The sequence below is a fragment of the Agelaius phoeniceus genome, chromosome 17 (genome assembly GCF_051311805.1).
Source record: "Agelaius phoeniceus isolate bAgePho1 chromosome 17, bAgePho1.hap1, whole genome shotgun sequence".
Taxonomy (NCBI): Eukaryota; Metazoa; Chordata; class Aves; order Passeriformes; family Icteridae; genus Agelaius; species Agelaius phoeniceus.
In genome coordinates, this window is record NC_135281.1 from 10,838,035 (window position 1) to 10,979,476 (window position 141,442).

Genomic DNA, 141,442 nt, shown 5'->3' on the forward strand with positions numbered 1-141,442 from the left:
GGGTAACAAAAGAGCCAAACCTCGCACCTCCAGCTGTCTAAAGGCTCTTCAGGTGCCCAGGTCAGGAGTCTCTGTGTGGTGTTGGGGGTGTTCTGTACCCCTTGGGATCACTCAGTGTCTGTCAGGAGTGGATATTTCTGGGTGCCAATGTCCCAAATAGCAACAGAAGGAGTTCCACGTGTAAATGGAAATTAACTCTCTGTAGCTATTTGTAGCAGCTTGGATCCTGCAGTGGTTTTTTAGTAGCCTAATCATTGAGCAAGGATGTTTCCTGTGGAGGCTCCATGTGTTGGATGGGCAGATTCAGAGAACATTCCACTCTCAGCACTCTGAACTCAGAGTCAGAGGAAGGCATTATAGCAGCTATTTGCCAAACAGTGTGAGTAGAACAGAAAAACCAACCAAGTCCCAGTGGAATGCGCACAGGTGGGGAGCACAGCTGCTATGAGCAGGTGGCTGTGCAGCAGCAGCATGGCTCCTCTGCCCGTCCACCATAACGAACCGTGGCTAAAGCTGCCGTTGCCGGGATCACCGTGGGGTTGCGAGCGGAGAAACGGGAGCGGGCCTGAGGGAGCGCAGAACGGGCAGAGGGGTGAGGAAGGACCGCCATGGCGCTGAGGGCCCCGCGTGAGGCGCGGAGCGGCCGCCATGGCGCTGAGGGGCGGGGCCGCCGCTCTCCCGCCCAGCGCCCGCCGGGTCCTCCGGGAGGCGCGCGCCAAGGGCGGCGCTCTGGCCCTGCTGCCGCCATCTCGGTGTCGATGGTGGCGGGGGCGGGGCGGCCCCGCCCAGCGCTGCCGCGGAGCGAGGAGGAAATGGCGGCGCGGCGCGGCTGAGACTTTTGGCGGCCGCGGCGAGAGCTCCCCTTCTCTGCTCGCGGTGAGTGCGGGAGGCGGGTGGGGGAGCACCGGGGCGGGAGGAGAGTGGGAGCTGGGCCGCCGCTGCGGCAGCGGGGTCGCGGGAAAGGCGGCCCGGCCACCTTTGGGTTCGCTATAAAATGGAGGCGGGCGGGCGGCCGGAGTGGCTCGGGTGTGGGGGGGGGGGGGTTCCCCGGGGAGCAGCAGGGCGCGGGCACGGCACGGTCTGGCCCGGTCTGGAGGAGGCGGCGGCTCCGTGCGGGGCCCCGGAGGAAGCGTTTGGCTCATGCTGCGGCGGGGCCGGAGCGGAACGGCCGCTCCCCAGGCGGAGCGGGCTGAAGGCGGCTCCTCCATCTTGGGGGGAAGGAGAGGCGAGGAGAGGCCGGGTGTGCTCGGAGCCCGTCGCCGTCATGGCCAAGCTGACACCGGGAACTGCTTCGTGACGGCACCACCGACTGCACCAGCGGCCCCGGGCCCGCGCCGGGGGTGGCTGGGGCGGGGCAGCGCCCTTGGGGACCCAGAAACCCAACCGAGCCCAACCGAAATCGTTCCGGGGCTCCGGCGGGTGGGACTGAAACTTCCCTGCCTTGGAGAGGTGTTGGTTTTCTCGGCAAAGGAGGGATCTCCTTATTGGTGAGTTAAACACGAGGAGTTGAACTTAATCGTGTTCTGCTGACTCTTCTGTGGGGAGAAAAACCAGAATATTTAGACAGTAGGAATTGTAGGTCGGTTTTAAATATTTAATAAATTCCTTGCCAATTCTCTGTCCTTGGCACGAATGTGCTTAAATGGTACTGATGTACTTAAATGCTGTCTCCTGGAGGTGGTGATAATTTGGAGCTGTTTTTTTTTTTGCTTGGAAAAAACATTATTTGGTGGCAACCAAATTTTGTTTCATACACTTAAATAGTTTATACCTCCAAGCAACGCCTTATGTTTTAGTTGTGGTTTTAATAATCTTATTATCTTACCTTGTCCTTTTTAATTTGGAAAGAATGTTATAATCTCGCAATGTGTTATAAAATGAACGTGTATTATGCTCACCCTGCAGTTTTTATCTCCCAATCATTTGCAACAGTGTAACGTGCTCTTTTTCTTGCATGGGCTTTAATGGTTTTTCATTCTAGGAACTTCAGGGAGAAAAAAAATGTTGATTCTTTTTATTACACTCAGAAGAATGTATATAGCATTCCTAAATGCCCTGGATTTTTTTGGTTGGTTATTTTTTCCCTGGATAATAGAGTTCACATTTTTGTCAGAAATAGGTCTTTTGAATACCTAGTAATCACAGTCTCGAATAACTAAATTCTTTGGCAAATAATATTAAACTATATTTTGCCTCATTTTATGATAACTTTTTCCACTGTTTGCTTTTTTGTGTATTTTTCCTCAGTTTAAAGGGTAATTCAAATTACTTCAGCTTTAACAGTCTTGGTGCTACTTCTACAAACAAAATTTACTAGCTGTTTAAGCAATTTAATTGCAGGTCAGTGAAAAAATGATGTGTAGTTACTGTCCAAGTGTACCATGTACTGTGTTAATTGTAGTAGATATTCTGGGTTCTGCTCCACTTTTATGTGTGCCAGCCACTTGTTATTGTTCCTTGACATTTAGAACTTTCTATAGGAATAAATATAGAAGTAAGCTTAAAATAGCTCTTCAGTTAGGCCTTAATTTTTTCTCCCTTGACAGTTCCAGAAATGTGTCACACATAAAGGTGTTTTAATGCACTGGGGTGAAACACTCAAGGCCCATGTTGGCCTTCAGCCTCCATTGATTAGAAAATCAAATAATTGGTGTTTTCAAGACCAGCATTTAAATAATTTTTTTACAAAGTTTTTAGGTTGTTTCTTTAAGGGGTATTTTCCGTTGGTATGCAAATGAAGGTTTTGCTGTCTTGCAAATATATGTACAGTGCAAAAATACCTGCAGCTTTTAAAACCGTTGAAATATAAAATAATAATATAAACTAATATCTATTCACACATGATTCAGAGGGTGTTTGCATATAACTAAAAGATGGATTTTGAATTAAAAAAGCAAATAACACCAAAACCTCAAAAGTCCCTAAGGCAATTCAAATAGAATCGAGTCTAGGTTAGTAGATAAAATTTAATAAATATTTTTTCAGTGTCTAGTGGACTTCCAAAAGCTAGTGTTTGTTCTGCTTAATCCAGCTTTACTATGAAGATTTTTCTGGCAGTTGATCACGTTACTTGTTCCTGGTTTAAGATAGCAATTGTCGTTAAAGTTGTAACTTAACGACTGTGGGATTTTAATTCTGTACTGCCTGAAACTTTAAGCTGGAGGTATTAGTGGGAAGAGGAAGAGCAAGGATTAAAGGGGTTGGGCTGAGAGTTATAAAACATAACTGATGGAAGTAGGGGCAGGGCCTGGGCTGGGTGAGAGTGACACTAGATGGCTTTAATTGGCAGAACTGCTGTCTCTCTCTGCACCGTTTATTCTCTGGAGCACTTTCTGCCCTGTGTCTCTTGTGCCACAAGTAGTAGAGCAGTGGTAGGAGATACAAGGAGAGGATTTTAATAGCAGTAAGATTTGCCCAATTTATGCAAAGCTGATTCCTGTTTGTGTGTGCAGTCAGGCCTGAGTTCTCAGCTCCCAGTTAATGCTTGGAGGATTCACTGCTGGGAAGTTTTTATCTAAGGCAGCTTCTGAAATAAGCTGATATTTCACAGGTGTTATTATTGACGGTGGTCTCAAGAGCACTGATAGACTGTGAGGTTAAAAAGCTTAAATTTCCAGTTAGGCAGCTCAGACACACATATTAAATGAGCATTATGCCTGTTCTCCCAGTAAATTCTAATCAAAACTGGAAACTCAACTGTGTTTACTGCATCCTTAATAACATAATCAGCGTGCTCTAATCAGTGTTTCACCAAATTTGGAAGAAGTTCATTTCTGTTTACTTTATTTAATGAAGCTGTTTTGGTGGAATAAGAATAAAAATGTTAGCTAGTTTCAGAGGTTATATTTTAGCTCACTTTTTACAGATAAAATAAGGGAAAAAGTTGCATAACCACGTGATTTTGTTTTTTACAGCAGCTATACTGGTAGGATCTGAAATGATAGATTAGTAAAGATAAACAAGCTGTGGGATTGTGAAAAGTTAAAATTTAAGATTCTCTGATTTAGCTGTTGGATTTACAGCTGATTGTTCCTAACGGCCCTGATAAGAACTAATTTCCCTGGTGCCTCGGTAGAGAAATGCCAGAGGGTGCGAATTGCCTTCCCTAAGCAATGTTTCCTGGACAGTTGCTAAGGAATCAAGTTCAGTTGCAGAAACTGAACATTAGGCAAATATATAGTATGTATTTGCAAAATATTTTCATTCAAGATGACGGAAAAGGAGTGCTAAAGATACCCTGGCAGTGTTTGTAATTGATGCTTCTGTTGACTAAACTTTCAACCATGGCTTGTAAAACTGGCTTTTGCTGGAGCCTTTAGGAGGTTTCTTGTTAAGAGATGATTGTGCTTGGGCTTTTAATCTAAGCATTTGACTGCCTAAAATTGTGTTCATTGCTTCTTAATCTGTATCAAAGGGAAAAAAACCAAAACAGTAGGACTCTCTACACTGCTTTTATTCTGCTCACAGCTTTCCCTAATGGGCAAAATCTGTTTGTTGCCTGATTTTTGTTCATGCTGTTCAGACCTTGAAAGCAAAAGTAAACCTGACCCAAAACCTCAGATTTTTGGGGGCTAAATTTTCATTGTTAGGGTGACTATAGGATTATCTTACTCAGAAGAATGTGACTAAAGGCTTCAGAAGATGATGTAGGAGTAGTGAAATGCCAAATGTCAGTCTGTTACTAAGTCAGTATCTGCCTAGGCTACCCATGGAGCTCTGACTAGAAAATAAAAATGACATATATGTAATACTTTACTTCCCTCTTTATATTAATGTTTTCATAAATACCAAAAGCACTACAGGGAATATGAATTTTGTTTCCCAAACACAGTTATGGGCTTGCAGGGTGTGCACACTGCAAGTGCCCTGTGTTAGGGGTTACTGGAGTTTGTCAGTGCTGTTGTCACAGTTCTGTCCCCAGCTGCTGACACAGAGCTGAGCTGGCAAAGCCTCTCCTGCCTACACACTACCTACATTTGCCAGTGTAACTTCTTCTCCCAAGGAATTTGATTGAGCTTTCCAAGTCTTTCTCCCCCCTGAGATGAACTCTTCCTGCTTGCAGGGGCCTGTGCTGGAGCTGAGTTCTGTGCAGCTGCACTCTGAGCCCACTGCCCAGGGTGGTGCTCACTGCCCCACCCTGCAAACACAGACAGGTAAAAGTGCAGTTTGGAGATCTGATTACAGCACTGTGAGGCACTTGAGCCAGCACAGCTCTCTTGATTAGGGGCTGTAGCCCTTGATGTTCCTGACTTGTGCAATTGTGACAGGCAACATCTGTAGTACAGATAGGATCTGTCATTAAATGAAATCTTCGTGTTTGCCAGATATCTGATGGGCCTGCTGCTAAAGTGCCTTGAGTATTTCTATGAGAAATTGCTATTCAGCTGAATTTAACTGTGAGAACTTCAGTCTGGCTCCAAGAAGCTCTTTTTGCTACTTGCCCAGAATAAACTGCCTGTAATGCCTGGTGCCATTCTCATTCTGTGCATGACCCACCCAGCAGTCCATCCCTTCTTCCTTTGACTGCTCAGGTCTTGTGTGCTGCAATCTGAAGCAAGAGGGTTTTAACCTGAAAGACATCAAAATAAACCTGAGTGTGTGTGTGTGTTTTGCTTGGCATAAACCAGGGAGCTGCTCTGTGCTTTTGCTTGGTGCAGTTCTGTTGTCTTTGCTCTCTATCTGCTGCTGGGCCCAGTGTGTGTGCTGCTAATCTGATAATCTGCTCTGCACACACTGAAATTCCTCACTTCCAGGAGCTCTCCCACATTCCCTGCAAACGTGCAGGGCTGCTGTGCTGTGTGAGCACAGGTTTCCATCCATCCTGTGAGGCTTATGTAAGGTAAGTGAGCAGCCTGACAGAAACCATGGAAAGCCTGAAGGTGTTTTAGTTTCAGACACAGCAGAGAGGGTTTATAATGTGTGACTAAAGACATTTTAATTTGGGAAGGTTAATGTCTTTATTATTTCAAGTACAGACATCAGAGGAGTGTATCTTGTTATTGAGGGAAGCTATTTAATCTTGGAATTAATCAATTTCCTTGTATTTTAAAAAGTAAGCTGTTAGTTAAATTGGTTTGCTCTAAAGTTTATTTTAAAGGTAAACTCTTCATTATTTTCTGCTTTTGAAAAGTATTGTTCTTGTGAAATTTATAAATGCATTAAGTCTCATTTTTCATGATGGAAAAATCTAGAAGGCGATTGAAAACTTGCTTCTGCATCTTTGAAAATTTCAAAAAAGTAGTTAATGTTTGTTTACATTTAAAATCTCATTAGTTGATTGTCATCAGCACTGTGTGCTGGTATGTGGTGTCACGTGAATGTGCACTTAATAGGCTTTCCTGTACCAAGGCAGGATGAGTGTTCATACCATGAATGTTTGAAAGAATTTTTCAGCACCCAACATAAAAAGGCAGAAAGTCTGCAGTCCACAGAGTCCACTGAAATGTCCTAGAACCTCTCTGCAATGGGAGCTGAGGGCACAAGCAGCAGGTCTGAGTAGACTCAGGTGTGTTGTGAGACGACTGTAGGTGTCCATGGTGCCATCCCTGACAATATAATACCCTGCCATGCTCTGTACATCAGAGATTGAGATACTGTCCTGATACTAAAAGCCACCTTAAAACTACATCTTGGTGATATTTTGTCTTAATTTGGCTGTAAAGAGCTGTTCCTACTGGCCCAGAATAATTAATGCTTCCTGTGGTTTTTAAGAAGAGCACAGGTTTCTTAAATTAGGCTGGGTTCTTCCTGAGGAGCATGGCTGTGTTACTGGTCAGTCTTCATCTTGCAAATGTAAAAAGCTTGTTAAATTTTTAAAATGGGAGTAATAGTATTGTAGGTAGAAGTGGCTTTGTTTGTAATCTAGGAATTAATTTAGTGTGTTTAATGATAGCCAGCAAAGCACTTAGGGATAAGTATTACAGGTTTTGTAGCGTTATTTCTCTTTGGTTTTATTCTTTTAGGTCTAACTCTAAGCACTGAAATGCTGTGATTTTATACAAACTTGATTTTTAACATGATATGTCAAATGTAAACTTCTGGCATAAAATTCTTGTGTTTACCAGGAATGTCTGGACTTTTGACCTTGAGCTGCAGCTTGGCTATAGCAGTCAAGCAGTGATGTAGTAACTTTTTTGGACTGCAGGGGAGGAGTTAGGGCCACAGTTTTCCTGTCTCACAATATCCAGACTTAAGCTTTAGGGCTGTCACCTCTCATTCTTCAACTCTCATTTCCTCTCTTTGTCACAAGGTCCATCTCACAACTGTTTGGAAGACATTTCCCTTCCTTCATAAGACACTTACATTAGCAAGCAGTGGCTATGTTTTACATGAAAATAAAAGACAGGCTGTGCTGTGGAATCTGATTTTCTGTTGCTTTCCATGCCAGTAGAGGATCTGTCCTTGCACCTTTCATGGCTGAGCAGGTGGAGGGGGCATCTCCAGAGCCAGGGCAGAACCTGTTCCTGCTGTTCTTGGGGGTCACTGAATTGCACTTCTGTCCCTGCTCTCACTGGAGCTGCTTCTTCCTGTACAAAGCAGGTGATGCCCTACTGGCATCCATAGGGCTGCTTTTGTAGTGCTTGTTGATGCAAGGGATTAATTTTGCTGCTGCTTAGCAGAAGGTGCAGGTTTCCCAGCTGTCAGCTTTGCCAAAAAGGGATGCAGAATAATTTTCAATGGGATCAGTCTTCCAAGTAGGAGTGCATCAGCTGAGCCATGCCAACATTTATTTGCATCAGAAATTAAATCCTTATGAGTTCTCACACTGTTTTGTTTTTGCTCATGTGATTGTATTTGCTGATTAGGAATTTTTAACACTTAAAGGAGGTTATTGTAGGCCAAGCCCAGTAACTCATTTACAGAAGATAGTGGAAATTGGGACTGAAATCACTGTTATATCACCCTGGAAAGGATATTTTCCTGCCCTGTTTGTAACATTCTGCGGTTTCTTTGATATTTAAGAAACCTGACTGGGATATTGTTTCAGCCAAGTGCTTTGCATATGAAGCAAATTCTGAAGAAACCTGTAGAAAAACACATCTAAAAATCAGGTATAAGTCATTCTAACTGAAGCTAGTATTTTATATACTGGGCCAGACTGGATTTCTGTTAGGAGGACATGGACATGAAATTGGTCACTGATGAATGATACCTGCTTTGAAAGCCTAGCTGGTATAAAATCATCCCTTGAATTTCTTTGCAGATGCAAAGTGTGTCTTCTCACCAGCCCTCACATTCAGAACCTTACAGTGGCCATTGTAATTGTTGAGATTTCCTTCCTGTTCTTGGGGTGTGGCCATTGAATTTCCTTAATGTATCTAAAACTATAACTGGAGTTTCAGTATGAAGACTTTGAAAACCTAAAAGATGTAAATGTTATCACAAGTCTTAAATAGGAGTGAATCTTCCTTTCGTGGGTGTTTGTGTAGAGGTGAGTACCTGTGTGTGATCTTTCAAAATCACAGGCATGGCTGTAGAGTTCTCAAGGCAGGAGCAGATCAGAGAATGAGCAGGTGTCAGGTATTAATCATTTGGACTAAAGTATTTGTGCAAGGGGCTGCTGTAATCCCTAATGAGGTACCAGCTTTGGTGCAGATTACAGCAAATTGGCTGAGTGTTGAAGGGTGCTGATCCAAGATCAGGGAATAAAATATGTCTTTTTTTGCTATCTAGATGTGAGAATGAGGGAATAAAGATCACTGGTCTTTCATGCATATTCCTCAAACACTGAATAAAATCCCCAGTAAGCGGGATCTGAAGAGTTTATCCTGACTATTGACAGACTTTTTTGTATGCAAGTCCTCAGAGAAGCAAGAAATAAAATTACTTTTTTGGGGATGGATTTAGTTCTGTTAAAGGTTTTATTACTAGGCTTCCTTTCAAGATCATTCTTTAGATTGAAGTCTTCCCAGTTACCTGAAGCACGGAGTTCTTAATGCAGTTAAAATAATCAGCTCCAGAAAAGACAAAACCTTAATGCAGTCAAAGAACCCATTGAGCTTTTATCCCCTCCTCAGGGAAATGAGAAACAATGAAAGTGGAAATTCCCATCTAAATGAAAATTTGTCGTAATTTATTGAATCGTTCTTTATCTAGAAAAACAAACACAAAAAGATGGGCAAACGTTGATGTTCTTGAACTAGTTTGCTCTGTCACCTCAGATGAAGATGTTATCTTGAGCATCCTAAAAAGGGCTTAGTGAAGTCAGCAGATCCAGGTGTTTTCAGCCCATCCTGCCATGAATATCTCAGCTCTGTGTTACTGGCAGAGATCATCTCTCCTCTTTCACCTGTGATTGCTTCGGGCTGGCTCACAATAGAAGGCAGTAGATAAGAGAGAGCTTCCGGTGAGTTTTTGTCTGAATGTGAAAGGGAGATTACAAGTGGGATGTTGTTTGGTGAGTGAAGGTTTCTTGGAAAGGATTTTAGTGTCTGTTGTGAGGTGTTGCAGTAGCAGGATTTGAAATCTGGGACTCTTTTCAGTCTCTGATTGATTTGCCTGCCGAGTCTGCTCTGCAATGTCTTCAGTCTGTTTATTGGAAACCACGAGGGTTTGCAGTAGTTGGAGAATCCACAGCTGCTGAATGTGGGTGCTGGGCTCTCTGCCCTTGCAGCGTGGCACCCCTGTGATTTCAGATTTGTTAGTGCTTGAGAATAGTTGACCAAATTGAAATTAAAAGCTTGTGCCAGTTCTGTGATTTTTCTAAGTTACAATACCTGTATGCTTCCATTGCTTCTGGAGTTTAGGTCCAGAATGAAATCAAGTGCCTAACTTGTTTTGGAAAATTTGAAACATTTTACCTGAAAACTAATGGGAGAGGAAGAAACTAAATAAATGTTTCCTTGAGTGGACCTGCTTTCTCGAGATACTACTGTACATCAGCTTTGTGCTCTACTTCCAGCCAAGTGACTGTTCTGTTTCACTGGAATGCTCATGCTACTGCAGCGACTCCTGATTTGTATTTCTAAATTAATTTATAGTTGATCTTAAAACCTTAGACATTTCCCACTGGAGATTGCTTCTCACAGAAGCTGTGATACCAACAGGAACTCGGCCTTTTGAATATATGTCTGTTAATGTTAGCTTGCCTTTTTTTCCCCATCATTTATCGAGGTTTTTTGCCTCAGTTTTTTCAGAGGAACAAAATATCCTTTCTAATATTCTGCATAATATTAGATCTAGTTTCCTAACATAGATAGAAAGACAGGATGATGCTGATGGGAATTGTCCTCTAGGGGAAATACAATAATTTTCAGTTTCCAGCTGGAACTTCCAATTTCAGAAATGTGATTAATATATTGTGTTAGGAGAAATAAGTAAAATTATCCTGGATGTTCAGCTCGTCTAAAACAAGATTGCCAGTTTTCTGCTTCTGTTGACATTTCTGTCAGTATCTCAGCTGCAGTTGAACACTGAACTTGAGAACAAACAGAACAAAATGAACAAAAAGTCCCACTGAATCTGGAAGAGAAAGAGGTATTTGAAGATTCCAAAGTTGCCATATGTTGCAGTAAATATTTTTGCAGGCAGTTTGTAGAACATTTGCTTAGAAGTGCAAAGTATAGTTTTGAGTTAGGCTTCATCCTTTTGTGTTTTGATAATACTTGATTTTTCAGCTTCTTTTAGGCAATTAAGTTTAGTCTATATTAAGATGCAATTCTGCAAGAGCAGGTGCATGTAAAGTAAGTGTGAAACTTCCTCTTTTTAATGAAAAATATTTTGAACCGCATGGGAAAGGAAAAAGTCGAGATACTAAAAAGTAATAAGAAACAACCAGGCATTTTACAGCAAACATGGGATCTGTAACTTCAGTGTTTAGGTGCACTGTATATTTATATCTCTCAAATTTTGAATTATTTCAAAATTGGAGTTCCATTAAATTTTTTCCTGTAGGTAATGGTGATAATATAGGTAATAGCAATTAGATAATATCTACTATAGCAAAAAGAAGAATGATTCTGGCATAGAATCTTTGTTTTCAGGTGTCACAGGTGTTACTGCTGCTGTTCTGTTAGATCAGAGCTGGAGCCTGTGGAGCTGAGGCACTGGGTGGGCAGTGAGTGACCCTGGAAAATGCACTTTGTGCTCAACCAGCTGTGTCTCCTAAGAGTTGATGCTGGTTCTGGGTTTGGAATGTTGTGGTGATACTTGGTGACTCAAACATCATTTGAAGAGCAGGTTGCACACAGGGCCTTGAGTGCCCAGGTACAGCCCTGTGAACACAGCCCTGTGAACACAGCCCTGCACACAGTTCCTTCCTCAGGGTAAATACCCAAACAGGAGCCACCTTTTGTGTGTGCTACAGACTGAGTTTGTTTCACAGCTTAATACAGAGTTAAATGAAGTGATTAGCTGACTTTCCTCTCCCTTTAGGCATATCACTTAAAAATTGAGAGATGTGTGATCAGTTGGAGATTCTGAACAGGGAGATTGAAAGGTTCTTACACAACTACACTGTAGAAAGAGGCACTTAAAACTCAGTGACAGAGTCCCTGGATATAATCCCTGAGTCAGGCAGTGGAGCCAAACACCTATTAGAGCAGGTATTCATAGCCATGAGATAGAGCACCAGGGGTTTTATAATTGGTGTGTTCTGTACTTTTTTGCTGTTTAATTTTTCCTCCTGTTCTTGGAGTGGTAGTGGTTGACTGAGGCAAAGAATGTACATAATCCCCTATAGGAAAGGCACAGGGGGAAGAAGAAATACTGATGTGAGTCTAGCTCTGTACTCCAGTTAGTACAATTAGTATTGTTTTTACTAATTCTGCTCTGCCGCAGTCATGCAAATCTTGAGATTTATAGCTGATGAAATAAAGTGATCCACTGATGAAAATTGCATTTGGGGAGGGTTTTGTATTTTCCCCCTTATTTTTTGGGACAGTGACATTGGAGAACACCTAGAGATGATGATTGCTTAGGAAGTAAAAAGTGGTTTTTGAAGAGCACAGATGCTTTAGGAGTTGGAGCTTCAGGGATTTGTGGGGGGAAAAAAAGGTATTGTTTAAAAATCAAAGTTAGACTATATATTGGCATGTCTCAGGGATTATCTAACCTATTTTAAAATTTGTATGTCTCCTCACCTGAAGTATTAAAAACTAATTTTTATTCCTTTCAGAGAATTATTATTGTTTTAGTCAGGTCCTACACCTGCTGTGGCAGTTGCCCTGCATCTTTCATTGCAGGGTGCTGACTCACAGGGTCTGTGCTCAGTTTCGTTCCTTTGTCTCCACTAACTGGTGTCATAGCCCAGTTCATCCTGTCCAGCTGCTCCTCCTTTAACTCCCAAGTTCTTTTCCAGTGCTCTTGTATTCTGGTAGGCTTCTTTGGGTTAGTGCAGGCATTGCTGATGATCAAACTTAGGCACTCAAAGCTGCAGTGTCTCCTGGATTGAAATTTTGGATAAATCAGTAAATCTGCCCTATTGTAAGCTGGTGGAATTTAAAAGCATTTCTGTATTTTTCATTGACTGCACTTAGTAAATTCCACTGCCAGAATGCTTTTAAGTTCTGCACATGGACTAAATTCTTCATTACAGTTTTGTTACTGTTCTGGAAATCTTAATTGAATCTAAATGAATAATGAGAGTGTAATCATCTTTTGTATTTCTTTCAGAGGTCTTGGCTGTTGGTAACTGGGGAGGTGGTATTGCTTAATTTTGACTTTTTTTTTTCCAGTTCCAGTGTATTTCTGCAAGTGCAAAACTGTCAAGAAGACAAAATAATGGAATTTGCTTTATAATGTAATAGAAGCAAAACAATTCCAAATTTAGTTCAACAACAGTAAGATCTGTTAATAAATATATCGACGCCTTATTTTGTCCCTTTGTTGTTTTCCAGGAGCCAGCAGGAAAAAGAGGATTGATAGCATTTGGACCTGCTGACAACTCAGAGATTCAGTGTGGCACTTGTGAGTCAGGAAATTCAGCATGTGCTGGCTGGAGGATGCTGAATGATTCTGATCCTGTGCTGCCCTCCTCTGGCTCAGCCCTTCAAGGAGAAACCATTGGAGCCTCTGATGCTGTGTCAGGTACAGAGGACATTGGAGAGCTTTCTTAGTTATTTTCATTTTAGCTGAAATTTCTATCTCAAATTTGGGTAACCTCTGCTTCTAGGTTTGAATGTTTCTTCATGTTCCAGAGTAAACAAAGATGTAGACTTTTAACTGTTTTGACTTGCTCTCTTAATTATATTGTGACATTTTTGGTACAAATATAATTTTAGTGCTGCTAAAAAAAAGTTAAAAATTAATCATTAGTGTTTTTTTAGTGGGGGCACTTAAAGGAATTTCATATTGGATTGAGACAGTTTGAGCTCTTTGCCTGTGTACTACAGGCTTAAATTTCACTTTTTATTCTGTGTGTAATGTTAAAAGTAATGAGTTACTATTTAAATTAATGTTCTGACGTCTGCTGCTTTTCCAGTGACATTTATAGTATTCACAGTTACAACTGAAGTGTTAATTTTTTCAACAAATCTGCATAGATTTTTATTTCCATAGCACTGCCCCTTAGCGTTTCTGTTCCAGCAGTGTTACATTTAACACCAAAAGCAGAGGATTTGCAGAGGAGGGATTGTGTCAAGACAGAACAGTGATGGAAGTGATGCAGTATATGAAATAAAGGAAGCATTTATTCCTAGGGAACACTGGAAAACTGGGAAAAGCTTGCTGAAGGGTGTCTCTGAAACCTTGTAGCTGTGTTATGTACATCTGTTAAAAGCATCTGATCCTTCAGTGCTGCTATCTAGGAATTCTGCTCATGTTCCCTTTTGATGTTCCAAAATTTGCAATTCTCAGCCAGGGATGCACATACCCAGAAACATCCTTGAGGAGAGTTGGGGTGTGTCCTTTGTTTTCAAATAACTTTTTATTTATCCTGTTCTTTGAGGTGCAGTTACTACTGCATGTTCCAGGGCATGCAGCTCATTGGAAATATATCAGCTTTAATTCTTATTCAAACCAGGTTATTCCTGAATTTATCAAAATACAGATCCTACATTTATTTTTGTCACTTGCTTCTGCCTTCTCAAATAACAGAGTCTTCTAATAAGGTGGGAAAGACTTATGAGAAAATAGATCTGGTTGTAAGCACAGACTTTCTCTCTTTCATGGCTGAGTCTGTGACAGTTGGAGGTTCTTTGCTGAATCAGTTTTTTTTGGGGGGGTCATTCTGGTAGATCATGTAGGCTGAAAACATTTTTGTAAACAACCATGTCAAGGACCAATCTTTCTTACATTTCATTCCACACAGAAGTGAGTGGAACTGCTGCAGAGTTTTTGCCCAGACAAACCCCAGGGGGTAGATACATACCATGAAGGAGTTTTGGGGTTTTTTTTGGGTTTTTTTTTTTTTGTTTGTTTTTTGTTTTTTTTTTTTGTTTTGTTTTTTGAGAAATACCAGAAATCCTAAGGCTACTCAATAAAATATGTCAGTACAGGATCCACAGCCATATGTTTAACTTAGTACTTTAAAGGAACATTTGTGGCTTGAAATCCAAGTGCTTGTTACAATTAATACTGCAATCAGAATATTTACCAATTACTTGGGCTATGAATATTTTTTGAATGAGAGTTTTAGACATTTTGTTTCTGTTCAGCATTTCAGAGTGGGAACAGTGTTGCCTGTACTATGGAACAAACTGGAAACACAGTTCCATTAGAGTCTGAAGCTAATACTGACAACATGGAAAACAGTTCTCCTGGTAAGGGTTCTTCCTTTGCAATTGAAAATGTGCTTATTTGTCCATCATGTGTGTATGTGTGTAAATGATTTTAAATAACTCAAGAATTTGTAACAGGAACAGCTGGATTGTGTTGTCACAGTGATCAGTGATGTATTTAATTGCTACTGCTGTTGTATTACATTCACAAGAAAATATTGTATCTGTTTGGAGGCTCATCATATGAAGTAGAGGTACATAGATGTCACAAAGCAAATAACATGTTGAAAAAAGGTTTTATGAAAGCACATCATTGATCACCAGCACTTTATTAACGCTTCCCTTGTTTTTAGCATCAGTGTTGGATGATAAAGGTGAGCAAAGCAATGAGGAGGAACAAAAGTCTGTCAAGCCAACAAGTAAAGAGTTCAGGAAAACCTGGGGGTTTCGGAGGACCACGATTGCCAAGAGAGAGTGTGCAGGAGATGCTGATGTGGACTCCAGTGAGCAGCAGCCCCAGCAGCAGCAGCAAGGCACCAACCTCAGGAGGAGCGGGCGGCAGCCCAAGCGCACAGAGAGGGTGGAAGAGTTCCTGACCACGGTGAGGCGCAGGGGCAGGAGGAGCGTTCCCACTACCCTGGAGGACTCCAGTGAAGCAGCCTCTGGGCCAGCCACTGATGCTGAAACTGCTTCTGAAGACAGTGTTGAGAGCACTCCAGATACCAAACCTGTCACTCGCAGGATTTGCACCAGGAGTTGTAAGGAGCAGAAAAGCCCTAAAAGCAGACCCACAAAAGAAGAAGAGGAAGAAGAAGAGGAGGAGGAGGAAGAGGAAGATGCTACTTCTGATAGTGACAGTGATGGGTTAACACTAAAGGAACTGCAGAATCGGCTAAGAAAGAAACGTGTTGAGCAGAAACCTTCTCAGCTGGTGTTGAAGGATGTGCAGAACCACCTGAGGAAAAGGAACTCAGAAAAAGATCCTGCCAAAGCAGGTGATGTCACACCTGAAAAACAGGATGAGTCTGAGCTGCCTGTCAAACGGGAGCCTGAGACTGCAGACAGCACTGAGATTGCAAGTCAGGTGGTTGTGTCTGAGGAGGACACTGAAGATCTTGAGGCTCAGAAGGAGGAGAAGCCAGCCCTTGGTGCAAAGGGGGCCTCGGATGAGGAAGCTGAAGAACAGCCCAAAAGCAAACCTGAGTCTGAGATCTACGACCCAAATGCCCTGTACTGTATTTGTCGTCAGCCTCACAACAACAGGTAGGCCAAGGGCTCAGCTGCAGACACACAGTGCAAGGACTTGGAATTTTTCTGTGATTAAAAATTAAATTAGATGGTAGTGGTTATTTTTTGAATGAGCTTTTGGGTATATTGAATTTTGGCAAGGAGTTTAGAACAAATACTAAAAAGAGGATAAACAAATACTGAATAACCAGTGAGGCAGAACTGTGCACTGGTGCTTTATTGGGGTGCTGAAGTTGTGTTGCTTGAAATATTCACTGAATGTTAATTGTCTTTTCATTTCACAGTGTTTTACTGTTCCTTGGTGGGTTTTTTTTTTCAGGTTTATGATTTGTTGTGATAGATGTGAGGAATGGTTTCATGGTGACTGCGTGGGTATTTCTGAGGCTCGAGGGCGATTGTTGGAGAGGAATGGTGAGGACTATATCTGTCCAAACTGCACCATTCTCCAGGGACAGGATGAGCCTGTTTCAGAACTAGACCAGCAGGAAGCTAAAATGGAGCAAGGAAATGTGGATGGCACAGAATTCACAAGCATAGGAACAATTGAACAAAAATCAGTTGAGGACCAAGGAATCAAGGGTAGGATTGAAAAAGCTGCAAATCCAAGTGGAAAGAAAAAACTAAAGATATTTCAGCCTGTAAGTATTTTAATTCTTATTTTTCATGTTTCACTGAGTACGTGGAGACAATGACCTGTATGACTATAAATCTGACTTGATTTTAAAGCTGCACATAAGCTGAACAGCCCACCAAACACTGCTGGCTAGCAGAAGTTTATCCATAATTCTATCAGTATAGGAATTAAAACTTAGTTTCAAGTGAGGGATTTAAAAATTTTATATAGGTGTAGGAAATAGTTTTTGCTGTTCTCCCTTTTTCAATACTGTTTTGGAAGTCAAACAGTGATGTACTCTTTTAATAAAAATACTAGAATGCTGTGCTGTTTTATACTATCTTTGAAATAATCTCAAACATTTTGGACATTTTCAGTGGTAGTGAAACTTTTTACATAACATGAAAAAGTCTCTGTTGGAGTAAATGCCAGCTGCACTTCCAGTTAGTCTTTGAAATTCTGATTTTTGTCCTATACTGCTTTAGGTTATCAGCAAATAGGGAATTTCTTTATACTGCCTTTTTAAATCTAAAAAATATGTATTTGGAACTATTTCAATATTTGAAGTTGAAATTTTGTAATAAAAATTCCATATCCAATTGGAAAGGCATAGAAGCTTCTTCAGCTTAATGTACATGAACTAAAAACAAGTGCTGCAGTGTTTGTCTTTGTTCTGCCTAAGGTGCTGGATTTTAGTGCCAGTATCTTGGACATTTAGAGCTGACTGTGGCAGGACAGTGAGATTAATGTATAGACAGAACAGTTTGAGCTGAATATATCAATATTTACTGGTTTGAGATAAATATGTGGAAAACAGTATTCTCAAAAATATTTTCCAATACATTTGTTCACTTTTGCACACAAAGGTTTTTGAGAGTCCAGTGCTGTTGGTGTTGGCTCTGCTCCTGAATATCACCAAGTGCTCTTTATCTTTACTTCTCTGTTAAGTGTGTACATAATGGGAAAATTCCCAAATCCAGGTTTTATCAGGCTGCTGCAGATAAAGCTCTGTACTGACTTTTGATTGCGGAGAAGTCAATTGCACTATGCAAACAATATTTATTTAATTAGAAATACTCCTGAAAAACTTACTTTTGGTAATTGCAAATGGGAAGAGGTTGTTTAGAACTACAATAGTTGGGAGTATCTTGTATTGTTTTTAGGAGTAATTTTCCAGAGGTGATAGGTTGGAGCCCAAAAAGCTTTCAAGTATTTCTACAATTCAACTTAATTCACTCTGTTTTCAAGGAATGTGTTATTTTCTGAATCATAACATTGGAAGAGGAAGTTCTTCATTTGTAACACATTGATATAAATGGAGAGTGATTTTGAATTAGAGGAAAATTCAGATTGCAGAGACAAACCTATAAACGTGTAAGGAGTAGGAGGCCAAGTGAAAGTTGTGTATAAGAATCTAAGTTGGAGACTAATAAAACTAAAATTGGTAAAACCTATAGAGCAAGAATAATCTGTACACCTGGATATCTGAGTGCTTCCTCTTACATGTGTGCATGGCTGGGGACAGCAGCTGATGGGGATGGTTTAGAGACCTTGCTGTTGAGAACCCAGCATTACATTATTAAGGACATTTCTCACATGATGTAAAGGATCAGTGAAAAGCATTTGTCTACTTAAGGGATTTGAAAATTTAGGAAACCAGCCTCCTTTATCTCAGGACTAGCAGACCAACTACTTGAAAATGCAGCACATCCTGAAAAAAATGTGTTAGAGAAGTGAAATTCTTATATTTGTATGGGTTGTTTGTGTTATGTCATGAACAGCTGTTGTTCTCATGTTGGCAGTTGTGCAGGTCAGAGCTGCAGAGTCTGCACATGAGCTGTGTAAGCATTTCTCCATGTTACAGAGGCTGTTTCCCCTTTGAAGTCTGACCTCACTCCATTTCTCTCTGTATTGAAGGTAATTGAAGCTCCTGGTGCTTCCAAGTGCATCGGCCCCGGCTGTTTCAACGTGGCCCAGCCTGACTCCGTGTACTGCAGCAACGACTGCATCCTCAAACATGCTGCAGCCACCATGAAGATCTTGAGTTCTGGCAAGGATGCAAAACCAAAACCTAAAGAGAAGATCAAACCAAAATCTGAAAAGCCTGGCATACCAAAACCTCAGCAGCAGGTAAGCTTGTGTCCATGATCTAGAGCAGTTGCCCTGGAGCACTGTGCTTTATTTCTGTGCTCTGCTTTTTGACTTAAATAAGACTGCCATGTCCTGCACTGAAGAGGAGCTTTTTGTTACTTTTTTGGTTGTTATTCTCTTGCCTTTTCCTGTGGTAAGGATAATAAAATGTTTTCCTGTAGTTAAAAAAAAAATCTTAATAATTGCCTCTAGATGGAGATAGTTCCTTGCAAGGGTTGTCTAGATGGCAATGACTTTTAAGAAAGTACTATTTCAAGTAATTACCTCTTTTTTATTTTACTTTAGTCAAATTAATTTTGGCTTCTTAAACTGAATTTCACATTACTGGGTTTTGGAGTAATCAAGTAATTTAAAATGGTGCACTATAAAAGTAAGGAGTTTACTATAAAAGAAACTGGTGTACATGTGTGTAAACTCTCTCTGCTTGTTTGTGAAATGCAATACATTTGATGATTATTAGTAATCAAGCTACTTTTAATTACCCAGGTGGGCATCAAACCAGTTTCAAACCAAAAGAGACAGTTGCCTGAGAAAAGAGAGGTGAATGTGAAGAAGACTGTTGTGAGCACAGCCAAGCCTGAGGCCAACAGCCAAGCTCCTGCTCGAGAGGCAGCGGCAGAGCCCATCACGCCGTCCTGGGCCAGCGATCATAATTACAATGCTGTAAAGCCTGAAAGGACTGCTGCCATTTCACCTGCACTGTTGTTCAAATGTATGTATGGCTTAGGGATATTCCTGAATAATCATATTTTCTTTGAATACCCATCCATTCTTGGCTCTGCAGAACTAGGGAGTTTAGGATTTGGGGGTTTTTTCTTACTGTGGCACCAAGCTCCTTTTCTCCACCTTCAAAGATTCACACAGATACACACAAATGAGAGACACTTTTAGGAGTTTCATATGTATCATATGACAGTTGTATGATTAAGAGCCTGTTGATCTACCCAGCTGATTTCTGGATGAAAACTACATGGTTAAGCTTGAAATCATTCCCATAAAGAAAGTGTCTGTTTCTAATCTAGAAGGTAAGTATTGAGACATTTGTGTTAAGTTTTACAAAAAGGTTGTGCAGTGTGCACTGTGAATCAGCAATTGCCTGTACTAATTTCATTGTATTTTTGTAATTTAGATTTGGCACCTGTCTCTCAGGTCTTGCATTTTCAGTGCCTGGTGCCAAGAGTGAAATCTTCAGCGTGGTATCCAACGATACTTGACACCTCTGCAAACAGCTTTTAACTGTCAAGTATTCTCCTGCTGCTTTTCTTTCTTACATGAAATAACTTAAGGACCATCCTTTACTTGTATGCTGGGGGGGAGGCAGAACTCTGTTATCTTTATTTTCTTTTTTTTTCCCTTTCTCTGTTCATATTCCACACATTATCCACACACACAAGAGCACATCTCAGCTGGATGTTGGGCAGAGATACTGCCCTGCATATTTTTGCAGGTTTTGAGTAGCATCCTTGTAATTCATGCAAAGGTAAGTAAATACTGCTTTGAAGCCTGAACAACTCTTTTTGCTTATGACATTTTTTTTGATTGACTCACTCTGAGTAGTTTTATAATGCAGTTATGGAACTTGAGATGAAATCTGACATTTCAGTTACAAACCATGTGACCTCCACATTACTCCTTTGAAGAGTAATGAATCAGAAATTCAGTTCTCACAGCTTTTGTAACCACACTTCAGCCAATGTACGTTTTATTTTCATAAGTAAACCTAATTATTGAACACTTACATGTAAAGTAACTGATAACTTTATAAATAATATTTAAGATGAGATTTTTCTAGTTAGAGCTTTTAAGCACTGAGAGAACACCAGCTACCCTAAATTGCTATTGATGAACAAGGCACATACCACACTTATTTTAATGATCTTTACCCACATCAAGTTAAATGGTTGTAATTTTTCTCTGTGTATTTTTGCTGCATATTAGGCCCTTGACCTCTTGTATAGTAAACTCCCTTAAGGTATATATTTTAATTAACTGCCATTCCTTTTAGACTATTTTAAAGAAAGTTTAGCTTTTTTGTCAGAAACAGTAGTGTTTTAAAAATAACTAAAATTAGTGGAAGGACATACATGAAACTATAAGGGCTTATTTTACATCAGATTTTTCTGACTGTAACAGTTACAGGTGTCCATAGAACTATTTCACTTTAAATGTCCTTATTCCTATAGGGTTTGTTTTTTTTCCTGAGACAGGAATACAGTTTTTGAGGCAGAAAGTTTGAGGCTTTTTTTAAGGAACTTTGCTTTTAAGATTTACCACACTGTAGGTTTTACAGATTTAACCACTTCCAGTAGAAAACTGGATTCCTGCAGCTAAATAGTGAAATTGATACCAAAACATTTTAAATACCAGACTTTAGCAGCAAATAGAGAACAGCCTAGTTCGTGTGATGAAGAACTCTCATATCAAATGCAAGGAAGAACTTCAGATTTTTTTTTTTAAGGTAAGTTGTATTGACATGTGGAACTCTGCCATTACTAAATGCCCAGATAAATTGTTTGTGTATTTGTGAAAAAATGTGTCCTGCTTTTCAGTGGATAGGTCTGAGCTGTAATCATCCTGAGAAGCTGCCAGTGCACCAAATGCAGAAGTACTCTACCAGATTTTATTTCTTTAAGAAATCTTTATATGCTGTTCAAAACCTAAGAGTTACAGCATTAGGGAAGTTCATGAGAGTCATCTCACTTCACTTCAGGTTTCTAAGAGTGAGAAGTCTCTTTAAGTCTGAGTGTGTCAAGGAAGACATGTTCATTGGACCAAACATAGTCTGGTTTAGATGCAAATCTTAAAACCAAGCAGCTCCCAGATTAGAAATCTGCATTTCTGAACATTGATTATGAAGAACTTGTAGTCCAGAAGAAGCAAAGGACTTCCAAATGCAGCATTTCAGAATGCTGGCACTGTTCTTCCAGAGCTTCCAGCCGTGTTCACCAAATCCTTGTTTGCAACTTCAGTGCAGGAGGCCTTTTAGGAATTAAGAAAACTTAACCTGACTGACAGAATCACTCTAATACTCTTTACATCAGACAGTTTATAATTTCAAACATAGATTTATTTTATGTATTTACTCAGTACTTGTGAGTTACAAGACTTCATTGTTATTACATGAGATAGTTGTTTTGTTAAGTAGTACCAAGAAATCAAGTCACTTTCAAAGATGTACTGGGTGGTCAGAGCATATAATGTATTTGCATCTCAGCCTACCACCAGGGCCCTTCTCCCAACCTGTTCTGCATTTGTTTAGAAAAGGGATATTTGGTGCTCATAATGCAGAACAGTCACATTTTTTTCCTTCTGTTATCCCATTACTTTGTGTTTCTTCACTTCCTTACTTTTCCTATATCTTTTGGGGATATGAGTTAGGGCTGTACTTAAAAGTGACTTGGTACACCAGAATCTGGTGCCTGAAAAATGACACTCTCTTCCATCTTTCTGTGCCCAGTGAAAATTAATTTGATTAATTTAAAAACAAGCATGGGAAATAGCTTGATTTGATAAACTAATGTTAAGTACAAGTACTTCTGAAGTTTCAGACAGCATTTGAAGGACACATATAAAAGGAAATTAGGTCTGAGTCACATTCCCTTTCAGAAGAGTTGCTTTTACTTTTGTTAGCAAAACTAGTATTAATTTAATACGCAGTGCTCAGCTCTTACATTGCATTTCAGAAGTCATCCTGGCTTCCAAATTCATACAAGTATGTGGTTTGTTGAGATTTATGAACATTGGTCAGAGATCGATGTTACAACAGCAACACTTGTAAGAGACTTTTTCTGTATTTTTGCTAATAATTGTCAAGCAGAAGTTAGCAGCAAATGTGGTTTTAAAATAGAAAATTAATCCCAAAGGAAGGGAGAAGGGTAAACATTTGTAATATCCTAGTTCTTAAACTACCCAGTCCTAAATATGCTAAGTATTCATTACTGCTTTAAAGCTTTGAAGTTCACCTGATTTATTAGACTTAAATACACAAAGTGATAATTTACTCAATTCAGGTGTTAAAAGGGTTTAAATATCTTGCCTGCTTTTCCTGAGAAGAGCAGCTAAGCATGCAGGAGAGTGAGGAGGGTTTATTAGATAAAAGCTCAAAAGGAAGCCTTAAGTTACTGTTCTTGTGGGAGAACTTGAGAGCAACAAGCCCTTGTCACGCCAGATCACTGAACTTGTGTTTACATTGTAACTTCTGTTTGCATTAACTCCAGACAGATACAATGTGAATTTATAGCAAATTATGGTCATACCTTATGTGGTACCAGTATTTCACTAAAGAGTGAGTGGGGTTTGGAAAGGGAGGGGGAGTGGTTCCTTCAGAGAAACCGTCAATGTTTGTGGTCCTGCTCCTGCTTCCCAGCAGGGAATTCCGAAGAGACAACGCTGCCACCTCCTGGAAGGAGGAGCCCTGGCTCTGGTGATAAAAATTTCCTTTTACCCATTTTCAGTATTTTTAATCTTTTCGGCAGCTGAACTTTTCCACACACAAAGGGAGTAGGATGTGTGTGTGTAGTTACAGATCTTGGACTATTAGCTCCTGTACACCTCTAACAAAATAAGGAGACTTTGAGAATGGAACACGGGGATAGTGGGATGCCCCACCAGCAGAAACTGCTGTGGGTATCAAAATGGCAGGATTATAGCATGCATAATTTATGTGTGCATTTCCTTGTGTCTTGATTACTCTTTTTTCTTTATGTAATAACAGCATGAAGAGAGGAAGGAAAGAAAATATACCACTCTACAGAGAGCAGGAGGAATATAGAGTGCACTAAAGACAGGATTTATGGCTTAGGGCGTAATAGTGATGTAGGGAGCTGTAAGTAGTGATATGAAGAGTAAAAGATGAGGTCTTATCTACCCACAGGCTGGTGCCAGTTTAATGCTGCTTTTGAGGCAAGATCATACCACCTGAACTTGTGGCTGTTGGGTGCAGTGAATGTGGATATACTGCTGTAGGTTTGGCTTAACTTAAAATAATATTTTACTGAAACTTTGCTTTTTAAGCCATAGATATGTTAGCCTGCCAGGACTGATTGTAGGTAAACTGGATTCCTTTGGTTATGAGTGCTTCCCCACAGGAAAAACTAGGCTGTGCCAGGTTCCATACTGTTACAACTGAACTGTTGCTGGCATCTGAATTGACTCCTAGAAAGCCAAAATGTGCTGCTTAATGCTGTGTTCTGCAATGTAGGCCCATCCTGAGAGGCAGTAAGTATTGAGTAGTACCAGGGAAATGAAAAGAATTACTGATTTTGGTACTGTCCACTTTCTGGGACACCTGGCTGCCCTGCATGCAGGTCTGGCCTAGACATTTGAACTAGAGGAGTTTTCAGAAGGGCTGCTGACAGACCAATAATGATCAGCATACCAGAAATGAGTCTGCCAGAAGTTCTGAAAAATTGACCTTGGAGACGTGGCTTTGGAAGGGTTGTACAGCAGAATAACCAGCAGAATAACCTGGCTCCAGTGCTGAACTCCCATTGTGAGACTGGCAGGGGCTGTGCTGGCCTGGAGCTGGCACGAAACCTGAGCCCTGCCTGTGGAGGGAGGCAGACCATAGTGATGAAGTCAACATCCCCTGGGACCAGCCAGTTAAAAGGAGCAATGGGATTCCTGGGGAGCCATTTTCATCTCCTGCCTGTGAACTCCTGGAGCTCCCCTTCTCTGCTCTGCAAGGTATGTCACACCTGTGGCTGGCAGCCACGTGAAGATTTTTGCCATCTCTTAAATTAGGAAGGCTGGTCCCTGCTCCTGGCACGTGCCTCTCAAACACCCAGCAGCACACCTGAGGCACTTGGAGACAGCAGGCCAGCACTCCTGCCATCAGGGCTGCTTGGCTTCAGTGTGAGAACCATTGCTCAGGGGAAGGGTTGGGGGGCAGAGACCTGGTACAGCTTCCAGAGGCACTGTGCATATGAGGGTGGTTTATCTCATCATCAACACTGAAAGTGATGAAAGTTTGATTAAAAACACTCACCACCCTCTTGCTGTTTTGCTTTCTTTTACTTCAGTTTTTTGAACTTGCTCACTTGACTGCATAGCCAGTGAAAAAGTTCTTTGCTAGTCCCCAAATAAAAGGGATTTTTTTGAGGTGATCACTTGCACTTAGAGTCAAGTTCGCTGCTGATTCGCTGTGTCCCATCTGTGCTGAACTTGGAACCTGAAGATGGCCTGTCCCTGCAAGGAGTGATGATGCCAATCCATGAACACTGGAGAATAAGAAGCCCTTTTTTTTGCCTCAGACAGTGTTTCTCTCCCTCAAGAGGGGGGTAGGAGTAAAGATGCAGTTGTCTAATGGAAATCAGATAGATCACTACAGTATCATGTAGATTAAAATAAAGCTTGTGTGTCAAAGCTACAGATGTGCATCAGCACAGAGCTACAGGTTGGCTTGAACACAAATCACTGCAGGAAAGGCAGGCCCTTGTCTCTGAGTCTCCTGAATTAACTTTAGGGACAGGTTTACTTTGTGTGCCTAATTGTAGAGGCTTGGCACACATGCAGCTTAACTGCAGTACAGATCAGAACTGATGGAGGCTTTCAAAGAGCAGCAGTGGGGCAGGCAGCATGTGCCAGACACTAGTGTTCAATAAAGTTTGATTTGGTCTTGCAAGTGGAAGGAGATGGGGCAGGCAACAGTGAAAACTAACACTGAAGCCGATTTAAGAGCAGCTCACCACGTGTGAATTAGGGCTAGCACTGAGTTATCTGTGAGGGAAGTGACAGAAAGCCCTGCAGAAGCAGGTGTGATGAGGAGAGAGCAGTGAAACAGGCTCGGAGCTGCAGCGGTGCCGGAGCTCCTCATCTGCACAGCCGCGGGCAGCGGTGCTCGGTGCCACCAGAGGGGGCTTCGGGGCACCCAGCGGCGCCGAGCACTGCCCGGGGCTCAGATGTCAGGCGGCCGCAGCAAGGACTGGGCACAGCTGGCTCGGAACTGGTAAGTAGCTTCCCGTTGTGGAGTGCTTGAGGACTGACAGCTAAAGCACCTGCTCACCCGCGTCTTTTACTCCGTTTTTTCAGTTCCCAAAGGTTGCACCTCGGAAGAACTCGTGGATTAAAGTTCAGTGGTGGCCACTGCTTGGGGTAGGGGGGTTGGTTAAATTCTGCTCTGTTCAGGTTATTCCTGTCACAAGTCACACAGGAGGGCGTCATCATCACACAGCTGTGTCAGATGGCACCTCTTGGGACATGGGCTGAGTGGCAGTGGGAAACTGCTGAACCACACCAGTTTGGAGGCTGGGAAATCCTGCCTGTCCTCTCCCACAATTATCCAGAGGGGAACTGTTAAATTCTCAGCTACTGGCCAAGGGGTGAGGCGTTTCCCTCGTAGGCCAGCAGCCTGTGCTGCCCTGTGTGCCAGTGGGCTGCTCTCACCTTGCCCCGCTCGGAGCGGAGAAGCTGCAGCGCTGCGACAACGGTGCAGGGACGGCCACCGCAGCCACCTGCGGCTGAGCCTGAGGAGCCGCGGGACTTGGAGGCCGAGGTCACTGTCCGGGTCTGGTGTGACACCCAAAACGCTGGCAGGGCAGGGCAGGTCCTGCAGAGTTGACTGGCTCCACTGGGCTGTGCACACCTGTGTCCTGGCAGCTGGGTGTAAGGGCCAGTGCTGGTGCCTCTAGAGATCAGCTCTTGTCACAGGATGGAATTGCTCAGCTCTGCTCAGCCTTTACACTGGCTGTGTATATACTTTCTAACAGGTATTAATGGGTTTATTCCAACTGCACTGCTGCAGCACTGTGGATTATTCCCTCTAAAGGCAGAAAAATTACTTTGAACAGCAGTAAATATGATCCGGTTTTGAACAGGTGGATCACAAGTGGCTGTTCTCTGCTTAGGTTGCATTATTAATTTTGTGGAATTTTACAGATTTATTGTTAAAGAAAAATGTTAATTACCAGTTTTCTTACTGTTGGTGCCACAGAAATTCATATATTGTGCATAAGACTGAAGTTAGTTACAGAGTTTTGGTTTTTTTCCCTAAAACTATTGTAGTGAGAGAGAAGTCTGAAAAGGAGCAGTAAAATCCAGACAGGCTTGGGCTGACTCTGCTGGACAGTGCCCCCTGAAGTGCTGGGTTCCTGCCGTCCTTCTCCCACTGCAGAAAGTTCTGTGCAAGTTGGACACGACACAGCCATTGGCTCCTCACACTGCCTGAAGGAATTTTATCCTGGGGAAAGAAAGTAGATTATTGTAGATGGAAGAGAGCACAGGGGAAACATGAAGATCATATTGGACAGCAGAGACAGTAGTGCTGGTGTATGAACAGCCTTATGCCAAAATCGTAATTCTGTGTAGAAAATTACAGTACTCTACATGGCTGCAAGATGTATTGCACAGAAGTGTTTTATGTCCTGTAAGAGGAGCTGTGACGCTTTTTTAAATTTAGAAAACCACCAAAAAAACCAGCTTTACAGGAGTCATTGTGAAATGGGCTCTTCAGGTGTAACAGCCTCTGGTTTATCTTCATGGCATTTAAAAGTTTTAACATCAACTAGAGCCAGAAATTAAAGTTCTTTTGAAGAGCTGTGATTTAAATAATTTTAAAGCTATACAGAGAAAAGGAATAGCACATTTTTTCTAGTATTTAAAAATTGAAAGAAGTAGGTAATAGTTTCAGCAAACCAGCTCATCACAAATGAGATATCTTATATAGAAATCAGGATTAGTTTTTGTAGTGGCTTTCGAAAGCTCTAACTCCAAAGAAGGATTGGGTGGAGAGGGAAAGGGGAAGGAACCAGAATAGACTTAAATGCTATACAGAAATAGTCTTTAATGATTGGAGAAGAAACAAAGTTTCCTTTGGATAATGTACCTGCTGGTGGTGTAAAACCCAGCCTCTGGGTGTTGGTGAGGGACTGGGATACAAGTACAGCCTGCAAATCCTTCCTGTAAATTTAACAACCCTACACTGTGGACATCCTGCTTAATTGGGCCTCCACAACGGCCTGGCAGTGCTGAGCCACCGTGTTGAGAGGTTCAGAAGTACCTGGAACCATCAGGCTCGTCTGTCCCAGCAGATGCTGTGGCTGTTCTGTCCTGCTCTGCATGCGGAAGCCTCGTGCCCAGCTGGCTGTTGTAATGTCAAGTGTAACTTCAGGGGGGATTTCCTCAGGGGAGGGGTTCTGGTCCTGTCTGTAGTGAGCACACCAAGCAATGCTGTTTGTTAAGCCTGGGAGGAATGAAGGGGTTTCTGCCAGAGGATTCATTTGGGTTCACCCTGGGAACGTGTTGGCTCCTTAGCTGCAGCTGCACCTCGGTCTCTTCAGCCCACACCTCCCTCCAGTCAGTAAGGATCCTGTTCCTCTCCTAACAAGTGGCCCATGGGACAAATTGGGGCAATTAGGAATTGTGTTTCTGACATCAAGCCGGGAGGTTTACCTGGGTTTTTAAATGGCTGAATAGAAGAACCACTAAATGCCTTTTTCTAAACTGCCAGTGGTGAAACTCCATGTTAATCTTTCAAGTAGGATAGGCTGATGTTCAGTGCTTGTCTCATCCTTTTATATCAGTTTGGTTTAGGGCATTTATTATAAGTGCACTGGAGCTACTGATGAAAAGATCAGACCCACCATAGTATAAAACACAGTGGCCAGTGTGTGCAGTAGCATTGGCTGTGCCTTCTCCTCATGCTGCCCATAGACTGCAGGGCCAAGCACTTGGAAATCATGGGCCGAGGGAATGCCTGCTCCATGATCTGTCTCATCCATTTGCTGAGCAGCTCTGGCATACATTCAGAAGTAAAGCTCCATATGTGTTGGCATACTGCTCTCAGAAAAGAGCACATTTTTCTTTTAGTGCTTCCAAACAGACACCTACCATGTTCCCATACCTGTCAGGAGGTGCTGTCAGCTTTGGGGTGTGCTCATGTTGTGGGTAGATCAGTAGAGTGAGCTGCCTCCCCAAGAGCCAGTGCTGCTCCTTCCCCACCCTCCACTGGCTGCTCCTGGGTCTTGGATAAGACCTGTGTAATGCACAGTGAGTTGCTTCAGCTGAATTATGGGGCAGCACATTGACACTGAAACCCAAAACCTAATAGGACAAAAAATCTGATTTCTCATTGTCAAAACAGGATAAGAGGGGTTTTTTTTTTAGATTAGTCTCATGTACAGGTGTCATGGGTTGTTTGTACAGAGGATCTCTGGATTTTTTATCAAAACCTGCACATGCTTGATTGGACAGTGTCAGTTTGAACAGGACCTTGGTAGTTCTGGAGAACTGAAGGAGTCACTTATGGCTGAGTTAGTACATAAAGAATCTGTGCCATCCATGTCTGATCAACAAGTCCTGCTCAGGAGACACTAGAAATTAGTGTAAAATAGCACTGTAGCTTGCAACTGTCAGGCATGCATGATACTTGGGAGCTTTTTGCATGTTTTCTGTTGGCTAAAGAAGCATAAAATCACACACCTTAAGAATAGTCATTGTGTTAGCTGGCAGCTTAAAGGATGCCTCTGTGTGTCCTTGGACCTTACAAACTCTGCTGACCTTCAGCCCCAGGAATGTCAATCTAGCTTTGTACTAGTAGCTTTTATTTATTTATTTATTTATTCATTTATTTATTTATTTATTTGACAAATCTTTATTCTTATTGTCATATAACTGTTTGTAGCAGTAAGGTGTTTGATGTGGGTATAGTTCTTATATACACACAACATCTGATGGACACAAAACATCTTAGTTCTGCTGGTTTTAGTTCTATCAATGTAGTTTTTGTTAACTACTTTGAGCTAATCATTAAATAGGTAGTGGTTAGGGGATTGAGAATAAATTTACAGTCATACTTCTGCTGTAACCACAAAGAACTAAACATCTTAATACTGAGGATTGAATTTTGCTCTCACTTTGCAAACCACTCTTCTGTCCTGCCTTGCTGTGGTAGGTCACAGAGTGTGCTGCTGTCCTACCTGCCTGGAAAGGTACAGGTCTGTGCAGAAGAGAAATAAACCAGGAGCAAGAGAATGGGAGTAATTCCTGCAGTGTTACCAGTGCACACACTTTGGGTACTTGCCACCTGTCTCTTCAAGACTGACCTCAAAATAGGTTGGCTGGTTACTTCTTGGGTTCTGGGGACCCTGCTTGAACAAATCAACCATATCAGCAGTAGTTCCTTATCCTCTTCCTCCCTCCTGGCATTGTCTGAGTCCTCTTGACAACTGGAACAGTGTTAGGGGATACATACAGAGAGACACTGTGGGTCACATGGAAGGTGTCCCTTGCTCAGTCAGACAGGAATCGAGGCCAGTCTAGGGAGAACTCTGGAAGTAGTGTGAGGGTAATAATTGCATTTCATTTATAGCAAAATCATCACAGGCTACGAAATGATTTAATGTACTTTGCCAGCGGGTTTTGTTTTACACTTCAAGTAGTTAAATCTGGCTCAGAAAAAAATCCTCAGTTGTCAAATACTAGGAGAAAGCTGGGGACAAAGATAGAGTGTCTCTCCATCTTTTGGTTTCTTGTGTTCCAGCAGAAGTTGAGCACACACCCTTGCACTTCAGCTTACAAAAGGTCAGTTCCTGTGGTGTTTCTTGGCTCCTCTCCCCCCAGTGTCCATGGAAGCTGCCAGCACGGAGGGCCAGTTGCAGGGAGGGGGGTGTGAGGGCATTGCTGGGAGTGCATGCTGCTGTCCAGGGAAGTGCTGGTCTCCACTGGGCATGCAGAGACTTGCAAGACCACTTCTTCTTGAAATAAGGTAGTATCATTTGTCCCTTAAGAATGCTAAATCCTCTGCAGTTTGAGGGATGATTACTTTGGGAAATTGTGCTGATGTGTGGGGTGTTTAGAACCAGGCCCCCCCAGGAGGGCTTGGTCCCTTATCAAGTCCATCTCAGGACAGTTTAGACCTTTTCCAGTGATTTCTGCTCTCATCAGAGCAGACCTGGGAGGTGAAGAGGGGACCAGTTGGTCCTTGGTAAACTTACTGGAACTCCCGAATATTGCCCAGGAGGTGTCCTGCACATTGCACCTAAGGGCTGTGGGCTGATAAACCTACAGACCTCCAACAAGGTTTGAAACAACTCTGTTTTAGGAGTTGAGTTTTGGTAGTTTCCCTCAGAACCCTTCCTCATTTGTGCTCTCAGGATCCATATGCTGCTGTTACCCAGTATAAATTTGATGTCTTGGAAATTATGTTCTGTTGTAGGGGCATGTGTGTATTTTGGGGTTTGGCTTTTTTTGCTGGGTTGAATTGTTCCTTTCAGTGCCAGAAGGTGGTATAGATGAAATGCAGTTTAAAAACATATTTGTTTTTAAAATCCTGTGCAAGTATACCTTTTACAGGTGTGAAAATGAGAGCTTTTATTTAGACTTCGTAAATTTTCTTGTATTTGATATGTATTAGTTATTGTAACATTAGAATTTCAATGGAAAACTGAATATTAGGAACGGTGAGAATAGTGAGAATTACTACAGCCTGACAGCAGTGTTAATATTTGAATATTCTTTAAATCTAGACTCTAGCTAGGAATTGAATAGGTTTATTAAACTTCAGTAATACTCAACTTAGGGTAATACCAGTACAATTTCAAATTCATGGACTTTGTCATCAGGTCAACCTCTGTAATTAACTAGTTCTGTAAAGTGCTATGAGACTTTCTCTGTTTAAATGTAGTGTGTGGATTGTATTGCATTATTTTTATTTTTTATATGTGTAAGTATTTGGGTTGATTTTGAAGCTTAACCATGGAATCCCATTCAAGAATCTTTAAAGGTGGTGCCTTTCCCTCCCCCATATTTTTCTTATGCACAAAATTTTCAACAAACAAGTCAACCATGGCATGTTTTTAAAAAACAATTTTAACAAGGCAAATGAGAATAAATAGCTTAAACTGCTTGCCTGGTAGCTATTCACTGGAGATGGTATTTCACTGACTTTTCCTTATATATTGGTATTAGGTCTTCATGACTATGAAGTTATAAAATTAAGCCTTTAATATTGTATTTTCCTCTTTGTTTTAACAGCTCAAAGGGAAGAGAAAAGGAACGAAGATCGAGCAGAGTCCACATCGGCCCCAAAGAAGGCTGTGGTAACTATCCTGGAGAAACAGCCCTCTTCTGTCCCCAAAAATCTGCCTTCAAAGAAGTCCCCATCCTACTCCAACACCTCACTAACTAAACCACCACTGAAACCTGCTGGAAGTTTCAAAGGTGTCATTCCCAAGAAACCTTGGCCTTCGTCAGGCAGTGTTCCTTCCAAACAGTCACCTCTCTCTCATGGCTCATCAGTTGCCAAGAAAGCAGCTCCAGCGTCTTCCAGTTTGAGTGGGGGACTCAAAAAGCCTTCACTGTCTTCCGTGTCAGCTGCAGCTGGAAGTAGCCAAGCCAAAGCCTCAGCCAGTCCTGCCCAGTCACAGCCCAACTCTCAGATTCGCCAGAATATTCGACGATCCCTGAAAGAAATTTTATGGAAGAGGTGGGAATTCAAAACACTTTATATAGGAAGCTGCACCTAGAAGTAGCATGGAGAGTTTAGTTTGTCTTGATATGGAATTTTGAGGGATTGAATTTATGCAACAAATGACTACAAGTGCAATCAGCATCTCAGGTTTATATTTGAAATAAAAATTCTTGAGAGAAAATAAATGTACATGTGATAAAACTTCTATAAAAAGAAGCCTCACTATTCCATTTATATTGAGGCAATTACAGTAGAAGGATTAAATCACAGCATAGAAGCATTTATATAATGTAGGTGCTCTGAGATTTAAAGTCTGGAATTACAGAGTCGTAGGGAACATAGTACAGGAAATACCATTGTTAAAGCTCACTGAAGGAGAGATTGCCTCCTGTCCCAACATGAAAATCAACAAGAAATTCTTGTCAACAGGCAGCTATCACTTAGGACAGGAAAAAAATAACACCAAAAAATGCAGGTTTTCCCACAATAATTATTAAAGAGAACGCCAACCATAAAGACTTGCCATAGAGCACTGCCCTCTGGTATTGTCTCTGTAAAGGCAATTCTGGTCACAGTGGGGAATCAAGGACTGAAAGTCAGGTGCTTGGGCTCCCTGTGTCACTCCTGGCAGAGAAACTCCAGGTGACAGTGCCACCAGCAGAAGTCTCCCAAAGCCATGTTGTCCATGGCCATCTGCAGGCAGTAATTAAAGTTTGCCAGAGTTCAAGCTTCTGAGATAGGTTTTGGCTTTGAGGTTTCATTTAAAGGAGTCTCATGCCCTTCTGGGTGAGGAGGAGCTGAGGTCAGGTCTGAAAAATTTATTTTTTGTGACTGTACCTAACCATTTACCCCTGATGTAACCACACATTCCTGTTCTTGTTTGCAACAGAGTCAATGACAGCGATGACCTGGTCATGACAGAGAGTGAAGTAGGGAAAGTGGCACTCAATATTGAGAAGGAGATGTTTAATTTGTTCCAAGTGACAGACAACAGATACAAGAGCAAATACCGTAGCATCATGTTCAATCTCAAGGACCCCAAAAACCAGGTTTGGAATTTTCTTAAACAGTAAACTTGTATAGAAATGTGCTTTTGGGCTTGAATGGTATGTCAGACTCTACCCTCAACATTAGGAGTTTCAAAATAGAGACTTATGAATTAAATGATAAAATGTTGTTATAAAGCCATTTGAGCGTTTTAATGATATTTTTATCGAAGTAGAAATTCAAAGCCTACTTTAGTTGGTGATTGGTATTTATACAGTTTGAGCATTTGATGTGATGTATTTATTATTTTTGGGGTTTATTTCATCCCTGATTTCTGGTTGCTGCACCTTTCCAAGTTTGTTTATAAGAAGGTGATATTTTTAACAGAGAATTAAGAAACTGGAGCAGGTTTTGCCTGCCCAGTTACCTGAGCAGATTCCCTTCAGCATGGCAAAAGTATCTTCTGTTTTCAGGGACTTTTCCATCGTGTCCTTCGTGAGGAAATCTCCCTGTCAAAACTGGTGAGAATGAAGCCAGAAGAACTGTTATCTAAAGAACTGTCTGTGTGGAAAGAGAAACCAGCTAAGGCAGTAAGTAACATTTTTTCCTATGTCTTTAAGTACAAATTAAGAGCAAGTTTGCTAACCTTTACCACCCATTATACAATAATGTACCATTTTCTTCCTAACAAAATACTAATAACACTCAGTTTCAATACACTTCTTCCCTACCACATACCAAATGATGGCAAAGTACAGAGTAAAATAAATAGAGTAAAATAAATATATGGAGCTTTTACCAACACTGTTTTGTTTCTTTCAGGTGGAGTCAAGAAGCAAATCTCACGAAATCAAGAAAACAGCTGTAAAACGGGAACATGTGCCTGCTGTCAATATGGAGGATTCTCCACCAGTATCTGACTCTGATGTGAGTGCTGGGGCTGTTCCTTCAGATGAGGATGTGGAGGGGGAGAAATGGCAGTTAGGGCTTCACATTTGGGCAGTTTGCTTCACTGAACTGTGGGGATATTGTTTGCCCTCTGGGTATGCTATGAGCATTCCTCAAGTGTGTAGGACTGCAACAGCCAGTGATAGGTGTATTTTGCAGGCACTTCAAAAATGCTGTATACTTTTCAGCTCTTGATGCCAATTTGCAGAAAACTCTTTTCTTTCTGAGCATGAGCTCTGCTTTAAAAGCACTGTGGCTTGAAATTTGGACACATATCATGTGATAACTCCATCTAACATGATATGCTTTAAGCAAGGACTTTTATGTATTCTTTTAAAAAACTGAATGAACAGTTTTACAAGTATTTTTTTATTCTTGAAGTTAATGATCAACTGTGATATTTTTTGTGTTTAATCACTTTTAGGAACAGCAGGAGTCAACCCGAACTGCACCCAATTTGAACAGTCCTCCTTCTCTAGATGTTTTTAGCAGCATGTTGAAGGATACAACAAGTCAGCATCGAGCCCATCTTTTTGACCTGAACTGTAAAATCTGTACAGGTATTTATTGACAATGCTCACCTTGGGCAAAGCGAAAGAGCTGTTACTTAGGTGTTGTTTGTTTTTTTATGAAATAGTTTCTCCAAACTACTATTAAATACTAATCAAAAATGCTTGATATAAATCTATAGGTCAGATTTCAGCATCAGAAGATGAGATACCAGCTAAGAAGATGAAGACAGGGCCTTCTGCTAAGAAAGTGGAGTCAAAATCAAAGCCAGAAGTGCAGGCCAAGTATGAGAGTCCTGCAGCAGCCGCCCCGGCAGCAGAGCCTGACAAAGAGCCCGTCGCTGATGATGCAATGGAAATTGATGTTGAACCAGCAGCAGAAGCAGTTGCCCAGCCAGCCACAGAAGGGACTTACATTCCTACAAGCCAGAGCCAGAACAGCACAGACTCTGCTGTACCTGAAGAGGTCTCTGCTCTTGCTGCCTCCTGTGCTGGCCCTGTTGTCACAACCGTCACAGTTTCTGGCAGAGACCCCAGGACAGCCATGAGCAGCTCCTCCGCGACCGTGACCCCGGCCCTACGTCCTGGGCCTGCAGCTGACAAAGTCTCCACAGGGGAAACCAAACAAGAAACTTCCAAACCAGTTATGACTGTTCCCAAATCAATATTAACCAAACCCTCTTCCTCACCAGATCCCAGATACCTGGCGGTTCATCAGTCACCCAACATCAAGTGCGTATCCTCAGCAGCTGCCACATCCCTCCTGTGGGACACAGATTCCCATGTCTCCCATATCCTGTTCTCTTTCCTTCAGCCAGAAGGCTTGTTGAGGTTTAAAGTTCAGGGAGCCTGATTCACATTTTTAAAATGCCATCTCTCCTCATTGGCTTTCTCTAGCTTGGTAAAGTTTTCAGAGCACCGGTGTGTGCATCAACAGATGCACAGAGTATCAGCAAAGATTCTACAGTGTTCCAGCAAAGAAATAAAACTTGAGGGTGTCATGCAGACTTAGAATCTGAATATACATTAATATCTAGAAAGACAATGCATGGGAGAGATTGCTTAGAGACATTTGTTTCCATTTTCATCCTGTATTAAAATACTGTTCCATCTAAATACGAATTAAAATTAACCAATTAGTCAGCTTGAAAGGAAGTGGATTTCCTTCACATTCTGAGTATACACAATAGTAAAAATAATTATTGCTGAGTATATCCTTTTGCAATTACAGTTAAAATAGTTTTATTGATAGCAAGTTCTTTTACTTTAGAATCGCTTTCTGAAGGATATTGTTTACTTAATCAGTGAGAAGTCTATAATTGGCTTTATAAAAGTCATACCTTTTGGCACCTCTTTGCCTGTCTGCAGCTACAAGTTTATTTTCTGCTATTCGTTGCCTTTTTAACTATTACCAAGTTAATGGAAAACATTACCAAAGCATCTAGTAAAAATGCTGTTACTTATTCAAAAGGAAGTATCAGATCAATAGGAGGAGGGAAGAAAATTTAAAATAAAGGGCCCATCCTCACTGGCATTCTGTAACCTTTCTGTTTGGATTTGTTTTGCAGTGCTTCAGAGCCTCGCTCACCTCAGGACAGCGACACTTCCCTCTTTCTCTCTCGTCTCAACACCATTTGGAAAGGATTTATTAACATGCAGAGTGTGGCCAAATTTGTCACTAAAGCCTATCCAGTGTCCGGGTGCTTTGATTATCTTAGTGAGGTGTGTGTGTGTCTGGAATGGTCTGTGCTGCAGTTCCTGCTGCTAGAAAGGCTGGGGGCACTGTGTGTTTATGGAGCTACATTAGAACTGTAGCAGTGGTAAATGACATCTTTGTAGTAATAGGAAAAGTAGCTCAAGGAAAAAACTCAGCCTTTTAAAAATTCCTCACAAATCTGCGAGGAATTCTAATGTCTTTGAACGTGTTTATACATATCTTAGGATCTACCGTGGAGTAATGGCTTTACATCAGCTTCCTTCTTTAGGAGCCAGTGTTTTAAAGTGTGTGCCTTGTTCTGTTATCAAGCTAGATGGGTCACTGATATGATCTGTTAGAAAATTTTGTTCAGCTGTTTATGAAAAGTATCATCTTTGTTACTAATTTTCAAGTAAAACCAGTTGGATGATACTGTTCTGAGAGGGTGTACATTCAAATCATGAGACAGTAGAAAGGTTTTTCTTTCTCTTTTTTTCTCTCAAGGGTACTTTAGGTGACTTAAGAATTTTCAATTACAAATGTATGGTTTAGGACTTAGTAGGCTTGCTTGTTCTTCTGAGTACTGCTTTTGCTGAAAAGAGTTTCACTGTCCTCATGACAGGAAATTCACCAGAATTCAAATGATGTGGGGTCACTGCAAATATAGAGAAAAGCTGTATTTCATATAGCAGTTTCCCTGTAAAAGCCAATATATACATATATTATAGTTTCCCTATAATGGGCATACAGAACTATTTGATATGTTGCTGCTCTCCATGTTTGGGGTGTGTATCTGTTCCATGTATCCTGTGGCCTTTGGGTCACATGCCATAATTAAACACCTCTAAGTTTAGGAATAGTCTGTCTGAATTTAAAAACATAAGTACAAAAGTCTACTAAAATTTAACTGTCCACTGGGCTACTGGGATGGGGAAACATGCACTGCCTTTTTTAGTTTTAATTTTTGGTTTTTCTCACACTACCATGTAATACTTCTTGTTTAGGATTTACCTGACACAATTCACATTGGTGGGAGGATCTCACCGAAGACAGTCTGGGATTATGTTGGCAAACTCAAATCTTCACTTTCTAAGGTATTCACTTAAAATCCTATGCAAAACCCAGAAGAAATAGACAGCAATGTAAAATGACAACTTTTTATAATACAGAGTAGTAAACAGCAAATACTGACATAGATCACACATGGAAAATTACCTAAACCACTTCTTTGAAATTTTTTATTTATTTTAGTAATGTGTTTATTGAGCTGTAAACCTTGCTCTCTCTTTCCTGCACAGTAGTTAAATCTTCAGACTATTTTCTAACTGAAATACTGAAGATTGAAATTCAAATATTAAAGAAAAGGAACTTATCATTTAATATATTTTAGTATTAAAACCACTTCAGAGGTGAAAAAATGATAGACATTATAGAGAAAAACATGAAACTAAGAATTTTCCATTTCTTTTTCATTTGAGCCTCAAGCTGTTCAATTTGATGTAAGATACACAAGTAATTTGTGTTTCTTAAAATGACAAACCTAATTCTATTTTAATGTTGCAAATTGAACAGCAGTAGTCTCTTAAATCTAGAGTGTTGTCCTGAAGGCATAGTTGGAGTGATAAATGTGCAGTTTATTTTACCTCTGGAATTTGCCCTTTACCTTTACATTTGCTGGTATGTTGCAGGTTGAATTTTTCCACTTTGCTTTTGTATTCCAGGAGTTGTGTTTGATTCGTTTCCATCCTGCAACAGAAGAAGAGGAAGTTGCCTATATCTCTCTCTACTCCTATTTTAGCAGTCGTGGTCGTTTTGGTGTTGTAGCTAATAACAACAGACATGTCAAGGATCTCTACCTGATCCCCCTGAGTTCTAAGGACCCAATTCCTTCCAAACTCTTGCCCTTTGAGGGACCAGGTAAGCACAAAACAGGGGAGGTTCAATGCTAGGTAAAATCACAAGACAAAAGGCAATCTGAGACAAGTTGTTGAATATTTAATGTAATCATTAGTTAAATTTTTTATATAAAACCAATTTTAAAGTACCTAAATAGGGAAAAACTGGAAATCAAACTCTGCTAAGATAAAATTGTCCAAACTTTAGTCTTTCTAACAAGATGCTCATATGTCTTAAGAGAATGAGTTTACATGCAAAATCAAGGATGTGGAACAGCCACTATATTTAAAAAAAACAAACAAAACCACAAAGAACTCACACCCTATTGTCAGCAACTCCTAAATTCACAAACCCTAGACCCTTACAAGCCATTCACCATCACTTAATTCAAGCAGGAAACTTATACCACAGAGGATTCAAGAAGTCAGAGTGAAGACGCAGGTAACATTTCTGGTGCTTCCACTGCAATGTCACCGTCCATGCTGAGTTAATCTGTACATGCAGTGTGGGGCACAAGGTGTTTGAAATGTTCTGTTCCACTTGGATCAAACTAGTCAAATCACAGGCTTCAGAAAATCAATCCTTTGGGGAGAAAGGAATTCCTTAGGGTTAGATTCTTCTATCTTTAGATAAATTCACCTGTGATAGTGTTTGGTGAGTTTGCCCCATGTCAAACATGGTGACGGAAACACTGAGAATGAATTCAGCTGTGAAACATCCTTCTACAAAATTGGGAGTCATCTTCATCTAAGGATAAGGAGTGCTTGGTGCTTGGTTTCCAAAGAAGGATGTAGGTTTGATAGCAAATACCAGGTTGGGAAGCTGAAGAGCTGCAGGCTGCAGTGAAGGCAGAGCTCCGTTGTCGTGGCCATGGCTGGCACTGCGTGGTAGGTATGGAGCAACCAACAAAAGGAGCTCACCTTTCTGGGGGCTGACTGAGCTCTGCCCCTCAGACACAAGTGTAGCACAGAACTCAATAAAGCACTCTCAGAGCTTTAATGCAGGAGCAACAGTGGCTGGGACAGGTTTTCAACAAATGGAGCATCATGAGTTCAGTGCTGTCCCTTCCTCCATGAGATGGCCAAGGGCACTTGCTCTGCATCCCCAGACAAGATTTTTCTCATACACTTCAAATCTCTTTCATCTGTCTTTGAACAGACTAGGTGATTGTTTTTAGGCAATAGCTACCAGCTTTCTGTTCTACACTTTTTTTACTTCTCCATTATGGGTTTCATTTCAAATGAAACTTTTTACCTTGGATTGAAGGTTGGCAGATGTAGCCAAACTTTACTATTAGTAAGAGATACTTTTAATGTCAGACTGGTTTTGCTGAGTTTCAAGTGCACAAGTATTTCAAAACTGGAAGGAGTTGTTCAGAACAAGTTCAGGTCTCATCTGCAGGTGTTCATGGAGGCAAATTTTATAAGCCAGGTTTTCAAATTGACATAAAAGAGTTGTAGGCCAAGTAGATTAAAGATTAGCAGAAACAAGTTTCCAAGGGCAGGCAGGCCATGAGATGGAACAGTTTCACAGAAGCTTCACTAAAGAGTTCTGCCATCAGGTAACACTTGTTGGAAATTCCTGTGGCAGCCTTTATCTCAGCTGTGCTAAGCTGTGTTGTGTTTTAAAAGTGGTGAAAAGAATCAGGTAAGCTGTTCCCCTTGTTTTATGTATGTATGAAAACCACAGCATGTAATCCACACCTTTTTAATGACATCTGATGGAATCTACTGTGTTTTCTTTCTTTCACAATCAATAAAAATATTTTGTGGAACGTGGTCATTGTCTCCTTAAATTTAATCGTGTGCCTTCCAGTAGAGTCTAACAAGGCCTGGAAAAGCATTGCCTTTAGATGGTCTATCATATTTAGATAAGTATTAGCTGAGGGGGGAGGAGGGAGAGGACAATCAAGCCCTGCCACTCCAGAAATCCTAGTTAGAAGATATTCCAGCTGTATCAGCCAGTTCCATCAGGCACATATGGATTAGGAATTTCTCCTGTTTTCTGATGGATTGGAGTTGGAACACAACTGAGGACTGCACTAGTACTTAGAAGATCTGCAGAAAACTCTGACGTGGGCAGCTTAAAATCACAGGAAAATGGAAGGTTATCCTGATTTATATTTATTAACTCAGATACTTATTACCAGAATTTATGTGTCATGGGCTCTTCTGCACTGTCCTTTTGCACTGGTTTGCGGTATGTGAATTATTTCTCTTTCACACACGCATTGCCACTTCCAGTTGTAAAAGGTAGTATAATCAGACTTAATTACTAATGGAAGATAATTTATTGAGGGATTTAGTGGTGATGGGAATGTAACAATTATCTTATGTAGCTGAATTTTACTAAAATAGACCGATATAGATATATATCTATATCAGCAAAGATTCCACAAATGCTGGTATGTCTTCTGGTAGTTTTTAATAGGGATTGTTAGTTTTCATAGAATATGAAGGCATGGAATCTCCTCATGCTGTTGGAATGGTTTTAAAAAAACAAATGCACCAAAATTTTACCTGAATGGAGTTGGTTGTGTTCAGCTGAGTAGATTTCATTAGGAAAAGCAGCAACAGTAGAGAAGTGTGTCATAACAAACCTGAGTTTCTGTGCAAGTCAGTTCCACTCAGCAGAGGAGCCTGAACATGGACATGTGTCACAGTGCTCTGAATGAAGGGGGCACAAGTCTGATGGCCATTATCAATTGCTCTCATGATTAATTGGGACAGATATTTAAATAGCATTGATAAGCTACAGATAAAGTCTTGTGTTGGCCTCTGCAGTTTAAAATTCACCACAGGTGTGCTTAGGCCCTCCCTTGGGTCTGTCAGGGACGGGCAGAAGCTGTGTCTTGAACAGTGCAGGTCAGCTTTTACCAGCTGCTGTTCACAGGGAAAGATGGGGCCGATATACACCATATAAATATGGTAAACTTGATCTAATGAAAAAATTTATTTAAGGCTAAGGAAAGTAAATATTAATTCAATACTCATGTTTGGTAGATTCTGTTTTATTTGCTTTAGTTACAGGAAGTAACTCAATAAAACCAGACTGGGGATTTCAAATGCATAATAGGATAATAACTGTTATAAATAATTTAGCACTGAAAACGACTAACTGCCAGCACAGCTTGCAGCACTTTTAAAACCTGTGTTTGTGAAAGGCAGTCACTTAGCTGTAGTGGCAGACTGCAGTCAACATTTTGTTGTTCCTAAAATTAGGCACTTAACCTATTTATGGATATTGAGATAAAACAGGGCTGTAGCCTTTGAAAGCTGCTCTGACCATGTGTCTTCATTGAAGGAATCATGTAGTATTTGATCTCTCAGAACTGAGTGTAGAAGACAGCTTAGGCAGAATTTCTAATATTTATGTAAAATTCCAGTATCAAAATGTAACATTTTAATGGATTTATTCTATTATGACTTAATTCTAAACATGATAATTTATAAGTAATGCTATTAACTTGCTGCTGGAATTTTTTGCCTTCAAAGTGTATTAAAACTTTACCCTGTTTTAATTAGTGACTTGATCTCTATTTCTTACAGGAATTCAAACCTGATTTCTCAGTAATTGCTGTTTATTAGATATCCTGCCTGATGGATTTTTGACACCTGTTTATTTCAGTTATTCAGTGTTTGAAATTCATTGTGACTAATTGCATAAATCACAAGTCTCTGCATGTAATTTGGTAATCAAAACATTTAACAACAGCAGAACAGCAAATGCCTACTGGCAGTTTCTGGGTGAGCTCCTGTTTGTGAGATGCTCTGCACTGGTCAACACCCACCAACTGGGGAGTTGTTATTCATTAACATAAATTTAGGAAAACAGCTGATGTGTTTTCCTCTCTAGATGATAAATTTAGGAGTCCCAGTAAAACTTCTGAGTTGTTTCACCAGATTAATGTATGTGTGATGTAGTTTGCTAGTAGAATGTATCTGCTACTGTGGGGTTTGGGGGTGGTGTTGGTATGAAAAGGGTTTTGGTGCTAATCATTAGATATTTAAAATTGTTGCTTAGTGAGAAGTTGGTTTAATAAGAACAAGGACCATATATATAAAAATCTCCTACTTATGGGATCTTGAATAGAAGGGTCAACATAGGTCAGAGCTCTCACATTGCCATTTATCCACAATGAATATTCTCTTTTATTTCACAGGTTATTTTATCTAGCTATATTACTGCTTCCCTGCTGAATAGAAATCATAACTAATGGAACATATAGGGAGGACAGTGGCCCTTAGATGAGGGCTTTTTAAAGGCCATTTAGTCTAGAAGTTAAAAGATTTTCTACGTTTGCCACCACTGTATATTAAAGGATTTAGTCCCTGCCCTTCATTCTAGGCATGTTTATCTGCCAGTGGAACTGTGCATGTAGGAGGAAAAAATACAGGAGACAGGCCAACAGCCCTCTGCATTTTTCCTTTTTATCTGAAACTTCCTTATCATTTGTGGATATACTTCTCCTTGAAGTCTGAAGCTCTTCACAAAGGAGCAGTTCTGCTCAGGGTGTTTTTTACTGACCTATCAAGGCCTGATTCCCACCCTGTGCCCAGCAGCTCCAAGGCCTTCTCACCCCCACAGCAGGTGCTGGCCCAGCCAAACACCTCTCCTGGGCTTGTTTGGGACATCCCCAGTTTCCCTGCTTCTCTGGCCTCTTAAAATAATTTCTGGCTGGAAAAAAACACAACAAACTGGGAGTAATTGCAAGCTTTTAAACACTGTTTCCAAACACTGTTTGATGTGATCTTTTTTGCCATTATTGGTGTTTGTTTAACTTGGAGACAGACAAAATGTTTATAGATTGGTGTCAATGTGGACTTTTAGTCCAGGTTTTCTCACTTTTCAGTATCTCTGTCTATATTTGCAAACTAAATGTAAATATTTGCTTTTTCAGGAGAAGAGATGGGAGTAGTTGAACAGTAGAAACAATGTAAAGATACAAAAATAACAGTTTGCTTCGGTTTGAACTTTTGCGGAAACACTTTAACAATGAGGCCTGATGCTTCCATCCTTTATTAAAAATACTGAGGAAGGAATTTAAACTTTTAAACTTATGTATAAATACATTTAAAAAGTAAGAAATGCAAATGCATATGCTTGTGGACTAATGAAAATTGCTAATAGGTCTGATGGAATTTAGAAAACTGTTACCTTTATGACTTTTGTACCTGCCACTTTGTAAAATAATAGTTTTCTACTGAAAGCATCATTAAAAATCAGATTTTTACATATACAGTCTTTGTGTTCTCTTTCAGGTCTTGAATCATCTCGGCCAAATTTAATCCTTGGGTTGGTTATCTGTCAGAAAGGGAAACGTCCTGCCACTGAGACAGAAAAAATGGAGGAGAAGCGAAGTAGAATTCAAGCACATGAGGAAGCTGAACCATCCGTGTTCTCTAAAGGGCCTCCAGCTTCACAAGAGAAGAAAACTCCAAAATACTCACTTTATTCAGGAGACTCCACCATGAGTACAACACCACCTGGATCTCCTCCTCCACCTCCACCCCCACCTCCTGTTCCAGACACCTCGGCAGTGACGCCTTCAGTATTGAAAATACTGTCCTCCATTAAAAGTGGCCCCACAACCACTGTGACCCCACCGATTCCAACAGCCACTCCTGCAAGCAGCACTGCCACACACTCCTCATCCTCAAAAACCGCCACGCCTCTAGAGCACATCCTGCAGACCCTCTTTGGGAAAAAGAAAACTTTTGAGCCTCTTGCCAAGGATTCTGGAACTGTTCAGTCTTCCAGTCAGGAAAGTCAAGCTGCGGCAGATAGCGGGATGTCAGCGGTTCCCCTGCTGGACCCCATTGTGCAGCAGTTCGGGCAGATGTCCAAGGACAAAGCCATAGAGGAGGAGGAGGATGACAGACCTTATGATCCTGAGGAAGAATATGGTCCAGAGAAAGCCTTTGAAACACAGACTGGTGAGAGTGACAAACGCTACAGTGTGGAAAAGCCATCTACTACAGCAGAACTAGAGGATGAGGCCTATGATCCAGAGGATGAAACTATCTTGGAAGAAGCAAAAGTTACTGTTGATGATTTACCCAACAAAATGTATACAGACAGTAAAAGCAGTTCTTCAGAAGCATCTGCTTCATTTGTGTCTGATTTATCTGCATCCTCCTCCTTGGTAGAACAGCAAAAAATGTTGGAAGAATTAAACAAACAAATAGAAGAACAGAAAAGGCAGCTAGAGGAACAAGAAGAAGCCCTCAGACAACAAAGAGCAGCTGTTGGTGTTTCAATGGCTCACTTTTCAGTGTCTGATGCTTTAATGTCACCTCCACCAGCGAAAGCTTCCCTAATGAAGCCTGAATTATTCCATCAGGACCAGCAAGCTGCACAAAAAGTAGATTTACCTTCATCTTTAAATCAGCAAGCACAAGTTTTAAACCAGGGCTGTGACCCGAGGCAGAACAGAGATCCTCGACAGGCTCGAAGGATGGTGACAGAGAATGACAGTGCTGATTCCCGAATAAAACCACAGGTAGTACAGAATGAGATAGCCACAAGAGAAGTTGCTCCAGCAAGTTTTCCAAATGCTTTGCAGACTTCACTTGGTAAGGAAGATAATGCTTTAATTTCCACTACTCCACCTGGTTTTACTGCTGATAATTGGGTCTCAAGTGAACAGACATCTACGATGCCCCAGAAAGAGACATCTAACAGCAAATTTGAACACACCATTCAAGTTACTTTGGAAAACTTGAGTCAGTCAGCTTCTGGAGATCCTTCTGCTTCCAAACCTATACGTAAAGTGCTGCTTCCAACCCCACCAAGTACATCTTTTCAGCCTAATTTCTCCACATCAAATGACAGCCCATCTTTGCAAGATATGCATCAAGTGTCATGGTCAAATGAGCCAAAGGAAGCAATGGGAAGGGATTCCTTCTCAAATACAATGTTTCCTCAGCAGGAAAAGGCAGCTGGACACTTTGAACCAGAGATGGGTCTTTCGTCAGTGCAATATGATGAACAAAGAAATCCTCAGTCTCATCAGTTTGTAGAACAAACTGAATCTGCACCAGCTCAGAGTGAGGGTGGGCCTCCCCCACAGCACTTTGAGGAAAAGCGAGCGTTTTCCATGTCTGGGCAGAAAGGGGGACCTCCAATGATGCTCAACGCACCTGGAGGACCTCATGGACCTAATTTTCGAGGGCCAGCACCACAGTTCTCTGAAGAGCACGGTTTTCCAAATAATGATGGGCAAAGAGGACCTCAGTCTGGAAGATTTGGAGGTCAAAAGGGTCCCATTCCTTCCTTATTTTCTGCACAGCATGGACCACCTATTTTTGGTGATAATAGGGGCCCTGCTCCTTCTTATCATGGTGGTGGTCCAAGAGGAATGTCACCATCTCATTTTGAAGATCATAGGGACCCTCACATGGAACAAATGGAATTCTCAGATTCCCAATATGATGAAATGATGGGGCCTCCAGGACAATTTGAAGGACCAGATTCCCCCCAGTTTATGGGAAACAGAGGACCTTCGCCTTTTCCTTACGGAGGTCAAAGACGACCCCCTCCAGGTCAGTTTAAAGGACAGAGAGGAGGCCCTCAGTTTGGAGGGCCAAGAGGTCCAGCCCCAGGTCATTTTGGGGGACCAAGAGGACCTCACCCAAATCAATTTGAAGGGCAGAGAGGTCCAGCTCCAAATCATATGCCTGGTCCAAGGGGACTTTTGCCACAGCCATATGAAGAACGGAGAGGGAGCCCACCACCCAGATTTTCCAACCAGAGAGGTCCAGGACCACATCAGTTTGGAGGACCAAGAGGAGGCACACCTCCAATGTTTCCAGAAGAAGATGAACCTCCTTCTAGATTTCATTACCAGGGTCAGTCACCACAAGGTATGAAACCACCCCCAAGACCACTCCTGGACCTTCCAAGCCATCCATCTCACAGAAAAGAGATGTGGGAGGAAGGTGGACCATCTGCATCTCTTTCCAATATGTCTGGACAAGGACCTGAGTCGGAAGGACAGTGGCCCACGTCTGACTTCCGAGAAGGCAAAAATCCTGACTATAGAGGCCAGACATTTGAGGGCAGACAGAGAGAGAGATATGAGGGAGGAAATAAAGATAAGGGTTTGGATCAACAAGAGCTTCAACAAGCAGATAATCGCCAAGGTAGAGGCTTTGAGGAAAGACGAAGGGATCGAGAACATGGCAGACCTTGGGAAAGAGACCGTGGCAGAAACTGGAACAGAGAAAGGGACTGGGAGAGACACAGAGAAAAGGAATGGGATAAAAATAGAGATAGGAGCCAAAACAAAGATAGAGACAAGGATTCAGAGCGGGGTAAGGACTGGGAAAGAAGCAGAGACCGAGATAGGACAAGAAACAGAGAGAGGGACTCTTACAGAAGACGTGATAGAGAGCGATCGAGAAGCAGAGACAGGGATCGCGACAGAGAGAAAGACAGGGACCGGGATCGGAGCCGGGAAAAGGAAAGGGATCGGGACAGAGATCGAGATCGCGACAGGGAAAGAGGGAAAGATCGCAAAGATAGGAGTAAGAGTAAGGAAACTGGTAAAGAGACAAAGCCAGAAACACCGAAGGAAACTCAGAAACCGGTGGAAACTGAAGCTTCATCTTCCAGCAATCAGTCATAGAGCTGTGACTGATACTTCCCACAAATAATACACTTTGGCAACACAGCAAGGACTGCACATCTGTAAATACTGTACATATTCTCACCTTTTAAAAAATTCTGTTGTAAAACTAGCCTTACCCAATGTACTGACAAATAAGCAATTTTTGAACAACTGTGAATGAAAATAATCAGATAGATGAAAAGCAAGAACATATTGGACTTTCACTTGCTGCATTTTGTGCATAATGTTTTTCTTATAAAGATTCACAACGTTAACTGTACTGAAATTTTGTTTTTTCTACTTGCATCTTTATCTTAAAGTTTCCATTTACAGTACAGAAATGGAAAAAGTCTAAGAAGAGCATATTGCTTTTTAAGATTATAAAGTTATGTTTTCCAGTAACTTGAATTGTAATTTTATAGGAGAATTTAATCCAGACCTGAGGAGCCATACCTTTACATCTCAGTTACGTGATATTTTGGTGTCAAAATTGTTCCTACAGCACACACTAAAAACGTTGGTGTCATGTTTCTTTTACAATGGAAGGGTCATGTGTTTAGGAAAAAGCTGCAAAAGAACAGTGTTAATGATTACTTGTGACTGATGGAGGATTTGAAAATGGAATGTTATAAGCTTAAAGTGCACTATCTTCCTTTTATATACATGTATTTTGGGTCTGGAATCCATCTGTTAAGTGTACAGCAAAGAAACAAGTCATACTTAGTTATTTTTCATGAGGTTTTAAATATCCCGTGTTTACAAACCTGTCATTAAAGAAAATACAAGAGTAGCACCTTTATAACCAGCAAAACTTATAAAAGCATCAGACATTTGTTTTGAAAAGTTGTAAACCAAAGGAAGAGAGAGCATTTGGTTAAATAGGCCACTAAATCTGTTATTTCAATTGAACTGATTTAGTGGAGCATTTTTTGGTTTTGTTTAGGTTTTGCAGAATTTTTCCACAGATTTAAGAAATGTCCCAATCTGATTGAACTTTTCATTATAGAAGTGCTCTTTCATTCTAAAAGGGCTCTTGAAAAATAAATGATACTGTTCTTTTGTTAGGCCCTACTTAGGCTGGCAGTGTATATAAAACTCTCCACTGAAAAAGACACAGCTGCATTAAAGTTTAAATTATGGTGGTACATCATGTTGTGATTGAAGAGGGACATTTTTCATGGTGAAATACATCACATTGCTACTTCCCATGTAGTCCTCAAGCACATAATTCTAAAGTGTGAAATAAAACCTCGCTTGTTTATTTGAATGTGTAAATTGACCGCTGGGTAAATATTTTGGTATTTTGCTAAGATAGATTTGGGAAAGTAAAATTAGATTCCTGTAAACATTTTGCATCTTGAGGACTATATTACAGGTAGAATGTGTGTCACCACTGTCACACTGGTGCATCCTTGAGGTCCTTGTACATCCAGGATTTGCTGGCTGAAATGATCATCTGTGTCCTGAACCTGAGGGAAAACGGTAACATGCAAAGAAATCGTATTAAATGCAAACATCAACTACGGTGTAAGATTTTTTTTCTTAATGAGATGTTTCTAATTTAAGGACATACATAAAAGTATGCAAAATGTGTGTTTGTTTAGGTTTACTTGATAGAAATTTCTGTAAATTGTATTTTATATGGCAAAATATATCACTGTACATTAAAATATGGGACTTCACAGGTTTTTGTTACTGTAAGTAGAATAAACACCTACAGAGAACTGTTGTCCATTTCTTAAATGTGTATGTGTATATTATTTTCTACATTTCGCTATTTCTCAACAAACCACAAGAGACTGATGGCACAGGGGTTTTGTTTCCTTGTAGTTTAATGACAGACATTTTGCAGGATGTCACAGCAATGTTTGATTGTGGGCCCTCTAAAAATAGTAAAAATCTGTGCTAATGATTCTTTCTCAGTTCTAAGGCATCCCCTAATTTATTTTGAAGGGTTTTTTTTTACATTTGAATCAGAATGCTTGGAATTTGAAGATTTTTTACATCAAAAAATCTGAAGAAAAGAAAAAGTATTAATTCAGGTTTCACCATTTATGATTTTCTTGGCTTTGCATTTTTATGAAATAAGTGTGTGGCTTTTCATCTTTTAGGAAATCTCCTTTAGTAGATTGGGGGATCTATTTATGCTTTAGGATCAGTAAATCCCTCCTCACAGAGATCAAGTGGAAAAAAAAATCAACAGCATAGGCTCCAGTACTTTGTTAAGCCACAGCTTTATGTAGTTAACAATCAGCTGGAGTTGGATTTTGCAGCAGGGTTCCTGTATCCTCCACAGCAGCAGGCTAAAAACCAGGTTGAAACCAACATAACAATTTAACTCAATTTACAGAGACTAAAAATGGCACTGAATGATTGTCCTGCAATGCAAGAAAGAGGAAAAACAATTCTCTAGCTTTGCCCAAACATTTGATTAACATGAAAGAACTCACTATTTTGAGCTTTTGTCTATGTTTGTACTAAGCTAACATTACAAAGAGTATTTTGATAAATCCTTTTCTTTGCAAAACTCCCTGCAAAGTCTAGAACAATATAAGCAGAATTATTATTATTTCTATAAAAGGCTGTACTACTCCAACTATGAGCATTGTAAAGGGGAGTGTGGAAGAGGATTAGAGAAGTAGGAAAGTGTGTGTTGGGTTCAGTGTGCACGAAACTGCTTTTAAAGTTCCTGGGCTTGCGTCTAGATGGAAGTCACGAGTGAGATCGTCGGGATGTGGCTGCATTTCATGGAAACGTCAGTGCACGCTGCCTTGGGACCTTTTTTCCTCTCAGTATTCCCATCCGTACCGCGGGGCGGGATGGGCCGGGGAACCTTCACTGCCCCGCTCGGGCTCTCCCCGCGGGGCTCGGGGCTGAGGCGGCCCCAGGGCCCCTCGTGGGGAACAAGCGATTCCCGTTAACCCAGCTGCTTTCTCCCGTTAACCCAGCTGCTTTTGTTGCCTTTTCCTTCTGGCACATGTTTGCCTGCTCTGTGCCGCTGGTGATGCTGTTGGTGCAGGTGGGGCAGTTCCCTCAGCGCAGCCGAGCCCCGGCCGTTGCTCTCTGTGAGTTTTCCGTTAGCGACAAAGCCAAGTAACAGAGTTTAGCCGTACGCTAAGCAGCCAATAGGTTTAATTAATTAAAATTCAGCATAACAGCGTGTACCCAGCCAAGCACCGCAAATCAGCTAAAGCAGTGTGTCCAGAACTAGAAAACGTCTGTAAGCACACACTGCAGCCGCACGTTCTTTTCCCTTATCTCCTCACAACACCGCTGCCCCCCCTGCTACCGCCGGGCTCCGCTCCGGGTCAGTTCCAGCCCTGAGGGGGCGGGCGGGGGCGGGGCCGGTCCCGCCTCAGGGGCGGGGCGGGGGGGGCGCGCGCGGCCCCGCGCGCGGGCGGCGGTTACGCGCAGCCGTTGGCGGCGGCGCGCGGCGCGCTCGGGCAGCGCTCGGCCGGGCTGAGGGCCCGCGCGTCCCCTCCCGCCCCCGCCCCGCCCGGCCCTGCCCGCCCCGGCTCCCCACGGCTCCCCCCGGCCGCGGGGGGCCCGCTCCCGCCCGCCCGGGCTGCCCCGCCGCCGTCCGGGCGCTGTCTCAGGGGGTGCCAGGCCGCAGAGTGCCCGCAGCCTCCCCGCCGAGGCCGGGGCGGGGACAGGTGAAGGCCGTTTGTCGTGAGCAGCTGTGCTGGAGGGGGAGGGAGGGTCTCACCCGGGGGGGGAGACATGGTCAGGGTGTCAGGTACCCCGCCAGCGGCAGCTTGGTCCCCACTCTGTTACCTCGCCAATCAGTGTTAAGTGCAATTTTTTCTGCCTTTGGGTTTTTTTAATGGATAGTACTGACAATTGTTGAAGGTTTTATGGTTTTCTGTTGCAAGGGACATTGGTAACTGATTAGGTTTGCTGTAGCCATGTCAGGATCAGCCCCCGAGGAGCCTCAGACCATTCCTCAGAGCCCAGCTAGTGTTCCTGACCCCGCTCCCGTTGCTGTCGGACCTGGAGGCTCAAGTGACAGTTCCTTTGGTGAGCAAAACCTTGGCTTCGCCACCCCCGAGGCCAGCCTGGTGGAGATGATGGACATTGAGTACACCCAGCTGCAGCACATACTTTGCTCGCACACGGAGGCGCAGAGTAGTGAAGGTGAAGTGGAAGCCAGGCTCAGCGCTTTCTCCTCGCCTGGCCCCTCTGCAGACCCCCCTCTGCAGCAGCCCTCCCCCAGCACCAGTCAGGACGGGGGCTCGTCCAGCAGCTCTGGGAACCAGTCGGTCTGCCCAGTGACCTGTCAGTCAGGGTTGCCTTGTGACAGCTACTGGCCGAGTTCTAACCCGCACCTGGGCTATGCTGACCTCCAGGAGCTCAGGATGATGTTACTTAGCGAGTCCAACCTCCCTGTGAACCAGAGAGAGAAAGCGCCCAACAGTAGTAGCTCTGTAGAAGTCTCGGGATGCAGTGTAGCAAAAGCTAAACAGGGTGAAAATTTCTTGGGGGAGAATAAGGAAAACATATTTGTTGAAAATTCGGCACTGGCACCAGAGGTTAGATCTAAACCTGCAGTCAGAGCTCGGTTGGAAGACAGATTCAACAGCAGCCCGACAGAAAACCCCAGATGTCAAGAACCCCAAGAATCTGGAGTAACTCTTAACAAGTGTGTTGCAATTACTTTTAGTTTATGTTGTTAAACTATGTATCATGTAGTTCAAAAGTGATTTGCTAAGTGAAACCTATGAATAATGCTTGTTTTAATATATGAGAAGAATGGGTTGGGCTTTGTTAAACTGTGCCATCAAACGTGGCTGCGACTCCACTGAGCTCAGCTTAGGCCCCTCTGTTTATTGCATAAATGGTACAGCATGGAGTTCCAAAATGAATTACTTTATGACTTTATTCTTGATAACATGTACTGTAAATAAAGGTGAGAGAACATTACCTAATTTTAATATGCAGCTTGCTAAAGGCAAAGTAGATTTTTTATAATAATAAAAAAATAATAATAATTATGGTGATGATAGATTCGGGTTATAATGTGGAGGCCTGACTATGGGGAAAACTGGAGCAAAAATACTGTTTTACAACCTAACCCTGTACCTATCTTAATGTGCTGACAAAATGTTTTATTGAGGCATGAAGCACCTTGTTATTGCACAGAATAAAATACCTCCTTGGCTGATTTTTCTTTTCTTTTATTTGGCCCCTGAAGTGGGCAACATAGCAATAACAATGATTTCTGTTTACAGTAAATGAAAGTGGTTTCTTGGTGATAGTTTCTAGAATATTTGTAGCTGTACTTTATTTCTGCACTCATTTCCAAGCAGTCAGCCTGGTATGTTTTCTGTGTTTGTTTGTTTTTGTCTGAAGTTTAGTGACATTGATCCGCCAGCCCTCAGAAGTGGTGGGTGTTCCTCTTCACCAGCAAGGGAGCAGGTGTGCTGCACTAGGGAAAAATAAGGCTGCACCTGCCACACATTCCTTACCATTTACTTACCCGTTCTTTACCATGAATGCATGTTCTGCTGCTGGAAGTGCTAACCCTTCCCAAGCACAGGTAACTCTCCTCTGCCACCTTCCAATGCTGATAGTATTAACTTCCTGGGTGTGGTAGAATTCTGAAGGTTTGTGGTAGAGTGTGGCTGGGTTTGAATAGGGATGATCAGAATGATCTGTAATGCAATTTATTTATCAATATTTAAGATAATCAAGTCACTTTCTTGGCATTTGTAATTACATGTATCCCAGCAATGAGCAGTAGGCCATCAGATCTCCTTTTTTCTAGAGTTCATCAGTTTATCATCTCTTTGATCTGTGCAAGACAAGAGACCATTTTCTGTAGTTCCTTTCTTTCTAATTCATTTTGGTGATAAAGATATTTCCCTCTCCACAACTTGCAGTAACCTCTGAAGCAAAAGTGATAGCATGGCACTGAGAAATGTCAGAGATATTCCCAAAATTCATCACTGTCAAAACCCCATGGCTGTGTGTATTTGGGATTTATTCAGCATGAAGAAGTAATTTAAGAAGCTAACAGAAAGATATCACAATAGTCTCTTTTGTTTTAATGTATATACTTCTGTAAGTATTTGCTTTTTGTTTTCACAGACCTGTGGAACATCTTGCACTATTTTGGAAGCTGCCAAACATCAAGACCTTGGGATACCCAAAACATTCCCTTTTCTCTATCAGGAAGTTGAATCCACAAAACAGACAGTAGGTGCTATAAATAAAGCTTTGCCTGAGGAAGTTTGGATTAAAGTTGGAGGTAAACCATTTATCTTCTTTTCACTTAGTTTTCTCTTGGTCTTCAAAACTATTTTTTTTTCTAAATTCTTTTCTGGAATTAATATGATTTTAGTAAATGTGGGAGGTGATGTTCTTATGGCAAAGATGTTCTATAGGCAGCATGGGGCTAGATTTCTCCAAAGAGGTTCAACACCTCTAAGTTTAGCTGTACTTTCAAAATTGTTTAGCACTTCTGGCTTGAAATGAGGAGACTTGAGGTTACAAAGTACCTTTGAAAATCTGAGCCTTGGGTCAGCAGCTGGTTTCTTTAGAATCATAGAATCATTAAGGTTGGAATTGCCCTCCAAGATCACTGAGTCCAGCCTTTGAGCAAACACCACCAACCCCGTGGCAGAGGGATACATTCTCTGAGCCCAAAGCTGATCCACAGACCCAGTCAGTATCAAACTGAAGAACATTTTAAGGGCTGCCTCAAGGGCTCACCAAGGGCAGGCACAATCTCAGTGGGCTCTCTGAGAAAATAGAAGCTGTGTGGATTTTGGAATAGCAAGCAGTGCCTTAGGTCTTCTGCAGGACATGTCTTGCTGTAAGAATCAATGTAGGCTGGCAGTAAAGCTTCAAAGATTATTCCACATAAATAAAGCACCAAAAGAACTTTCCATTATCAGTATTTTCAGGTTAATGGGAGAGTAACAAATAGGTCATTCTTTTCATTTTTATTTTTCCAACAAGACACCTTATGCAAGCAAGCCATAAACAGAAGTTGCAGCCGAATAAATCTGTTGGATGCAAACATGGATCGCAAACCTCTCGGGGAGATTCGGAACGCCCGGGACAACAACCAGAGCACTGCAGCTGCCCAGGGCCCCTGGCAGTCAGCACAGCCCAGCTCCAGTGTGCAGGTGCAGAGTGGTTCCCAGGATGGAAGTGCTCAGAGGAGGGAAAGGCACAATCGCCTGGAGAGAGACAGGAGGTAATTCTGGGAGCAGGGGTCATGAAACACCTCTTGAAGCCTAAAATACTGGTACTGCAGTACTCTGATTATCCAGAGTAAATGTAAGCTTGACATATTTTGTGTTAACTTCAAGATAGAGCAGTGCAGCAGGTGAGGGTTTGGTGTTTGTTAGAGGGGAAAAAAAAATCTGTTTCATTGAGGTTGTCTTTGTGTTTTCACTCTGCAAACAATAAGAGATTTCAAAACATTTCACCCATTCTATAAGGTTAAGGTGACTTGTGTGTAACAAAACTAATACACAAAGCTTGTAGCAAACACAAAGCAGTCCCCAAAGTCCATGGCTGGTTCCACATGAGTAGTCTTCCTGTTTTCTGTATTTTTCCCTTCCCTCTGGCCCGTGGTTGATAACCTTGGGTGTTTGCCTGCAGGCGCAGGATCCGGGTTTGTTGTGATGAGCTCAATCTCCTCGTTCCCTTCTGCACCATTGACACTGACAAGGCAACAACTTTGCAGTGGACAACTGCATTCCTCAAGTACATTCAGGAAAGGCACGGCGACTCCCTGAAGCAGGTTTGAAATCTCATTTCATTTTTGGTCTTGATAAAAATGGGAAGTGTTTTAAAGCTGTCATAACGTAGAACTGAGATGCAAAGCTTCTGCTTGATGCTGTTTGTGAAGGACCCACCATACCCTTGAACCCTCCTTTAAATTTTTATTTTTTATTTCTTTCAGCTGTTTGAGTTCACTAGTAAGAAATTACAGGCTGTCCTCAGTCAGTGTTTTCAAGTAGGATTTTAAAATTAATTTTTTTAGTTACACAATTCCTGAGCATGACCCTATTTGGACAACAGTATGAAATTAAGGTCATCTTCAATTATTCCTCTCCTCCTTCATTTTCTCTATTTTCTACCTCTTTTACAGGCTTCTAGTTAGTTCAGAGAGGGGGATCACAGCTAATGCCCACACTGTATTGAGTGGGTGAGCAGAGTTAAAGGGTTACATGCCTTAAGAGCAGCTCCTGTTCTCCTCAGCAGTAGTTGCAGCTCCAGAGTAACTCTGGCCCTGCTAAGAATTTTAGGAGGGTGTGTATTGGAAAACCTGCTGCTCTAGATATGGATATGGCCCCTCCTCCTTCCTATGGAAGGCACTAATGAAACAAAAGCATCCATCTCAAGTAAACATCTACATTAAATATAACATTTACCTTTTGTATTTTGATTTTTTTTTTTTTTAGGAATTTGAGACTGTTTTCTGTGGTAAAACAGGCAGGAGACTAAAAATTGGAAGACCAGACTCGTGTGTAATGTGTCCAGCACAGGAAAACCGCACAGCTATGGAGACCAAATAGCCTGACCTGCCCACCCTGAATTGTGTGACAGTAGTGCAAACTGTGTTTCATTCTTTCCATTTACATGCTGAATAGGAATTTGAGAGTGTAACTTGTAAATATATATAAATAGAAATTTAAAAGAAACGTTCTCTATTGCAAATGGAAATGGAAGGTAACTACCAGCAATGGGAATCAGTGCCCTGTTCAAGGGGCTTTGGGACCAGAAGCTACAAGAAAATGTCATAACTAATTATTTTAACCCTTTAGTTATACAAAATTTGCTTGTCATCCTACTTTGGGGTCTCATTTAATTTTTTGCTCTTATTTTATTTTTTAAAGATGATGCAGTACAGATTGGAAGAGTTGTAGAACTTCTATCTTCCTGTTATTTTAATGGCTAGATGCAAACTCATTCTTCCAGTGTATAAAGAAACTGAAGTTACCATATTATAATGCCCATTTTTCCATTTAAAATGTAAATATTGTATTGGTTATTTGGACAAGTGCATAGTTTCTAAACTGTGTGTATTATGAATTTTGCATTTGCATACATATTTAACATAATTAGCTCCAAAGAGTAGTGCAATGGTGTTGGCATTTTTAAATTCAGTCCTATTTTTAATGTCTGCCACACAACTGTCCAAGAGGTTCTTGTGTTGTTACTTTAGACCAAAAGTGGAATATTTTAAACAGTAGATATTTAAATGCACAAACTATTTTTATATTTAAAGAGAAATATGATGCTTTGTTCATAGGCTTTGGCATATAGGACAGAAATAGAACTGTGTGTGAGCTGAGAGTGGCTTTATTAATTTTTTTAAATAGATGATGCTAGCAAGTTTTAAAGTATAAAAAGTTCTACCAAAATTAATACTGGTTTAAATCACGGATAAGAACAATTTTGCAGCAATTTATGTCCAAACAATACTAGTAAAACCTAGTTCTGGAAAATGGAGTTTAGCCAAGTTAATTTGATTTGTATAATGACACTTACAACATCAAAAAGAAAAGGTTAAAAAAAATCTCCTTTTATTTTTACAACAGTTCATACAGGTGGTTTTGGCTGGACTTTAAAAGAGCATCCTTTCTTAGGTGGGGTTCCATCACAATTACTGTGCAAATAGCTGAAGTAGAGGTCATGAAAATGCTGTTACTTCATTTCCTTCGTTATCATATGGAAATATGCAAAAATTCTTCCCTGGAAATTAAAATATTTACATTACTCCTTTTGCAGAATTTGCTTGCAAGAGGATTACTGTTTACTAGTCTTGCCAAAATATTTGAGGTGCAATCTGAAAATTTTTAGCTGGCAGCACAGACTTAAGCAATGGTCATTCCTTAGGCCAGAAGGTTCAGATGTTAAAATACAGGATATTGGAATGCCTGATTTCCACTGATGGAAGAGGCAGCTCGGTGCCTGAGTGTCTTAACAACGTGTCTGAGAGCACAAACCTGCAGGACTGAAGTCAGTGGGAGCAGCACCAAGGAATTCAATGGAAAAGGCTCAAACTTTCTTAGCAAAAAGTCGTGATCTTTAGTACAGGGGGGGTGATGGTAAAAAGGAGCAATGCTTCCTCTTGCAGGTCTCTTGAGGAAAGGAAGGAAGGAAAGGTGAGGTTGTTTAGCAGTAAAAATTCTGGGAAATAATTGGGGGGAGGAAAAGATAGTCATAAAGCATCTTTTAATTAAAGTTTTCATCTGATGCTTTCTTTTTCATAGAACTGTGTCAAAGTCTCCACTTAATAGAATAGAAGGAGCATCTGTCCTTTTAGCACTAGAAGGATTCTGTTTTCTTACAATGCACTGTTTATTTAAATATTCAGTCACTTCTTCACTTCTTGTACTGTTGGTTTATGATTTTTTGGAAGTTGATGCTGCAACAGCTCCCATGCAAGCCGACGTGTCACATATTCCTGGAGTTCCCTGAGCCCCAACAGTGCCAGGAGTCCCAGGATCCCCTGGCAGCCCGGGTTCACCCTGAGCACCATCACGGCCGTTTTTAGTAATTCCAGGCACACCAGGTGGTCCTAAACAAGAGAGGGGAAAGATACATGAAATATTTCCAGCTTTTCTTTTTTAATATATGTATATATGTGTTGATTTTAGAGATCTTAATATACTTTGAGTGTCTGTACATCGCACTTGTTATGGCCTGTTGAGTACAAGGTGTTTTCAATAAATTTACCCTGAATCTGAAGTCTGTGCTTTGGATTTTTTTATCTCTAATTCGGTCAAGGGATGTCTTGGCTGTGTGAGCTCACAGTTTATTAACATGGAATTAATTATTTTATGGAAGATTCTGAGACAACGAGTATAAGTATTATAAAATTTTATGGTATAGATTTTGTGGAAGAATTTAAGATAACATGGTTGTAAAGATTTTGGCTTTATGAAATTCTGTGAATGGAGAGCCTGCTTTTGGTGCCTGCAGTTTATTCATTGTCCAGGTGTAATCCCAGTTAGAAAAGCTGCTTTAACAGGTGAGCAAAATAAAGCATATTCTTCCAAGTTTCCAATAAATATTAATTAATTTGCATAAATTAATCTTGAATCTTTTAATAAAGGAATCATCATGAAGCAGGCACCATCCTTTCCCTTAATCTGGAGAGCCTCAGAGTTGTCACACCTTTAAATGAGTGATGATAATCTATTGCCATCAGCATGCAGAGCTGTCCCTCCTCAGCCTTCACTTCAGCCATGCAGCATTAAACTATATGAAATTATTATTATTATTATTATTATTATTATTATTATTATTAATAATAATAATAATAATAATAATAATAATAATAATAATAATAATAATAATAATAATAATAATAATAATAATAATAATAATATTATATTAAATTATTTCCCCACACTTACCCTGCAGCCCTTGGTCACCATCAGGCCCATCAATTCCTTGGCCCACAGGTCCCTTGTCTCCCTTTTCACCAGGGTCACCTTCAATCACAAACACAATTCCCACAGTCAGCTGTGCAGGCTCTGCAGCTGGAGCCACCAACAGCACGGGGAGAGAACAGGAGGAGCTACAGATAAATCCCCTGGGTGCTGCAGGGATCTTGGCTTACATGGCACCCTGAAAGAGCTTAAATGAGAGATGTGGGACTCCAGGTGGCTCTCTAAATGCAGTTTGTTCTATCTAAGATCTTACAGCAGCTCAGGGTTGTGGGTGACAGAGCCTGTGCCTACAGCTGTCAGCTCCAGCTGCAGGCAGGCCCAGAGACCTTTTGGTTTTGGTCACAATGCATTCTATACTTTTCTTTTGGTTACAATGCATTATAGACTTTTCTTTGCTTAGTAGAACCAATCTATACCTTAGCTATAGCCTATCATAACTACTATAATTACCATATCCATGTTACTATTCTCCAATCACTAATCACACAAGTTAGTACATTACAGTTTAAGCTAGAAGTTGTTTTTCAGTTTTCTTGCAGTGGAAAATTCTGAGACTTTTTTTCTACTTGCTACATCAGCAGGCTTGTTTGTCTGTGCTATCTTCTTGCTTGGTAAAAACATCTTCTTGTTTGGGGTGGGTTTATCCTGTGCTCTAGGTCATAAAAACCCCTTCTAACTAACACACCCTTTGTCTCCTTGGTTATCCAGTAAGACTGGCTCAGCAATTCTTTTCTTCTATATCAAAACTTGCTTCCAACTCTATTCTTTCATCAGACTCCACATTTAAAAATCTTTCTGCTAAGCACACATATCTGTGACACCTTCTTGTCAAACTTTCATCCTTCCCAACATCACCCCCAAGGTGCCCAACTCCACCCAGAGCTTTACCAAGGGCTGATCTCTTCTCCCCAGTGCTGAATTCAGTACCAGTTCATTTCAGTGGGCATAAAAGAGAAGCAAATTGTTTCCCTCTGCACTTGCCTCTGGGTCCGGGGTCCCCAAGCTCTCCCGTGGGCCCTCTGTATCCTGGGGGCCCACGAGGACCAGGGTGTCCAGCGCTGCCCGTGCTCCCAGGAGGGCCCGGGGGCCCGGCCGGGCCAGGCCGTCCCGTCACCCCAGGAGCCAAGGGCTTCCTCAGGTTAGCAGCCAGCAGCGCAATTTGCTCTGGAAAACACAATCAAACTCTGCATCTCCAACATTTGCACTCTTTCTTTAGGCAGAACTTCCTGCCACTGCTCCTGGCAAGAGGGAACAGTGAATTTGTCCTTTCTGTTTGCCTGTAGCTTTTTGGGTTTTTTTAACATCTCCAGAGATGGAGATACTAATCATAAATCTGCAGGGTTGATTATTCCTGTTTCTAAAACCACTTTAAAGGATGTCAAGTATTCTAACAAATGACACTTAAATAATTTCCTGAAACAAACTTTAACCTGATCCCAAACAGGGGATGTGACCTCCAAATGCAAAACAGTCACTTTGAATAAAGAAGGACACTCCCTGAGTACCTGCTCCAAGGAAACGAGGTGCACTGAGGAGAGATGGAGCTCAGAATGACACAGGTTAGGGCAGGAGGTCTCACACAACACTTCAGCCAAAGCTGCTTTCAGTGCATTTTGACCACTGCCATGATGAATCATTTAAAAATACTAATTTTAGAACACCAAAAGACATCCCCAACAAAGTGACCTCCTGAATGCAACAAGGTGACCTCCTGAATAATTTCCTTACACTAAAGGCCAATGTAATTTTTTTTTCATATGAAGACAGAAAATTACCAAACCTCAGAAGCCATTTTATGTTCAGGACTTACTCATCTGGTAATTAAAGTCAGTTTTCTCTCAGTAATACTCACCATTTATCATTTCCCCACAGAGTTCTCTGATATGTTGTTCACTGGCCTCTTTGCCCTGCAGTTAACAGAATAATTTGTCTTTGTAGGAACGTCCTTATCAATAACCAGCCCTGGCAGAAGCTGCAGGACACAAAACACATTTCCAGGAGCTTGGGAAGCAGCACAAGGTCCTGCATGAAGAGCAGGGGCTTCTTTCCCCTCTTCAAAAGGTGACAGCTTCCCTTCAGAACTCTGCTGTACAAATGGCAGCAATTAATTTTAATGTCAGGCCAGATATTTAATCTGGGGTTTATTTGGCCTTATTTTTGCCTGCTAAAATGCAGGACCTTATTTTTTGGATAGCATGCAAAACCCCACAATCCATTCTTTTCCCTTCACGGGCTCCCTGGCTGTGCTGCAGAAGCAGCAGATACTTACAGGAGGCCCGGGTTTGCCTGTGATGCCAGGGACACCCCTCTCCCCCTGGTGACCCATGGGTCCTGGATGTCCTGGGATCCCTGGTGCTCCAGCTGTCCCATTAGGTCCTTGGACACCTTTTGGACCAAGTTCTCCTCTTTTTCCTGGCTGCAGTGAAGAATAAAAAAGACCAGAATGACTTAAAATGGAAATCATGGTCCATTATTTTCTCCTGGGGGTTATTTAAGACTTTCTTCAGGTTTCCTGAATGGATCTGGAGGATCAGATGCATTTCTTACATCCTAAGGGTGTTTCTGCATATATAGGTCATGATGAGAGGAGTCCTTGCTGCAGCAAAATTAACAAACAGATTTCAATATTTTGAATGCCACAAATCACCATTTTTCTCATAGATTTTATAGCATGATAGTGAGGAAAGCCTGCTTCTAGGCAATGACACCAGAGCAGAGTTTATTCTATAGTTACAGAGGTGCAATGGTCATGCTTACTCCTAAACCCTTCAGGGCACGAGCCCCCAGGGTCTGACACTTACCTCTCCTTTTTGGCCAGGAGGTCCAAAGGGACCCTGTCAGAGAGAAAAGGGAAATAAGAAAGTGATTCATTCAGAAAATGCACATCTGAAGCCCAATCTCCCAAGCTGCTGTGATGTGTGCAAGGCCTGGGTTGCCCTCTTTTCACAGCAGGGCTGGGGATCTTGGGTGATGAATTCTGACTGACCACAGTGATCCATGGCTTTCTGCACTCATGGATCTCACTCATTTGAGGAGTCAACTGTACTGAATTTAAGGACACCTACCAGCTCTCCTTTGTCACCTGGGAGGCCATCTGCTCCAGCAATGCCCTGAGAGAGAGAGCAGAGTTAACACAGCACCTACTGCTCCAGCAAGGACCTGGATATATCCCCTGGGGTACCCTGGGGGCTCCAGCAAGGAGAAGTTCTCTCTTCCCAAAGCTGGGCTCCACAGAAGCTGCTCCCCTGCTGATGAGGGCAGCTGGAGCAAGGACTGGGTGCCCTTTGCCTCAAGCTGGGACCTGGATGAAAGGCTGAATTCAAATGGGTGAGAAAAACGATGGGCTGGCCATGAAAGACATCCACAGGCATTCCTCAAGCAGGGAACCTGAATTTCAGCTCCCCCTGCTCTGTCTCACAGAAAACAGGGTTTGAAGCCACAGGAAGATACTGACTGTTCTCATGGCTTCCTGAGCAGGGTCCCAGCTTCATCCCACCCTCAAACTGCATGATCTCTTGGTGAGGAGCATCCCTGCCACTGCTGGGACAGGAATGCAAGGGTGGCTAAAGCTCTGGTGACATCCCCTGTGCCAGCCCTTTGCTGCTCACCTCCACCAGCAGCAGCCTGAGCAATCTGAGCCTGCCTGGGGTGCCACAAACCCCTGCAATCCCTGCCCTGCCCAGGGCAGAGCTGGCTCAGCACAGGCTCTGCTGTTAGAGCAGATCATGAACATTGCTATGGACTCCATGGATTTCCAGGGGAAGTTTTCCAAGACAGAGATCAGGTTGGTCTTTCCCCTTAGTAACAAAACACAGAGCACACTGATGCTGGTGAACCAAACCAGCAAAGCTTGCTAGCAAAGCCCCACTTTCTGCAAGAACACAGCCATGCTTTAATAAAAACCATATATTTGATGAAAACTGGCCCAAAACTCACTGCTGAGATTAAACCAAGCATGGACCTTGAGCAGCAAAAAGTATAAGATTAAGCTAGTTCATTAGTGTGCCAGGCTTTGAGCTTAGGGTGAAATATCCTTCATCAGGCACATGCAGCTGAGCAAAAGCTGCACTTCTAAACTTAACTGGGGAGGAATTTGGTGTGAGGAGCTCCTGCACAGGTCCTTGTGGCCACAAAACACCCAGGGAGGGCCTGGTGTTTGTGCCACAGCATTTTCATGAGTCCCCACTAGGACAGGCAACATCTGTGCCAATGCAGGGAAAATGGGACCAAAGAGGGGTTTGGTTTCTGCTGCAGAATATTTTCATTTGTGGAAGAAAAAGCCATTTGTGCTGTCAGAGGCTGTCTCTGAAATTTGGTTTAAATGCCTCTGCTAACAACAGCATGAAAGTTATCACTTACCTGGTTCCCCTTGGGACCAGGAGCACCAAGAGGACCCTGAAAACAAATAAGAGAAAGAAGCAAATGAGCTCAAACTGTTACTTTCCTATGAATTTCTTGGTGTGGTCAGACACTCTCAGCAAGGGGTCAGAGTCTCCCAGCTGCCAAGTAAGAGGGTACAAATCTCATTGACACTTCCTAGAAACAAGAGGGGATTTAGGCACCCCTGCTAGCGCTGTGACACTCTCCACAGTCCCTGGTTTGTGTTGTGATGTGACAGGAGCTTGGATTTACTTGTGATATAAAACAGACAGGAATATTTTCATACCACAAGGGCAAAAAGCCAAGATGCTTTTTCAAGGCCTCATTAGACAGTCAGTTTTCCTAGGATTTAGAATTAGGTGCTCCTGATTTAAAGATTAATGGAACAACATGGCCACAGGAATAAAATACATTTAGATGATGAACTGATTACCACCTCAGGGATGATCCAGGCAATTTGGAAAATCCTTTCATCTTTATCTACCTGACATTCACAGAGAGACATTTTCAGCTCTATTTGTGGCATTTCTGCTCCAGAGAGCAGAGCCAACAAGGAGTTCAGGAGAACCCCAGATTTTTTTTCTCTGCTGCAAAATCTACATGTGAAATTCAGCCATTTTACTCTTCAAGCAAGATTTTTATAGCCCACTCATCAATCTGGCATCTGCAAACTGATCTTTTTTTTATTAACTAGATCTAGAGATGGCTCAGCAGAACAGAATCTTCAAGAAGAACAAACATACACAACAAGGACATTTTATTTTGTTCAATTCAAGCACTAAGTTAAAAGGAGGGAGGATTTCTATCAATGAAAAATAACTCAGAAAAACACACAATGGGATGTAGAAATGCAAGAGTGTCTAAAACTTTGTAACACCCATTTTATGTTTGCTGATGGCAAAAGCAACATGTTCCTTTCTGAACATTTTAATCTAAATTTCATACCTCTGACTTCACAGAGGCTCCATGACAGTTTATGGCAATAAAACACAGTTCAGTCACCACAGACCAAGCAAGGAACATTCCCTTAAGGAGAAGCTTAGCCCAGAGGATTTTCATTCTGAACTCCAATTCACTGCAGGAACAAGGAGCTCAGGACTGCCAGCCCCAAGTCTTCACACATTTCCTCTGATCAGCTCAACAAAACTCATGGTTTGGGCCAAGCATTCAGTGCTCCAGTAGGGAGCCCAGAGAGGCAATGCCCCAGGTGGCTGCTGGCATCCAGAATCCTCAGGAATTTGATCATAATAAAAACCCTTAGGAAAAATATTTATCTATTGCTGCCTCAGTCAGCAGCAACAGCCAAGCCCTTCCCCTCCCCATGTCCCACCTCAGCAGGATGGTTGATGTATTTTATCTCAACACTGTTTTACATCTTACAGTCAGATGCACCACACCACTGGTATTTTCCATGCCAGCAAGCACAATGACTGAAATGCTGGTTTACATGCCTGACCAGCCAGTCCAAGGGCTGTGAAAAACCTGTCAGTCCTCAGCTAGCTCAGGCATGAGGGGATTTCTCTTTTTCCACAGAAAATCTCAGTTGATGTCAGGAGAGTTTGATGAGTTGGCTGCAGCTGGGACAGGGTGATTGCAGGGGTGCTGTGTGTGCAGCTCTGCTCTTTATCCTGACCCAGGGCAGGTCTCTGGGTGCTCTGTGTGTCCCCAGCAGCACAGGCTGCTGGTTCAGGCTACAGAAACACAGCCTGAGGGTTTAGGGTGAGCCCAGCACCACCAGCATGGTCACCACTGAACCACCAAGGACCTCATCCACCCCTTGTTTGAACACCTCCAGGGATGGGGCTGTTCCATGGGCAGCCTGTCCCAATGCTTTGCAACCCTTTCTGGGGAAAAAAATCCCAATATCCAATCTAAACCTCCTCTGGTGCAGCTTGAGGCCATTTCCTCTCGTTCTGAGCAACCAACAATCACATCTCAGAGTAACTGCACTGAACTTCAGAGGCAGAAATAAAACCTAGATTAACTTTTACTGCTTTAAGCACAACATTTTCCCCTCCCTTGGCTTGGAGCAGCTCCCTGGGTGCTTCATGCAGGGGCCTCTTCCCCTCTGAATGTACATTTTTCACCAAAGCAAAGCCCTGAATGCAGCCAGGAGCCCCAGAGCTCCACAATAACGCTCCTGTTTCACACTTCCAGCCCACAGTCACTCCAAAAGGCTTTTTTAAACCTGCCTGGAGCCAGCACAGAAGGGCCATTGTGGAACCCCTGTGGTGCTGCAGCAGTTGCTTACACAGAAAGCAACTTAAAGCTTTTTTTAAAAAAAAAACTTTCACCTTAAAGCTGGGGAGGAGGGAGCTGGTGAACACATGGCTCCTGTTCTGCAAGCTCCCAAAATGCTGTTCACTTTGCCCTGATGGCTTCTTTCAAATGAGAATGAGCTCATTTAAATAAAAAGTCACATTTATTGTGAGGTGGGATGCCCCAGGTGTTTTGCTGTTCAGAAAGAAAAGTCACTGATAAAATTGTAATTAAAAAAAAAAAAAACAGAGAGTCTAATCAAGCATCTGAGTAACAAAAATTCATGAATCAGCTCTCTTGTGCTCCTGGGGAGCAAGGCTTTGGTGGAACCAGTGTAAGGAACGGGTGAAAATCCAAAACATTCTGTATTTTGGCCAGGATAGGGCCTGGAAGTTGCTTTTAAACAATCCACCCTTTCTGAAAATAGTGTGAGTTTCTGGAGCGGGACAGAAACCAGGAACAGAGGGGACAGCACGCACGAGTCCTGCTCCTCAGGGACAGCCTCAGGGACACCCAACACCCATCAGCTACACCAGGTTTTGGTGCCATTGCCCTGTAAATCCCCACCCCAAGCAGGAAGGGCTCCCAGGAGTGCTGTCCTTACCCTGTCTCCTGTCTCTCCACGGATCCCGGTCGGGCCAGGCAGGCCAGGCTCACCACTGGCACCTTTGGGCCCCTGTTGGGAAACAACAAAACCAAGCTGCAGCTCACAGTGCCAGAACCCCTGGAGTTCACCAGGCTCCATAGCATGGTCAGAAAGGTTATTTTTGGATGTCTCTCTCCCTTTTCCCCCAGGACCTGGGCACCACTTGTGTTGGTTGGTAGAGCTCATTCCAGCTTCTCCCCTGGCCCCAGGTCAGGCTCGTGCTGAGGTGCTCCAACCTTTGGCCTGGGTCTTTCATTATAAACCTCTTAAAATTAATAAACCTTTAATATCTGTGAGGCCACCAAGTGATGCTCCCCTCAGCCAGTGCCAGTGGGGAGTGGAGGCCCCACACCCTTGGAGGAGGGAGGAAGAAATGTTGGAGACCCCAGTGCAGCAAAAAAGGAGGAGGAATTCACTGAAGAAAAACAGGCAGAGAGTGGAGCAGATCAAGGAGAAACTGAGGTGTCTTTACAAAGATCAAGCTCAAAAAGTCATAAAAACCTTAAAATTCAGCTTGTTCCACCACCTGCCACAGGCTGGGACACCTTCCACAGACCAGGCTGGCCTTGGACCCCTCCAGGGATGGGGCAGCCACAGCTGCTCCCAGGGAAAAGGCTCAAAACCCAACCCCTCCCTCTGCCAACAAACACTAAATATAAATTTCTCCTGCAGGCAGCTTATCTGGCCTTTTGCTCTTTCTACCGCCCGTGGCAATGAAGGTGTCACACTGGTTCTGGCAAATGGAAAGAGATTTCTTTCCTTCCCTCATTGCCATCACCCAAGTGTCTGAGAGAGCACTGCCCTGCCAAAACACCATGAGGACCCCTCTGTGACACTGACCTGGAAGCCTCGGACACCACGGGCTCCTATGGGGCCTTGGAGGCCAAGAGGTCCCTGCAAAGAGAGAGATCAGCTTTGGTAAGTGTGGGGGTACCAGCTGTGGGTTTTTCTGGGTCTGGATTGAAGGCACTTGAGACAGCAGTTCGTGTTCAGACTCAGGTGTTTATTATTTCTTATCAGTAAAACAGTCTCACTACTGTGAGTTGGGCAGCTTTTCATTAAAGGCACAAAATGGCCAACAATCTCTTGGTACAAGGATTTTTCAGACTAAACTATCCAATTAAGAGCTGACACCTGGATTATTTTCCCTTTTAACCCAATAACTTATCCCACAGAGCCCACAATGCAGACTTTCCTGCCCAATTACAAAATGACAAACAAACCCATGGAGAAGGAGGAAGAAGAAGCATGAAGAAGAAGCCCAGGATGACACCCTGTGCCCTCCATCTTGCTTCCATCCACAACACACCAAAAACCCCAAAACCTCAATTTCTCACTAAGTGATACACCTGCACTACTTTCTAGAACCTATTTCACACTTTTGTGGGTTCCAGTCTATCTTGAAGTCTGGAAAACTTTCTCCATGAATGAGGGTCAAAGTCAGTGCTGCCCTGAGGGTCAGGGCACCCCAGAGCAGACACAGAAACATTCCCTGTGGTGCCCTGGGTTTGCATAGGTAGGGAGAACATTTGGGGCCAGGTGAGGCAGCTGTGTCACTGACCTGGCAGAGTGGGCACTTCTGTGCTGCTGAACCCCTGCAAAGTTGGTTTGGAGTTTGCTGAGCTTTGTTAACTGCACTGTTGTTAACAGAAAGGCTTATTTGGATAATCAGTGCCCAAAAACATACCGTGCTCACCAGGAGTAGAGATCAGGGACAGCAAGGAGTGGCAGCATGACAGAGCACAGACAATGTCCATTAGAGGGATCTGCTGTCCCAGGGTCATGCTTTTAATTGATTGCAAGGAACTGCTGCAAAACACGAGCTGCAGGCCCTTGGAAATGAAAAATGGCAATTGCATCCATTTGCTTGGGCATCCTTGGTTCCAGCAATGCACAAAAAGGCAGCACTTTATGCTGCCAGGGCTTTTAAAAGCTCACCAGACAGAACATGAACATTGCCATTAGGAGTCTCTATTGCTTTCTCCTGAGAAAAAAATCACATATCCAATAAAGATCTTGGATGAAAAAAAAAAAAAAGTAATTTAGGCATTTAAGTCTCATTTTGTAAACTGTCTTCTTGAAATAGATGCCTTCAGCAAGCTTCTGTCACGAGGCAGGGCTGCAGCTTTGGCTCCTTTCTGCCATCCCTGCTGGGTGGAGCATTCAGGGACACAAATAAACCCCAGACTGGCCACTGACATAAAGCAGCATCAGCCTCAAAAAGCTGAACAACTGCTCAGGTATTTTTGTGGTTACTGCTTTCCACTTTGCTTTCTGCTTGTAATTCAGTAAGGAACTTTAAAAGTTATAAATACAAAGCTTTAGGGAAGTTGAGTTAAATTGCATCAAAAATGACTCTGCTGAGCTGCTGATGGGAGCTGGAGGGACCTGACAGGTTCTGAGAAACCCTTGGTACTCAGAGCTAAAAAAACCCTAATTATTTTGGGCCAAACAGCCTCAACACTGGAAAAATCCTGCACCTCTCTTGGAGCAGCCCACTCTTAACAAATAAATTATGATTCTAATAATACAAATCAGAACTGAGAAGCCCTGGTTAGACATAACCATGGGTTCAGCTGCAACAGCACCCCTGTCAAAACTCTGCACCAACACAATCAGCTCAACTGCTTTTGCTTTTTGGCTGCAATAATGTGGTACCTTTTGTGAGGCCAGCCACTCTGCTGAAAAATTGCAGACATAAAAGCAAACATTATTAATACAGTTTATTTCTAAAGCTGATTTCCCTCTCCTTGGAAGTGAAAGCAGAAGCTGCTCACAAACAATAAATCATGCAGTTCAATTTTCTTCCAAGTGGCACGTACCAGAAATCATATTAGACTTGCTGTAGGCTCCTGGATTTCAAAATGAGATTAAGATGGGAAAAAAAAAGAAAAGGAAAAAAACCAACAAAACCACTAGAAGATCAGATCCAACCCCAATAGCAGCAATGGCTGGGGAGTGACAAGATGAAAAAGTACCCAAGCATTTTCAGTAGTGGGATCAAAATCGGGGTTTTACCCTCCTGATATTATTTGTTATCATCTCTGCTACTGAGCAGGGACTCCATGCAGTTATTCCCAGTTTTGTTCTATCTGTGGCTTCAGGTTTTGCAGGGAATCCCTCTGCACTGCTGCAAGGAAGGGGATGCAGGACTGGGGAGGATTTCAGGTGCCATGTGCTGGTGGCAAAGTCCTTTGTGAAAGCTTCACTAATGCCTCACTCCAGCACGGGCAGCACCTTCCTGTTCCTGTGCAAGGAGGGCCTTGCTGACTGTGCAGCCTCTCTGCAGCTCCACAAACCTCCTGGCAGCTGCAGCTTGCTCTGCCAAGGGAAATGGGAGGGATCCCTTGGCATTTGCACGGAGCTGCCAGTGAGAGCAGGACCTGGCCCAGCCTGGGGCAGGAATTTCTCTGCTGCCAAAGCTCCCCAGAGACTCCACTGAGAGAGAAAGTGGCTTTGTCCTGAGAGTGACCCCCCATCCCAGCCCTGTTTTGGCACCTCTCTGGTTCACAGCCAGCTCTGTACTTACAGTTGCTCCTCTGGGTCCTGGCAGACCTCTCTCACCAGGGACGCCAACATCGCCCTGGCAGGGACACCAAAGTCAGCTGTGACACTCAGGAGGCACAAATCCACCCTTCCCAGCCCTCTGGGACACATTCCTGCATCCCAGGCTGCTCAGTGCCCGACTCCTGCCCCACCTGCCAGCCCACTGCTGGGGGTTTTGCCCAGTACCAGTGCCCAGCACCCTGCCCAGCCAGCTCAGTGCTCCCTGGGAGCTCCACAGCACTGTGGAATGCCTGGAGTGCTCAGTCCCCTGGCACTGCAGGTGCTGCATCACTGGGAGATTTATTCATGCAAGGAAGCAGCACATGAGCTCCAGCTCCCCAGTTTGGTTTAAAACTCTCCAGCAGGGCCATGGTCAGTGGGAATGTGGGCACTTACAGGGATGCCAGGCTCTCCAGAGGGACCTGCCTCTCCCATCTCTCCAGGGCTGCCCTGCAGAGCACAAAGCAAACACTCAGTGAGGGCAGCACTTCAGGGAGTCATTTCTGTCCTGCCCGAAGCAACAACGGGAGAGGGAGTTAAAACCTGGATCAGGGAATAAAAACAGCTTTGAACTTTTACAGATTTAAGGCAAAACTCGCAGCACCAGGGGCCCTGCCAGCCCCAGGCAGTGTCCCCATGTCGCACAGCATGCAAGGACATCCCATCCCATCCCATCCCATCCCATCCCATCCCATCCCATCCCATCCCATCCCATCCCATCCCATCCCATCCCATCCCCTCCTGCACCCCTTTCACAGCAGGAGGAGATTCCTGCCCCACCTTCCTGCAGCTTGCTCTCCTCCCTGAGGATCAGCAGCAATAATGATGCAGAGGGAAAAATTCATAAAGGAGAGGGACAGGGGAAGAAAAGACACCTCTGAGAGCAGCTTTGTGCTGGACTGCTTTGGTGTGCCTGAGGCTTTCTTTTATCTCACAGGTAGGTGTCAATCTAAAGCTCCATGGAAGGTTTTTTCCTGAGGTGAGGGAAAATCTGCAGAAGGCAAGATGAGCTCATTCTGCTCCTGCTGGTGCTCAGCCTTTTGATTCCCAAAGACCAAACCTCCTCCTGGGACTCTGACAAAAGGATGAGGTTTTACCAAACCACTGATGACTCTCCTGTGGATCTGCTGTGTCTTTACTGAGCCAGGTGCCAGCCCAGTTATTTTACCTAATTCCAGCTCTTCAGCCCCATCAGAAATACAGAAACCATCACTTTGGGGTAAGTCCTCCCAGTCCCCCAAGGATAAAAAGTCTTGCTGTGACCAGTTTCCCCACCAGACCCCATCATTAGAGAGATTCACTTACTGGTTCACCCTTTGAGCCTTTAATACCTGCTCTTCCAGGCAGACCCTGAAAAAAATCATATTAAAGCAATGTCAGAAGAAGTGAAGTTATTAAATTTGTTATTCTGGTCTGATTTGACAGACAAGGAGCGGCCTTTGCTTGAAGCAATGGAAGGTTTAGACTTCTGCAGCTTTCACTGTGAAAATTATGATTTCAATGTCTCTCTTGCTGCCTCTGCAGCTCCATGAACACTAATCCTTGGCATGAGAGCAAAGAGCAGGGATGTACAAATGGACCAGCAGCAGCAACGTTTTGCACTGCAGAAACCTCTCTCCAGAGGAGTTCAAAATATTCTGCAAATGCAGGAAGAAAGGAATACTTGATCTCTTTTAAATAGTTGGAAGTCTGGAGAGATGAAACCTTTTGCCAATAAGCAAGGAGTGAGGCAGGGACAGAACTCAGGATATTACACCCCAGACCTTACCTCCCTCCATAAGGGATGCACATCAGTGGGATGTGAAAGAGAAAACCCCTCTCAAGTTTAGATTTCAAAGAGTCAGAGAAGCCAACAGGCAGGGAATTACTGTGAGCTGCTACTCCAGGTGTTCTCCAGTCCTGTATGGCACATTCCTTCCCTGACCACATTCACAGGGGTCTGAGGATGAGGGAAGAGATGAGGATCTGACTCCATGTTTCAAGAGGTTTGATTTATTATTTTATGATATATATTATATTAAAACTATACTAAAAGAATAGAAAAAAGGATTTCATCAGAAAGCTGGCTAAGAATAGAAAAAGAAAGAATGATAACAAAAGCTTGTGACTTAGACAGAGAGTCCGAGCCAGCTGGGCTGTGATTGGCCATTAATTAGAAACAACCACATGGGCCAATCACAGATCCACCTGTTGCATTCCACAGCAGCAGATAACCATTGGTTACATTTTGTTCCTGAGGCCTCTCAGCTTCTCAGGGGGAAAAATCCTAAAGAAAGGATTTTTCATAAAAGATGTCAGTGACACATTTCCTCTTGGCTCAACTAGAGCTCCTTGTGAAACAGCCCACAGAAGGACCCTGCCCTGTCCCCAGGAGGATCCCTGCAGGCACACTGAGCCCCCAGAGTGGCAGGTCCTGCTCCATACTCACGGGAAGTCCATTTGGCCCCTTCTCTCCAGGAGCACCCACGGGAGCTGCGTCACCCTGTGGATAGGGACAGGTTAGGAGGGATCCTCCAGCACAGGGAATGGCCTGACACAGGCAGGGGACACATTCCCACACAGGAATTTGGACTTTTCTCCCTCCCTGTATGCACAGGAGCAAGAGCTGATGTGTCCACAGGAGCTCCCAGAGTTTCCCTGCTCCCTGCAGCTCATGTCCAACATTCCTGCAGGAGCTCTGCTCAGGAGCCAGGCAACCAGCACCTGACAGCACCTTGTCCCCAGGCCATTGAAATCAGCTCTGTCAAGGCATCTCTGAGGCCCTGGAGCCAGCCAGCAGGAACCACTGAACCCAGGGGCACAGCTGAGCTTTCATCGTTTGTGCACCTCCCTTCTCTAGGGAATTCCCTCGGGATTAGCTAACAGGAGAATTTCACTCCCCTCACTAGTGACAATATCAGAAAACTCTTTAGAAGGAGAAGCTTTCCAGCCAAGCTTCCTGAGGAGCACTGCAGCCCTGCAGGCCCAGTCTGAGGAAGCCTCCCTGCAGTGTGAAGCAGGACTTTACAAACCTTCTCACCATCGAGTCCGGGAGCTCCGTCCCGCCCGTCCTTGCCAGGCATCCCCTGCAACCATGGACAGCACAGCTTTAGGTCAGAGGAGGCTCTGTGGTTTGCAAAATTCACATCAAAGAAGCTTTTGGCAACGAGTCCAGCTCCAGTTGTGCTGGGGGGTTTTCATTAGCAGCAGTACAACTGTGGCTTAGCCCAGCTGGGCTTGCACAGAGAGCGCAGAGCAGGAGTCTGACAGCAAAGAGGGCAAGAAGCAGATTTTTGCCTGTTCTGTTTGATCTCCTCATCTGCAAGCAAGACAAACAGCAGGACCTGCCTCCTGCTTAACTGACTTACAGGTTCTCCTATGAGCCCACGAGCCCCTGGGTTTCCTTTTGGTCCAGGTTTACCCTAGAAAACAGCAATAAATCCTGAATGAATTAACGTGAAAAACAGTCAATGAAGACAACACTCAAATTCTGTAGGGACATTTCATTCCATTTCAGCTGGGTCCTCTCTGTCCACAAAAGTTTGGAGGCTGTTTTGGGACACAGCAGGAAACCAACCCAGTTGTGGATGCAACACCTGGGAAGATCCTTGATCATTTCAAGGGATGGAAATGTAAGATGTGCTCCAGGCTGTAGCAGCACTTGGACACCTTAGAGTTAAACATCTCATTTTTGAGATGATGCTTCCATCCCTTTCAAGCAAATGAAGGGAGCACAAGCCATACTAAACCTGTGGAACAGTCCTGGCCTGAGCAAAGGGAGTTTGGAGCAAAGGGAGTTTGGAGCAAAGGGAGTTTGGCTGCACTTACGGTGTCACCCTTGGGCCCCCGGAATCCCTGAGGTCCTTTGCTCCCTTGGTCTCCCTGTGACAGAGGAGGAAAAGCCATTAAGCATCTTCATCACACAATGGCAGAGATTGCTGCTTTGGGAGTGAAATGAGGAGGGTTTTGTGCTGTTTGCTTTGGTTTTTGTGCTGTTTGCTTTGGGTTTTGTGCTGTTTGCTGGTGTCAGCAGAGGTGTGAGCACACACAGTCCCCCGAGAGCTGGGCTGCACTTTCTCAGTGACTCCCCAGTTCCTGACACACCTTCTGCAGCAGGGACCTTTTCCCAGTTCCTGACACCCCTTCTGCAGCAGGGACCTTGCCAGCAATCCCTCAGGGCAGGGACCATCTTCCCCTTCATTTAATGAAGCAATTTCTTTAAGCAGAAACAGAGTGGGAGAAAAGCTTTAATATTTACTGTCTAGGTCCTGCTGGGTGTAATGAAAGGTTTGCTGAGAAAGCACCTCATTTTGTTTTAGTTTGGATGAATTTCTTCTATAATTGCAAGACTAGGGAGGAGTCCCCAGAGGGTGGTGCTGCAGAAGGATGGGGATTTCATCTTCAACACACAGTTATTCCTGCTTGGAGCAAAAATCCTTGAGAGCTGTGGGCACCTGGGAACAGAGCAGGCTCAAGGGATGTAAGCTCACAAAAGGGCTGATTCTTCCTCCAAAAGTAATGGATATTCCCTTCTCCAAGGCTTGCCCACAGCTGCTGGTGCTCAAGGAAGGGCAGTGAAGGACAGAGAGCAATGGAAATGTGGTGAACTTATTCTGGTGTGGGGCATGGCAAAGGGAGAGACATCGTGAGGTCTAGGTCAGGTAAAATAACATTGCTCTGAGTGGAGGGAAAGGGAAAAGGGAATAATCTGCTGGAGGTGGCCAGCACAGCCTCTGCTCACTGGCAGGAGGAATAAACAAACAGGCTGTGGAAGGCAGGGCCACAGAGAGCCTGGGATACATACAGCTCTGCCTGGAGGTCCTGGGATTCCAGGTGGGCCCCTGAATCCAATGTCACCCTGCAGAGGACAGACAGACAGACAGACAGACAGACATCATTGTGAGCCTGGGCTTGGCAGAGGGTGAAGTAACAGAATCCCCACCTTGTACCACAACCTGAGAAAACACAAAAGCCCTGGAAAGACAACCCTGATTCTCCTGCTGCTTTGCAGGACAGACTGCAAAAAATCCCACCCTGACCAAAGGGTTTTAGTCTGGATCTCCCCACCTTTGTACCTCTGACACACTGACAGCATTCATGGCCTTGCTATCTTGATAACACTCTCACTCCTAAATAAATGCATGACTTCATCCAATTCAAAACCATTCAGCCTCTGGGCTGCTGGTCAAGGGACTGTGACAAGAATCCAAAACCTCAATGAGCTGGAGATTGACCCTGTTCTCACTGAGGAGCCTTTTTGTGTCCTGAAAACCTTTGTCTGGCTTTTTCTTATGAAGAGACAGACAGAAAGTGAAATGTTCATGAAATGTTTCTCTTTTTTTTGGGGGGCTGTTTTTTTTTTGTTGTTGTTGTTGGTTTGGTTTTTTTTTTCCAAGATTCTATAGCACTGTCAGTGCTGCCCTTTGGTTGGAATGACTCAGTCTGGCTGGGGCTGACCCTGCCAGTCCCTTGGGTGTGTGAATTCCTGACTTGGGGAGGCTGTTCTGATGGAGGGGCTGCAGGGAACACACCACACTTTATACCTTTAGGAGTTTCCCAGTGGGATTCAGTAAGGACAAGTGCCACTGGCACCTCTCAAAAGAGAAACTGGTGGTGGAGAGGAAAAGAAAAAAAAATCACAAGTTTTTTTCTTACTCTGTCGCCAGCTGGACCCATTGGACCAGGGAGGCCTCTCAGTCCTCTTGGGCCCTAATTAAGGAAACAAATCAGTTCAAACTCAGTCACTGTTTGTGTAACCAAGGTGACTCCACAGGACATGGCCATGGGAGAGGAGAGGAGAGGAGAGGAGAGGAGAGGAGAGGGGAGGGGAGGGGAGGGGAGGGGAGGGGAGGGGAGGGGAGGGGAGGGGAGGGGAGGGGAGGGGAGGGGAGGGGAGGGAAGGGAAGGGAAGGGAAGGGAAGGGAAGAGAAGAGAAGAGAAGAGAAGAGAAGAGAAGAGAAGAGAAGAGAAGAGAAGAGAAGAGAAGAGAAGAGAAGAGAAGAGAAGAGAAGAGAAGAGAAGAGAAGAGAAGAGAAGAGAAGAGAAGAGAAGAGAAGAGAAGAGAAGAGAAGAGAAGAGAAGAGAAGAGAAGAGAAGAGAAGAGAAGAGAAGAGAAGAGAAGAGAAGAGAAGAGAAGAGAAGAGAAGAGAAGAGGAGTGGGGTTACCTGCAGGCCAACACCGCCGGGAATCCCTGGAGGGCCGGGAGGGCCAGGGTTACCCTGGGACAGAAAAATCAATCAGACAGAAGGAGGGACAGCAGGAGCCTGCAAACACAGCCAGGGACAGCCCCATCTTATTCCTCCTTGAGCTCCCTCCCTCTCTCCCTCCATCCCAGATTTCTCTTCAGAATTTTTTTCTACATTATGGACAATTTCTATGTGCAAGAGCATTCAGGTCAGACAGGAACTCATCCAAGTGATTAGAGCAGGAATTTATCCAAGTGATTATCAGTCAGGAATTTATCCAAGTGATTAAAGAAGGGCTTTTCCTGAGCTGACATCCCTGCATGGCAAAGAATAGCTGTTAACTCAAACTGATCCTAACATGATGATCTTGGAAAGATGAATTTTCCTGGGGAGTCAGCACATGGTCCTACAGGGAGAGCAGTGGAACCCAAAGCACTTCAGCCAAAGTGACTGCTCCTTGTTCAGAAACAGCCTCCTTCCTCCCTGCCTCCTTAAAAAAAAAATCCATTATTTCTTTTTTCAAGTTGTTATTAAAGAGAAAAATCCTCCCCTGTTACTTTTAAGTTTAAATGTACCTTTTCTCCTTGTTTTCCTACTTCACCAGGCTCCCCTTTGTGACCAGTGTGTCCCTAGAAATAAGAGTTAGGATTATTCACATCCCAGTAGAGTCTTGTTTCAAAATGAGATTTGGTGAGACAGCTGTGAAGCCTAAACCCCACCTCCCAAATGACTCTCAGGGAGAGCAGTCTGTAGGTGTGCTGTGAATGGAGATCCCTCCTGGGGGAGGCTGGCAGGTACCAGTGCCACAATTAATGCAGCTCCTGAAAATGCCCAGATTTGGTTTTCCAGAGTGACTTGCACTAAGCTCATGGTCTGGATGCAACTCTCCAACACACATCAGGGACCAGAACTCAGCTCCCATCACCCCAGAAAATGGGGATGAGTCACTCCTGAGAACCCCATCCTGCATTTTTAACCTCCCTTTTTACATCATCTGTAACGTCTGCATCACCAAGCTTTCAAAGAAATCCACATCCCACTGAGAGCTTTCACATAAGCTCTGACTCACTTTGTGTCTTGGCTCTGTTCCTGTGGCTGTGGAGAGACCCAGGCTCATTCCAGCCATGGCAGATGCTATCCCTCACCACAACAAAGGTCCTGTGCACCACTTGCATCATGATTGGAGAGTTTCACTGGGCTTTCCATTGCATGAGCTATGAATTTTGAGCAGTTATCCCTAAACATTTTGTATTTGTAATGATATTTATGACTCAGTGCAGAGCCCAAGCAGACAGGGAAAGTGGGAAAGGTCACTTCAGGAGGAATTGAGAGCATTTCCCAGGAGTTCTCCCACTCACTGCCAACTTCTAAATCCTGCTAAAAGAACTTGAATCACTTTTTACTTTGTCTCACTGCTGGAGTCCATAACTGCAAGGACATAGAGGGGACAGAGGAGGAGATGTTTCACTCCTGAGTGCTGAAAATTTGCATACCAGAGGCCAACAAAATAATTCTCTTTAAAATATTTAAACATAAATCTGCCTGCTGCTACACTGGCTATAAAAACAACAATTAAATTATATTATATTAATTATGTAAGTTACATTTTACAGTTTAAGAGCTGGTGAGGTTTTTCCAGCTCTCAGCACCTGGTTCTTGAGGCAGCCCTGAATTGCTGCCCCTGTTTGTTCCTGTCCATCAGCTCTGCCCCAGTGGCCTTGCAGGGGTTTTTAATCTATGCCAAGGGTTCAATTTCATTTGTAGGAATAAATGCAAATGCATGGCCACTTTAGGAGCTGTGGAGCCTACATGTAGGAGCTGTACATACAATTTAATAGTGGCGTTTATTTTGGGAGACAAATCTGGAATTGCAGGTGATGATTCCTTACCTTGAAGCCTGGCATTCCTGGGGGACCTGGGGGACCTGGTGGGCACAGAGCTGGGCACTGCAGGGAACAGAAACAATTTGGTTTAAGGGGCACACAGCACACCCAGGGAGGCTGGCTCCATCCAGGAGGTGAAAAAGTCATTGTGGATTTGGGCTCTAAATTCACTAAATCTAATGGAATCACAGCATCATGGACTGACCAACATTTCCCTATGGAACAGGGTCCCAGAGGTCCTGGTACCCCACAAAACAATGATTTATGAATGGCCTACTCCACTCTGGACATGGGCTGGGAGCCTTTCTGAAGGCTGACAGTGTCCACAGCCAAAATGCTGAAGAACCCAGTGAGGCTGGATCAGTTTCTTTAAATCATTTGGACCACATTAAATCCTCTGCATTAACTGACCCCTATTGATTTCTTTTAGCCAACTCCTTAAAAGAAACAAGGACAGGCATCAGAGTTAATTGAAGGGCACCAATAAAAAACCAAAACCTATAAGCTGATATCTGCAGATGTCCAGGGGTGGGAGAGCCCCTGGTGGGAACTCCAGCTTGACTGGAAATTTAATGAGGAAAAGGTCATAGTCTTGAAATGTTACAAATAGCTCTCAATTTGTTTTGTTGGTTGTTTTTTTTTTTTTGTTTTTCCTTTTAATACAACTTCAGGCAGCACCTCTGTAGCAAAAATTTAATTTTCTAGTATATTCCACAGGGTAACTTAAATTAAACATGCAGAAATAGCAGCATTTCCTATTAACTGCCATGTGATGTGCCATCAGGCAGTCTAAACTGACTCGGAGCTTTTTTTGGGACATGCCAATTAGGAAACCAGAGAAGCTGTCACAACAACAGCTGTGAAATCTGCAAATGTCACTTCCATCATTCCTGGACCCAACACTCCTTTGGTTCCCCCAAGAGAAGGGGATCAGGGCTTTCTGCTGGGGAAGGAAGCTTAAACAAAGCCTAAATGTGTCCATGGAACCCTGGGCCACCATCCCTGGAAACAAGCAGGGCTGCACACTCTGCCTTTCCTGTGCAGAGCAGGACTGGAAGCATGAAAAGCTGTTGTCATGTTGTTACCAAATGCTGGATTTGTTTAGCACATGAAGAGTGCATGCAAAATGTGCATTTTGGGAACCAAAAATCGAGGACAAAATCAAAGAGTGGTTTGGGTTGGGAGGGACCTTAAAGCTCATCCCATTCCACCTCTGCCATGGCAGGGACACCTCCCACTGTGTCCCAGGGGGCTCCAAGCCCTGTCCAGCCTGGCCTGGGACACTGCCAGGGATCCACAGCTTCAATGGGAAATCTGTTCCAGTGCACATCTGCCTCCTTGAATGAACATTTCACATTTCAGTCCAGAAAACACATACCCCACTCTGATAAGGTGCTTTAAACCCACACCTGCAGGTCTGAGCAGTGCATGTTAAATGGTCTGACACTCCTCCAGCTGTGCCAGCCAAAAGTCACATCAGGGATTAAAGCAAAGCATATTTCCATGTTAAATAAAGAAAAACCTACCTGAAGGTCCCCACCGCCATCAGGAAGGGCACCTGGAAGACCCTGCAATTCAGGGAAGGGTGGCTTTTAAACACAAGGCAAACACCAGGAGGAAGCACAATTTCTAGGACAACTTTTACAGACCCAGCTCAGCTGGATCAGCACGAGGCACACCCAGAGCCAGAGCCCAAAGTGCTGCCCTGAACCTGGAGTATTCTGAGCTGCACCAGTCCCCAAAAGCAGACACAGCAGGGGTGAAACCATCCCTGGAGAGGCCAGGGAAGACTCTTGGGCTTTAGGTGATGAAGGCAGCAATTGGAGGGGAGCAGATGAGCCTGGCTTCCTCCTGGCCTTGGGAAAGACCCCCCAGCCCCGCTGTTCAACACTGCAGAGAGGCCACAGCAAACCCAAAGCAGGGACTGTTGCAGACATTTTTATGAAAAAACCTTTCCTCAAGATTTTTCCTCCTGAGAAGCTGAGAGGCCTCAGGAACAAAATGCAAACAATGGTTATCTGCTGCTGTGCAATGCAACAGGTGGATCTGGGATTGGTCTCATGTGGTTGTTTCTAATTAATGGCCAATCACAGCCCAGCTGGCTCAGACAGAGAGTTCGAGCCACAAACCTTTGTTATCATTCTTTCCTTTTCTATTCTTAGCTAGCCTTCTGATGAAATCCTTTCTTCTATTCTTTTAGTATAGTTTTAATGTAATATTTATCATAAAATAATAAATCAAGCCTTCTGAAACATGGAGTCAGATCCTCATCTTTTGCCTCAACCTGAAACCCCTGTGACCACGGTCACACAGGGATTTGACTGCAAGTCCCCTCTTGCTGGCCCTGCAAGCACAGATCCTGATCCAAGCAAGCACAAAAACCTTCCTTGAGAGAGCAGCAAGCCCACCCCACGCCCTGTGTGCCATAAAGGTGGGGTTCATTGGGTGCCTCCTCACACAGAGCACCAATAACAAACAGGGGATCATCAGCAAAACGCCCAAGGGCAGCAGGGGAAAAGTCCTCTCCTCAGGACATGGTGCTTGCTGAATGATCGTGGCAGTGGCAACAAATAAAAAGTGCAGCAAGAAGAAAATTCCAGACTCCCCCCAGGAATTCTCTCACATTTATTTGCAAGTCTCAACTTACAGGAGGCCCAGGTGGTCCAGGAGGCCCTGGGAATCCTGGCAGACCAAAAGGTCCCTAAAAGGAGAGGAAAATAGTAAGAATTCCCTTTCAAAGTAAATGCAAGGGGATGTGAGGGGTGGCTACCAAAATATCACTTCAGAGAGAGGTAAGAGACAAAAATTAAACTCATTCTTCTGTGGTTGTGGCACATTCAGCAAATGAGGATTAAATGGAAGGAGAAACTCACAGAAGGGCCCCGAAATCCATGTCCCCCTGGGAGCCCACTGGGTCCTGGAGGCCCCTGTTGGACAGAGAGAAGAGCTTCAATATCTGTGCTGACCTGGAGCCCCAAAGCCAGGGGTACCCAGCAGCTGTGATGCCTTGAGAGGCTGCCTGGAACAGAGGCTGGACAGAGCTAAGGCAACAAAATTGGGATTTATTAAAAGGCCTTCAAAGGATGCACCTTGGGCAGTACAAGAGCCCAGCCATGGCTACACCCAAGATGGACCCTGAGTCACAAGCTCTCAGACTTTTATAAGTTTTGGTCCATTTCCATATTGGGGTTAAATGTCCAATTCCAGCTCCAGGTGATGCAGTCCCACCCTCCCAGCTTGCTCCCTTCAATTCCCTGCTGTTTGCACTTTTTGGGGCTGGAGCTGCAGTGTGTCCTTGGTTCTGGGGCTGGAACACGATTGTTTTGTCAGACTACACTGTGAGGAGAACTTGCTAACCCTTCCTATGAAGTTCAGAGTTCCACACTAATGCAGTACAGAGTCAGGAAAACATGAGAGCTCAGACTGAAGGCATCAGCTGGGCTGCCCCATTCGCCCATTCCCCCCAGGGAGCTCCATCCTGCACCACACCAGAGCTTCCCAAGGCACATCTTGCTTTTTACTGCAGAAATTCCCCTGGAATTCACTGCCAATCTGCATCCCTCAGGCACAGGGCAGCTCCCATGTGCCCACCAAACTCCCACTGTTTCCAAGGCTGCTGAGCCTTGAGTTTACACCAGAGAAAGCTTCCCCAGGCTGGGGACAGGATAAAAACTCCACAGGGTCAATGACCTGCAGGACTCATGGCACAGTAGAAGGACCCAAGGCCTGGGGTGGGTTTGGAACATTCAGGGTATCCAATAAAATCAGAGCCTTAATTTTTAATTTTTTTAAAAAAAACATATTCTTATTACTTACTGGAGGTCCTGGTAGTCCTTTGCCCTGAAAACAACATTTGAAACAGTAAAAGGTCACTCAGAAAATGTGCACACAGGAAAAATACTGCTAATTTTCTTTTTGTTCTAAGTTTTCTTATCACTCCCTTGCCCCATTATAATGATTGCAATTTGCAATCAGAGCAGAGTTTTGATGAATTCTTTTGCTGCCTCTAATAATTTGTATTCCCTTTCCATCTCTGTTACCTAAGAGATATCTGTGAGAAAAGAGATGTGTGGTGGCACGAGGGTGGGACATGGAGAGGAAGACAACATTCCAGTTGATCTATTTCCCCTTTTTCTTTTCCTTTTAATTTTGATTAGACATTAGACAATGTCTAATAATTGTGATAGCATTTGATGTGTCAGCCTGTATCCCAAGCTGGTTTGCTTTTAGAGCACCTCAGAGGATAAAACCAGGTCTGTATTACCAGAGCAGGTCACACATACATATTTAAACATTTCAAACAATATATTCACTCATTCAGGCTTTGATCCTTTTGTTTGGGATACAAAGCTTCCCATCCTCTCCTGGTGGTGGCTTTGGCACAATATTCAACCCTTTCATCACATGAGCTGCCCTGGGAGGTACTTACAGCTGGTCCAGGTGGTCCAGCAGGTCCTAATGCACCCTGTGGAAATAAAACAGGATAAAAATCAGCAGGGATAAAAGAGGAACCTCCACATGGAGAGTCACCAAGGCCTGCTCTCATTGACACCAATCTTTGCTTGGAAACTCCAGCAGTGTCTTGCAGAAGCAGGACAGAACTGGAGATGCTCAGCTGAATTCACACATATAAGGACAAAAACTTATGGATAATTACTCTGGAAGTCCCAGCTGGCCTCAGATGAATATCTAAAATATCCTCCATGAATATCTAAACGTTCATAACTTGAATTCTATCTACTTGAAATATTCTCATTCATAATACATTCATATTGTAGATCCAATTACTAAGTTTCCTAAAACTATTAACAGAATTTGAATTTGTTCTAGTGAATTGTATTAATTCATCTATTTTCCTTTCAAGCAAAGCCAAAGATTTGGCAGCTTCTGCTTCTTCACTTGCTTCCTTGGCAATTCCCCCATCTCCTTTTCCCAATTTGCATTCCCACTCTTAGGCTTGACTGGAGCTTGGTGAGCTCATGGCTTAGACTGGAATTGAGTCAGTCTTGAAGCTGTGAAGCTCCTGCTTGACTGAAGATAAGAGCACAGAGAGGCCTCCTTAACCCCTTTGCTGCATTGCAAAGCTGCCAGCTGGCCAGCAGGCTGTAACCTTCATTATGGGAGACAATTCTGAAACAGCATCCCAGAATGGTTTGGGTTGGAAGGGACCCTAAAGCTGATCTTGCTCCACCCCTGCCATGGGCAGGGACAGCTCCCAGGGCACCAGGGTGCAGGAAGAATCTTCCATGGCCTCTCCCCAGCCCAAAGCTCCTTCCCAAGCATCCCCAAAATGCTGCACACAAACACCTGAGGAGATGTCCTGAGCTGGAATCAAAGGGTGTCTGCCCCTGGGAGCAGGAGAACAAGGCTGGGCTGAGCTGGAGAATGTCCCAGCACACTCAGCTCCCAGTGTGCCCCCAGGGATTACACCTGCCTTCTGCTCCTGCTCTGAGGGCCTGAGACATGAACTCTAAAGAATTTAGGGATTTTAGAGGAGCTGAGGTTTTAGTTAGAGATAAGCTTTTATTGGAGTTATTCAAAATAAATGGGTAGGCCTTGATGAAGTTAAGAGTTAGTAGTTAACTAATAATTGATTGCTTGTCCACACAATGTTTGCTTAGCTGGGTTTATAATGAAGAATATAGAAACTGATAAATGGCTTTGAGGAACATAAGACAATTGTGGCCTCCTCTGTTCTGGAACCAATTGAAGATGGGGAATGGGAGTTCTACCAAGGGTTCATTTGTCAGATTTACATTGAAAAGGTCAGAACGAAGAAGACTTCATTTACTTCCTCATTTTGGGACCCCTCCCCATGAAAGGGACCACCAACCCATTTCAAGGAACAAACTACACAAGCTTAATAGCTTTTGAACTAATTCCCATAGGGGAAATGGGATGTACCAAAGTTATGAATATGCATTTGTATTTTGGGTGTTCAATACTTGTATAGATAAAAAGACCCTGTAATCACCTGTAAATCAATACTTGTATAGACAAAAGGACCCTGTAATCACCTGTAAATCAATACTTGTATAGATAAAAGGACTCTGTAATCACCTGTAAATTGCGGGGTGTATCTGGGAGTTATCCCACAATAAACAAACACTTTCTAACTTTAAACTGTTCCAGAGTCTTTGTCCATCACAGTTGGATATCGGCACTAGATCAATATCCATATTTTATAATAAATCAGGCCAAAGGAGATTAGAAATGCTTTCCCTTGTTAAGCTTAAGGAGAAAGACACAGAGCACCCAAGGCCTTGTTGAGAGCGGTCCTGCGAGCAGAGGACAGTAATCCAATAAAAATCAGCTGTGCTGTGAATGTCAGCTCATTCATTTCTCCTGCTGCAGGTTACTCTGCTCTGCCCCCAGTCGCTTTTATCTGCAGGCTGAAAATCCTCACAACTGCTGCTGGCTGTAAGGGACCAGCTGGGATCTCCTTCTGCAAGGAAAACATTGAATTCCTGGCACCTCCTGACTTGCACCCTCATTCTGAAAGCAGCTGGATCACCCCTTTCTGCTTTGTCCAACAGGCCAGAAAGATGGCAGAGCACCCAAAATGCCAAACGTTGGCCCTTTACTCCCTAATTCTGATTCCTTGGAGGGTGTAAGGTGCAGAATGCAGCAGTGAACATTCCTGGTAAGGTAAGAGATTGTGAAATCCCTGAATGAGCTGATGCCACTGCCTTAAGGCAAAGGAAAGACTCTAATTTACATCTCAATTTTAATAACATTGTCTGATTCGACTCATTCTCCTGGTAACAATGTTCTTTCTCTTTTGATTAGAAAACACTATCATCATAATTTTTCATTTTGTAGTAATTTACCCTGTGAATAGACAGCTATGGAGTGTAGAAAACACTTGATTATTATGACATTCATAAATAGAAGTGAATAATTATGTTTTCTTTACTGCTTTCATTGGAAAGCAACAAACTTCAAAATGGCCTTTGAGAACTTTCCAATGAAGGATACCAGTATCTAACATGGAGGTCAGAACCCAGCTAAAAATAAAGGGGTTTTAAAATTGAAAAAACAAGTAGACTTGATCTAATCAGTCTTTAAGCAGAAGCAGGAGAAAAGCTAATGGATGCTGAGAGCAGCAGGAGGTATTTGAGATAAAAAACTTTTTGGAAATGTTTGGCAATAAATCATTACTGAAAACTGGCTTCCATGAGCCCACTTCCCTATGCTAAACAGCTTTGCTCTCAGACACTCCAGTTGAGAAAATTAAGCTTATTTAGAAGAAATCAGAGTGTTAAGCATGAATTCAAACCCACAGCAATAAGTAAACAGCTTATTTCAGTGAGTACTGCAAGACTGAGATCTGTTCTACAAGACAGGGAGGAAAAAAAGCAAGTTGGGCTAACAATGCTCCATTTGGAGTGCTAAAGCTTTCTGAGGTCCCCCCTTTTCCCAGGTTTTTATCAGACCAATTAAAGCAATTTCCCAGATGGACCAGTGACCTTGAAAAGCTCCCATACATGAGGAGGGGTCCCAGGTCTGCCCATGCTGCCAGGTTGAGTTACAAGAAAGGGGAGAGCCCAGCAAACCCCAGCGTGCAGCAAGGGCAGCTCTGCCTGTCTGGGGCAGCCAGGGGGGAATTCCTGTGCCCAAAAATCCTCTGCTCAACTGCCCTGCAAGGCAGGAGCTGTGTGCTAACGTGGGCACTGCCACCCAGCCCCAGACAGGGCACAGAACTGCTCACAGCCTCCCACGGGCGCTCCTGAGCTTCCCTCCTTTAAAAATCAGGGATCTGCTCCCAGATGCTGCTGGGCTCTTGCCACAGAATGTCTGAGATTGCCAGGATGTGGCAGGTCTGCATCTCTGGGCAGAAAGATGGGCACAAGGGACAGAAAAGGACTGGGGTTTAGGGTGGTGGTGATGGACACAGGCTTGGGGCTGTGACCAGGATTTTTGGGTCCTGCCACTCAGCTTTGCCAGTGGCCACACAGACTTTGTCTGTCACATGGCAAAAGAAGAAGAGCCTATCACAAATACATGGCTGTACTGTTCATCCCCTGAAATAACTCACAGATTTTTTAGATTTCAGTAAGTCCTTGGGCCAACAAGTGGATTATTGGGATATACTGAACAGGTGACAGAAATCCAGCTCATCGCTGCAGCCCTGAGTCCAAGAGGCCAGCAAGCCAGCTGTGGACACAAGCCTTGTATTGCCCTCTGGGAGGCAGGAGAACAGCCATGCTGGATCACAATCTGTGCTGAGAGGCTCATTAATGATTATTCCTTAATGTCACAGGGAGGCCTGAGAGGGGACACGACTGTGGATGATCTGAAGGACATCTGTGTCATCTCTGGCAGCTGTTCCTCTGTCCCTGTGGTGCCCCTCAGCAGAGATAGAACACACAGAAAACAGAAAAAACTCTTATTTCTTGCTAGGCTGGCTGGGGAACACTATGGCAACTAATAATGAAACCATATGGACAGTTCCAGAAATAATAAAAGGCAAAAGTTCAAACAATTAATACACAGTAGCATTAATTATAAACAACACAGATCTCACAACTTGGACTGCAAATAAAGGCCAAAACAACTTCATTTTGATAAACTTCACCACTGAGTCTGTTGACTGCCTCAAGAAATTTTTTGGATACTTGAAATATCCCCAGTCCAGCCACCACTGAGGCAACCCAAGCAGGTTCAAAGCCATGTGAAAGAAAGGTGGATTTCATGCCCTGCCTAATGAAAAGCCAACTGGGGCTGCATTTCAAGGATCCAAATATTCTGCAAGGATTTACATCAGAATCAACACTTGAATATCCCCAATCTACAGCAGAATGTGAAAATCATCCCTACACTCAGTGATAATGAGCATTTAAAGGGATTTAGGATCTAATGAGGTACTCACACGGTCTCCTGGAGGCCCATTTGGGCCAGGTGGGCCATCAGTTCCTGTTAAACCCTGTAAAAAAAAAAAAACCCAAAAGATCAACAGAGTGCCATCCTGTCAGCAACACATCTCAAAATTGTTCTCATATTCATTAATTCAGCCTGGAGTTGCTTCTCCTTCAATTTCTCCTGACATGCAAGACACAGATGTAGGTCCAGAACTCCCTTTCCTTCTCCAGTAGGCACAGAGAAGCTGATGAGACACATCAGGAAAACTCTCCTGCCTGGGTGAAGGGTTTAAAAAACCTAAGAGGAGATGACAAAATACTCACATCCACTCCAGGCAGGCCAGGCAACCCAGCTTCACCTGCAGCTCCAGGCTTCCCTGGTGCACCTTTTGGCCCCTACATGAGGGAAACAGTCAATTATTATAACAAAATAACAGGAGAAACACAGCAAGGATGAAGGGATGGAAATTCATTTGTTGATGTGTTAATCCTGCACCGTGCAACATGGGAGAATCCCATGAAGAGAGGTGAATCCTGCTATGAATCCACATCCAAATCCTGAATTTCAGAGCTTTGGCTCATTCCCACGTGCTCACAAGGTGTTCTTAGTAGGGGTAGGAAGGGATGCAGCAAGTGGCCAAAGCAAAGGGCTCTCTCTGGTACAGGGTTGGGCACCCTGGCAGGCTGAGGGGCTGCAGCAGACTCAGAGAAGTGCCAAAAATGACCCTGTAATGTGGCTTGGTGCCGTGACACCCGTCCCCATACAGACAACCTTTATCTCACTTGTTCATCAATTTAACTTTCATTCTCTTTCACTGATTGCAACGAAGCAGGAGAATGTGTTTGTCCCCTGAGCATCCCCACTCCTGGGAATTCTGTGGCAGGTGAAGAGGAGAGCAAGGCTCTAAGTGCATCCAGCTCGTGTCCTGTGTCCTCTTGAAAGGATGGAAAAGTCAGTACCAAGCAGGAAATACTTACTGGTGGGCCTGGCAAACCAGGAGGGCCTGGCTCTCCCTAGAGGAAAGAGGAACAAGCATTAGTGCTGAACCTTTGTTGACTTTTTCCAGCAAGGGGGTTCCCAACTGCACCCCAACCTCTCCTTGTGCCCCTCTGGGATTTCCCTGGCTCAGTCTCAGGAGCTGATGCTCTAAACCCTGCTGCCCCCTCAGCAGGAGGAGCCTTTTCCAAATCTGGGGAGATCCACATCCCCAGCCCCCCAGAGAGAACCAGTGCTCCTGAACGGTGCCCCCAGAGCTTTCAGCTCCTTCCAGACGTGGTCAGAGTTTATTTCCCCTTGGGAGTGGCTGCGAGTGGGGCAGAGGGGAAGCTGGATGGGTGTCCCAGCTTCCAAACATCTTCCTGGTGATACAGGGATCAAATGCAGCTTTCCAGGGCACAGCATGGAGCTGTGGTACTGCCAGGAGGTGGGGATTACACCACAAAGTGAAGAATGAACCAGCTGTCTACAATGATTTTCTCCATATGACTAAACTTGGACAGGGAAAGCAAACAAGCACAGCCCCCAACTGATTTCCACCTAATCCAATTGCACAATCTGCATTAAGCACAATTTTCATACAATATTTCAAAAGCACTCTAATTTTTCTCTATTGTAATAAAAAGAAACTTTTAAGAACAGCATTAAAGGTGTTTGTGAGACAACATTTTGTGAGTCTTTAATCACTTCTTCCAGCTCAACCAGTTGGAATGCCTTTCATGAGTGCTGTGTGTGGACTCCAGGCAAAAATTTGTATTTTATTGTTAGGCCCCAAAAGAAGCAAACTTGTGAAGAGCAGGAGCTTGACTGGAGCTTGGCTTCCAACTGATCCCACAGAGAAACCACTTTGTGTCCCAGCCCAGAGGGTTCCTGCCCTGCTGGCTGCAGGGTAAGTGCACTGGATATTGTGAGAGCTATTGAGGGTGAGCAGAGGCAAAGGGGCAGCCCTGGAAGGGGAAGATCTCTGTGGAAGAAGGGTGGTTATTAACAGGGCAAGGCTGGAAATAAAGCACCATCCCTCCCACCATGGGGCTGCTGACCGGGAGGCAGGAGGTGAATCAGAGCTGTGGGATTTACAGCATGTTTCTGTATTTACTGGGAGGGCTGGGGGCAAATCTCTCCAGCCTAGAGCTGCTCAGGATTTATGTCCTGCAGCCCTGACCAAGCAGAGGGGCCCTGGACAGAGGCATCTTTATGCTCTGACTTGCTGAAGCAGCTCCTTCAGTGTCCTTTGCCCACAGCTTTTCCATAAATAGTGATCATAGCAGGCTGGGGAAGGTTCCCTGCCCAGGAAATGAAAGGAGCAGTTCTTTGGAAATGAAAAGGCAGCTGGAAAGGGCTGCAGGGGTGGTTTGCTCCCTCCTCCAGCACCTGGGACTGCCAGCCCCTTGTGTTCTTCCTTTCCTCCGTGGTGGGAACCTGCACAGGGAGGTCACAGCACCAGTAAAAAATGCTGGGGACCATCTTAAACCTTGATCCTGTGGTGGTGGTGGACCCCTGCAGGACCCTGCAGGAGCACCAGAACTTCAGAGAGCTGAATCCGAAGCCTAATCAGGGTATGCACCACCAATGCCAGGTCACTGGGAATTAGAGCAAGGGCTGTCAGCAAAAGGAAATGCTCCCCTGGTGCCATGTGGAAGTTTTCTCTTTCTCAGCAAGCCAAGCAGACTTGCAGACAAGGAAGAAAGCAGGGAAAAAAAAAAAAGAAAAAAAAGCTTGATTTTTGAAAAGTGACAATTGCTTATTAGCAATTTAGGGAATTACATCTCCAGAAATAATTCACAGGAACTTGTCACTAATTCTTTCCATCAAAACATGCTGTCTCTAGTCTTGGGAGAGAGATTTTGCTTGTTACTGGGTATGAAACGAGAAGCTTGTTAAAGGCTTTAATTATAAAATATTACAGAGGGACTTAATGTTGCAGCTCCCCCTGAAAGGCAGGGATGAAAGCTGGGCCTTTGAGAAATTGTGCTGATGGAGTTCATGCAAGGAGATATCCTGAATAATTCAGCTGCAGGCTCTGCACCTCTCAGTGCTCACAGCTGATGGTAGGGGGCTGCTGAGCACCTCAGAGCAAGGACACCCAGAGCACTTCCACACCACTTTCATCCCAAGGCACCTGGCACACTGACCTGGCTGGAGTGACTTACAGAGTTCAGGAATACAGTGCAGAAAATTTTCAATTGCAATCTAAGAAAAAAAGTCGCAGCACCAAAAGAAAAATAAAATAATGATTTCACTCTGCAGTGGCATAATTGACACTGCCACTCAGGATCCACATGACCCTCCTCATGCAGCACTAGGGAAATGTAGAACAGTGCTGAATTTTGTTTGCCATCATTTTTTGGAGTGTTCTGACACAAAAGGGCAGCTGGTAAGCAGGGAGGCCGTGTGGTTCTGCTCAACACCAGCCACAGGGCAGCATCTCCTCCTGGAAGGACTCCCTGTCCTGCTGAGGAGCAGGAACCATCCTGGAGCCTTCCCTGGACAGCCAGACCATCTCACCTGAACAGAGACCTGGCCTCCTCCATCCATACAGGGATGGGCTTCAAGCTCAAATTAGAGAATATTTCTGTGCAGCCAAAACTCCAGGCTGAAGCTGGGACTGCAGGACTTTGCACCTTAAACACTTCACCCAGCCTTTTGATTAATTAGGGCTAAGTTCTTCACATTAATTAGATGTTGTTATTTGAGCCTGTCCCACGGGGAGCCTTCCAAAGCTTTTAGTTCTGAATAAAAGGGTGAAGGTCCACATGGACTGACACCTCCCTGGGCTCCTGTTTCCAAGAGCAGTCAGAAGCCACGATGCTGCTGCTCCAGAGTTAAATATCCTGTAGAAAGGAGGAACTGAACAACTACAGGGTTTCTTTCCCATTTCCTCTCTGCAGAAGTAGAAACTTGAAGTCTGAAGGGCTTCATCCTTCCCAAACTCTTCTTTTTGCTTCGGCAGTGGATCACAGGCAGCCTTTCCCAAGGTGTGCTGGCCACAGCAAAGCCCTGCTGCAAAGGGGAGCCAGTGTCCTTTGCCCTCTTCTGGGCTGTCCCCTGAAGCCTTTTGTGACACCACCAAAACCAGCTGGGAGCTGCCAAGGGCCAGCTCTGAACGCCTCCCTCTGAACCACAAAACCAGGGGGGGATTCCCAGGAATAGAGACTCCTTTAGCCAAAAGGACACTCAGAGGGAGCAGCTGGAAATCAATGAGGTTCTCTCTTCAGCCCAGCCTGGCTCAGGAAGCTGCAGGGAAAGCTCCCCACTGCAGGCACAAACACTCCTTGTTCACCATGTGTCAGGGAGCTCATACATTTTTTATTTTTTTACCTCCTTATTCAAAAGAAAATGACCTGCATGGAATGAATAGATATTTTCAAGGTTGCTTAAGGGCCCAATTCCAATAAATGCACTTCAGATGAGCTTTAAAAACCCCTGCACTGTTCCATAGGCAGCTCAGAGAGACAAGAGCTGCTCAAAGTGGAAATTGAAGCGGGAACCCAGATTTTGCATTTGATGTGGTCTTGCTGAAGGTCCATCTGATGCTCATTTTATCCACTGCCAACTACAGGACACAATTCAGTCCTTATCCAACAGATGCACAGAAGCAATATTTTGAATTTCTATGGAAACATGAATTAACAGTAACAGAACAAGACTTTCTCCTCCATTAAGTCCTGGGTTATGGAGTCTTCTCCCTCTGCAGGAGGTGTAAGGAGCTGCCTGCTGAAACAAGGGCTCTTCATTTAATTTGCCTTTTGGGCCACTACAAACTCATGTCTGGCAACACAAGAGCCAGATCCTGACACATCCTGTGCCAAAGTGAGGGATAACCATGATGATGATATTGAAATAAAACTAATAAGAAAAAAGCAGTGTCCAGTGCTGCATATTTGAGTCTCTTGCAGCCTCTCTATAAATGTAGATGCTCTGAAGCACCACATAAATCTGTCCTTGAACTGCTGAACGTGCCCTGACCCCACACACATCATACCTCTGCACAAAAGAGAAATATTCTACTTTGCAAGCAGGGTCCCAAACCCCTGAGCTCTCCCTGGGGACAGGGGATTGATCCTGCAAAGAACCTGCTCAGCACCCCCACAGGCTGGTCAGCCTCCTGCAGAACAGGACAGGGATTTTCCAGGTCCATCCCCAGGGATGCCCAGAGGATCTGCAGAGCAGGAGCAGCTTCTCTGCCCACCCCTGGCCCCAGCAGCCCTGCCCTGCCCCACTCACATCAATGCCGTCCTTGCCAGATGGTCCAGGGGGTCCTGGAGGTCCAGGAGGGCCTTGGGGTCCAATTCTTGGAAGGGACTGGGGAAAAGTGAGAGACAAGAACTTGTTTGTCCAACAGAAGGAACACATGGGCAAGATCAGAAATCACTGGCAAAATCCTACAGCTTAACCCTAAATCTGCACCCCCTGCCAGCCTGGGTGGGCTCAGAGCTGCTCCAGGGTACTGCAAGGCTCTTTGGAAAACCCTTTTGACTGAGCACATCCCCAGCTCCTTTTACTGTACTGGGAATGCAAACTGGTCACTGGGCAGCAAAGGGGTTTTGTTGTATGGGAAATTGTTCTGATTACAGGCACATTTTGGGTTGGGCAGAGGAGGAAATGCAAAGCCCATGGAAAAGATGCTATAAATTCATTATTTCTTGCTTGGCAGAAATAATGAATTTATAGCCCCAGTTTGATGGGGTGATGGCAAAGCCAGGCAGACACCAATGAAGACAAGAGGGGAAAGAAAAAGTCTCCTTTCTGAGCAGGGTGCCCGCTGAAATTCTGGGATTTTGGAAAGGTCTGAGGTGGGGGGAAGCAGAGAAAGGTCCAATAAATGACTTCTGTATGGAGAGGGCTCCAGAGAGCAACTGACTGTAGCTTCAGGGAACAAAGGTTTCATTGTAGAAGCAGCTCTGCTCACAGCAGAGCTCTGAATTCCCAAGCCAGGCTGCAAAAATTCCTCACTAACAATGAAAAAGTCACTGAGGAGTCACTTCCCCAGACAATAATATTAACACCAGACAGGGAAGTTTAATACAGCTTCATGTCCCAAGTGAGCAAGGGTTAAACATGCTGTAAGTATTACATTTGAAAATTGATTGAGGGAATGAGTAAAGAAATTCTGATTCAGATAAAGACCCAGATCAGATCAGTTTCGCTGCAGATCTGTTACTTCATTGTAAAAGCAAACTGTTTCTCTTGAATCAACAGATCTTCCCTTTCCAAAGCTTTCCCTCTCATAATTGCAGTCCTGAATGGGAAAACACCACTTCTGCAGAAACAGAAAGCAGCAGTTTTTACACCTACCCACAAGGTACAAACCCAGGTGCACATTTGTAATAAACCTCAGAATAATACCTGCCTATTGCCACATTTCACCCCACAGGTACAGCACACACTCTTTTTTACCCTTACAGGTTTTCCCCTGAGCAGGAGACACAAATGAGGTTTCTCACCTGAGCTGCTGCTGTGGCCAAGAGCTGACACAGGGAGAGGAGCCCAAGGGCAGAGATTCCAGCCATGGTGCCCAGGCTCTGCCTCTCTCCCTTTCCTCCAGGCTGCCAAACCCTTTCTCCTCCAGAGTCCAACAGATCCCTCCTCCTCCTCCTGGCTCTCAGCTTACAGAGCAGAGACTCCTCGCCTCCAGATAAACCTGTGGCTCCAGCTGGAGCAGGGAGAGGGGCTGAGCTTGGAGGAGGTGGGAGAAGGAGGGGGAGCAGCAGAGCAGCTCATTCATGCCCCAGCCTCCTGCTCCTGGAGCCTCTGGAAGGGCTGGGCTGGGAGAAGGGACACAGGAGCACAACTGGGATACTCCAGCTGCAAACACCAAGCTGTTCCTTGGGTCTCACCCAGGATATTTCCCAAAGCCCATCACCACCTCTGTGCTGGACAGGTAAAAAGGAACACAGGGGAGTTTTTCAGTGAATTTTACATTTTTCACCTAACTCCAGGAAACCTGTGACAGTGCATGATCACCACAGAGAAATGCACTTACTGCATAGTGAGGTGCTTTGTTAGCTCTGGAAGTTGTTCACATCTGGTTTCAGGGTTTTTTTTAGGGTGATCTGAAGAGCACTGATTCCTTGAGAAATGATGAATGCTGGTCAGAAAACACAATCACAGACAGGTACAAGGAGGAAGGGAAAAGGAGGAACATTCTCAAAGGCACAAAGAAATATCTGAAAGGCTGTGAGGAAGGAAAGAGGACAGTTCCCTGCCTGGTGACCCCAAATGGCAGGAGATTGATGAAGATGCATCTCCTGCAATGAGCTTTATGCTTCCCTTTGTTGATTAAAGGCAATTTCATCCAAAGCAGGGCTTGGATGTGGGGAGGAATGGTGGCCAGACTCCTCAGGGCTGAAATGACACAGCTCATCTGGTTAGGAACACAAGAGGAGAAGTGGAAAGCTGAGGAATGGAAATACCTGATTTTAGCTTGGCATCTGTGCAACAGGAGGCTTGTAGGAGCACACAGTGTTTGTCTGACCAGCTCCCCAACAGCCAGGATTCCTAGAGCTTTGGCAGAGGGATAAAGGGCTCAGATTTACCAGGTTGCCACAAGATTCTGTGGAATAGCTGGGGACAGAAAGTGTGTCTCTAACTCTTCTTGATGGCTTCAGAGTAACTGGAATCCTTTCTTAGACAGCCCAAACCCTGCAGAGGGAGAGCAGCTTTGCCCAGCTTGTACCTCCACCTCCACACTGAGGCCAGCTGGTGGCAGGAGGGGAGGCAAAGGAGATCCAGACCTTGCCCAGAGCAAGCCAGGGCTGGGGGCTGCAGCAGGTGGAGCCTGCCCAGGAGCAGCACTGGGAGTGTTCCCCTTCAAGACCATCCCACATTTCCAGCAGCCCTCCATCCCACACCCACAGGCAGCACAGCTGAGGGGACACAATGGCTCAGAGGAAATTTTTAATTAATCACCACAAAGACACCCCTGTTCTTGTGTCCTGAAGGGAATAAAAAGCCCTGAACTGAAGCTCCCACAGCCAGGCTGGGCAGGAGCCCCAGGGGATGCTCCAAGCAGAGTCCAGGTTTGCTCTGCAGAGCACAATACCTGTGGGAGAAGAGCTGCAAAAGCAACACAAAACATTCTGAAACAAGCAGATACCCCATCCCTGGAAGTGTTCAAAGCCAGGCTGGATGGGGCTTGGAGCAACCTGGTCCAGTGGAAGGTCTCCCTTGGCAGGGAGGTTGGACCAAGATAAACCCTGAGGTCCCTTCCAACCCAAACCATTCTGCAGTTCTGTGATTTCCAAGCACATCATTAAAACAAGCAGCATGGGGGGTGTTTTCCTCTGAAACTGTTTTCCTCTGAAACAAGACTTTCTCCTCCATTAAGTCCTGGGTTATGGAGTCTTCTCCCTCTGCAGGAGGTGTAAGGAGCTGCCTGCTGAAACAAGGGCTCTTCATTTAATTTGCCTTTTGGGCCACTGGACACGTTTTAGAGGTGGAGGAAGACTGGGCAGCACCTCCACAGGAAGAAAGAGCAGCTGTGTGCCATGGTGAGCCCAGCAGAGCACCCTCTTGTTGGGGGGAAACAGGCAACAGCTCATGGCTCCAGGGGCTGGGTAAATACAGGGTCATATCCCACCCTCAAAGATGGAAAAATATAAAAGGAAACTGAGATGCTTTAAAGTCATGCTTTAATAGGGGAATTAACATAACAGACTCCGTGATACAGCTCTGAGTGCTGGCAAACACCTTGTGAACTCACCACACACACCTACAGCCAAAAGTGAACCTGGCAGGAGAGGGAAGGGCTTGGTTTGAGCACTCACTCCAGGCTGGGGGTCAGAGTGAAATCCCATTGAACACAAAACCATAACAAGATATAGGATCTATGCCCCAACTGAGCACATATACACAATGAAAATTTCATTAAATAAGAAAATTACTAAAATCTGTACAAAAGCCACAATTAACAATTCTTAGGAATCTGTTAGGAAAGAATTTTCACTCAACATCTTCAAGTATTTCCATCTGTAGTTAAGTGTATTCTTATTGGCTATTTACCTCCATCTGTTCTTAAGAAGAAAGAAGTATTTTAAAAATATTAAAGCCTTATTTCAGTACATGTGTGACCACGAACATCAGATGTTAGGCTTGCAGACTTTTATTCCCACACACATATGTGGCATGCTGGATCAGAACCTACAGGCTGGGAAGGCAAATCACCCCTCAAATTCCTTGAAAGATAAAGCTTCTTAAGAGCTGTAGCAGAGAGGAAAAACATTGACATTGCACAAGCTGCTGCATCTGCTCCCTGGCATCTCCTACACAAACCAAACAGCACCAAAGAACCTCAAAACCAACCCAAACAACCTGAGCAAACAGCAAGTCCAGACCTTCAGGCTGTTGGAAACAATTTCCTCTGCTTCGTGAAACAGATCCTCTGTTGTAAATTTTTAGGAGTGAAGGTGCTAAACTGTTTTAATGCTCCTTCAGAGCTGCTGGAGGATTGTGCAGTGTGGCAGAACAGCTGACAGGGAGGTCAGGAAGAGAGGCAGGCAAAGAGCTGGCAAGGTCTGAAAGTAAATTCTTGAGGGCTGGAAATAAATGAACCAGACAAGCATAGCCTCTCCAATTAACGTTTCAATTAACTGCCCCACAAAGCCCAGTGGTTTCCAGACATGCTGCACTGGAGCATGCCCTGGCTGGCTGACATTAAAGGCAAAGCAATCCTGCCCTAAGAGGGAAACAGGCTGGATCTGACACATCAAACCTCAGCCATGGGCCTGCAGGAAAGAGCCTCCCCAGGCCACTGCCAATTACCAGCTAAGGCTGACAAAAATGCACTGGGAAATACTTGTGCTGCTTTGGCAACTGAGAAATGAGAGCCTCTGAAACAGTCATGGACAAAAAAATCTGTGGAAGACTATAAAGGGGTTGGAAAACACGGGGAAGGAAGAGCAGCTCTAAACAGTTTTATGCAAAACCTGGAGCTTTTTCTCTTAGAAAGCAGCAGGCAATTTGTAGTCTTAACTCTAACAAGAACTACAAAGCAACCTCTGTGGGGATAAAGAGAATTACTCAGCACTTTGCACCTCAAGAGAACAGAATCTCTACACAAAGGTTCATACTGGTCAGAGACACATTTTGGCTACAGATCTATCCCAGTCTAAAGCCAAACCTACCTTCCTTAGAGGAAGAGAGGCAACTACTTTGACATCATGTGAAATCCATATACTCATCTCTTTTAGAGAAACAGCAATTTTGCCAGGAAAAAACTCCTGGGAAGGTACAGCCTTTCACAGTAACAAACAGAAGTTACACAGCAGTAGAAAGGCATGGCAAATTAGGTCATGCTGTCTTTACATTAAAAATCGTGTCTTTAATAAATACTTAAGTAATTCAAACAAGGAGACAGATCAGTTTTCCTCTTCTCTTTCAGTAGGGACGTAATCAGAATCAAAGCAAAGTGCAAAAATCCCCGTTGCTCCAAGATAGCCCTGAACATCAGATAAAACCCAGCAACAGGACACAGCCTGTCCATGAAGATGAGTAAATTAAGTTTTCCTCTTTAGGGTACCCAAGAGCTGGATCTCACTGAGTTTACTAGAGATGATTAAAAAATCATGGAAGGGTGAAAGTGAGACAGGGGCCAGCTGGATCATCCCAAAGGAAGTTTATTCAGTTCTCCAAGCCACCAAAGCTGGCTCCCAGTACAGGGCAGTGCCATCTCTGCTGGCTCAGGTGCTCACTGTGCTGCTCTCACTCTGCTGCTCCCTGCTCTCCACCAGGCTCTGCTCCATTCTCAGAGCCTTCACCTTTTTCTGGTGGGACCTTAGCACTGTTTTCTTCAGGACAAGTGGGTGTTATGCTCTGCTCATGACTCTCTGGAGCTTGCTTCTCGTCTGTGTCTTCTGCTTGCCCTTTTTCACCTGCCTTTTCCACCTTTTCCTGCTGTCCTACCCCACCTAATTCACTTTTACCCCCCAGGAGTTTGCTGTTGCAGTGGTGCTGATCACCCCCTGCTGAGTTTTGATCTCCACTGGGCTTCCAGCCATCCTTGATTGGAGCAGTGCAGCCAGTCCTGGAAGCAGCTGGGGGTCTCGCAGCCCCACCATCTCCATCACCACCACCCCCCTTCTCACTTGGCACTTCCACAGCTGCACTTTCCTCACTGACACTTCCTTTTCCAGCCTCACCTTTAGCAGCAGATGGATTTGCCTTGGCAGCAGAGGCTGAGGGCCCCATGCTCAGGTTTATGGCCAAGCTCACTTGTTTGCCTCTGGATGTTTTTTTATCAACCTTCCTGCGTTTCACAGCCGCGTCCGCGGCCTCTGGCGCCGCCGGCTCTTTGGTGCTTGAATCATCTTCCTTCAGAGCCTCCTGATCCTCTTCTGCCTGGGAGACTGGCTCTGAGCAGGGGATCTCTGCATCAATTGCACACTCTCCCAGATTATGGGAAATGTTTTCAATATCAGCAGAGTTTTTCAATGATCCATCGCCTTTAGCATCTGCCAAACCTGAATTCAGTTTTCTCTTCTTGCTCTCCTTTGTGCAATCGTTCTCTGCAGTACCCTGCCCTTCTTCAGCTTCATTTTTTAATTCCTCTTCCTCCAGCTGGCCAAATGAAGTTTCTTTTTCCTCTTCATCATCTGCCTTCAAAACACATTTGCTTATCTTCTCCTTTACATGTTCATCACTCATTGCAGGCTGCAACTCCGCAGCATCTCCAGCTTTCTGTTCCACTTCTGAGCACTGGTTCTGATCCTTCTCCACAGGATCACATTTTTGACACTGAGTGTCCTGTTTATCCTCAGGCCTTTGGTGCAGCTGTGCCTTGGCAGAGCGGGGTCTGTACTTTTGGAGTTTGTCATGAGGCCCCCACACGAAGCTGCTCTGAGGTTTGAAGTGTTGCCAAGCATAGTGGATGAGTTCCCTCCTCTTTTCTTTGCTTCTGACAGTGAACAGGAAGTAATCCAAGGCACTTCTCTTGACATTTGGTAATGTCTCCTCAACAAGAGTTTCTGTGAGGAAAAACTTCACCAAGTGCACTTGATAGTCTTCATATCCCATCTCCCCCAGGCACTTCAGGATGCGAGTAATCCTCAAATTGTTGTGGCTGAACCTGGAGGAAACAGATAAGCAAAGCTATCAAGGGAAAGTCTTACAAATCACTGTGAACCTCTGGGACATCTGGAAAATGTTTTATCATTTACTGACTGTGAGCCATTAAAGACTGTTTGACAATGCAAATGGGAGCACAGATGGGCTTACTTTTAAGGCACCCAGTGCTGCTGTTTCCTTTCAGCAGCTCCTTCCTAACCCTCCCTGGGCTGATAGGATTCATCATCATCAGCTGCTTGGAAAGGTTCTGGCTTTCTGAATCAGCCACCAGTAGGTAAGAACCACCATGTTGGGGCAGATACACAAGTCCTGCCCCTGACAGAGAGCCTGCAGTGTTGAGAATGAAAGGATGCTGCCAAAACCTCAGGACTTAAGCTAGACACAGATGGTTTTTCCTTTTTTATTTTAGTACTTGACAGACTTCAAGTTGTTTTTTCTTCTGTGATTATGCTCACTCCTTTCAAGAGGTTAATATTACCAGGAAGGGTTGTTACTCCACAAAACCTGCAGTAATATAAAACCATCCCATTTGCAGAGCACTTTTCACACAAGGACTCACAGCATTTTACACACATTAAGGGTGCTTCATAAACAACCAGGGAACCATATGGAAAGACTTCTATTTTGTAGCTTAACAGAATAAAAGTTAAAAATACTTTTACTAGATAACATTTATCAACAAAAGTCTCCATTCCTCAATGGCTGGGGATTTCCTAGGCTTAGACTTTTTTTTCCCCTTTAAAGAAGTGCCTGGCTGCAGTAAATGCTCAACAGCATCAACACAATCACCTGTTCAAGTTTTCAAATCGTTCTTGCCAATTCTCTGCTCTCTCAAGTTCTCCAGTTTCTTCATTGACCAGGTTGATTCCATAAAATCCCAGCATGAGCTTGTAAGCACGTAAAAACCTGTCCATGACTTCCTTGGACTTCCTAAAGGCCTGAAAACAGGACACAGCAATTAGAAAAAAAATGCAACTCCCTAATTACCTGCACCAGATTAAGTGGCACCTGAATTCTAAACAAGGGTTGATTGTATCACTAGCATTTCACTGCTGACACAAGACAGGCAAATGCTTCACTGTGAGCTCTGTGCACACTAAAAACCCAAGGAAACAACAGGAAAAAAAACACTAGACTTCAAATATAAGGTATTTAGGGGAAATCTTAACACCCTTCAGATCTCAAATTAAAAAGAGACAAAAGCTTAGAATAAATACCTGGATTTCTTGACAGGTGAGTTGCTTGGCATGCCAGTTCATCCCACGTTCACGTAAAGGGAACAGCCTCAAGAGAAAGGAATCTTCAGGTCAGATGAGCAAAGATGATATCCAACCCAGGGTACCCAACTTGTTAAAACCAAAACAGATTCCAAAATCTGTGGTATCACAGGCAGCTCTTGGAGAACTCCCATCCTTAGGGACATAGAAGTCATTTTCTAGTAAACTCCTCCCATAAAAGTATTGTCTACACTAATAACAAAAAACTTTGCTTATGTGGATCTCCCTCTTTGCCTTAACTTTGTGCCACAATACCATAAATGATTGAGATCTACTGCAACACCTGCACTAGAAACCTGTGAACCTGTGCTTTCAGGACTTCTAGTGCTTTGTTTCCTCAGGAGTGCACCTCAACTAACTGAAGTAATTCTGGGCCACGTGTGAAGCTGAAATCAGCAACACAGATCCACCTGACACTTAAAAGAGGCACAACTAGAGAGGCACTGTGTTCATGCAAACAATTTACCACTGTATGTAGGAATGGTTTTCTTCCAGTGTTTCATACTTGTCCCCCCAAGATGAGAGTAGTGTTTCAATAGTCACACCTGCAAGGAAAAGGAAAAGGTGAGGCAAGAAGTGACACCAAATTAAAGTCAGCCAGTCAGTCACTCCACACAGCTCACTATCCTAACCCAGATATTTACACACAAGCATTAGCTCCTCCCACAAGACAACCAGCCAGAAAAATACCTTTGTTTCCTACCACCAGAATACTAAGGAAAATACAGCAGGAATGTTTAAAAATTTAAGTTCTTGATGGGTTTTTATTGGTTTGGGTGGTGGTTTTGGTTAGTTCCTTGGTTTGGTTTGTTATTGTCTCACATGGATGAAACTACTCTTTCATCACCCAGCTGCAGCAGATGGCATAAAGCAGCCACCACACAAGGCACTCACCGTAGGGCACAAAAGGCATCTTATTTTTGTAAAAGTTTAAGTTCTCCATCTCTTCATCCTCATCATTCTCTGGTTCTTTCAAATCCTGGAGATGAGAACAAGAAATGAACAAACAGCAACCCTTGAAAAGGCAATAGTTCTCCTTGCTTTCCCTCACATTCCCTATACATTTCAAGCTAAATCCTCAAAATGTGCTTTGGAAAGTAGCAGCTTGTTTCTGATGCACCCACATGCACATCATCCCTTCCCCCTCACAAATGAATCCTTGGAAGGTGCTGAGCCTGTAAAGCAAAGGCAAAGAGGTGCTCCCAGCTGCAGGAAGAGTTGCTGCAGCAGGAGTGCTGAGGAGCAGCCCCAGGAGCACCTACTGGGTAATGGTTTCTGTATCTCTGCAGGTCTCTCGCCGCGGTCCAGTTGCGCCTCCCGCTGCACTGCAGAGAAGAGACAGAGCAGAGATTCAGAATAAAATCACCTTCTGCAAAATAAAGTAACATTATATAATGTCCTGACTGCCTTCAGCACCTCACACAGGTTCCCCTGCATGTCCTCTGCACTCCCAACACCCCCAAAACCAACCAGACTGGTGCTGTAGTCATGTCTCTGCATTCCTGAAGACAAATTTAAAATAAGAGAAGATAACACCATCTCCTGTCACCAAAATACTTTTTTTTCCTTCTCATCTTATTAATCAAGGTTTTTATGTTTTATGTCTATCTTTTATCCCATTGGGTTTGCCAATGGAAAAGATCAGAACAAGCTGGAGATCCCAAATATGAAAATGGGATTGTTTTTCCTTAACTTAAAGGTTTCAAAACAAGACATGTCTCTGAGCTGCTATAAACCCTAGTGAAGACAGAGGTTAAACCTTAAAATTGTAGAATTTAGGGCACAGAAATATCCCTTGAATTCAAGATTCTCATTCCCTGCAGACCTTGCTGAAAATAAAAGTTTTCTTCATCTTTGCTTTATGCTCAAGATCAGCCTTGATGATTTAGACAGTGGATAGCACCAGAGCCACATGGTCACATTAGATATTTATTGTATTGGACTTCTCTTCCAATCATAACCTTCATTATTACCCATCTTTCCATGTAACCAAATTTTATGTCAAGCCTACCTGAGAACCCCTCCAAGACAGCAGTGAGGAATTTGAGCTTTGATCCTGCAAATAGAAAACATTTAGTTGGAACATTTTGAAACCAAACTTCACTAAGAAAATAAAAAAAAATAGATACAAAATGAGAATACCCACAGCAGTGACTCACAGGATCCTTATTAGTTGCCAAGTGACAGATTTACCTAGTTACAGCTGAATTCACTGTATTTTATGCATAATTCAAATTGCTTCAGAGAAAAACCTGTGGTGCCACATGAATAGGCACCAGGTTCTCATCACAGATGTGCTAGGTTCATTCCAAGTGTCACATTTAGACAGAGCTCACAAAGAACAGCTTTATTTCCCCTCTGAACTACTTCATGGAAATAGAAGTTCCACATATGCCTTAGTTTGAAGTGCATTTTAACTGAAATATGTACATATTTATTTATTTATACATTTGATTACCTCAGTGATAAGGGATTTTGTTACATTTCACAAGCAACATAGACAGGTGCAATCTTGCTGAGTGCTGAACCATCTTATCCCAAACCATGACAGGATTTTATTACAGTGTTCTGTGAATTGAGAACCACCAAAAGGAACAAGACTGCTCATGAATAGAAGGCACCCAAAGCACAGCACAGCCAGGGGGTTCAATGCCAGCTCACAGAGACAACAGGGAAGTTGGGAAATGGGTGTAAGATGTGCAGAATCTTGCAAAACAAGCATTAAGTGAAATTTAGAAGAAAGAAGCAGCAAAAACTCCTCTAAGTCACTTCAGAACCTCATTTGATATTTCTTAAAATCACATGCACAAGAGAAAAATAAAATCACTTTCTAACACTGATCACTAGTTCATTTATTATTAGGGCAGGAATTGGTCTACATTTGTAACACCTTGCTGTAAAGAAGTCACCCATTCAGTTGCCCTGATGACAGTCATGTGGCATTAATGACAATTTTGTTCCCAATTACCAAATATCCCAGAAATTCTTTACATTTAAGGTTCTAAATAACATCCTTGAAGACAGTCAGGTGGGACAGGAGAGCAGAGACTGGATCCCACTTGGAAAGAGAAGGGGTTTGCTGAAGAGTCATTGAAGGTACAGAGACAGATGCAATGCCATCTGCATTGTGTAAGAGGCTGTAGAAGGCCTGTCCAGAAGGAAGCCAGATCCAGACAAAAGGCAACCTGGAGCACAGCAATCCAGAGAACAAGATGGGGAAGCAAAGAGAGCAAAACTCAGCTTTGCTCCTCCAAGCAGGTGTTCCTCCTGGCTCTGTACCAAACTTAAGGCCTTTCTTTCCAGGTAAGAAACACAAACTGAACAGCAAGGCTGAAACCTCTCTGTAGAAATCCAACACCTTTTTGTCTCACAGCAAAACTGAGTGGGTTTCACACACCAAACCTGCATCACACCAGGCAGAATGTGCATTGCTGTGGGAAAGGCAAAGGGAAGCAGAGAACATAACCAGGAGAGGGTGACAGAAAGAGGATCTGGCTGAGAAACCAGCAGGAAAGCTGCTGGAACCAAAGGGGATGCAGACTGTGAACAAGGCACAGGAGCATGAAAGATAAGAGTCCAGAAGAGTGACTGAAACCTTTTGTTGATGCAGACCCATGGGTTTGTTATTAAAACAGCTGATCATGAACTCCAGGTGTTACAGCAGCCTCAGAGGGAACTTCTTAAAACGAACACAACCCCCAAAGTTTCCAAAGCTCACCCATAGAAGCTGAAGGCACTGAAATGCAAGAGAGCTGGAAAGACACACCTGCAGGAACCTCAGGCTGTGAACACTCAGAGACAAAGTGAAATGCAAAGACAGAAGCAGAACTTTATTTTGGAAGCCCATAGCGAAAATAAAAATAAAAAACTCTAACCTCAATACCAAAGAAAGACTTTATCTGCTTCAGGCATAAAGAAAACCATCCAAGCTGAGGGGAGAAGAATGAAAATTAGTGTAAAATAAGCAGAAGTAAGGAACAAGTTTGGGAAATTGATACATGCCTTTGACAGGCTGCAAAGGCATAAATGGCTAGCAGAAGATTTACTGCTTCTTTGTGCATTCATTCTCAGTGCCCTTACAATTTTTTGGACACTGCCAGAGAGAGGTGCCTACACATTCATCACTGAAGGAAGAGCTCCTATTTAAAAATGTAGAATTATATTTCAGGGCTGTCTCAGAGACAACATCCTCCTTTGTAAGGCAAAGCTGGAAAAGTTCACTCACTGGAGTGAAAAAATGGTCATTGCTTTTACAGTTGTCACCATCCAGAGCTGCTCTAAGGAAAACCTGAGGAACAAACACATTCAAACAGAACAATGGGAATGTTCTGGAGTTATTAAAGTTTGTGAAGCCCAGCCATGTACAAAGGAAAAGTTGATAGGGTGCACTCGAACAATGCAAAAAACTTCAAAGGAAATCTCCACCTCTTCCCCTCAGAATTACAGCTATTCCACCCAAAATACCTTTGGCCTTTCCCAGATCTATGTGCACAGACTACTGTTCCTTCAAAAGTGTTTATTTCTATTTTAATGTTTATCAGGGAAAAAAAAAAAGGAAGTTTAATATCAAGCTCTTTTAAAAGTATATTCGTTAGAAAGCTTTATTTGCCTATTTAAATTCTAAAGATAAGGACGAGCCGCAGAAATGAAACTCAAAGTGAAGCAGTGTTTTCCCTTTCTCAGAAAGGGGAGGAGTTAAAGGACTGTAGTGTGTTTTACCTGGCATAGGAAGTACTGAAAAGGATAAAGTTCTATTAACCAAAGCAATGCTGGAGAAGAAATAACTGACCCCCGATGTCAAACTGAAATCCACTGAAAATAACAGAAACCTCAGATAAGACTAACAAATTCATTTTGTTTCAAATAAACATTATTTTAAGGCACCAGACACAAGTGCTTGTGTTTTGCACCTTGCTCAAAACTGCACACGTACCTCTAGTTTTTAAAGCACACCGTTGTTTTTTTTTGGTTTTCAAAGTTGCTCTACACCCGTTCCCTAAGAAATAAAACACGTCTACGAGAAATAAAGAGTTGCAGCTCATTTTTTAAATTGAGCAGGTGTTATATAATGGATTTTTATTGATGGCATGACAGAGCCACCACACAAAGCTGAGGATACCAACCAAAAACTTAAAAGAACATCAATGGCATAACCTCAAACCCAGCAGCCATCAGCAGGGGCGAACAGGCAGGTGCCACACACCACCTGTACTTATGGGATAAAGCACCCACATCATAGGGAGCGGCGAGGAAAAACAAATTAAAATTACATCGCCCAGCTCATGGCAATGTAACCGATCTTGAGGAGACATGAAGTGACAGCACCCCCGTAAACCCTGCTCCTCCAGGGGGATTTGCTTCCCCAGATGAGGACAAATTCCGTGCCGCGGATCCCCCGAGGGCCGCGGAGCCTCGCCTGGCACCGAGCAGGCAGCGAGCAGCGGCTCTGCCCGGGGAACGGACAAGGAAGGGCCGGGAAGGGGCTGGCAGGGCTCCCCTCAGGCCGTGCCGCCCCGCAGGCTCCGCTCTGTCCCCGTGTCCCCACACGCACCTGGCCGTGCCACCAGCCGCACGCCAGGCCCTGCCCCGCAGGCTCCCCCGCATCCTCCGGATCCTCCGCCGCCTCTGCCTCGCCGCCTCCGCCGCCGCCATCCTCCTCCTCCTCCTCCTCCTCCTCTCCCTCCCAGGTGGAGTCGTACTTCCAGAGGTCCGCCTCGTCCTCCGCCTCGTCCTCCTCCGCCCTGAGCGCGTACCAGGCCGCCATGGGAAGGCGAAGAGAAAGGGAAAGCGAAAGGGACCGGACTGTAGCGGCGGGACCGCCCGCGCGCACAAAGCCCGGGCACGTGTGGGGGGGAACGGGGGGACGGAAGCGCGGGCACGCCCCGCCCCCTTCCTGCGCCGCCGCGCCCCATTGGCCGCCGCCCGCGCGGGCTCTGCGCCCGCCCGCACCGCGCCCGGGGGATCCGGCACCGCCCGCGGGCCCCGCGCGGAGCTGAGGGAGCGGCACTCGGGACAGGGATCAGAGAACGGCATTGCCGGCCTTGTACAGGAACAGCGATCAGAGAACGGCATTGCTGCATTGACTGTACAGGAACAGGGCTCAGAGAACGGCATTGCCGGCCTTGTACAGGAACAGCGATCAGAGAACGGCATTGCTGCATTGACTGTACAGGAACAGGGCTCAGAGAACGGCATTGCTGGCCTTGTACAGGAACAGCGATCAGAGAACGGCATTGCTGCATTGACTGTACAGGAACAGGGAATCAGAGAACGGCATTGCCGGCCTTGTACAGGAACAGCGATCAGAGAACGGCATTGCCGGCCTCGGAGAGGAACAGGGATCAGAGAACGGCATTGCCAGCCTTGGACAGAACAGGGATCAAAGAACAGCATTCCCAAAGAGCCAGCACTCTGAAAGTGAAGGGAGCAACAAGCAAAGTGTTTACATTTGCTGATACTCAACTTCACATCCAAACAATTCCTAAAAAGTCGGCATTGCTGCATTGACTGTGAAATCCCCAAGTGCACTTTCCGTGCTACGAGGTTGGTGCTGAGTGGTTGCACCAGTACACACCATTGTCGACATATTTCTACTTCAAGCTGTATAAACATTTCATTGGTAGAGCAAAACTTTTTGATTAGAATCCCATGGATGAGAAGGATTTGCCCACAGGGTCATGAGACTTGAGTTCCAAAATCAGCACTTTATGGCCAAAATCTATGTAGATTGTGACACAGCAATCAACGCTTTAATGCTAAATTACTTCTAAAATAAGTTGGGCCAGATTTTAATCAAGTCACACAACAACTGTCATTTAATAAAATAAAAACAAGTCAAATTTATTCTTTGTATAAAACAAGATAAGCAAATTAGGCAGACAAGAACTTGGCTATGTACCTAGAATACAACCAAAAAATGAGAAGACTCCTAGTGCCTCACCTTGAAGGCAATACTCAAAGATCAAGAAGTAATTCTTCTTTTTATTAACTGATAGTTAATATAGTGAAACAAATTCAGTACCATTTCAGCCTGCTTCATTCACCATTTAACAGGTGTGTGTTGACTGCGATCCATCTTTTGACAACACAAAAATAGGAACTTCATCAAATCTCAATGTTCTAGCATATAAAAGATAAGCATTACAATGTCAGCAAGATTCTTCAGTTGTAGAACAAAACAAACATTTTGGAAAACCAATTCCATTCACATCTACTAAAACTGCTTTAAAAAAATAAATAATTAAGTACAAACCCCACTGTCATACACTACTGTATTACAAATGGATGAAGCAACACCTCCACATTCAGGCACAGCTCAGCTGATCCCTTACAAAACCGTGTGTCATCACCAGATATTTAGGACACTTTCTAAGTATTTGGGCTAAAGGCATTATAATTTTCACTTTACTTATGGTTGAAAAATTTTACATCAAAAAGGGTGAAATGAGGTTCCTCCAGCCAAGAGAGCAACAGAACCTTTCAAATGCAGTGGTCATCTGCATTTAGAATTATTTTAGTTTTACTGAACCAACAAATTGAGGCATTTGATACAAATGGAAGGGAAATGGCCAAACATTACCCACAGATGGTCTCTAAAAGTCACAGACAGCAATGGCAGAAATCCCATTTACAGAAACCACCTCTGCTTTTGATGGCCCATGTGCCCCGTGGGGCACTCTTCCCTCGAGCTGTGCTGACACAGAGTGTGTTGCTGGTTTGAAATGCAGCCCTGGCACTGCCACACCCACCCTCCCCTCTGCCAGCTTTGTCCCCACACCCCGGGGGAGGCGGCTCCTCGCTGCTGCCCAGGAACCCCCCAGCAGAGACAGAGCCAATGCGCAGACTCCTCAAATACTGGCTCAGGTATCTTTTACTTCCTCCCAAAGTTTGTGTGCTGCTCCTTGTTTTTCCTGCTCCCTCCTCCCATCCCAGAGTTTGTCACTGCTCCTCAGCTCTACGTCCTGCGTCGTTTGGCGGCGCTGGGACTCGAGGGGTTGCTGTTGGCATTGAGAACCTTCTCGGTGACTCTGTTGCGCTTCCTCTTATCAGACCCTTCTTTGGATCCAGGATCTGATGAAGTTTTCTCTTTCTCTTTGCTGCTTGGCTTTTCTGTTGTTTTTCCTAAACTTCCAGAGGGTGCAAAAACTGAAACAGGACCAAAGTAATGATTCCAGATCAGAGTCATACACAAAGGCAAACAAGAGTGATATCAAACTTCTTTATATTCCATAAAACTTCTCAAAACAATCGACTCTCAGCATACTTGTCCATCATTTAAGTCTTAAGAAAAAATCTCTGAGAAAGGCACATCTTGCTTTTATTATTTGATTTAAAGACAGGCATATATTTTGACAGGCTAAAAATCAAACTCATTGAGTGGAATTAAACAGCACTTAGTATTAAAATAATTAAAAGAAACACTTACAGAAACATAGGACCAATCTATGGAATTTATAATCAACAGGAGTCATTACATTTGGTACCATAGATAATTTTAAAACTGAACACCCAAAAATTTAATATATTTTAAAATACATTTTAGATCTTTTATTACAGTCTTTAAACACCACTTATTCAGTGATATAAATATGATGAAATTATATAGATAGCAGTTGGCTTTGTCTGTTAGGATAAATAGCAGGATCTCTACTGTTCACATTTGACTTGTTCTACAGCAAAGTGTTAGGAAAACAAGCCTTTTATTTAAAAGCAGCAAGATAATGAGAATAAAATAAAATAAGCACTCTGCCCACCTTCCCATTTCAGCACGCAATTTTACAATCTCTTTTGATTTCTAGGTCCTATTTCCCCCATGACTACAAAGTTCCCAACACAAAGCATTCAAGTTCAGCTTTCTTCCAGAGATCCCCAGATTCCTTCAGACTCCCAGGGGTTTGTCAAGTACATATTAAAGCAAAAAAACCTCCAAAGCTATACAACTTTGTACAGATGCATTAGGAGCAAAGAAGAAATCTTTTCAATAAGCAGCTGCTTACTCTGTGCACTCTTAAATTAGTCAAGTTCTTAGCATGAGCACAGGCTAAGTCTGAGTACAAATCACAAAGTACACTGCATTTGGATTTACATTTTAACATTAATTTCTCAATTACAGTTGGGTTTTAATCTCGTATTACACAGTAGAGAGTTACAAAATTACCTTCTTCAGGACCTGCATGCGTTTCCATCTCTTCTTTTAAAACTTCCTCTTTCACTTCTTCTTCCATCATTACTTTTCCTACAGAAAGCATTGTTGGCAATGGTTAGATGGTTTTAAAGAACCACGTGGACTTTTTCTGGATTAGTAGCCTCTGCATGTTTGCACATATTCCATGCAACGTTCAGCAGTAATTCAGTGCCAAGAAATTATTATTAACATGAGAAAGTGAAATGCTAAACAGGCAAAACATATTGCAATGTCTTATTTGTACTATGATTTTACACTGAATTTTTAGTGTACCTAATAATTGAGAAACATTCCACTGAAGTTTAAAATATCCCAAGAAGTCCTTTGGCAGGTGCTTGAACTTTCTAGTTTCTACTTTGGATAACACACATCAGCTAAATTTCAAAATCCAGCTCTCACTGCTCAACCTGAGATTTCTGTCAAACTCCTGCTCATTTCTATTAGACTTGACAATACATGCTTCTTGGGGGGAGTTTTGTTAAAGATTCTTAGATAAGATTAAAGCAACCAAGAATCAGAGACTGCAATCACATCTCACCTTCTCTCACTTCTTGAATCATTTCATCAGGAAGAGCAAAATTCTTCTCTATATTAGGGAATGGAAGAATCTCAGATTCATGCTTAGAAAGAAAAGAAGGATCTCTGTGAGTGACTGGTAAAGACTTTAATTTGAATTTTGACATGCAATCTCAAGTTCTATTTTACATGCAATTAGGAGCTAAATAATTTTTAACATGACATCTCAGATGTTAGAATCAGGAGGCTTCTGATATCAAGCTGATTACTGAGGTCAGGATACCTGAGATCACAACTCATGATCATTTGAGCTCATTTTAGGAACCTAAACATAGCAATTTCTTATGTAACTTTCTCATTTGACACTTATATATGTATATCAACATTTCCTGGATCAGCATTTAGGCAACTTTAATAGAACATGGCATCAAAAAACCCCCAAAAAATCCTGAGAAGCCACTGCAGGTTTTATTGTCTCCTACTTCATATACTTTTTTATTCAGGGAAAACCCCATCAACTCACTGGAATGACACCTAATTCTAAGTACCATGAAAGGCACGACAGGCCCAGTGATTTTGGCCTGGCAAAATTTCTGAACTCTATGAAGTCATGTGGCAGCACCAACCCTTTATACTCACAAGAGCCTGCATATCATACATGGTGCTGAGATGGTCCCAGATCACTTTGGATGAGATCTGCCGTCCGATATTCTGGCTGAATTTATCCCGGATACAAATCATGTGGAAATGCCGATTCACACCTGGGGGAAGAACCCAGTGCAATTAACACTGCTAGCAGTTTTATTTATGACACTTAGAGACATAAAGAAATTTATTTATTTACTTATAAATTAAAAAAGCCATGTTATTACAAGGCATCAATATATTACAGGAGAGACAGCTGGCCAGGCTGATCTTTCACCCAACACTGCAGGTGCTGATCTCTAGGGAGCTGAGGGTGCCCCTGTGGGTAATTCTAACACAGAGCTTTTAGAGGGGCTGTGTGAAAAACATCCCAAGGGATATAGAGGGAGTGCTGTGTCCAGTTCTGGGCTCCTGAGTACAAGAGAGACACAGAGCTCCAGGTGTGGGTCCACTGAGGGCAACAGAGGAGGAACTGGAGCATCCCCCGGACAATGAAAAGCAGAAAGAGCTGGGCCTGTTCACTCTCCAGATGAGATATCTAAGAGGGGACATCAACAATGTTTATGAATATCTAAAGGGGGGTGCCAAGAGCAATAGGACATAAAGCACTGGGCAGAAACTGATGCACAGGAAGCTCCACCTGAATACGAGGAAGAACTTCTTTACTGCGAGCACTGAAGCTCGCTGCCCAGAGAGTCTGTGGAGCCTCTCTCACTGGAGACATTCCAGAACGGCCTGGACACAATCCCGTGCCATGTGCTCTGCAATGACCCTGCCCAAGCAGGGATCCAGCGCTCTGCGCTGCTGTGGAAGCGCAGGGCAGCCGCTCACCCGGCGGCTCAGGGGCCCGGCGGGCCCGGTGCTCCCTCCCCAGGCCCCGCCGCGCCCCGCGGGCCCGGCCCGGCTGCAGGGCGGGCGCGGGGGCCGCTGGAGCCGCTCGGGAGCCCCCGCCCGGCCCCGCTCCGCTCCCAGGCCCGGCCCCCGCCGCTCCCGGAGGCCGCGGCCCGCGCTCACCTACGGGCTTGTGGCCCAGCATGGCGTGGAACAGGCACACCTCCACCTCCGGGCTCCACACCACCGCCGCCTCCTCCGCCGGCGCGCCGGGCTCCGGCCCGGCCGCCGCCGCCGCCGCCGCGGCTGCAACAGCGGCAGCGACAGCCGCGGCCGCCCCGGGCCCGGCCACGGGCAGCGGCGGCTTCTCCACGGCGGCGGCCGAGCCGCCCTCCGCCTCGCTCATCCCCGCCGCGCCGCGCCCGCAGCGGCTCCTGCCGGCCGGGAGCCGGGCACGGCCGCGCCGGGGCCGGGCCTGGGGCGGGGGAGCCTCGGCGGGGCCGCGCAGGGTCGGGGGGGCTCCTCCGGACGGGGCCGCCCCGCGCTCGCAGCGCCGGAGGCGGGAGCGGGGCACCAGCACCGGCCCTGAGGGACGGGCGAGGCCGCGGCTCGGGCCGGGAGGAGGCTCGGGGACTGCTGGGAACAGCGTGGTGGAGCGCTGGGAAGAGCTTGGGGAACAACTGGGGAAAGAACGCATTACAGGCCTCTGGAAGCGCCTTGCCTCTGGAACAGCGCGGATGTGTTTCAGGGTCTCTTGTTTTATAAGTAAAAAAAGCTGCCGATTTTTTTTAAAAAGGTTGCAGAGTGAGCAGATTGGACCAGTTGCTGCCAGGGTGGAGTTCTAGCTGTTTGTTATTGTAATCACCGGTCGTTTTCGTTAACTACCTGTCGTTGATGGTTAAGAATTCCGCCTTTTGTCGAGTGACACCCCGCTGCTTCCTGGAGGATGACACCCAGACGGTGGAGGAGAAGGGACATTGAGTCAACATGCAAATGATATCGGATCCAGCACGTAGCGGGAGAGACCCCTCACCAAACCTAGCCAAAAACCCCTAAAACAACGAGCCAACACAAAATTAAGAGATCAAAGCGATGTCTGGAGGTGAGGAACAAAGCGCAGAGCCTGAGAGACGCTGAGACCCTTTTTTGCCCCTAGCCACGGAAGGACCTCGGCTAGAGCCAGGACCCTGGGAGTCAAACCAAAAAAATGAACAAGGGATTTTTCTGACAATCTCGTGAGGACGGAATCCCCAGCTCTGCCCACAGACCAGTGGACGAAGCTGTACTCTTGCTCTGAGTCACCCCTGGGAGCAGCGGCGGTGTGAGCGCGGACCTGTTGGTTCTCCCCACCCGAGCGGATCATTTTTAATAAAGGCATTGTAATATATAATAGGGACAATTCATGCTATTAATGTATTGTATAAAATATTGTGAAATCCAAAAGCATGTCTTTTGACCATCCCAGCCGGGAGCAGCTGTCTATTTAGATTCAACTAGTTCCCGGACACAAGTTAAGATGACGATCGATGCCTTAACATAAGAATAGAAGCTTCCAGGGTGATAATCACCGGTTTCTCGAGTTGTCCGGAGCCACCCAAGAGCGATTATCGCCTTGCCGATTGCATCTATCAAGACAGTCAGCGGTGCCAATCTGATACATCTGAATACACGGCTTCCCGGAGCCCATTGTCGCTGACTACACACCTGGACCCAGCTTTTGTCCAGCTTTGCATATGGAAACAAACAGCGATGCGTGTGAAGAGATACAAAGGAAATTCGGTCGTCTTTGCCTCGGGCAGAATAAACTGTATAAAACCTCTCTGCAAGAAGCAGCATTTGTGAACTGAGGAGGAGACTGGCACTCTGGAGGTCAGACCCAGGTTCACCCGGTGTCGACCCCGGGCTCGACACTGTATCTTTGGCTGTGGTGTTTTCTAAGACCAAACTTCGGTCTCGCAGACAAATTAATAAATCTTTGGTAATTTTGGCTCATGATTTGATAATTTATAACAGCATTGAAAAGGAGAAAAGTCTCCTGCCCATGTTTATTTCATCTTGGGCCGGTCGTGGAGGCAGCAGAGTGCTGCCATCCCCACGGGCTCTGCAGGGCTCTGCTCTGCATTTTGAGACCCCTGGACTGGGATGGGAACTGGGGGTCACAGCAGGGCTGGGGGTCAGCCCTGCTGCCCAGCAAACCTGGGCCACCCCCGTGCTTACCCAAAAACTGCCACGGTGGAAGGATGTCCCAAGCCCTGCAACCCTTCTCCTTGTTACAACAGGATCGTTTGATATAAAATTGATCGGTTTTGATCAATATTGATCATTTACATCAGATACCAACCTGGCACTGATGCTTAACAAATAACTGCTTGGCTTGGTTACAAAATGCAGAACCTACCAGCTTTGCCCATCATTTAAGACGTAAAAAAAAAATTGTTTGGGAAGAAAGGGAATGTATTACTCCCTCGGTGATAAGGGGTTTTTGCCTTGTTAGGTATAATTAGACACACAGGCACGAAATAGGAGTGCTGTTGCTTAGGTGATAGGGCTTTCCAATTGCTCACTCACTTGAAGATTTAATCCATTTTGTGACATTAAAAGTATTTCAACAACAAATAATGATCACATCATATGCAAGGAATGAGTGTTCTGAGTGAATAATAAATCAGTGGGGGGAAAACACTCACAAGCAGAAACATTATTTTAATGCAAATTATCCAAATAATAAAAAGCAGGAAGGGAAAGATGCAATTTTCTGAAATTGAACTTTCTGTACCTGTTCGTGCCCAAAGGGCCGACTCGTATCATTGTTTTGGGCTTGATGTAATTAATACCCCAAACAGGTTAGTCTAACATTAAATAAACATTTGAAATAAGCTAAACCCAGAACCTCATGTGTGAAGCCTTGGCAAGTTTGATAATGTGAATCATGGATGTGGATGCCTGGGTACAAATCCTCTTTTCCAGTGGGGTTCAGTCTGGAATGGAAAGGATTCTGTGACGCCTGTCTGGCTTAGATGCTGTTCAAGTTCTCCTGGAGTAGCTTTCTCTGAGAGCTCCAGAGTGACCAGAGATCTTGCTGGAATGACTTCTCTGCATCAAGAGTAGAGGAATCTCAGAAATATTCCCTCTGCCTGCTGTCACTGCTGTACCGTGTCCTGGCTGTGCTGGACCTGCCTTCACACAGCCCAGGCTTCACAGATTTCCTCATTTTGAGCCCAAATTACCTACCCACAGGACTTTGCCACTCTCAAACACAGGTCCTCATGTTTTTGCAGTTAAACCCAGCCCTAAATCTCAGCCCTGTTTAATCTTTCAGTGTTTATTTCATCTATGCTGCTGCCTGGTCTTCAGCGGCTACTGAGAAAAAGGCTTATGATTTCCTGTGATGGTTGCACAGCAGGAGGAAATGAGTTCCTGAACAACTCAATCCCTGCTTTCATACATGTTTCTAGACACAGAAAAATGAGAGGAGAAAGAAAAACAAATAAATTTCAGAGTATAAAAATTGTTCCCCAGTAGAACAGTTTTCAAAGTTTTGCAGGAATAACTTATTTTTAAGCCTGTGTAAGGCACTGAGTTTCAGCACTTTCATCTGTCACATTATGCTCCTACTTAAAGACATCAAGAGGGAATAACTGTGTCAACTCAGACAGCAATTTTTATGTCACTAAGTTCTGATGGCTAAAAAAAGTAACACGTGAAACAGAATATGAAAAAAAACTATGCCTACCTCTGAAAATACAACAGCATCTGAAAACAATTCAATTCAGTGCAATAATATTAATGCAACAGGAGCAGTGTGTGCATAAACTGGCTGCTATTTTGTTTCAATCACAAATAATTACATTTCTGTGTGTCTGAATTCCCTTGTCACGTTCAATGCCTCTAGGAAACATATGGGAGCCTATAATAATGCCACGTACAGCCTCCACCTGGATCTTGACCAGAGTTTAATTTTTCCCTCATTAAATTTGACTGGTTTGGTTTTGTTTTTTTTTCAGTCACCGAACAGATTTTTCAGAAAAATTTACACTTCTCTCGTTCAACTTTAAATTCTACTTTTGGGTTTAAGCAGATATGGGCTCTGGAAGACCTGCATGATTTTATTCCTTTCTTTTTCTTCCTACTCTTTAGGCTGCTTTCAGCCTTAAAATCCTGGCTGGTTGTTGTGTCACCTAAGGGTGCTGAGCCCTTGGCTGGATCAGTGTTTCCCCCACCAGAAGATGATCAGTAATTCCCTAAGACTTTGCAACAACTGAGAAATCCGCCTGGCATTTGGCATTCTCCCTAGAAACGTTGGATTTCTGGGATAAGCAATATGGCTACAACTATTTCTGTCATTATTTTAGAACACCATGTGCTTGGTGCCCTTAACAAAGCAAAAATTTCATTCCAAATCCTGTAATTTTTTGGTGTGCCTCATGAACATTTGTAAAAGAGTATCATCTGCCTACTTTTAAACCCAGTCTTTTAACCTTTGCTGGAGAGGTTTAGAACTTCTTAGATATAGAATCTAACAGGATTTTTCTTAAACAGGTAAGAAGTACATGCAGAAGTACATTTTTTCTGGAGCGTCTTCATGCACCAAATTACTCTCAGATCCATAAATCCTCCTACAAAATAAGTAACCTTGGTACCTTGGCACAATCCAGTATTTCTGAATAGAATACCCTTTGTGACTTGGAGAACCTCCTGCAGAGGAGTTCTGATGTGATTTGCAAGCTTGAGCTGTACTTTCAAAATTCATTTTTTTTTCAGTGTGAAATCTGTGGGAAGTTTTGCTTTAACAGAGCTACCCAGGGAATTGTCCAAAACTTGGAGCTTGCTTATTTTGCAGATCTTTTAATAAATCAGTGAAGATGCTTTGATATGTGAATGGTTTTCTCCCCATTCTAAGATAAAGCTGTTTGTTGTCAGTCTTATCACAAAGCCCTTTAGAGCAGCATTGCCTCTTCCAGTTGATTACCTTTTTCCTTTGCTTAAAGGTGTATTTGATTATATTAAACAAGGACATTGAATGGAAATTTCACTCTCAAGATCTGCCCTGCATGGCTTCTTACAGGTGCAAAATAGGGAATTTAAATCAAAATAAGGGTGAAGCAGCAAGGCTGAGGGCAGCAGCTGTCAGACAGGGGATCCACTCTGCTCAGACATATGTTCTCAAACTGAATTTTTCCCTTGTGATCATTTGTGCTCGTTCTCCCGGCGGAGGGAGGCTTCAAATTAGGTGGGCATCAGATGGCAAACGTTGGAAAAGTAGATGGAAACAGTGCAAATAATTATCTCTGAGCATGCACAGAGGCGTTTGTTATCGCTGCTGCTGTGCTTTAAAATATCCCAGCACAGAGGGGCTTGGAGAAGGAAAAGCCATTTACTGATTTTTCAGTTTAATAAATCCATCATACCCCAGGCTTGCAGAGAGGCAGAAAGATAACCAGGGGATTTATAACGAGCAAGCTCAAGGTGAGCACAAGGATCAATTCCTGAATCCTTGGCTAGCCCAAGCCAACATCAGAGGATGGTTTATTGAAGGTGGTTTTTACTGATAGTGCCCAAGTGTCATAAAAACTGAAGTCCCATTAGCCCAGCTGGTCAGGACAGCTCCAGAAGAAATTCCCTTCCTCGACAGTTTCAGCATTGATTAGGATTGCTCAGCTCATCCCTTTCTTCTCGGGGGCATTTAAAAAAATATTCTTTTTCAAGCTACAACTACTAGTTTGTAAAACAACAAAGAGGCAGCATGAGCAGAGAGGATCTTCAGAAGGGAATCAGGGAAGCAGCAACCCTGCCTGGCTGGCATTAGAGCGACAGCCACACTCAGCTGTAGCTGTGGCAGAGGGTGGCAGCAGATTTGCATGGAGCACGTGTGCTCCTTCAAACACACACAGAACCACTCAGGGGTCTGGGAGATCCTCTTAGAGACCTTTTTTTTGGCTTTTTTTTTTTTTTTTTTTTTGCTGAGGGTATTCACAAGCACCTTTCAGCAGCATCATGCCTTAGGCTGCAATGTGATGCCTGAAGTTGTTTCCTGGGATGGATCCAAAGCAGCCACAGCCAGGCAGGGAATGCTGCTGGCACAGAAAACAGCACAGAAAGCTTGGAAGGGACAAGTCCCCTTGAGATTTGGCTTGCAATGATGATAAATCATACAACCAGCCAGGTCTAAGCCAGGTAACTTGTCAAGGAATGCCTGAATTTGTAGAAATAGGTCTCTAGAGTCAGTGTGTCTCTGAAATGAGAGTTCATAGAGTCCTACTCACTGGACATTTTTACTCAATGGTCATGGAAATCAGTCCAATCCCATCTCCTGTTTTGTTTTATAAACACTTCTGGTTTGATTCTAAATTTTCATTTGATTTACAGAAGCAAAACAGAGCTGTGTAATTCTGTCTTTCCTCAAGATGCAAAGTGTATAATTACTCACAGTAGGGAATGCTTGATAAACCAATACATTTCATCCTGGAGCTTTATCTGTTGAACCAAATTCCTCACTGTCCATCACCTGGAGAAGAAATTGGATTCTCAGAAACCATCAGTATATTTGCAGTGATTCCATTGGTAGGAGATGTTCTTAACCTGGGTCACTTTGCCTTTAACCAGGCAGATGCAGCCCTGGATCAGGAGCAGCTTTGCCTGGTGTTACCTAAAGTCTCTGAGTCTTGTCCTTCGCATTTTCAATGACTCCACCCACATCTTTAATAACACTAAACCCCCAGACTGACTAAAAAAAAAAAAAAAAAGTAGTTTTATGCCTAAGTGTGAATCAAAGGGGAAAAAATCCATTGATGTCAGTGAAGGTAGAATTCCCTGTAGAATGTAGTCTGTTTTCTGTTTATTTGGTTATTTAGGAGCCACCTGTAAGAGGAGACAGGGGATAATTGGTTATTATTTTTCAGGCCTGGGACTCTTTTATTTGTTTTTTTTTTCTGTAATTTACAGCACATATTGCAAAGCCAGCTATTCCTTCTAAAGCAACCCAGACAAAAAAAAAAAAAAAAAGCCAAAATAACTGTATCAGTAATTTAAAGTATTTGGGTTAGACTGAAGTGTTTCCATCTTCATAGCCAAAAAAATGTCAGTTTTTACTGTGTGTCTGCCTAGGGTGTCTCAGGAGCAAAAAAAAAACCCCTCAAGTAAATAAACAGGTTTAAAGAAAGGCTGTAGACAACACTGTCATGACTGACATCTCTATATAAAAAACATGCTAAAAAAATCTATCTATATATATATATATCAATCTGTTCCTGTAAAAAGGCACAGACACAGCTAACAATATCACCAAGGTAGAATGTGCAATTGTTTTTGTTATGGATTGATACACTTGGCTACTTCCTGGTTTCTGATTCAGCAGGCAGAACTTTATTTCAGTGCATTGCAGCTTGTGTGGCAAAACTCAAGGATTTTTTAAACTGTAGTGAGGAGCCATAATTTGATGTAAAAGCCAATGATGCCAATGAGGGATTGCTTAAGAAGTTTGGTAAATTATGTATGATATCTTCATCAGAGACTTAATTGCATAAACCTGCCCACTGGATCAACAGTTCTGTATTGCATCCAGAATTCTAATTACCAATTTCTGCACGGTTTCCTACTCAGAGCAGCACCTCATCACTCTGGAGCTGCAGGAATTTATAGTGGATTCAGAGGCTGACTTGGCCAATGTGCTCTGCTCCTTTACTAAGATCAAAATCTGCCTTTAAATGACTGCTCCTGCTTTATCCCTGGTTTATTTTGCTCAGTAGCCTCTACCCTAAAGTTGATATTTGAACTTTAGAGCATTGACTCCAAACTCCAACTTGAGATTCCTATGGGAATGCAGCCTTTGCTAGGTCAGGTCTGTGAGCAATGTTACATGTATATCAGAATTCCCACCTGAGCACATATGTTCAAGTGTTCTGAGGACAGCTGTGATTCACAGACCTCTTTTCTTTTCTTTTTTTCTGGAATGGAAGTAATTGAAAACTTGCACCTTTAAGTAGATTTTATCTCTTTGCATTCTGGGGATAGTTATCCCCCCTTACCATAAATGGATAGAAATCTTAGCACTTCCCATTTCTTCAACTGCATCAATTGCTTTGAGTAAGGATCTCATTTTCACATGATTCCTATAGACCTGATGGACTTAAATTCGGTGAAAATTACATAAAATTGAAGAGAGCCAATGTAAGTGATGGCATGGCAGCACTATTACTGTCACCTACTTTGCATAATCATGTTAGGGACAGAGCCTGGGAGCACATTCCACAGCTTTTCCCAGCAAGCAGTGGCTGGAAGCTCTTTGCAAAGAGAGAGAGCTTCCCCTCCTGCTCAGGATTTCTCAATTGCCTCAGCCATTCATGCTGGTTTTATGCTCCTTGAGACAATATCAGAGGTAAAGTATTAAATGCAAGGCATTTTCTGAAAGGTAGGAAGAGCCTGATTTCTTTCCTAATAGATAATTTCACCATTTATCCATGTGAGACACATAGAAAGAAAATACCTGTTGGATTTTATCATGTGTGTTGGGGGTCATACTTCTGAAAACTCATAAAATCTGTCGTCAGAGGCTGGACCAGGGAGGTGAGGGATGAGCTGATCATGCACACAGGGCTTGGGATCCCACCCCCACAGCCTGGTGCTCCTGACTCATCCTCCAGCCCCTGCAGGAGAAATCAAGGATCTCTCACTCTTCTCCCATTCTTAAAACTGTCTCTGATGAGTTCTGAGTTACTCACACTTTTATACCCAAAAGGAAATGCTGATTCAGAAGGTGCCAGTGTCTCTGGGGGTCTTTCTCCTGCCTTCCCAGGACTTCTGATCTGCCCTTGGGAATGGGGGTAGAGAAAGCAGCATTTGCTACAGATTTGCTCTTGGAGACATAATTTAAGAATATCCAAGCAATATCAGGGTTCTCTGATTCCCCAACATTTTCATGCCTATTCTTTAGGACACTGGAGATGCTGCTGCATGGCCAAAAGAACTTAACCAGGACAAAAATTCTCTTTTTTTTTTTTTAATATCTTTGTTCACTAGCAATTTTTCCTATTTGCCAAGGAGTCTGGATCTGGCCATATGGGGCAGAGGCAAAGCTGACCCCTCATTCACACAAAATCAGTACATTTATTAACTGCTATGCTCATTGTGGGATTTTTTATTATCTCTGATGTACTTTGTATTATAGGGCTGAATATATGTGAAGGAAAATTTAATGTCTAATTTATATTTGCCAAACTTACTGTACCTCAGAGCTAACTCCAAGTCTTTCAGAACACAGATCTTTTTCAAGCTTTCTTGGCTGCTATGAGATACCGAAACCTTAAAAATAAAAATTTCTTTTTGCAGTAACTTTAGAGAGACTAAATTAGGCTCAAAGTTCACTCACAGACCTGCAATAGGAGTTATTCAATCACATATATCTGACTTTCTAAAGCCTTTCATTTTTAACCCTCTATTAGTAGCAGATGAAAGTTTGTTTGGAATCCAGGTACATCTTGCCATATAATAGAGTTCAATAGACTTCAAGAAAATAATAAGTAAAAATCTCTTTTGCCTTAGCAGTAGGAAATTTGGGGCTCAGGTGAACTATAATCTGTCCTATTAACATTGCACACCAGAATTCTGAATTGCTCCTGCAATGATAATAAAAATATACAAGGTTTAAAGGATGGCTTTATCCCCAGAGTTTCATTTCCCCTCCATAGAAGCTATTACCTTAAATTCTCTCCACTTTTGCTGATGTTAAATATAATCACCACAGTTTTTCATTTGAATGACTAGGTCTCCACTAGAAAATATTTACAGCTGGGGTAAGTTTAGAACTTGCATCTACCCATGTTTTGTTTGATGCTTTTAAAGGAAGGGTTCTGTGACCTTACAAGGACCACCTGACCTTGCTCAGGGGGCAAAATGCTCCAGCTCTGTTATGTGGAATAACCTTCTACCAAATCTACTTTAACAAAGTTGAGTTTCTCAGAAATTCCCTTCTATAATGGCCTGGCTCACAATGTCTTTTTTCCTTGATATCTGGGTCTGCTGTTCTCCCTTTTACTTCTTAATCTGAAGGCCAAATGCTCAATAGCCCAAATGGAAAAAGACCTAAAATAAGAGGTGAAAAAATAAAGTTTGTGGCAAATTTTTCGTGCTGGGCTGTTCACTGCCTCTGTTAAATGATGCCCTTCAAACTGGTCTCATCATTTTAATGTTCCTTTATTTTGTTTTTTAGCTTTTTATGGGACAGATTTTCATCAGTGAAAGCAATAGAGACCCAGATGTAGAGCCCTGGGCCTGCTGTGACTGCTGTCCTTGTACAGGTGCCAAATGTTCATCCCTAGAGCTGATTTTTTGTTGTATTCTCATTTCAAAAGCTCTAGTCCTGCTCAGGACAACATTTCATTGCCATTGCCTCTCTGGGTGTCCAGCTGGGATGATCCATGGTGGCTTCCACCCCTGGGCACAGCAAGGGAAGGGGCACTTTCTCCCCATTTTGTGTTTGGCACTTTCTCCCCATTTTGTGTTTGGCACTTTCTCCCCATTTTGTGTGTAGCAGTTCCTAAAATTGTTTTAAGAAGTCTGGCTGTTACATCCATTAATTTAATTTAATTTCTCTCCATTGCAAGGGAGTCTGGTTTGTTTCTGAATATATTCCATGATCAAAGTTGGGATTAAACGAAAATATTTCCATCCTTAGAAAATTACTTCACCTTTTAGGTGTGTAGCTGTTTGTGCACACCTGTGCAGAAGTGTAATTCATCTTCAAGGGATTTAGGGAGAGCTGATGAATTTTCCACTTTATCCACAGTCTGATCTGGAAGAGGAATCCAAACCCATAATATTCTGCATTCACTTTGAATTCTTTTCGTTATTCTTCTTGGATCAACTTAGTGGAGTTGCTATGAAAAATAATCTTATCTCATTTCCCACTTTACCTTTTATTGCTGCAGTTCATATCTGCATATTACCTTATCTCTGCTCCCTGATGGGATTGTTGCTAATTTATTCAAATTCACAACATTTGCTATCTGCTCCCACTATGATCAAGGTGGGCTCATGCAAAACTGTGCTCTTCTAATCAGTTTTATTAGACAGGATTGCTGATTAAATGCCTTTGTACTTGTCTTCCAGACCAATTTCTGAAATGAATTTTGACAATGGCTGTTTGAGGCTCCCGTTTCTAATACAGGTAATAATCAGGTTCATAATAGGAAGCTCTTTGACAAACATATTTCTAGAAAATGAAGATCACAAACTTACTGGAACAGTGAATACCCCATTTGTGCTGCTCCCTTTACTCTTCAGTTATGAGCAAACAGTACTTTAAATAATTTAAACATGATGAAGTTTTATTTCACTGGGCTGAATCCTCTGAGTTCAGTCACTGGAGCTGCTCCTAACTCTTTAATATGTCTTAATAAAAGAAACTTCTTTTGTCACCAAACCATTCATTTTAATTTTCAGTTTGAAGCAACAATTGCCAATTACATTGTAAAAAAGGACCAATCATGGAAGATAATGGAATTGTAAAACTTTGTGACCTATTATAACAAGAGGGCAGCTGAGGAAAAGCTTTTCATTTTGACTGTTAACTGCATTGTGAGTCTAAATATTTTTTCTCAATTTTCTGTTCAATTGAGTCTTCTGCTAAGAGATACTATATTAAAATAGCTTTTCTCTTTATCTACTTAATGAGAAGTTATAATTAAGATAAATGGGATCAAGCATCAGATCTCAAACTGATGTTATTGGGTGGACACAGCTGTATTTTTCCTGCTTTATAAGTCTTTTTGGTGTTAGCAACTGGAAACCTGAATGTTCTTCAGAATCATCATTAGGGTTTTTTTTGTGCCTTTGCATTCAGCTTCAGAATGAAAACTCTTTGTAATCCTCTGGGCTGGATGCTGTGGTTCCATAGGCTCAGAGGACTCACAAATTCAGGTCATCTCAGGGGAGGGGGCAGCCAGAGATGAATGCAGGATAATTACTTGGCCTCGTGGTGCACTCTGACAGTTCCTTCCTTTCAAATTCAATACAACTTTATAAGTAATTAAACATAGCTTGGCTTCCTAAGGCAAAATGGTTTTAGGAGTGGTCAAGCGCCTCGTGGAGCCCTGCTGATGACACTGGTGTCCCTTCTGTGACATTATTGCATGTGGCAGAGCAGAGCAGTAGCAGTTTCTAGCCTGAAGGTTTCAGTTCTCCAATCTTTTCACAGGTACCACTCCCCACTCCAGGTACCACGGGCTGTTAATCCATACTCTGACTTCTCTTAGTGTCAGAAAAGGTCTGATGTTAATCCTCAAGCTTCAAATCTGCCTCTGGGAAAAATCCTGGCACAGAGCTAGCACTTACAGAGCTGGAACTGTTTGGAATAAAACTGTTTTAAGTGGCAAACCATTTATTTTAAGTGTTGGATCTATAGAGATAACAGTTTCAAAAGGGAATCTTAGTCCCTGTACAGATTTTTCTTGAACGTCACATAAAGCAGAAGTGCACCTTTATCAGAAAAGAAGAAATTTTGTTGGAAGTTTAGCAGCAGCAATGGCACTTTTGTAGATGTTTTTTTTTTCTTTTTCAGTGTGAGTAGCAGTGGTGAATTTGTCCAACATCCTTGTGCTATGTGCAGGGTTATGCCTTGGAACTGCAAGAGAGGCACTGCTGTCAGCATTTCTGGTACATGCTGTGCTTCCCCACTCTCACAAAAACAAATTTTCTGGTTTTCTGGGTTTTTCTTCTCACCGTGCCACCCCAGACATCTGACTCCCAATGTATAAATTTTCCTGTAAAGTGAATCCCACACGTCCTCAAATGCAAGTCTGTGACTAAGTTTGTCAGAATTCTTTGTCTCAATGCTTTTGTGTTTCTCTGAGGGGCACAACAAGATGAGAAGTGGCCAAGTCCAGCTGGAGGTGGGCTCCTGCCTGGTTTCTGCAGGAGGAGAACAGACTGTTCAGAGAATCATTTAGCAGCTGTTTATTAGAGGCATAGGCATGTGATTTTGGGGGTAGTGAAACTTGGCAAGGACTTATATTTCAAAAGAAAAAACAAACCAAGCAAAGAAAAGCAAAAAACCTGCCAGTCACTGATCTCCTTCTGCTTTCCAGCGAGTTTAATCTTGTGTTTCCTTCCAAATTCACATGGACATTCCAATTGTTGTGTGCAGCACCTGAGACTGAATAAGAATCTAATCACACTGACAATTAATTTGCAAAGAAACTTATTGAAAAATGCTGTTAAGTGCAAGAAGTTTTGGGAACGCGATAGAGAAGCTCACCAGGTGCCCATTTTTTAAGTCTGAAGGGCTCTAATGTAATCTGACAAATTGAATCTGGGATGGAGCTGCTCTACTGCATTTCAAGGCCCTCAGCAATGAGGAAAGTGATAAACTTTGGTTTCCTTGGACCTCTGAGGCAGGATATATTTACAGAACAGAATTAAACAGACTGAAAACTCCAATGCTTGTGTAGGAGCTGGGAAATTGGGCATTAGGATACATCCATGAGTAGCTGCAGCTCTGCTCCCCCTACAGCAAGGATGATTCACCACATCTGCCCCTGACATAGGAGACAGGCTTTGAATTCCTTTTGGATTCAGCACTCACTCTATCAGCTCTCCTAAAGCTTTCCTCATTGCTTTTTGTCCTGAGTCCTTCTAACCATGCTCAGCTACCCCACAAACAGGGGGTCTGGGATTCTCCTCTGGATTACCAGGGCCTTTTTCCCACCTTTGTACCATAACCCTGGAAATTTCTGTAAAAAACAAGATTTTTATTCAGTAAATCCCCTTTAACCAAGCAACAGTACATTAAGAAGAAACTATAATATCTAAAATAAAAAAAATAAAGCTGCCATGAAAGCTGAGCTTTCACCCCAAAGTGCAAGAAAGGCAAAGAATTAACTGAAGTTTATATTCCCTCCCAGTTTGTATGTGGGAAGTGTTCAGATACTGTGCTGATGAGGGGTGATATAAAATGGTTGCATAATATCAGAGTTTAAATAAAAGGGTGTGGAAAGCCAGTGCAAAGATGTGTGAATTCTGAGGAAAATTCGAGTTACAATTAATCTGGATAATGTTGCAGAAGGATCCTCACTGAAGTCCAGTCACCAGGAGTTGAGACTCCCAGCAAAACTTTTCTTGTTCTTCAGAAAACACCTGTGAGCATGATTTTAAATACTGTGAGCATCCACACAGTCGATTTTTGCAAGGATGATCCCTTAGGAGGAAGAGAATTAGAAAAATGCTTTAATTTCCTTTGCTGTTCAGCTGCAGTTGTTCATCAGGATGGACACATGAACATTTCTGTTTTCTTGGGCAGACAAGGATTTGCCTTTGTCCTTTCTGTTGCTTAGGGAGCTGCTGAACATATTTTTAAGTAGAAAGTTGTGTAAAACAAGAACTGAGGTGTATCTGCCTGAGAAGAAGCTGCTCCAACAGATCCAAAGCTGCCATTCAATGGAAAACTCAGAAACCAAATTTTTTTTTGCTAAAGGAGTGAAATAGCTCCTAGAAAATCTTTCTCACAGTCATGGAAAACACAAACATTTACATTAGACAGGCAGAACAGGCTGGAAGGATAGGAAAGGGCAGGTGATAAGGGAGGGTCTCCCAGATCTGGGTATTGTCAGAGGCCAGCTCAGGGTGGTACCACCACAACCAACACAACTGTCCATGGTTTGTGCTGTGAAATCCACAGGATCCTTGGCCAAAGCTGCAGCTGCATCTTCTGTGTCACAGCCATCCCAGCTTCTGGGGTTTTACACTATGTCCCTCTACTCCCCCTTCTCTGCAGGAGACAGAAAAGATGCTGCTTGTGCATTTGCTGCTCGCTGTGCCAAGACCCTGGAGTGTCTGGAGTGCTGGAAACGCTTCCACAGCCCGAGCGGAGCCGGCTCTGCCAGGGTGCTGACAGCTCACTTCTGGAAACTTGAACTGCACAGAGGCAGCAGTTTGTCTGCAATTTCTCATGTTTAGTTCTTTTATTCAGCCTTAAGAGGGGATTCACAGGACAAAGTGGGCAGAGCAACGCTGCGGGCAGAGGCTCCCAGGTCCCCTCTGCATTGAATCTGAGGCACTTGGCTGCAGCACTCTCCCTGTCTTGGAAGCTGCATCTCCCTGCTCCAGCAGAACATTTAAATCTGAATTTGTAAAAAAGCACATCTGGTGCATACACTGCCCTTAAAAGTGGGAAGAGCCTGTAAAATGTCAGGATTGGCCAAAGCCATGACTTGGAACTCAGTTGTGGATTTGTGCTTGAGGCTGGGAGAGAGTGGCTGGTCCTGAACCACAACTTCAGCAATGATCTGAGTTCAATCCTGGTTTCCCAACTCGTTTCTCAGGGTCTGGATCCTCTTTTCTGTGCTTCAAACTACTGCAAGCTGTGAATTTTGTGGTTTTCCATTCCTAAGAAGACAAAAGATTCTCCTTTAGCACAGTGTCTGATCCTTGGGCTTGGGAGACACCTCTTATTGTGTGTGATAAATTGGATCAATGTGATCTTCCTTCCACCTGCTGCATTGCTGTTTCTGCTGTCTCTGCTCTAGTGCCACTGATATTTGGAGCAGATTTTCAAGAGAGAGAGGAAAATTCCCTCTTCCCCATATATTTTTCATCCCTTTGCTTTCCCCAGCCCCACTAAATCCTCTGATGATATTTCTGCCTTCTCTTTCGCCATTAACAACAATGTTTTGTGACAAGAGCTATAGTTGCAGTCAGCATGGAAAATTTGCTGTTATTTTAAATAACCATCTGCTCTCCCCACAGTCTGCTACCTCACCCTTAATTTCTTTATTTTTTGGATGTTTATTTTGATTAGCTTTGTCACATGGTGCTATAAGGAAATCTTGCTTCACTTCACACGCTGCTGCCATGTTGATACAGAAAACTGGCTTACAACCAAAAAGATGCTATTTTTTTCCATTCCCCCTCCTTTTTTATTTTTTTTTCCCCAGAAAAAGTTTTATGTAACAAAGTGTTGTGTAAGGGGGAGAACAGCAGGGAGTACATCAGAACTGATGGATTTTATTTCATCCCTGTCACAAATTCACTATGGAACATTGGCCAAAGTCAGTACAATCCAAATTTTCTTATTTGGATCAATGTGAGAGCTACTGAAATCTCTTCAGTAGATCCATAGTCACACATGTGTAACAAGGATTAAACTCTAACCTAGAGCAAAAATGGAATATTAGAAGAACCTTCTATATCAGGGAGGAGCTGATGCACTAAAACAGGTCGCCTTTGTTTATTTACATTAAAATTGCTGGCACACAAATCTTGAATTTCAGAGTAATATTTAAATGTGGGTGTTTGATATCTGTGCTGTAAATGCTGTTTCTCCATTAGATGTGCACTGACCACAGTGCACAAGGTTGTGGTAACTAAGCAGATTCAATTCTGGGTGGGAAATCTGCACATGTGGTGGAAATGGCCCAAACCACAAGAAATCTCTCTCTGAGGAGCAAAAAATCACGAAGAAATTAATACTCATTCTGCAAATGCAAATTTAGCTGGTGTGGTTGAATGAAGAAATGTAATTTGGCTTCCTGTGAGGAACATTTTCAGAGGAAATTCGGGTCCCCCTGAGTCCTTTGCATACATCACAGCTCCTGCAGATCCACGGGGAGCAGAGGGAAGTGTGGGAGTGCTGGGAGTGCTGCTGTTCACTCGCACTCTGCTTTTCCATGGGACTTTTCTCAGTGTTGGCTTTGGGTGCACAAACCAACCCTGCTGGCCCTGGAGGTGAGCCTGGAATCAAGGCACAATTACCTTGATGAGCCTTTTGGAGAATGTTAGTGCACAGTGCACAACCTGGGTTTATTTATTCTCGTGTATCAGTGTAAACTGAGTAATTCTACCGGAAAAAATTAACAGAGAACGAGGTCCTGTGGGTCTGTCAGAGATTTCAGGAGTTCATTTAAGGTGTAGCCGTTATGTTACAAAACACAAGGGATCCCTCCAAAAGCTTAAAAAAAGACATTTGTGGCTGTTTTAACAGCACCAGGGGTGTGTGTGAAGAGCAGCTCTTCTGCAATCAGAGCAGGTCAACCTCTCCCTGAATTAATGCTGTAAAGATATCGTTGGGTGTTTGATACATTTTTATACATTTATCTTGCTTTTTCTCATATTACAATCCAGTTTCTGCAAAGTGAACACCAGCAGGGGTAGTGAGCAAATCTGTTCTGTTTGTACCCAAAGCTGAATGAAATGAAAAGAGAAGTGGGAGTGTCCCCCTCAGGATGGATTTCCCTTTTTCCTTCCCTTTGTCCTAATCTCCATTCAATATTGGCTTCTGCCTGTATTTCTTCTATCTGCCCACTCTGTTAGGTTTTTCTGGAAATAAAACCCCAGACCAATAAACAAACTTAGCCAGCAATAAACTTGAAAAAAAAAAAAACACCAAAACAAATGAGTCAAGGAAACAAAACCACAACAAAACCCCAAGCAAACAAAAGGCCACAAACAACGACAATATAAAACCCAAAGAAGCAAGCCTACAAAGAGCAAACTAAACCCCACAAAACCCCCAAACAAACAAGCCAGGAAACCCCTCCAAAACAGAAAAAAAAAAAACAAACCAGGAAAAAAAATAAGGCCCAATAAACCAGAGTTGCTGCAGTGATGTGTTAATGCTTACTAATATTGGCCTGCAGAAAAGAAAATCTTCATTACTGGTGACAGCTAAATAAGCAATATTTATCTTATCTACAGAGTGCAGCCATGGATTCACACAAGAAATGCCCTTTTCTATGGCACAGCTCTTTCTCTGGGCTGCTGCTAACTGCACTTCAGTCCTTCTGGGATTTCATTGAGTTTATCTGGTGAATTAACACCATGAAGGACTAGAAAGTGCATTATTTCCTACAGCACAGGACAGCCACTGCTGCTGCTGAGGTACTCAGAGAAAAGCAGTGATGGATGAGCAGAGGAGGCTCCCCTGTCCCAGCCAAGGGGAAACCACATAAATCTTGTTAATGCAGAGCCACAGACAGGGAAGCTGCTCCAGAGGATGGATTGAGATGGCCAGGGGAAAGTTTCCTGAGCTCATTCCAGAATGCTCTGTTCTGATTACTGCTAACCTGGGGCAATAACAGGCAGCTCTCAAACAATCAGCCAGAGAGAAACTTCCAAAAATCTTAAGTGACTTTATTTTTTAAAGGGGAAGAGTAGAAAGAAAGTGTTTATTAACTTAAAACCAAAAAAAGTCAGAAGTATGAAATCTGTTTTGCCCCAGCTACACTTAACATCATCTTTTGCCTTATCCTGTCACATTAATCTTTGTTCAATGTCCAGGTGCATTTCTTCTTTGTATGGCCATGCTACTACTAGCCAGAAAATCCCATAACACAAATCCCAGAAGAATCCTTTTGTAGCAGTCCTTTGTAGATGTCCCTTCCCTTCCCTTCCCTTCCCTTCCCTTCCCTTCCCTTCCCTTCCCTTCCCTTCCCTTCCCTTCCCTTCCCTTCCCTTCCCTTCCCTTCCCTTCCCTTCCCTTCCCTTCCCTTCCCTTCCCTTCCCTTCCCTTCCCTTCCCTTCCCTTCCTCCCTCCAAACTTCCAACATCCCAATGCTTTCAGAAAGTTGGTGGCATTGGTTTTTGCCAAAACATTACACAGAAATTATTATTAAATATATTAGAATATAAATAACATAAAATGGGACATAATATTTAAATTGTTATACTATTTATTATTATATATAAAATTATATATTATTATATGTCTAATCAGTGATTGTATATACTTATTCATGAGATGGCGACTTAGGCACCTGTGATACAAGAGAACTTGAGGAATTTTTTAAGAGGTAAAAAATTCAGCTCTCCCTGCTGGAAATCCCTCATCCACTGGGTACCAGGAGAGACTGGCCCAGCCTTCTGCTCCAGTGGGCACCCAGCAAAAGGGGCTGAGAGCCATGAGGCCAGTGTGACACAGCTCTGGTTTGCATCTGCCCACACCAGGGTTTGAAAGGTGCTTGGCAAAATTAAAGAGGACTCAGAGCTCCTGCCCTGTTTTCCCTCCTGGTTAACTACTTTGTTGTTACCTCATTTGTTTTTGTGCTGTTTAGTGGGATGCTGACCAAGCTGCTCAGGGGAAGTGTCATTAATTATTAAGAAATTGTCTAATCCATCAGGGCATCAGTACTGCTATAATGCTTCCCCTGAGGAGACCAAAAGAGCTTTGAGTAAGGAGTTGGAGGTGTTCCAGTGAGAATATGCAGCCCCAAAAACCAACCTTACTTCTTAAGTTTGTTAAATGAAATTTCCAGATGTTTCCTTCCTTCTCAGCATTGTACACCCAAAAGGCACAACAGTCAGTTTTTGGAAAATGAAATTTGTTTTCTGGGAAATAAATATTGCTGAAGGGACTAAGAGACAGGAACCTGAGGGATGAAATGCTCCACGTCCTTTGGACACCACCATGTTATTACATGAAATAATACAAAAGGTCTGACCAAGAACTACTTTATAGTAGTTTATAGTAACACATTACAAACCTGTTGATCTCAAAGCTAGAATGGAATAAAGTCTTCTTTTTTTTACTTCCAGGTGCACCACAGACATAAAATATCACCCATTTACCTTGCTGTTGACTTATTTTTGTGTGACTGATACATGACTAGGGGGATACCCAGGATCAATCTGAAGATAACAGGATTTTATTTACTCTATTGCAGTGTCTGACCTCAGCTTTCAGGTGCTGAATTTTGTCCCTCTGGGACATTAGGCCAGAGCCAAGTGTGCATCATGTGTCAAAGATGGCAGAGATTGCCCACCCTGGTCCCCCTCAAAGAAGGCTCTGGGCAACTCCAGTGCTCCTCTGCCAGTAATTCCCTTCTGTGGGAAGAAGATGAAAAAGTGCAGCACAGGAGGTTCTGTAGCTGGGTATGAATAAGCTCAAATCTGTGTCTCTCAGTCCTTCCACTCTGGGGGAGAAGCATCTGATCCTCCTCACTGGCATTTACTTGATGGCTTGAAGTGGGAAAAACCTCAATAAAGCATTATCTATGAATCACTCCAATTTAAGAAAGAGTTTTCATTAAATGTCCTGCTCCCAACCTTTCTTCTCCCCTTCTATATTAAAGCCATGAGCTAGGAGTGGAAGGCTCAGGAGCTGCTGTCTGGAGTGATAAGGACACCTCCTTTGAGCTGATTAAAAGGCTTTTCCTAACCATGAGAGCTGTAAGGCTGCAGCAGACTCCTCATCCTTAGATGTGATAGCTTCACTCCCTCTCTGCAGCTCCAGGTGGCTGTGATTCATCTTGGAGCTCTTGATAGCCAGGACTTCTCAGGATGCTCTGCATCCTGCTGACAGCTACAGCTGCAGATGGCTTTTCCTCTTGAGGCCAATGCTGTGCAGCCCCTCTCTTCTTTACAGATGTTTGTGACAGGACTGTGAGCCAAGGCTGGTCAGAAAAAAAATTCTGGTGGAAAAAAACCAGTTTGTGTAAAGCTTTTGTCAGAGATTGGTTTCAATGTTCTGTAAAATTAAATTTCTTGTTGAAATGAAAAAGCATCTATGTCACTCTCACTGTTCCTTTGTGATCTTCAGAACAGCCTTAGATGATTTTGATCTCCCTCAGTGTTTAATTTGTGCTCCAGACTTTGAAGAAAATGCTGCTTGCATCGTCGTGGCATCAGCATTTGAATATATAAGTTTGCTAACAATACAGTAATCCTTGTCTACATTAAAGACTCTGCTAATCTAGGCTGAGAAGTTTGAACATGGCAAATATATTATCCAAAGAAAGCAGCTTTCCAAAGGAAAATCATTTCTGAATGGGTTTTGACTGCTGTGTGCTAAGGGTATGTGGTAAGTTTACCAATAATTCAATACACTGCAATTTCACTAATTGTTTGATTAGGGGCAATTCTCTAGGCATTCTAATGTGTCAGGTTTTCAATGACAGAGCTGACAGATTGGTCTCTTATTTTCCTTTTTCTATAAATCATGGAGTGTGACTTGCTAGGAAACTGGAAGTATGGAAATGAGACACAATGAAATGCAGAACCATGCAGGGACTGGAGTGTTTACATTTCATTCTAAGCAATAAGGCAAAGGAAAATACCTGAGGGAGGGAGGGAGGGAGTCTGTGTGTGCAAATGGTTCTCTCAGAGGCAAAATCAAGCCTTGCACAATCACATTGAGGTACAATTATGTGGAACACAGAAATGTTCATTTTTTGTAAAAAAAAAAGGTCCAAAAAACCCTGTTGGGTTCATCAATGATAAAGAAGTGACAGGAAAGGGAGTGAAGGTAAAAGAGGTAATATTTGAGAGTGAAGGAAATGATGAGAACAGACCAGCTGTGACTTACCAGAGGGAATGGGCCTGGATTCCACATATTTCCAGCATGAGAATGTCCTAAAGGATCTGGAGAGAGGTTTGTGCAAATAGAAATGGCCACTGCTGCCCTGGGGTCAGGATCAGGATCAGGATCAGGATCAGGATCAGGGGATCTCTCCCTGGCCTGGGGATAAAAAGGATATAATGGGGCTCCCCATTAAGAGGCAGGGAAGAAGGGGTGAGGCTTTGAGGCTGTGTCAGGAGATTGCCCCAGGGGGAGAGTTTGGGTCTCCTGGTCCAGGTAGATCCTTGTCTCTGCCTTCGTGAGCACTGCTCCATAATCTGCTTTAAAATGCAAAAATCTTTGTTAAGAAATAAAAAACCACCTTTCAAGAGCTGTCCTGCTTCTCTCCAGGAAATCTGACTTTGTCTACCATCCTGGCCTGTTTTGTGTTCCCATCAATCAGCCCCTTTTCCTCATTAAATCCTGCCCTGTTCCTCCAGGTCCAAGTCTTTTTGTGAACCTCAGTGCATTGCCAGAAAGCCTCAATGGATTTCAGTTCTTGGAACTGCCCTGTTTCCTTTGTCCTGGCATGTAGCTTGCATGCAGATCTGCTCTTTAAAGAGAGCTGGAGCATCAGTCAAGTGGATTGCAGGGAGCTGGCAGATTCCAAAGGCTCTATGAAAAATGTCTGGGTTTTGGCAGGCAGATTGTCCCTTGAAAAGGGAATTCCATCAAAGCTGAACTTCTCTGACTCTGAGAGCTTCAGATAATTTGTGAAATACATACATGCTTCATTTTTGCCCACAACATGGATAAAGAATGATGAAAAGAACTTATTTCTCTTTACCATTCTTTTAATGTCCCATAAATTAGGAGAGAGCAGCAAATACAATAAGAGGCCATTATCACTTATTATTCCATAACCTTTGTGTTCAGACACAGTCTCTGAAAAACTAATTAGGGCACCAGTGGTACCTAATGCATGCACTCCAAATAATGCATGCACTCCAAATAATGCACACTCAGGCTCTGTTTCCAGCCAGAGCAGCCCAGGTTCATTAACATTGCACACCAACAAATGAATTCAGTCTGGGATGAATTAAACTTTCCACAGCCCACTTAACTGGAGCTCTGGTGTGTGTTTGACAGACACTTTAAACTCCCTGGAGACCCTCTGCTCTCCCCTTTGCATCCCAGCCCCTTCCAAAGGCCAGATTCTGGCTGCTCCCAGCTTGATTAGTGACTTGCTTGTTCTGTGGGGTTTAAGTGAGATGAACTGCAGGGCTGAATGTTGTTCCACCTGGGGAGAGGTAACAGGATGGGATCAAAATGGTGATGCTGATAACAAAGGGGTAATTTTAAAGTCATCCCACCACAGCCACAGCTTGGAAAATTGGCTTCAGGGAAGACCCTGGGCTGGGATTCAAGAAATGGGTCAGCCTTAAGTTTAAACTTTAAACTGTAAAATAGTGGCAGGACAAGGAAGAATGGCTTTAAACTGGAAGAGAAAAGGTTTAGATTAAATGTTAGGGAGAAATTCTTCCCTGTGAGGGTGGTGAGGCCCTGGCACAGGGAAGCTGTGGCTGCTCCATCCCTGAAAGGGTCCAAGGCCAGGCTGGACAGGGCTTGGAGCCCCCTGGGAAAGTGGAAGGGCTTTATGGTCCCTTCCAACCCAAACCGTGCTGTGGTTCTGTGAAAGTGACATTGCAGAACCTGGTTCCCCACCTTGTCTGTTCCCAAAATTCCCAAAATTCCCAAAAGTCCCTCCACCCTCTGCCTTCAGCTCCCAGAGGGTTCCCAGCAGGTCCTGCCTCTCAGCAGAGCTGTGCAGTGACTGTCACAGTGGGGCTTGCACAGGGAATGCAGGAAAGCTGCAAATGGACCAAATCACACAAGTTTGTGCCGTGAGAAGCAGAAGAATGGACAGCCAAGCCTTGGAGCCTCTGACAGATGGGGATGGCAGGTTGGACCCTCCCCATCTCACAGGGATGACAAGCTGTAAAAACCCAGTCAAGCAGTCAGCCAAAAACCCTGCAGATGAAGCTGCTGGAATCACCAGCAGGTGTTGGGAACCAGCTGAAGATGCTGCCAGACACCCACATTCAGCAGGATGGGGATCCCTCTGCTCATTGCGTGGGCTTGATTGAAATGACATTCAAACAGGACTTTTTTTTTTTTTTCTTACAGGTGGCAGCTCTATGCAAATTTGAAAGTGAGAGTTGATAAATACACACTCAGGGATTGCTTTTATCATCCATTTTGATTTTTATGGTAGAGTTTTATGTTTTTCCTCAGGAAAGTGAAGAAACAAATACTGTGTTAATAATTAATGGCTTGGCTAATTGAATTGCTGCCCTTTTCACTTGTGTGATCAGCTGGTATTCACAGCTTTTTAGAGTTTTTTTTCCATTAGGATGAGAAGTGGTTGATGTCTGCCTTGGATCTTCTTTGGTATGAATTTCTGAGGAATATGCACCAATTTTCAGTGAACATTGCAGAGGCACAGCAGGCAGTTCCCTTGATGAGAAAATCCTTGTCTGGACCCCCTGCAGGTGCTCCCTCCAGAGGGATCTGCTTTGCTGCCTGAAGGAAAGGAGGAACCACAGAAACCCAGGGAGTCTGAGAGGGCCCTGCTTCCTCCAGTGACCCTGTGCAGTACAAAAACAAGAAGAGGTGGCAGCAGCAAGAGGCTTTTTTGTGGTACAGTTTGTTAAACTGTGCTTTATAACAAGCACAGGGCACTACCTGTGGCAAAACTCATGCTTAAAAGCAGAGAAGTTCCTTCAGCCCCTGAGAGTTGGAATTTCTGTGTACTCCAGGGGACTGATGTGTCACCTGGAGCCATCTGAGCTGTCTGAAAGGTCGTGATGGCACCTGAGCTCCATGGCCCAGGAGCACTGAGTCCATCCCCAGCCTTCACAGCCAAGCAGAAAATCCTTAGAAATCATCAACAACTCCAAATACAGCGTAAAAAACTCCCCTGAGTAATAGGAAAGGCATCTGGAGAGGCTGAATCAGTAGAGAAAAATGCTTTCTGTCACTCTTACCTTTGTCTTCCAGGTATACACAGTGGGCAGAATTTCCTCACAGTCCCATCAGTGTCAATGCAGTGCTCTGCTTTCTGAGGGGGTTTGGATTGGATTCCAACACACACACAAACACAGACCTGCATGTTCTCAGTGCCACACCTCCCTCCTGGCAGTGCCTCAGTGTCCCCTGGCTCTGAGCTGTCCTGTTTCACCCTGTGTGCCCCCTGAGCTGGGTGTGCATGGATCAGTCTGGCCTGACACAGCTCAGATGGCAAAAATCCTTGACTGATCTGCCAAGAAAGCTGCAAATGTGCTTCAGCTGAGTCTGTCAATGTGAGAGGAGCAGAGGGGTGCCCAGTCAGGCAGAAGATGAATTTCGGCTTGTTCTGTCAGCTGCTGGGGATTGGAATGTCAATATTGAGCCTAATAAACTTCTAGTTTCTAAAACATTATCTGTGCTGAGATCATGTTTAATAACAATCTGCTCTGCCTCAGACCATGCACTGGTCTGCAGGGCTGTCTCTGGGCTGGTGCTGTTGCCAATACTCTGGTTTCTCAGGTCTGCTTAGGTGTGTGATTCACCCAAATTAAATTGTGGCCTTGGGCAGCTTCACTCTCAAACCTTCCATGTGCAAAGCAAAGGAGGTAATTTAAAATAAAAGCTGGGGTCTAGAGACTGAGAGATTAATATATTTTCTTAGATTTCTCCTGAGAAACTGTAGCAGAGGGCAGGAACTGAACGAAGACAAGCAAATATCCTCATAAGGAGTGTGTGACACTCCAATTTCAATGGTCAGCCCCTACAAAGGGCCAATAAAATCTCTGTGACTAATCAGGCTTCTAAAAGACCAGGAGCTAAAAGTCTCAGATCCTTCTGTGGTGCAGACAGCTGTTTCCCATCCAGCTTGCAAGGCAGTTGGAAGTGCAGGGAGAGCTGATGGATGCCTGGGTACCAAAATGCTTTAATTGCACTGCCCTCCCCAGAGTTCCTCTCTGTGACGTGTACAAAGCACAAGGAAGATGTTGAACACAGAGATTTTTTCCCTTTGTTTTTGTCTTGGCTGGATTAATTAAAGATGTCATTGATCCTGACAGGGCTGCCTTGGGGTAGTGTGGCTGATGCTGTGCTTGCTGCAAGTAGCTGGTGATGAGGGATTTTTTTTTGTGCTGTATTATTCCATTCGGGTCCACTTGAGTTCCTTTGGAACAACATTTCTCTCTAGAATTATTACATTCTCCCTCTATTTATTGCTAATGTGTGGTAACTTATTCCCTGACACGGGAAATGAAATTGGTTGCTGGTGACTGCAGGGCTTTTGTTTGAATATTCTTTAAATCACAGAATCAGACTGGTTGAAATCAGATGGGTTTAAATCAGACTGGTTTGGGTTGGGACTTTAAATCTGATCCCATTCCATCCTCCTGCCATGGACAGGGATATTTTGCTCTAGATCAGGCTGCTCCAAGCCCCATCCAACCTGGTTTTGAACCCTTCCAGGGATGGAGAATCAACAAATGCAACAATAATTTAAAGAGAAAATGGGAGACAATTCCCAACAAATGCAATAATAATTTAAAGAGAAAATGGGAGACCGTTCCCACCCTGTGCCCAGATACCTGAGCACTGGAGAATTACAACAGTGCTCACCTTGCAGATATCCCAAAGAAGCTCCTAAAGATTCCTCATCAAAGCCAGGATTCAGTTGTCAAACGCTGGCAGACTGGAGCTTGCAATGATGGGGAAGGGTGGCATAAATGGATTTGTGGGCAGAGGGCAGGTGGCAGGGTCAGAAGCACATGACAGATCCATTTCTCCCAGAGCCCTGCAATTTATCCTGTGTCTGTCCCTTCCATTTAGAGGGTCTGGAGTGACCTGGTGACCCAGAGGGGAGTGGTGGGTGTGGAACATCTGTCTTGGTTCCAATGAGGCTGCAGCCTTGGCACTGCTTGGGTGCCTCAGAGGCACAAATGCATTTATCACTGCAGTACCCTCTGGCTGGGCAACAATACTAGGACTTTTTTTTCTTATTTTATTTATTTTGGAGGCATCAGAAGAATAAATATGATGTTACAGGTCTAAAGCACACTCTTCTGACTCCCAGTCCAATATCTTGACCACAAGACTCACTTGTCAGGTGGCATCCTAAAAACCTGTTCTATTTCATCTATTCCTCCAGGGACTTCTGAATATGTAAGATATACCTGCTAAAAATAAATCTGCAGAAGATAGAGTTTGACAAGTTTTTCACTACTTCTCCAAGAGTATGATCATTTTTAAATCAGCTCTGGCCTGTTTTCTGTGTTATGAGTTATTGTCTTGGATAGAAAAATCTCAGTTGTACACTGGCTTCTACTCCATGTCCATTTATGCCTGATACCCCTCTAAATCAGTGATGGCTAAATTGCAGGTGACTCATGGACAGTAATCAGTGCTAAATCAAGTTTGATTCCTCTGATAAGAAGCCTGGAAGACAGAAATAAAGTGCCTGGAACTTTAGTCCTTTCCCAAGAAACACCTTTTTCTTCCTATAAACCCAACAAATGCTTGTCTGTTACCAGAGACAGAAATTCTAAATTAGCCTGTTTCCAAAGAGATCTCCATGAGTAGTTATTTATTTGGTGGTATGTAATTTCAGAAAAGAAGAAAAAAAAAAAAAGAAGAAGAGCTGTTGTCTGGTCTTAATTTCTGTGGGAATATTTCTTTTCCCCCCCACTTCTGGATTCCCTTAATTGTTCCTTTCCTCCTTTCTTGCCATGTTCAGGCCACTCCCTGAGCCACACTAGGCCTCTAACAAGAACTAGGAAATGTAATTATTCCCACTCTCTCTGTTTTCATTATGCCTGTATTAATTGTCTTCCTTTCCCCAACCAGCTCTGCTGACAGGGAGCCATTATCATCTGATGCACACAGACTGAGCACAAATTCAGGTTAATACCCCAGGATGCTGTGTAATGCACTCTCCTGCTGCTGGGCTTAATCCAATCCAGCCTGATGGAGGAGGCACCAGGGCACAGCTCAGAGCTTCAGAGCAGGAGGCAGCACCTTGTCGGATTTTGCAGAGGGCTGTTCTCATCCTTGCACCAAAATCTCCCACCCCAATGTACAGGGCAGTGGTGGCTGCTTCTTTCAGTGCCACCCTGGCCTCTCTTCACCATCTCTGAGGAGAGCAGTGAGGGAAGAAAGGGGCATCCCAAAAACACCAGCAATCCAGCCCCTGCACTCAGCTCCATGAGCTTTTCTCCTTACACCTTCTGTATGAAAATGAGCTTTTCTCCTTACAGCTTCTGCATGAGAATGGGCTGATGGGTCAGAGGGCACTGGGGGTGCCAGCAGAGGACAGGGAGGAAGGGGGATCCCGTGGCTGCATGCAGCCACCCAAAAGAGATGAAATTAGAGGTGTGAACACAGTGCCTTCCTGGATCCTGCCAAGAAGTTTAATTAAAGTCACTTGCTGTAGCTGGGTGACCCACTTTCACTCACAGCTATCACATCTGATGTGATGTTTTGGGAGATGGGCTACAAGAGAAGAACAGCATTTCCATCTTTCTGTCTTTTTTTTTCCCTTTCTAAGCAGAGGAAATGACAAACTCACTTTGCAGGCAGGAGAGGATGATGAACTTTTTATGTTGTAGTTGTAAAAACCACTGACACGTGACATGGCTCATCTAGATCCCAGCTCTGCCCATAGCCCTTCCAATCCCATAATCCCTTTTTCTCTAGGGATATAAAAATATTTAATTTACGTTAAAAAAATTATTTACATCAAATTTTATTTAAATAAAATTAATAAATAAAATCAATTATCTATTTTATTTATGTTAAATATATCTTTTATCTATTTTATTTGTGTTAAATTTTAAATGGGGTAAAGTTTAGGTGGTGAGAAAACTCTGTCTGACAATTTGAGTAGTTTGCCTTCACTTCTATCTCCTATCCTAACATGCCCCAGTGAATTCAGAATTATAGTGTTGGTGTTGCTCAGCAGTGCACAGTCTTACCTCTGGTTTTGCATGGCCCTGGACTCCCTGGTGTGCTCACTGTAATAAATTTCCAAGCTTTGGCAATTTTCTGCTCCCTATCTTGCAGGTCACTGCAAGTCATTACTGCTATGGCACCACTACAGACATCATGGGGAAATTCCCACATCTGCCCCGGATCTGCTGAGAGATAAAGGAGAGCAAAATGATGCACAGAGTGTTGGAAATTGCTCCAATCATGCTCCAGGACTCATCTTTGACCCTACTATTTCTTCTAAGAATAAGGCCATACTCTCAGCCAGAGGAAAAAGGTGGAAATAATGTGGCTGGTTGTGTTTTTTATTGTAATAGGGGGTTTTTAGTCCCTCCCAATGCAGTTACAGCTGTTTGATTCATTGAACCTTGGTGTAACTCCCTTTGGCAAACCCTGCACTGGGACCCAGAGCTACCACCTGCACATCAGCAGCAAGCTCCACTTTTCTTCCCACAAAGACACAGATTTATGACAGCTGCTGCCTTCCTTTCATTTCTATAGCAGAGTTAATTTAGATTTATCATTCAATTCAAATCCAGGGAAAGTTCCAGTCCCCAGCAGCCCTCACAACCATTCATTTTCTAGCAACAATAACTCTGACTAAACAATAGAATCCTGCTTGCAAAGACTCAATAAAAGTTATGCTGATACTTGAGGAAAAAATTGCTTATCTTCAAGCCATGAAAGGAGTAAACTCACCCACCTGTCACAGTGATGAGCCCAAAATGAAATTTTTGATCTGATGCTCCAAAATCTCTGGATTTTGGCCAGAGTGGAAACCAAATGTAGGCAGGGGGTGTCCAGGTTAGAGCAACATCAAACCCAGAGGGACATTGGCTTTGCTGCTGTCTGGAGGTGCTACAGTAAACCAAATAAAACTTGGCAGAAAGAGCTTCTACCATAACATCAACTTCTACCATAACATCAACGTTTTGCCAGCTTTTCTCGTTAGTGAGATGTGACAGGACAGAAATATCTCATGTCCATGGCCTGGGTGCATTTCAGTCTCTGCTCTCAGAGGCACTGCTCCCACCTCAGAGGGAAACTCCAGTGCTGCACTGAACAGAACCAATCCAAACCCCAGAAAAGTGCCCACTGCTGGAATAAAACACCTTCCCCAGGAGCAGGGAAGGAGAGAGGGAGCCAGGAGACATGGCCATTAGCCAAAAGATCAGACAAAGAAAGATGCTGACAAAAGATACAGCGACTCAGAGAGATTTCATTTCCTCGAAAGAATTCTTTGGCTTGAGCTCTTCTCTCATTAATATCATTTCCCACATTTCTGCCCTTGCTGTATATCCTACATCCTGCCATTGTTGAAAAGGGAGCCTGGAGAGACTGAAAAACACTGAAATCACAGCTATATCCCAACTCATCTTTTCCCTCCAGTCCTTCTTCCAAAAGAGAGCAGTAAGAGGCATCCTAATCCAAGAATCTCCTCCTGCCAGCTGCCCCCACAGCTGCTGGAGCAAATGGTTCCATCCCTGCAGTGGGTGGATTGCTAATTGCTCCCCTGCCCTCCACCCTCCCCAGGGATTGCCCAGAGCATCCAATTCTCATCAGAAGCAGCAAATGATTGGCAGAGAGCTCGAGGCTTCAGCAGCTCCTGCTGGGGATGTCACTGCAAATCTGGGAGAGGAGGAACATGGGGAGACAAGCCTGGGAGAGGATAGAGACTGCAAAGGGCAGCCCATTGCCCTAGCACTGCCTGCATCCTTTCAGGGATATTCCTGAGCTGAAGGAAGAGCTTTTCACCGTGCTCAGAAATCAATTTTTGCTTTGTGTCCGTGTTGTTTAATCAATATAATAAAAGCTGAAGTAGCTACGGATGCCTCTGATATAATAGCAGTTGGAAGCCACAGATCTAAGGTAAATAAATAAAATTTGCAGTAAGTCCCTGTGCAGATGGATGTAATCTTGACATTTGCTCTCATATTTAAACCCTGATCTATAAGATCAGCTCATAGAATCATTAAAGTTGGAAAATACCTCTAAGGTCATTGAGTCCAACCCTCTGCAAGGGGAGAGTTAATTTCAAAGGCTCTGGAAACAGGTTTTGGCAAGCTCACATGATTCCACATGAGAGATTAATAACACTAAGAGAGGTTTTATCACAGTCAGATTATCAGCAAGACATGACAGAAACTATTTGGGCCATTGGGAATGAAGAGATTGTGAAAGCCAAAGATATACATGAAAAACAGTAAATGTTAGGGGCTGCCTTCTCTAATCAGGATTCAGAGAATTTAACAAATGGGATTCCTTGCAGAAAATTCTTGGCCAAGAGCAGATCCTCTAGGTATTGAGTGATAGGGGTTTCATGTGTTCATTTATTTCCAGGGACAAGAAAGGGGAAGTGCAGGTCAGTGATGCACAGACCAAGCTGAGAGTCCTGTGGCACTAAAGGGCTTGGTCCTTCCTGTGCCAAATTGTCCCTTTTGCTCCTCATGAAACAGCAGCAGCTGAGGGGTGTTTGAAGGTGTGGAAATGTGTAGAGAACTGGAATAACCAACAGAGGCTGTGAGTGCCTGATGGAGGAGCAGTGTCAGGAGGGTTTGACAGGATCCCTGCAACACTTTGGAGTCTCTGATTATCACATCAGCCAAGGCCACAACATTGTGGCACAGCTGACAACTTCCCCCAGCTTGGCCAAGGTGAAAACTCCATCTGTGCCCATCAGGTCATGCAAGTGCTTGATCAGTTCTCTCAGGGCTGAGCAGAAACCAGATTTCAACTGAACAGACAAACCTCTG

General features: G+C 43.6%; 5 protein-coding genes across 7 annotated transcripts; 2 read left to right on the forward strand and 3 right to left on the reverse strand.

The window, feature by feature from the left end:
* The first annotated feature begins 658 nt into the window (after positions 1 to 658).
* DIDO1 (death inducer-obliterator 1) lies at positions 659 to 48,464 on the forward strand. Of its 2 annotated transcripts, XM_054644607.2 has the most exons (17): positions 722 to 876; positions 12,837 to 13,026; positions 14,595 to 14,699; positions 15,011 to 15,920; positions 16,225 to 16,543; positions 18,436 to 18,648; positions 19,156 to 19,381; positions 31,639 to 32,089; positions 32,964 to 33,123; positions 33,535 to 33,651; positions 33,884 to 33,988; positions 34,434 to 34,569; positions 34,701 to 35,250; positions 36,087 to 36,240; positions 37,219 to 37,308; positions 37,936 to 38,131; positions 43,372 to 48,464. In XM_054644607.2, the coding sequence occupies exons 2-17, from the start codon at positions 12,942 to 12,944 to the stop codon at positions 46,737 to 46,739; spliced, it is 7,185 nt and encodes a 2,394-aa protein (XP_054500582.2). In that variant the 5' UTR covers positions 722 to 876; positions 12,837 to 12,941; the 3' UTR covers positions 46,740 to 48,464. The 2 variants fall into 2 exon arrangements, with proteins under 2 accessions (XP_054500585.2, XP_054500582.2); XM_054644610.2 differs by lacking the exon at positions 43,372 to 48,464 and having other exon boundaries at positions 659 to 876; positions 37,936 to 39,888.
* Positions 48,465 to 50,415: 1,951 nt separating this feature from the next.
* TCFL5 (transcription factor like 5) lies at positions 50,416 to 57,431 on the forward strand. The gene is made up of 6 exons (XM_054644588.2): positions 50,416 to 51,360; positions 52,071 to 52,257; positions 52,809 to 52,968; positions 53,682 to 53,922; positions 54,333 to 54,474; positions 55,139 to 57,431. Exons 1-6 carry the CDS (start codon positions 50,627 to 50,629, stop codon positions 55,250 to 55,252), a joined length of 1,578 nt encoding a protein of 525 aa, XP_054500563.1. The 5' UTR covers positions 50,416 to 50,626; the 3' UTR covers positions 55,253 to 57,431.
* Positions 56,247 to 92,728, reverse strand: COL9A3 (collagen type IX alpha 3 chain). Of its 2 annotated transcripts, XM_077187366.1 has the most exons (32): positions 92,320 to 92,728; positions 91,100 to 91,177; positions 86,857 to 86,892; positions 86,203 to 86,274; positions 85,890 to 85,943; positions 81,447 to 81,482; positions 80,834 to 80,857; positions 79,891 to 79,944; positions 79,665 to 79,718; positions 78,544 to 78,585; positions 77,024 to 77,080; positions 75,710 to 75,763; positions 75,114 to 75,167; positions 74,604 to 74,657; positions 73,753 to 73,806; positions 72,777 to 72,830; positions 72,317 to 72,370; positions 71,981 to 72,034; positions 71,398 to 71,451; positions 70,275 to 70,319; positions 69,366 to 69,419; positions 68,953 to 69,006; positions 66,264 to 66,317; positions 65,382 to 65,453; positions 62,498 to 62,533; positions 61,204 to 61,248; positions 60,940 to 60,972; positions 60,408 to 60,554; positions 59,991 to 60,045; positions 59,120 to 59,302; positions 58,103 to 58,180; positions 56,247 to 57,261 (listed from the first exon to the last, which is right to left on the reverse strand). In XM_077187366.1, exons 1-32 carry the CDS (start codon positions 92,383 to 92,385, stop codon positions 57,086 to 57,088), a joined length of 2,037 nt encoding a protein of 678 aa, XP_077043481.1. In that variant the 5' UTR covers positions 92,386 to 92,728; the 3' UTR covers positions 56,247 to 57,085. The 2 variants fall into 2 exon arrangements, with proteins under 2 accessions (XP_077043481.1, XP_077043482.1); XM_077187367.1 differs by lacking the exon at positions 92,320 to 92,728 and having other exon boundaries at positions 85,892 to 85,943; positions 91,100 to 91,126.
* A 1,761-nt stretch (positions 92,729 to 94,489) lies between these two features.
* OGFR (opioid growth factor receptor) lies at positions 94,490 to 105,085 on the reverse strand. The gene is made up of 8 exons (XM_054644217.2): positions 104,765 to 105,085; positions 101,225 to 101,269; positions 100,476 to 100,538; positions 100,108 to 100,192; positions 99,680 to 99,758; positions 99,154 to 99,220; positions 98,726 to 98,874; positions 94,490 to 97,937 (listed from the first exon to the last, which is right to left on the reverse strand). The coding sequence occupies exons 1-8, from the start codon at positions 104,975 to 104,977 to the stop codon at positions 96,575 to 96,577; spliced, it is 2,064 nt and encodes a 687-aa protein (XP_054500192.2). The 5' UTR covers positions 104,978 to 105,085; the 3' UTR covers positions 94,490 to 96,574.
* A 942-nt stretch (positions 105,086 to 106,027) lies between these two features.
* Positions 106,028 to 111,656, reverse strand: MRGBP (MRG domain binding protein). Its single transcript, XM_054644390.2, has 5 exons — positions 110,573 to 111,656; positions 109,553 to 109,674; positions 108,936 to 109,017; positions 108,371 to 108,448; positions 106,028 to 107,358 (listed from the first exon to the last, which is right to left on the reverse strand). The coding sequence occupies exons 1-5, from the start codon at positions 111,084 to 111,086 to the stop codon at positions 107,168 to 107,170; spliced, it is 987 nt and encodes a 328-aa protein (XP_054500365.2). The 5' UTR covers positions 111,087 to 111,656; the 3' UTR covers positions 106,028 to 107,167.
* Positions 111,657 to 141,442: the final 29,786 nt, after the last annotated feature.

Excerpts from the sequence above, each read along its gene's own strand:
- DIDO1 (XM_054644607.2), top strand. The coding sequence starts at position 12,942 with ATGCTGAATGATTCTGATCCTGTGCTGCCCTCCTCTGGCTCAGCCCTT. Across the intron at positions 32,090-32,963 it reads AAAGAAATTTTATGGAAGAG|AGTCAATGACAGCGATGACC; the intron begins GTGGGAATTCAA and ends TGTTTGCAACAG. Across the intron at positions 33,124-33,534 it reads TCAAGGACCCCAAAAACCAG|GGACTTTTCCATCGTGTCCT; the intron begins GTTTGGAATTTT and ends TTCTGTTTTCAG.
- TCFL5 (XM_054644588.2), top strand. The coding sequence starts at position 50,627 with ATGTCAGGATCAGCCCCCGAGGAGCCTCAGACCATTCCTCAGAGCCCA. Across the intron at positions 52,969-53,681 it reads AGTTTGGATTAAAGTTGGAG|ACACCTTATGCAAGCAAGCC; the intron begins GTAAACCATTTA and ends TTTTCCAACAAG. Across the intron at positions 54,475-55,138 it reads ACGGCGACTCCCTGAAGCAG|GAATTTGAGACTGTTTTCTG; the intron begins GTTTGAAATCTC and ends TTTTTTTTTTAG.
- COL9A3 (XM_077187366.1), bottom strand. The coding sequence starts at position 92,385 with ATGGCTGGAATCTCTGCCCTTGGGCTCCTCTCCCTGTGTCAGCTCTTG. Across the intron at positions 78,586-79,664 it reads CTGGACCACCTGGGCCTCCT|GGTCTTCCAGGTGCCCTTCC; the intron begins GTAAGTTGAGAC and ends CCTGAATTGCAG. Across the intron at positions 72,371-72,776 it reads GGGGGCCCAAGGGTGACACC|GGTAAACCTGGACCAAAAGG; the intron begins GTAAGTGCAGCC and ends GCTGTTTTCTAG.
- OGFR (XM_054644217.2), bottom strand. The coding sequence starts at position 104,977 with ATGGCGGCCTGGTACGCGCTCAGGGCGGAGGAGGACGAGGCGGAGGAC. Across the intron at positions 98,875-99,153 it reads TCACCTGTCAAGAAATCCAG|GCCTTTAGGAAGTCCAAGGA; the intron begins GTATTTATTCTA and ends TCCTGTTTTCAG. Across the intron at positions 97,938-98,725 it reads CGATTTGAAAACTTGAACAG|GTTCAGCCACAACAATTTGA; the intron begins GTGATTGTGTTG and ends TGTTTCCTCCAG.
- MRGBP (XM_054644390.2), bottom strand. The coding sequence starts at position 111,086 with ATGCGTTCTTTCCCCAGTTGTTCCCCAAGCTCTTCCCAGCGCTCCACC. Across the intron at positions 109,018-109,552 it reads TGTATGATATGCAGGCTCTT|CATGAATCTGAGATTCTTCC; the intron begins GTGAGTATAAAG and ends TTTCTTTCTAAG. Across the intron at positions 107,359-108,370 it reads GCATGCAGGTCCTGAAGAAG|TTTTTGCACCCTCTGGAAGT; the intron begins GTAATTTTGTAA and ends GTCCTGTTTCAG.